The following is a 129,613-nucleotide window of genomic DNA, read 5'->3' as shown; positions in this document are numbered from 1 at the left end:
TCTCTGCAGAGTCCCACAGGAAACAGAGCATCACATGGCTGGAGGGCTCACAAGGTTCAGCCACATTGGTTTTTATAACATACCCACTGTTGTAATAAACCCACTCCTTGATAACCCATTAATATATGATGAGTTAACCCATTTGTGACAGCAGATCCCCTGTAACCTAGTTGCCTCTCAAAGGTCTCCAAATGCCATTAACATAGGACCTTGGGGATTAAATTTCAACACATGGATTCTAGAGGGCGAACATTCAGACCATAGCAAGTCTCTTACTCATTCTGCCTTTAGTTGGTCTTATTTTTTTTTAAATTTTATTGGTACAATTTAAATTTACATAATGATCACATTCATCATAGGGAATTTGTACCTGCACATGGTGTATATTGATTCCTTTTTTTTTCCCATTCCCTTCCCCTCCCTTCAACTTCTCATCCCCTTCCTTATTTACAAAAGCCCCATTTCCATTATTTCCTTTTTTTATCATTTTTTTCTTTTTCCTTCCTTCCCCCCCCCCCCCCCGCCACCCAGTTCCCCTTTGCTATTGAATGATTTTTTTCTTACTTCACATTGTTTATTATGCCTTTTGGTCCCTATTTACATTTTCAATTTCTTACACTAGAAAGATAATGTGATGTTTACATATATGTGTCCAATTAATTTCACTTAAAAGTATAGTTTCAAGGTGCATCCATTTAGCTATTAATGTCTCAAGCTTATCTTTCTTTATGGCTGAATAGTACTTCATTGTATAGAAAAACCACATCTTTTTTATCCAGTCATCGGTTGATGGGCATTTGGGTTGTTTCCAAGATTTTGCTATTACAAATTGTGTCGCTAAAAACATGAGTGTGCATATGTTGTTATGGGATGATGTTTTTAGTTCTTTTGGGAAGATGCCCAGATCTGAAATGAATAGACACTTCTCAGACGAAGAAGTACAAAGAATTGAAAAAAAAATCAGACTGCCTTTAGTTTTTAAAATCCTTATTTTGTCTTACTTCCTCTTCTTCTTCCTCTCCCTGGCTGAAGTTTGAGGTTCTTGAGAATAGGTATCACTTTTCTTTTTCCTCCATTAGCACTGAACATGGGGCATGAAAACATAGATGTTCATTAAATGAACCTTTGAGCAAACACTTGAAATATTGAACCAAGGTCCTCTTGCAATGAGGCTGATAATAAATACTGGATAATAGTTTTATTATGGTGAAATACACATACAGTTAACCACTTTGGTTCAGTAGTAGTATATTCATATTCTTGGGCTCTCATCACCATTATCCATCCACACAACTCTTCATCTTGTGAAACAGGAATTTTGTAACCATTAAGCAATAGTTACATTGGGTTACTCCTCCATCTCCCCTCACGTCAGCTCCTGACAGCCATTATTCTGTTTATGACTCTTTAAATACCACTTGGCAGTTTTATTCTATGACAGTTTTATGACTTACCAGAAATTAAATATGATGCTGGTAACCCTGAATCCATCAAGCACCAAAAGCTTAATAGGACCAGTCACTGCATGTTAGAAAACATTTTGCAGGTTTATGACATTCCTTAGAACTTCTAGGAGTCACCAACTACAGAGATGACAATAGCTGTAGGTGTTGTAGATTTGCTATGGGCAGAGCACCATGCTGCTCTTTTTACCTTTTAATTACCTCCCCCAAGCATTCAAGCCCTGTTGGGGGTGAGCAGTTCATTCCTACATGTTTACCACCATCTGCTAAATGCCAGGCCTGTTCTGTTCTGCAGGGATCCAGCAGTGAGCCCAGAAGATATGATCCTCACCCTCAAGAAGCTCAGAAAGGAGACAGTATACAAGAAAGCAAAGGAACACTTACAGACTGATGGATGCTTTGAAGAAAACAGTTGTATTGATGGTGTCCATTTTTAAGTGTGATGTTAGAAAAGGCTTCTATGAAGAGGTGACATTTGAGTTGAGTTAACTGGGGGATTAGCAGGAATCAACTGTAAATCTTTAGAGGGTTTTCAAATAGAAGAGAGCCAAATAGTGAGTGCAAAGGCCCTGGGAGGAGAAAGAGCTCTGACCAAGTAACTCAAAGGAAGCCAATGTGGCTGGAGCATCATAAACAAGGGAAAGAGTGGAAGGAAAAGAAGTTGGATATTCAGATTACCTGGGCTGGTAGTCCTGAAAGGAATTCCAATTTTAACCTGGGTTCTGAAAAAAATCACGGAAGGATTCTGAGACAGATAATGACATTCTCTAAATGACCCTTTTGGAAGACAATTCCTGGTTGCCTTGGAAAGAACTGCAGTGAGGACCATGTAGAACGGTGGTGTGAACAAGGGTGGTGACAGCGGAGGTGGGAGGAGAGAATCACTACATGTGAGGAGTTGGGGACAGAGCTTGGGTGTATGCACAGCGGGGTAGATAGTAGAGCGGTGCTTACATTTAGGGGCAGGAAATCCAGAGCTCAGATTTGGACAGTATCCTTTTATGTTTCCTATTAGACAACCAAGTTAAGATCCAGATAAGTCTGAAACTTGAGCTGGAGATGTTATTTAAAGCTGTAAGATTTTATCAGGTTCTTTTAATTCTTTGGGGAAGATCCCCAGCAGTGGAATAGCTGGGTCAAATGGGACTTCCAGTCCTAGTTCTTTGAGGTATCTCCATACTGATTTCCACCGTGGTTGCACCAGTCTACACTCCCACCAACAGTGGAGCAGGGTTCCTCTTTCCCCACAGCCCTGCCAGCATTTGTTGTTGGTTGATTTCATGATAGAAGCCATTCTTTCTGGAGTGAAGTGGAATCTCAGTGCTATTTTTATTTGCATCTCTCAAATGACCAGTGATGTTGAACATTTTTTCATGTATTTATTTGCTATTTCTACTTCTTTGTCTGAGAAATGTCTTTTCATTTCAGATGCCCATTTTTGGATTGGGTCTTTAAATTTGGGAGGTCTGATCTTTTTAAGTTCTTTATAGATTCAAGATAGTAGACCTTTGTCTGAGGAAGAGCAGGTGAAGATTTTTTCCCACATTGTGGGTTGTCTCTTCACACTGCTGGTGGTTTCTCTTGCTGTGCAGAAGCTTTTTAATAAGAAGAGATCCCATTTGTTGAATCATACCACAGTGATATATGTGCACCCATGTTCATAGCAGCACAGTTTGTAATAGCTAAAACTTGGAAACAGCCCAAATGCCCATCAACTGGAGACTGGATAAAGAAAATGTGGGTTTTTTATAAAATGGAATACTACTCAGCCATAAAAAATGAGAAATTAGAGACATTTATAGCTAAGTGGATGTACATTGAGGCAATACTCTTAAGTGAAATAAATAGGACACACATGTGTAAATACCGAATAGTTTCTCTGGTGTGAGAAACTGAAAGTGTAAATAAGGACTGAATGTATAATAGGCAATGTGAAATAGGAAGAAAAGGGGCAAAGGGGAAGGAAGTGGGAGGGCTAGGGGAAAGGATAGAAGGGAATGGGATTAATATGAGAAAATGGAAAAATAGGAACAAAATCCTTGTAAATAGGGAGGACTGGAAGGGTTGAAGGGAGGGCTGGGCAAGGGTGAAAAATAAGAACCAAGAGAGAGTATGTAAAGGTGCAAATTTCCAATGATGAATGTCATTATATTGTATACCTAAAATGTACCAATTATTAGAATGAATAACTGATAATGTAAAATAGGAAGAAAAGGTCCAAAGGGGTAGGGGTAGTGGGAGGCACAGGGGAAAGGAAAGAAGGGAAAGGAAAAAATGATGAGAAATGGAAAAAATGGAAATAAAGTCTTTGTAAATAGGGAAGGGTGGGGGGTGTGAAGGGAGGGCTAGGAATGGGGAAAAAATAAGAACCAAGATGCATTATATAAAAGTACAATTCCCAATGAGAAATGTAATTGTGTTGTATACCTACAATGTACCAATAAAAGAATTCAATACCAAAAAAAAAAAAAAAGATTTTATCAGGTAACCTGGGGAAGATACATAGCTAGGAAAGAGGAAGCTCCCAACCAAGCCCTACAGCCTCTGATACTACACTGGGAGTTAAAGAAGGTGGGGAGTGAGAATTACCTTCCATGGAGGAAGGGGGGAGCCTCAAAGTGTGTTGTCCCTAGAGGAAATGGGGTGTAAAGCACTCAGGGGTGAGGGGTATCAGTTCTGCCTCATGCTACTGAAAGGTAGAATAAGGTGGGGACACAGAAAGTGGTGGCAACTCTGGCAATGGCTGTCGTTTCAAAGTAGGGAGCACAGAGCTTGTGGGGAGGGATGGAAGCAAGGACCCTTGGAGCAGGACAAAGAGCAGACAGCTCCTGTTGCTGTGCAGAACAGGAGAGGAATGGATGGCAATCAGGCAGAAGCATATGGTGAGAGGCTCTACTTTGTTTCCAGGTGGTGGTGGCTCTGGAAGATTCTACAGCATAATGACATGCTGCTAGGGAGAGAGAGTGATGGGCTAGACCACGGAACAAATGTCATCCAGGAAGATGAAAGGATAGAACTGCAGTTAAGGGAGGAATTGGCCTGCAATGAGACTCTTCTGTTGCAGTGGAAGAGAAGATGAAAAATGGGACAATATGGGCTAGATTCAGGTAGAGCCAAGGTAATTGGGTGGGAAGACTAGGAAGCTTCTTTCTGAATACTCTTAGTTTTTTTTAGTTAAGTGTTAGCAGCTCTTTATGAATGAGAAAATAAGACTGGGAGAGAACAGCTAACTTCTCCAAGGCCAGACACATAGTAAGAGGGGTTTTCTGACTCCCAGGCCTCTCCGTGACTGGCTCCCCTGTTTTGTCCCTTCCCTCCTCCATGTGACATCTAGCGCCTTGAGCATCCCAAGTGCCCTGTCACTGTAGAATGATTTCTTGATTAGTGAATGCTCACTTAATCCTCAGTGCAGCTAAACTTTTATAAATAGACCTGTTTGCAGTTTTAATTTTAATTTGCCTTAAGGTGAAGGAAGTTAAATGCCATAGACTTGTTTCCTTTTTGTGTTTCCCCCCACATTTCCAGCTGCTATTTTTCTCAGCAGCATAAGCAGAGAGAAGGCTGCCAGCCTGCCCGAGGTGCTGGCACAAGGCAGGTGGGCAGAGGACCAAGGACCCAGCAGGGCCTTGGAGGTGAGGGATGAGGGTCAGTTAGATGGGGCAGGCCGGGAGCATCCCTCCCATTCTTCCTCCTCCAGCCCCTCCTGGTTCTTTGTGGAATGCAGCTGCAACAGGAATCTGACTGGAGGGAACTCACTCCCCTAAGGTGCCCATCCCAGAGGCCAGTCTTCAACCCTCATCAGCAAAGCAGGCTGGGAAACCTGGAGCATGCAGACTGTGTGATCCTGAAAGGTCACCCCTCAGCCCCCCGCCATACCCCCACCCGGGCTTCCTTTCACGCTGTATCCCAGACTAGATGCACAAATATTAAACTTCTTCACTCGGCAAGGCCAACTAGGAAACTGGCCTGCCTTATTTCTTATCCATATATTTGGGCTAAAGAAAAAAAGCAGTTCGATTTTTTCCTTTGAATTCTTAACCCCTTTTCATTATTGATTCACTCAAACAAAAGTCTTGCTAGATGAATTTTGCGGCTAAAACAATCTTCTTAAGGCGCAGGCGTATTCTGTTCTTGGCCTGAAGCAGAATTTTTTTTTTCCACATGTGTATTTTGCATAGAAGTTCTTAGCCACTCTTTTGGATTGAGACTTTTAACAGAGGTAGGGGAATGGTTTTGACTGTCAAATTTCTCTGACCGAAGGTCTCCCTGCTCAGTAATATTGAAATCCCCTCAAGAACCCTAGCAAGCTTCCTGTCTTGCATGTGGCTTGTGAAACTCTTAAGGTGAGTATTGGGAGTAACCGTGGCATCAGTGCCCTGCTGCAGGGCTAAGTAGGCACTAGCACCAATGGGATACATGTCACATGAGTGAAAACCAGTTTGCTCACATTCTTTGTTAGGCAACTTGTGCCGACACAGAGGGACTCTGGTGTGTGAGTCTCTGGGGTTCTCACACCCCCTGATACTGCCTTCCCCACCCCATGGCACTCCCTGCCAGCTCCTCAGCCCCACCCATTCTCAGTTGTCAGAGGGCCATGCATTTGGGAGGAATTCCAGGGCTGGTCCAGGCAGCCCCAGCTGCCAGGTCCTTTTGCTGCTTTCTCTGTTGTCTATGAAGTCTGGCCCCTTCCCTCTACCCCTTGTGCCTAATGCCCAATCCAAGGAAAGGACATCTCTCCCCAGGACAATTGCACCAACCTCTTCATGGGCCACCTTGTTTCCGGTGTGGTTCTCTGCTACTCATCCACTTTGCAACAAGAATGATTTCCCTAAATAACAGGTCTAATCATGTGATTAGCCTGCTTTCAGAGGCTTCCTATTCCTTTCCAGTCTGAATGGCTTGATGTAGTCAGAAAATGTCTCAAACTTTATATGGAAAAAGGAGCTTAAAGTAGCCTGAGGATCTTAAAATGCAAGTTCTGGTTCAATAAATCTGGGATGGGGCCCACAGTTCTGCCTTTCTAACAAGCTCCAGGAGTTGCCAAGCTGCTGGCCCACTCTGTGGGAAAAGGAACCTTTGTTTGGTTTTCTTGCCTCATCTTTTGCCACCTCGGATTCTGCCCAGCCATGCTGAACTTTCTCCAGCTCCCAAAATGCAACTTGTTTTTGCTTACTGCAAAGCTATTGGCGATGCTATTCTTTCTCCCTAGAATACTGTCTTACCCTAGTCTGGCTGACCTACTCCTTGAAGTGAGTAGGGTGCAGATGTCACCTCCTCCTGGATGCCTTCTTTGGTTCTCCAAGCCCAGGAAACAAAGAATCAAGCATGTCTGCAGCCTGGCATTGGTATGACACACATGAGTATGGTGGTAATCTCTTATGCTGAGTAGCAAGGTCAAAGGGCTCAGAGGGCTGACTATGAGGGACATGGCAGCAGCCAGAAGGTAGGGAAGCTGTGTCCTCCTAGAGAAAGTTCTATGCAGGATTTTCATCTACTAGGAAGTCTGTGAGGTTCTGTCTGTCGATGATGCCCGGCTATTCCACTATGCCGTTCTTGGCTGAGCAGAAAGTTATTGAGGTAAAGACACTGCCTTCCCAGAATCTTCAGAACAGGACGGCCCTTAGAACCATGTCTATTCCCTGGTCAAATAACAGGTATGTTAGAGTAACCAAGGTCATTAAGAAGGTGAAAACTTTTTTTCAGAAAGTTCTTTTCTGACTGCAGCTTAGGGGAGCCTTGTGAAGACATTTCTCTACTGTAGAAATGTTTCATTTCTTTCCTTATTTTTCCCCCCTTAAGAAATTCTTTTTCTCTGGGAGTCCTTTCATCTCTCTCTCTCTCTCTCTCTCTCTCTCTCTCTCTCTCTCTCTCTCTCTCTCTCTCTCTCTCTCTCTCTCTCTCTCTCTCTCAGCTTATGTGCTCACTTGGCCCTTTCACATAAGTTTGAGTCATAATAAAATTATTTCCTAAGTAGGTTGGAAGCCTTTTATTCCTTAGCTAGAGAAATCTTGGATTTTGTTAGAATACTCCTGCCAGGATTCCAGCACCAGCTGCTCCTGGCCCTTACAAGAGCTGGGAATGGAATCTGAAACATGTGACATTGTGTGGTCATGATGTACTGGTCAGACCTAGTTAGCCATGTGATCTCAGCTTGGGTAGGAACAGTGCCAGGTAAGTCTGGAAAAAGTAGGACAACATTAGTTACAGAGCAAATAAGTTTAGCCACCCAATAAGAAAGCCAGGGAACCATTGAAAAGTATGTGACATATGGAGAATCTAATGGCACTGTTCTTTGCTGCAGTGGGAAAACCTTTCTGCCCTCCAACTTTAAAAGACATCAAATAGTACTTCTGTTCTGCATCTTATTTCCTCTTAAAGAGAACATCTAAGAGAAAATTCTCCTCCCCCCTTCCCCCTACCCTCCTGGGACATTTTCATGTGTTTTGCAGTGTCATAGTCACAGACGTTGGAGCGGTTAGTCTGTTTAAAACAGATAACAACCTTAGTTTACTAGATTGCAAGTTTAGTGAGATAGTCTGTTTATTCAGTATTTAGAAGTGCTGTAGGAAAGTAAATAACAAAGTAGAAAAACTTGACCAATAAATTCTTTTCCTCTATTCATACTATTTTGCTTTAAGAGAAATTTATAGGACAGGGCTTGATAAATTATGGGTGAATAGAATTCATGTGAAGGGAGAAAACAAGCAAAGGAAGACAGTTAAAACAACTATTACTAATCTTCTTAAACTGGCTTTGAATCAATATTGATAAGGTCTGAAAATGAGTAGCTCAGTTCTAAAATTACATTTTCACCTTCAGTCTCTTTCTTTACCTGCCCTCTGGTGGACAGAGTGGTGAACAGAAAATTTAACAAATGCCCACTAGGAAAAAGCAGAAGTGAAAGAAGGCACCAAAGATAAGCTCTTCTATGTATCTAGAGACCTCTATATCATTGACCTCTTATCTTTATGATAATCCAGTAAGATAAATAATAATACCCTCCTTTAAACATCAAGCTAATAATTCCAAAATATGCAACTAATATATCAACTAACTCCACAGGGAAGATGCATTTCTCTAGGAAAGTGTCCGTGCCTAGCCACTCAGTTCATCCCAAGTATGCATGAAGTTTTGTAGTTTATTATTTTTTATAGTTTGTGTTATAAGAGCAAGAAACATGAAAGCATTTTATATAACTTAAGGATCCACTACCACCCACATGTCCTCCAGCATCCAGGATTATTAAGGGTATTAAATGAGTTAATAGATACTAAATGCTCAGAACAATGCCTGATCATAGTAAATCCAATAGATGATGATAAACAAAGAACCTGCTTGAGAGAAAAAAATGACATATAAGGAAGGTAAGCAAATGGACTCTGAGCCCTGCTTCTTGAACTGACCTTGCCACTCATCCTATAGATTGAGGCATTACTGGACATTTTAGGAACATATGCTCATAAATTCCTTCTATTATTTAAACCTGTTGAGTTTTTGTTATTTCCCCCAGTGCTGAATTCCTTCCTGTCTTAACAGTTGAGTCATTTCTTTTTTCAGAGCTGCAGGCAGAAAAGGTTTGACTGAACTCCATTTCCCAGAAAATGGAGCTGGTACCTACCCACTCCCCTAGGGTGACAGCTTTCATTGGCTCCAGGAACCCTGTCTGAACCCATCAGTTGGGAACTTCCTTATGCAGAGGTGATTTACTCTTTTATGGCGGTTGCCCAGACGATTTCTGAGTACAGTGAACCCGAATTTCATTGAAGAGGAAACAGGAATGAATTAAACAATGAGAAGTTGGTTTACTTAAGGGAAATGCAAATTAGAAACAATAGAATGCCATTTCAACTCACTAAGTAGTTAACAATGTAAAAGTCTTGAAAAATTCTAAGTATTGACAGTATGTGGAAACAAGAGAACTTCTAGTGGGGTATAAATTCTACAGTCTATAAAACATAATGTAAAAATTGGCATCATTATGCAAAGATGAAAATATTTATATCCCACATAGCAATAATATCACTACTGACTGGAACCCAGGAGCAACTTGTAGACAGGTGCCCTGCAAGATATGTGGACGCACGTTTAGTGCTGCTTTGTCAGTAATAGCAAAAGACCAAAATAATCCCTATATCCATGCACAAGAGAATAAAACCAAAATGTGATATGCAGAATTTACTCAATGCATCCTTAGGGTAATGGAAGTGAATGAATTACAGATGTATGCAGATGTTAATACAATGTGGATACTTATAAAAACCATAGCTTTGAGTAAAGAAGGGTACTTGCAGAGTACCTACCAAATATCATGATAAAACCTTTCGAAATATGTGACAATTGTTCAGGAATTATTTAGGGATATATCAAGGTAGAAAAGCATAGAAACGATAAATATAAAATCTGAAGAGTAGTTATCCTTAGAAGGATAAGGGGACTATTCAGAGGAGTCCCCAAGAGTTATGTATAATGATTATGTCCTAATTCAGTAGTGGTTATGTGTGTTTTAATCTTTACATTTTATGCTATATTCTTTCGTATGCATGAAACACGTTATTTTTTTTTTTTTTTTACTGTGGCAAGGTATATGTAATGTAAAATTTAGCATTTTAACCATCAAGTGTACAGTTCTATGGCATTAAAGGCATTCATGTTATCATCTACAGCTACCTACGGCCAAGACTTTATCATAATCTCACACTATGCGTTTGATTTCATAGTCCAGGAATCATTGCCAAGTCCAATGTCATGAAGCTTTTGCCCTGTTTTCTCTTCGAGTTTTATAATTTCAGCTCTTACATTTAGGTCTTTTGATCTATTTTGAGTTAATTTTCACATAGGGTTCCATTTAATTCTTTTGGACTAGTTTTTTGTTTGTTTTGTTTTGTCTTGTTTTTGTATTTTAAAACAGTGTCACACTAAGTCGCCCAGGCTGGGCTTGAACTTGTGATCCTTCTCCTGCCTCAGCCTTACATGTTTCTCGTTTACAAACGAAGATACTGAAACAGGGGTAAAATAACATGCCTAACTCACACAATTTAAAAGAACCAGAGAGAGAAAAGCCGGAATCCAGTCTATGTCGCACACTATTGCACTTGGCAACTGCTCTGGAACTTACAGCCCGGGACCTGCTGCTAGAGAGCCCTATTTCTGGCTCCCGCCCAGCCACTCTACTAGTGTTCATCCCCTTTCCCCGCCCACGCGGCCTCCGAGTTTTGGCGCTCTAAAAACCTGGGGCGGCGTTTAGGCCAGAGGGAAAGCCCTGTCAGCGACTGATGGTGAGGCGTGGACTCCCGCTCCGCTGTAATCCTTATACCCGGGTTTTCTATCACGCTCCAGGCCGGGGAGGAGCCCAAGGCTTGCCCAGAAAAGAGGCGGGAACCACCCCCCCCACTGGGCTCTGATTGGCTGCTTTGAGCAGCGCGGGGCTTGGCGGGAGTTTCCTGGCCTGGACGCAGTGGAAAGCTGAGCGATGGCTCTGCGGTGGCGGGTACGGTCCCCCGGGCGTGCAGGGTAAGTGCTCCCCACCCTCGGAACGCCGGGCAACGACTACCTTTCTCTTCCTATCCTTCCAAAATCTGTGCCTCTCCGAGCTGTTGTAACGGGGGTAGTAACAGACCCAGTGCTGTAGGATTAGTTTGAGTATTACGGCGTAGGCAAGTACATCAACTAATGTTAGTACTGTGCTGTTGATAAGTCTCAAAATAGCTTGAAACAAAGTATTCTGCAAATTCTGAGCGAGTGCCTTCTGATTGCCAGGATTTACATCCTGGAGAACTTTACACTGGCTGGTTGGCAGTGCTCTTACTTTCAAGACCCCGTTTTTTGTACTAGAAAACACCGACCGGAAAGCTGAACCTCATCTCTGTCTGGGGGTGCAGTTGGCGTTGACCTTCTGTCCCTAGAGTGTTCTTAAAGGGCATTCCAGGGTGGGCCAGGCATCTTACGTCTATCAAAAAGAGCCGTGCATAGCTATTACAAATTGTGCTGCTATGAACATGGGTGCACATATATCACTGTGGTATGATTCTTTTAATTCTATGGGGAAGACACCCAGCAGGGGAATAGTGGGGTCAAATGGGACTTCCAGCCCTAGTTCTTTGAGGCATCTCCATTCTGATTTCCACAGTGGTTGCACCTGTCTACACTCCCACCAACAGTGGAGCAGGGTTCCTCTTTCCCCACAGCCCTGCCAGCATTTGTTATTGGTTGATTTCATGATAGCAGCCATTCTTTGTGGGGTGAGGTGGAATCTCAGCATTGTTTTCATTTGCATCTCTCGAATGACCAGTGATGTTGAACATTTTTCATATGTTTATTTGCTATTTCTACTTCTTTGAGAAATGCCAGTTCATTTCAGATACCCATTTTCGGATTGGGTCTTTAAATTTGGGAGGTCTGATTTTTTTAAAGTTCTTTATAGATTCTAGATAGGAGATCTTTGTCTGAGGAACAGCAGATGAAGATTTTTTTCCCACTTGAAAGCAGCCCAAAAGCCCATCAACTGGAGACTGGATAAAGAAAATGTGTTTTTTAAAAAAATAAAACGGAGTACTATTCAGCTATCAAAAATGAGAAATCAGAGACATTTATAGCTAAATGGATGTACATTGAGGCGATACTCTTAAGTGAAATAAATAGGACACACATGTGTAAATACCTAATAGTTTCTCTAGTGTGAGAAACTGAAAGTGTAAATAAGGACTAAAAGGTATAATAGATAATGTGAAATAGGAAGAAAAGGGGCAAAGGGGAAGGGGAAGAGGGAGGAGTAGGGTAAAGGAAAGAAGGGAATGGAATTAATATGAGAAAATGAAAAAATGGAAACAAAGTCTTTGTAAATAAGGAGGGATGGAGGGGTTGAAGGGAGGGCAGGGGAAGGGGGAAAAATAAGAACCAAGAGAGATTATGTAAAGGTGGAAATTTCCAGTGATGAATGTCATTATATTGTGTACCTAAAATGTACCAATAAAACAAAATTTTAAAAAAAAAGGAGCCGTGCATTTAAAAATAGTTTGCAAACTGCGCTCTGGAATTCTTTTCATCCGTTGGCTGGTGCCTGGCTGGCAGGGCTGGCAGTGACTGAAGCGTAGCCAGGGCGTGGGGTGGACCTGCCCCGGAGGGTCTCTGGGTGCTGCGGTCGGCTTAGGAAGAGATGAGTTTCTTCTGGCTCCGGGAACACAGCCTGGAGAAGGCGGTGTTTATAGATGTGCGGTGAGGGTGGAGGGCTAGAGCAGAACACAGCAAGGGAGGTGGCGACACAGACTAGATCTGTGGCCATTGGGTAAAGATGGGAAAAGAATGAGACAGCATTGCAGGTCAGCTGAAGAAAGTTAAACTTTATCTGATAGGCCAGTGATTTTTGTTGTCTCCTTTTTAACTTTTCTTTTACATTTTTGGATTTGAGACTCGAAATATTTGCATCCTTTTCCCCTAAAATGCACTGGTGCACATACAACAAGATTTTACATACGTTTATCATAGAAGTTTCTATCTTTTGGAAGCCTCACCTGGACCCCATCCTAAAGCAGGAAAGATTGTTGACTATTTTGAGCACAGACAGCTGAAAAGTGTTTAGATTTTTTAAGAAGTTTATGTGCTCTAGTTTCTAGTCCTGTTTATGTTATTTGACCATGTGACCCCTGACAGCTTACCTTTTCTGAACCTCAGAATCATAATCTGTACAACTGTCATAAAACAAGTACTATTTCTACCTTCTTAGGTTTCGAGAATTAAAGCCTAGGAACTTGTTAGAAGTACAAAACCTCAGACCTCATCCCAGACTTGCTGAATTGGGTTTGGGGTGGGTTAGGTGGGGTTGGCTACAAGCAATTTCTTTTATCAAGCCCTCAAGATGATCCTCATGCCTGCTAAAGTTTGAGAATCACTGCTCTAGTTTTCCATTTTTTTCTTTATTGTGATTCACAGAAATATTTTATATCACAGTGCACATGTGTTTATACATACATTAAAAGGTTTATGAAAATATTATATCCTGTTCAATCTTATATTTATGTTCTCTTATATTTCCTCTTTTTTAAATGGCTGGGACCAAAATATTAAAAGGTATTACAGGTAATTGATAAAATGTTAATTATGTCAGTGTTAAATTTCTAGATTTTAGAAACCGTACTGTGACTGTGCAAGATAATTCCCTCCTAGGAAAGACATACTGACAAATCTACAAGTAAGGGATGCAGTGTCTCTAGTTTGCCACACAGAAAGCAAATAAGACAAAATGTAAACTATGGGTGGATCTGGGTTAGAGTTACACAGAAAACCTTTGTATTATTTTTACAACTTTTCTGTAAGTTTGAAATAATGTCAAATAAGTTACTCAACAAAATACTGGTTCAGACACACTAAACTGATTTTGATATCCACACATGAGTATCTGAAAAATAATAGTGTAATCTCCATGCCATATTTTAAAGTCAAAGCTTGTGTATTGTATCCTACCAGAATATCCCCAGTGCAGTGTCCCAGTGTCTGCTATGTGAAGGATACTCAGTGCCTATTCGCTTGTTACTGCCAATATTACTATTAATATACTATGTATTTCTCCAGGCACTCTTAATTCCAGTTTTTATTTTAGTCACTATTATTACATTTGTTTATTTTAAGCATGTTGAAGATATGCAACTTTATCTTTTTTATACTAATGCCCACTGGAGGGAGTTTTTAAAGAGTGGACAGAGGGCAGGCACTGGATCTGAAGTAACATGGATTTTAATGGACATTTCTTCCCTTCCTGATTGTGTGTTGCTTTGGGCAGGTACTGTATATGTGCAGCAGGACATTTGCTTCTCCATTACGGGACTGTTAGAGTTAAATGAGAAAACATCTGTCTAAGAAACAGGCACAAGATGGAAGCAATGTTAGGTGGCTAATAAATGCTAGTGTACTTTCTCTCGCTCAGTTCTTCAGAGAGTCAGGCATTGCTGGTTGATTAGGACCTCAGGGACCAACAGCAGGATTAGTTCTCTATGGCCCTGAAGGAGACAGCTATGTTATTTTATACATTAGTGATATGATTTGATAAAAAACATAATTTTGTGGCATACAGGTTCTGCTTTCTAAAATGATTTTGCCATAACCTGAATTCTACCAGATGCACACTATTAGTACAATTAATAAGGTATGTAATTTAGAAAGATTAATAGTTGAAAAGGGTCACAAGTAATGGTCTTTTCCCTTATTATTTAAATATTTCCTAAGTCTCCCCTTTGTGTTTTTATTTTGTTTGCTTGGTTTTTGTGAATATGTGTATTTTCTGTTTAATAGTGCAAGATATTCAAAGAACACTTTAGGAGGAACACATTCTGTGAAAGAGGTAAGTTATCTTTTTATATTTTAATGTAATTTTCTCACTGTTGACAAAGCAAAATAATATTTTGTGGGAATCCCAGCGTTTTGGAGACTTCTTGGTAAGCTCAGTGATTTATTATAATGAAATATATTCTTTTTCTTCCCATTTTTTCCAGTATAATGGAAAAAATGACTTCTGTTAACAGTTTGGATCTTTTTTTTCTGACACTAGGCTTATTTTGTTTCCATTAAGATAATTGACATATAAAAATTGTGTAATTTTCTAAATTTTGCCGTTTTTTTAAATATAGCAATTTATCTGTTGTAGTTTTAAAAATTGTTAATTAATTAGTCCATAATTCTGAATTATGTCATAACTATGAATTAGTCATAGTTTTGTTTTTCTTTAGGAGAGAGTCTTTAAGTTAAATACTTTTTTTGGTGGTGGTGGTGGTGCTAGGGATTGAATCCAGGGCCTTGTGCATATTAGGCCAATGCTCTGCTGTTATGCCACCCACCTGTTCGTTCGTTCTCTCTCTCTCTTTCTCGTTGAAATAAAAATGTCTCATGGCCTGTGAAAATGATATGAACTTAAATTTCCATGCACATGAGTAAAGTTTTATTAGAACACAGCCATGTTTATACTTTGCTGCATCGATGTTATCTGCTTTCACACCAGTGGCTAAGTAGTCACATCTAAAGCCTAATGGCCTCCAAAACCTGAAATATTTTTTCTTTGGTCTTTTATAGGTTTGCCAACCCCTGCCTTAGATTATTAGCAAATGAGTCTGTGTCTCTAAAACATGTAAAATCACTTCTGTAGACAGCAGTGATAGCAAGAGTACCCTTGCTAAATAAATCAGCTTTGAGATGTTCTTTGTTAGTGCCAGTTCACTGACTTTGATTTTATTCACTTTTAGAAAGCTGGTCAAAAGTACCAGCCTCCTGATGTGTTTGACTTTACTGATAATTTGGTGAACTTAAGCAGGCTGAGTGAAAATGAGAAAGACGAAGAACCATATGAAACATTTGGTTAGTATTTTATCTTATTTTATTTATTTTTTTGGTACTGGGGATCGAACTCAGGACCTTGTGCTTGTGAGGCAGACAGTGGCACCACTGAGCTAAATCCCCAGCCCCGGTTAGTATTTTAAATCTTTACCTTAAAGTGACTTGAAAGCAACAATAGTTAAGCTAGATATAATAAAAATACAGGAGTAGCTTTAAATATAAAAATTAGTTGTCTGCATATAAATATAATCCTCTAATTTTTGTCTGTGAATTTGACTACTCTAGGTACTTTGTACAACAGGAATTATACATTGTTTTTCTTTTTGTAACATTAATTTCATATAATCTCTTCAGGGTTCATTCATGTAGCATGTGTCAGAATTGCTTTTTTAAATGTGTCGTTATACACACAACACACTTTGTTTATCCATTCTTCTGCCAATGGACGTTTGGATTGCTTCTGCCTTTCAATTATGGATAACGCTGCTGTTAACATGGATGTATACATGGGTATACAGGTATATCTTTGAGTCCCTTGCTTTTTCCACTCTTTCAGGTATATATCCAGAAGTGGAATTACTGCATTATGTGATAATTTCAGGTTTAATTTTTTGAGGAATCACCATGCTATTTTCCACAGTGGCTATGCCATTTCATATTCTACCAGCAATGCGTAGGGTTCCAGTTTCCTCACCTATACTTGTTGTTATTTTTTTTTTTCCTGATAATAGCTGTCCCAAGGGATGTGAAGTATGTCTGTCGCATGGTTTTGATTTGCATTTCACTAATGACTAATGATGTCAAGCATCTTTTCAGTGTGTTTATTGGCCAGTTGTATATATTCACTGAAGAATTATCTATTTAAACCCTTTGCCCATTTAAAAATTGTATTACTTTGTTATTTTATTATTAAGTTGTAAGATCCAGCTTGTATGACTGGTTACATATGGTAAGTCAGGATTAGTCCGTTTCTCTTCACTGTTATTCACAGCTAAAGAGAAATCCCTTTGCTTAGCTGAGGACAGAGCATAATACTAACTTCAAAATTGTGAGGTTGATATGTTCAGTATTTAAATAGTTACCTGAAAAAAACGTTTTGAATGTGCGCCATCATGCTAAAGTTTGAAGTGTTTGAAGAAATAGCTGCTTGGCTCTTACTGGCCACCTCCTCTGCCCTGCTGCCCTCAGCTCTTCACCCGTGCCATAAGCCCCACCCCTGCATGCTCTTCTGTTACTTCTCTTTCCGGAGTGGACAGAAGCACCCTTTTCTTAGCATCTCTTTTCTATACCTTTCTGCCAAGGCCATTTGGACTCCTTCTTTTATGTTCTGTCTCATTAAATCTAATTTTTATGCTGTCTAAATGCTGTAGCAATCCAGAGTAAATAAGAAAAGTGAGGATGGCTAGAATCTTTCCCCACAAGAGGAGCATTCATTTACAAATACTGAGTCCCACTGTGTACTTGGTACTTTGTAAGATGGGAATGGGCCAAGCACTCTAAACCTGTCAAGTTGATCATTAATGCAGTGGTCTCCCACAAACAATGTATATTATTCCATAAGAGCATGGAAAGAAAATGTTAGGCTTCCTATTTATTTATGTTTTTATCTCATGAAAATATTCCTGTTAGTACAGGAATACAAGTTTATAATTTTAAATTCATGCATTTATTGGTAATGTAGTTTAAATTTTTTATTATTGAGTTGTGAGATCAAAACTATTTGGGAGGTGGCCTGTGTAATTTGATTTTTGTCAGCCATTTAAATAAAGATTGCTTTGAACTCCACTATAAGGGAATAGATAATACGTGCAAACATTCAGACTTTTAAAAGTTGTACATTCTGTGTCTTTTATAGACCCTCCATTACATAGCACTGCTCTATATGCTGATGAAGAAGAATTTTCCAAACACTGTGGATTGTCTATCCCTTCAACTCCTGAAGGAAAAGGAAGAAAGAAAAGGTGTGATTATATTTCAACCAATTGTTTAGTCATGCTTAATGGGATTTCTGAGCAACTCTTTAAGATAGAAGCTAATAAAACAAAGGATTTTTAAAGATCTTTTGAGCTAGTTATATTTTCCCTTAAGAGAACTGGAACATAAAAATGTAATTTTTCAATAATTGACTTTACTTACAATATTATAATCACTGACATAATTGATGCCCAGTTATCTGTCTTTATTGGGTTGAGTTAAATTTATGAGTCAGACGAAATGGATATTTGATGATGCACAAATGTCTCTTTGTCTAAGGTCTTTGTGTCCTTTAGTGCTGTTCTGTTTTATTCATATAAATTTTGTACATTTCTTAAATTTATTCCAAGGTAATTTACCTTTTTTGTTGATGTTTGGTGGTTATAAATGAAGTCTTCTATTTTATCTTCTCTGTGGTTAACTGTCTATATAAAGCTATGAATTTCTTACATTAAGTTTTTACTATTTTTTAACTCAAATTTATAAATTATTAATCATTATCTCTTTGCCAAATACTATGCTAGATATTGGAAAATAAAGATGAACACCTTGTGCTTAAGAATACCCTCTATCATTCCATTCCTGGTATTATAAAACAATCTTACTTGGTTTGACCTCTTTGCTGGTCTTCCACTGTACTACCTCAGGGCCTTTGCATGTACCATTCGCTGTGCCTCGGTTGCTTTTCCTCCTATGTCTGCATGGCTTGCTGCCATGCTTCCTTCTAGATTTCAAATGTCACATTATAACAGCTACTCTGATACCTCCCAGAAAAAAACACTCCTCTTTATCAGTATATTTTCTCTACTTGGTGCTTTTTTTTTTTTTGGTACCCAGGATTGAACTTGAAACCTTGCGGTTTTGAGGGAGGTGCTGGAACCACTGAGCTAAATCCCAGGCCCTAATTGGTTCTTTTTCTTATAGCACTTATCTCTACCCAACACATTTGATGTTTATATTTTAATTTATTCATTGTCTGTCTTTCTCCCATTGAAGTAGCTAAAGACAAAGGAGGACTTTGCTGTTTTTACGACAACCCGGAACATGGTAGATAGATACTCAGTAACTATGTGAATTCATTCTTCACTTGTGTAGTTTGTGTCAGTGGCTGAGGTGACTGACTGTGGACCAACTGTGCTGGGACAGAGATGGCCTCAGATGGCAGGTTCTGAGTAACCTACCAGGCAGCTCTGGGAGAAAGATTGCATCCTAAAAGAGTCCTCTATTGGGCAGAAATGGCCAGGCCCTAATGTCTGCACAATTCTGTTATTGCCTGGAGACAATTTGCCCCCGGATGCTGCGGTGGACGCTGATGGCTCTGCAGCTGTTGTATGCTGCTTCACTCCAGGGCTGTCTGAGCAGTGTGCCCGCATGGCTGTCTTTCAGCTGCTTCTGGCATACATATCCTTTGACTCCTCTCCTAGCATTTTCTTCTCTTGAACAATGCATTCTATCTATATCCTATTTTGTTCTTTGAACATGCAAGGCTGCTTTATATCACCATGGTTTTACATTTACATTTCTTTCTCCCTTAAATGCCCTTTTCCATACTTCTTTGAAAAGTATTTTCAGAAATCAACCCAACTATCATAGCCATGGTACTTTTGTTAATTCCCCAGACATATATCTGCATCTTCTCTGTGAGATGCTTGCTAATTTAGCATTCAGTATTATCTTTGGTCTTCCTACTAGGCATTGAACCCTTTAAAGGGAGGCCTCTTTCTCGTTTTTAAAATAATTATAGTCCCCACACTTTGTGTTTTGAGGTTGATGGTAAATACATATTTATCAAATTGAATGAAAAGATTTAAGAATTCTCTTCCATCAGAAGTCAGGGGTTTTTTGTTCATTTATAGGATGAAAGAAGTATTCCCTTCTATATCATGTATGATGGGCCTAGTAAGCCTAGTGCATTTGCTATTTTTTTTGAGACGGTCTCACTGTGTAGTCCAAGTTGTCGTTGAACTCACAGCAGTCCTCCTGCCTCAGCCTCAGGAGTGCTGAGATTACAGGCACACTACCACACTGGCTTGGACTAGCTTTTTTTTTTTTTTTTTTGGTACTGGGTACCGAGGGGATTGAACTCAGGACCTTGGGCTTGCAAGGCAGGTGTGGTGCCACTGAGCTAAATCCCTAGCCCTTAGATTAGCTTTTAATACCATTGATGTCTGGTATTTCTGGGACTGGTAACTTAAAGAAAGATGGAGTTCTCAGATAGGATCACAAAGTGCTGCAGTAGTGGATTGCTATTACTTGTGTAGGACAAACTGATGTGACTAACATATAGGACAATATAGGAGATAGCCAGTCAATCTAGGATGGTGACTGGCCTGCCCAAGACAAGGATGATATCTCCTCATTATATTGAGCTTGTTTTCATGTTAGGCAAGAGACTATGGAAGACTGAATAAAAATAGATGTGTGTAAAATATTGATGGCTTGTTCTTTGTTGCAGTTCGAACACTTCTGAAAATGAAGCAAGTGAAGATGAATCTGTGAAAATTTGTGCAGAAAAGGTATGTAGAAACATTCTCTTCTACCTTAATTTGTAAGATATTTCATATTTTATTTGGATTGGTGCAAATAGAGAAAAATAGTCTATAAAATACTTCATTCCTATTTAGATTGGATGCAAATAGAGAAAATGTTCCATAGCAAAGTTTTTAGGCATGTTTTAGGCAATACTTTTATAATAAAAATGAAATATTTTTATCTGAAGTGTTTTTATTAAAGAGATCTCAAATCTCTTATGTACCTAATTGGTTTTCATAGCACTTATATAATGTCCTTAGTTAGTGATGTACAAAGACAGAGAGAATTGTGGGGAGATTTACTTGGAGCTCTTTAATCTAGGTTTTGTGTTCTGTCCACTAACAATTTTGCCACCAGTGTACTATGTTCAGTTTTGAAGTTAGAAATGAGCAATACAAATTCTACAATTTTCTGCCATTACAGTACAATCATAAGCATTTGTCCTTTCTAAACTAGTTACGCTACTTTCTTCATAGCGAAGAAGAAAACTTAACCCCTTTAGTGATGAGTCTGAAAGCTCTGATGAAGGTGACTTAACAAGAAAAGTTAAATCAACAGAGAAAATCAGTACTCAGCAGCACAAAGCTGTTCCTGCTGTGGCACCTTCAGAATCTTCAGAGAAACCAGCTGGACCAGTCACTCCTAGAAAGACAGGACACCTCAGGGCCCAGTCCTTTGTTGAAAAAGAGACCCAAGTAACACAAAGTCAACCGGTAAGAGTGTCTGCCATTTGTTTGGAGAGAAAGAAAAGCTTACTGAAAAATGTTTGGGAGGAAAATACAGCATTTTCTTTTTTTCCCTTCAGTTCTTCTAAAAAATAATTTTTATATTTTTCTTGTTATAAAAATGTTTGAGAAAATCTATGCAGTATGGAAAGGAAGATAAATTCACCCACAAGTCCATAACCCAAAAATATCCAGCTTATTTTTTGATCTGTACTCTTCAGTCCTTTTACTGGGCTTTTGTAAATGTGATCATAAGTAAATGCGATCATAAGTATTCTACAGTATCATTTTCTTGATATAACATTTCTTTCATGGATGTGCCATAGTTTAGTTAATTTGTTATTGATAATGATTGCCATTTAGCAGTTTTTAAGTGCTTTGATTTCTTTACAGCTAAAGCTTTGCACACACTCTTGATCATTTCCTTAGAAAACCATTGCTCTGGCAAGATTTCTGCTCATATTTTGATCTACAATTCTTAACATATATTGTCTTTTGGTCAAGCTCTTAATACATTATTGTATTAATTCAGTTGCTCTGATGTTTTGGATAAATAATTCTCAAGTTTGAAAAAAGATTGTAATTATAATAAGGTATCCCTGCTCCCCAGTCCTCCACCCCTAAACATAGACAGGTAACCTTACAATTAGTTTCTTACATACTCTTCCAGAGTTTTCTTCTGCACAGATGAATATGTTTATTTTTATTGCCCTTTTTTACATAAATAGAAGCACATACATGTTGTCTGCCTCTTTGTTGAGTCTTGGAGAACACCATGTGCACTTGAACTTGGGGTTGCTGAGCATAGTTGTGAGTGACCTCACATCAGTGAAGTCAGGTTGACTGATACTGTAGCTCAGATGTCATGTTTTCATTGTGATTGTTTTCGTGAAGTGGCTGGTGGTCTATCTGATCTATCAGTTACATAGAGGAGGTATTTTTTAATGTCACACCTTTATGGATTTTCTTTAGTTCTTTGATGTATTTTGTTTTATTTTGTTTTGTTTGAGGTTGGTGGGTCCTATTATTTTTGAGATGGGGCCTTGCTGTGGTGCTCGGGCTAGCCTTAAACTTGTGGACTCAACCAGGCATGGTGGCACACACTTGTAATCCCAGCACTTGGGAGCCCAAGGCAGGAGGATCGCTGTGAGTTCGAGGCCATGTATATACTCTATTAAGCTATGCAGTAGATCTGAAAACCTTATTCTTTCTGTCTAACTGAAACGTATCTTTTAACCAACCTATTGCCAGCCTCCCCGATCTACTCTCTTATAGTCAGCATATTCTTATTCAGTTTTGGCAATTTCTATCTTTTAATTGAATTGTTTGGTTCATTTACTTTTTATGTAGTTATTGATGTGGTTAGGCTTATATCTACTATCTTGCTATTTTTCATTTGTCTCTTCTGTTTTTTTATACTTCTATTGCTCCTCTTATAAAAGTTCATTTTAAATATAACTTTGGGGTCAGGTGGTAGTGCACACCCATAATCCCAACACTCAGGAGGCTGAGGCAGGAGGACTGCCATGAGTTCAAGGCTAGCCTGGACTACATAGTGAGATTCTGTCTCAAATGCCACCCTCCAAAAAAAAAGAAATATACATATATATATATATATATGTATGTGTGTGTGTGTGTGTGTGTGTGTGTATGTATATATATATATATATATATATATATATATATATATATATATGATACACTAGGGGCCAGGGATTTAGCTCAGTGGCACCGTGCCTGCCTTGAAAGAGCAAGGTCCTGAGTTTGATCCCTGGTGCAAAAAAATAATATATATATATATATATATATATTTTATATATATAAGTGTGTGTGTGTGAAAATTTATAGTAGGTTCAAGTAGGAGCTTCAAGTAGGTTCGGTTCAGTTCTTACGCTGTTATCCATTTACCCCCCTTTTTGTTCCTCTATTGCTAATTCTGGATTAATTCAGTATTTTTTAATATTCCATTTTCTCTATTGGCTTCTTAGCTATGCCTCTGATTTTTTTAGTTGTTACTCCTGGGTTAAAAATGTACATCCTTAACATATTCATGACAGAGCCACAGTCCATATGTCTCACTGCTGGGAGGTTGTCATGCATGACTATCCCATCAGGTGGCATGGGACAGTCCTATCTGGTGGTACAAGCTGGTCATTGGGACAGTCATGCATGTACCACCGGTGGCTCAAGCCAGTGGAATGTGTTAAATCAGCAAAGCCTATTTAGAATCTTTGTGTTACAACTTCATGCATCCCTTACTTCCTTCTTTCTACCTGGCAATGAACTATTTCTCACTACATACATGTAATTATATAACAATATCAAAATTCCATGTTTCCATCCCCCATCCTCTGTGCTATTTTATCATGTGCTTTACTTGTACATATATTATAAATCTGATCTTAAAGTGCTATGTAAACTTAGCTTCCAATCCCCCATTCCAACCAGATTCACACCCTCCCACCTGCCCACTTCCTTGATAAAGCAATTCTAGAGTTCTACTGAAAAGAACTATAATTTTTAAAGGGAACATGATAAAGCAACCCACCATGAATTACATTCTGTGAGGGAGGAAGGGACCATCACACTTTGGGGGAAAGAAGGTGCAACCCTCTCAGCACCTACATCCAACAAAACACCCAGGTGCAGAGTTGAGTGTTCCTCTCCCACGTGCCTAGAGCAGGAAGAATTTAGCAAACAGCTCCAAGTATTTCAGAGTAAAAGCACTCAAGTCATACAAAAAAAAGAGCCCTTCTGTCAACCAGGCCCCTCAATGACTGACACTCTTGATAATACTTTTTAGAAAGTGTGGCCTTTCTCCAGCAGCTCCAGGCAGTCACTGATTCCTCATTTTAACAAAGCAGCATCTGACATCAGGCACTACTGTATATATAACTCGACACGTAGCTGAGTCATCATAAACACGCCAAGTACAAAGGCATGTCAAAAAGACATTTTTCCTCCCCAAAGCATGGCCCCAAGAAGCCATTATTATAATAAAGTATGAAGTTCTGCTGCAGGTTGTTGACCTATATATAACACTAACAAGTCCCACTTAGGACATAAAGGCTTACACTGTGACATGGAGTAGTAAGACAAATCTACTGACTATTTAAGTTTGCTGTACACCCAAACCAGTGGTAGCGAACCTATGGTACACATGCTGCAGTGAGCTGTTTGTATCACAGAAAGCTCTAAAAGGTAAACCATCTTCATTACACCCATCTGTGCATACAGATGTGTCCACTTTCTGTAGAACAAATGCTGAAGGTGAGGTAAAGTACAGTGCAGCTGCTGATGACCCCATTAGACCATCCACAGAAAAACTGAAGAAGTTCCCAAGCCCTTGCTCCTATTGTCTCTTTTGAGGCAAACTGAGAACTTGGATGTCTGTCTCAGTGGCGCTCTGAGGGAATTGAGAACGGCTCCAGACAAGCCTCTTCTCCTGCAGACACAGTTATTATGATTTTTTGAGACAGTTGTCTTTCATGAAATTATGGGAAAAAAAGTCTTTCAGTTTTTACCCATTTATTTTTCCAGTTCCCTTATTGCCTTCCAGTAGTGTATTTCCATCCGATAGCTTTTTCTTCAGCCTAGAGAACATCTTCTAGCATGGCTTTTCACTGTGGGTCTGCTGGTGACAGGTTCTCTCAGATTTTATCTGAAAGTGTCTTTGTTTCACCTCTGATTTTAAAGGATATTTCACTGGATATAGAACTTCAAGTTGACATGCTTTCCTCCAGCTCTTTAAATATGTCATTTTGTTGTTTTTTAGTCTCCATTGTTTCTGAGAAGTCAATAAGTTTTGTCACTGTTCTTATGTACATTTTCAGTGTCCCTCATCTCAGCTTCTGTTGAGAGTTTTTCTTTGGTTTTCAGCATATTAACTATGCCATATGCCTAGATAGATCACATTTATCTCCCACAGGGTTTGCTGAACTGCGCAGTGTAAGCCCAGAAAAGTTGAATCATCGTTTCTTCAAATACAATTTTTCTACCAAATTATCACTGTCTTCTTTTTGAACTTTTATTTTACAAACTTTAAATCATTAGATACCATATTTTTGCTTAGGTCCTGAGATTCTGATCCTTTTTTAAATCTCTGTGCTTTCTAACCTATAGATTGGATACATTTTGTTGCTTTGTCTTCAGGTTCACTGACTATTCTGTATTCATTTATAATATGTAGTTAAACCCATACGGTATCTCCGAAAAATACACTCACATCCTAATTGCAGATTATCCTGATTTACATGGGTGGGCCATAGATGTCTTCATAAGTTTCCTCATACCAGAGGTGGAGGACATTAAACCCCCACAGAAGAGAGGATGATTGAAGACAGAGGCAGGGGTTGAGTGATGCAGCCATAACCTTAGGCAGGTCACAGCCACAAGAAGCTGGAAGAGATAAAGAATGAATTTTTACCCCTAAGCCCTTGGAGCAAGTGCTGTCCTGCTGATACCCTGATTTTGGCCCAATTAAGACTGATTTCAGATTTATGACCTTCAGAACTGTCAGAGGATAAGGGCTAGGAGTCGGGTAGAGCTCAGAGGTAGAGCACTTGCCTGGAATGAGCAAGCACCTGCATTCCATCCACTGCAGAAACCAAAAAACTCCATGGAACTGTTAGCTGTCAGAGTATACCTTTCTGTTGGTTTAGGCCACCAAGTTTGTGGTAGGTTGTTATAGCAGCCACAGAAAACTGAAATACCACCTAATTTTTTTCTTTTTAGTTCTATGGTTTTTGGATCTAGAATTTATGTTTGGATCCTTTTTGTAGTTTCTGTTTCTCTGATTATATATTAGTCAGCTTTCCTGTTGCTGGACAAAATACCCGACATCTGCAACTTAGAGGCAAGGTCTGTTTGGCTCACAGTTTAGTTCATGGAGGCCAGGAAGCAGAACGGGGGACAGTGCCAGAAAGAAGGGGCCAGGGACCATATGCAGTCCCCAAGGCCACCATCACCCACCTAGACACACGCAGGAGTGTGCTTCACTAATCTCCTATGCATTTCTTAATCCCGTGGAATGACATGTCCTGATTAATGGTCATAGATGAGATTCTCTTTTAAGACCCCCATTTCCTTTATTTCCTTAGACATAATTATGATAGTTTCTTTGAAGTCTTTATTTTCTAAATGCACTATCTGCCATTATCTGGGTCTTCTTTGGGTTAGTTTCTATTGAATTTTTTTTTGTCTTCTCTTTAGATCACATTTTCTTGTGTGACTTTTTAAATCTACTTTTTAATTCTGTAATAGACATTGTCATTGATAGGTTGTTGATTGAATTTTGTATCTTGTGAGTAATGTTAACTTTTATTCTAGCAGGTTTAGCTGATCACTTGCTGATCATCTTGATGTTCTGTAGGCTTGATTTTTATCCTTTGTTAGGGTCAGTTTGTGGAAAGCCTAAGGCAACGGTGGTGAACCTATGGCACATGTGCCAAAGTGGACTAATTGTATCATTGAAAGCTCTAAAAAGTTCGCCATCACTGGTCTGAGGTGTTTTCTGAGTATTCCTGAGCTTCCCTAACTTAATGAGACTCAGCACTGTGTTAGTTTTCAGCTGCTACATGACAAGTTACCAATAATCTTAGTGGCTTAAAACAACATATGCTTATTATCTCAATTTCTGTAGGTCAAAGTTGGGCTCAACTTAGCTGGCTTCTCTGCTTAGGGTCTTGTAAAACAAATCAAGATCTATCCAGGACTGAAATCCCGTCTGACAATCAGGCTCCTCATCTAAAATTTTTCAGATGGTGGGAGAATTCAGTTCCTTGGAGTTGTAAGACTGAGGACCATGCCATCTCTTTAGCTGAAGTCAGGGGTCATCTCAGTGCCCTCGTGGTGCCCTCAGGTGCTGGTCTTGTGGCCTTCTCCCAGGATGGCAGCCAGAGACTCTCTTCAGGCTACTACAGGGGACCTTACATGGTTTCCATAATCATGAGAGCGATGGTCCTGTCATACTGGCAGGTACATCCATACTGAGTTGGGGATAACTTACACTGCAAGTCATCTTAGACTTCTGCTTACCATAGCCTCCACTCTGTCTCCCTGGTGGGTCTGGTGATAGGTTGGTTTTAGGATTTATTGGAGCAGGTCTGGAGTAGGCCTTACTTTAGGGCAGTGATTCTCAACCTGTTTTTATTATTGTCCTCCCTAAGAAGCTTTTTAGGTACACATTTTTCCTCCAACAAACATACAATTAAACTAATGCCGCAATTACACTGTGTATCACTTTATGTTCTGGGACCCTGTGGCCTAAGATTTTTTTCTACCTTCCCCCCTAGTAACCAGTTTTTGCTCTGGTAGAAGCAGCATGGCTCCATGTAAGAGTGCATGGTCTAAAGCCCAGGACTCAGCTCAGTGGTTCCGCTGCCTGCCTCACAAGCGCAAGGTCCTGAGTTCAATCCCTGGTACCAAAAAAAAAGTGTATGGTCTAGTTTATGATTCTTATCCCTAAGTATGATCTTTCTGCCTGACAGACAAGGGTGGGTGTCCAGATATGGACACCTTCTGAGTTTACCTTTTTTCGGGGAACCCAGTCATATATTACCTATTGTCTGATGCCCGAATTAAGTTGCACCTCTTCCCCCATTTCATGGTTGTTTATGACAAGAATGTTGGGACTCAGGACAACCCCTCAAAAAAAATATGACTGCAGGGACCTGAGCACCTGAAAACCAGTTCCTGTTCCCCAGCCTTCTCCAAGCAAGCGAGTACCCAAGGCACGGGTGACCTTGCTCTTCTGTGTGTCAGAATCAACAACATAGCAGTCGCTATTGGAAAAGAAGCTAAACTCTACCTATTCCAACCCCAGGAGTGGCTAAACCTGCAGGAAAACAATCACGCTTATAGTTGTAGGGAAAAATTATCCAGAGCTCAGCTGACAACGGTGAGGGTCCCAGCACCCGGAAGGAAGCTCCGCACCTCCATCCCAGGCTCCTAGGGCAGAGAAGCTCAGCCGGTCCCAGCACCTGAAAGGCAGCTCCCCAGCTCCATCCCAGGCTTCTAGGGCAGAGAAGCTCAGCTGGTCACAGCACCCAGAAGGAAGCTCCCCGCCTCCATCCCAGGCTCCTAGGGCAGAGAAGCTCAGCCAGTCGCAGGACCCGGAAGGAAGCTCCGCGCCTCCATCCCAGGCTCCTAGGGCAGAGAAGCTTAACCAGTCCCAGCACCCGGAAGGAAGCTGCCCACCTCCATCCCAGGCTCCTAGGGCAGAGAAGCTCAGCTGGTCGCAGCACCCGGAAGGAAGCTTCCTGCCTCCATCCCAGGCTCCTAGGGCAGAGAAGCTCAGCTGGTCCCAGCACCTGGAAGGAAGCTCCCCCACTGTCATCCCAGGCTCCTAGGGCACAGAAGGTGAGCCTGTCCCAGGACCCAGAAGGAAGCTCCCCTGCTGCCATCCCAAGCTCCTAGGGCAGAGAAGGTGAGCCGTGTGGGCACCAGAAGCACCCCCCCCCCCCGTGGAAATGAGAAGACACATAAACAAGCCTCAAAAACAGACTTCCAGATCACCTACAGCAATCCCAAAGGGAAACGAGATGGAACACTCTGATACTCAACCATCTGGACTCTCTGAACTGGCAACGAAAGAGGATCTGGGAAAAATGAAATCAGAAATAATTACTCAGATAACAGCAAAGATTTTGCTCATGGTGCAAGACATGATTAATAAATCTAGAGAGGACACAGATAAAAAAATAGAGGAGCTGAGGAACATGATGGAATCCCAACATAGGAAACAAATGGAATCCATAAAACAGATACAAACAGATTTCCAAGAGATTAAAAACTCCATCAGAAGTCTGCACAGCAGAATGAACCAATGTGAGGATAGAATTTCACATATAGAAGATAAGATTGCAATTAGTGAGGAGGAAAAGAAAAATTGCTTTAAAATTGTAATGGAACATGAGAAATCAATCCAGCAGCTGCTAGAGCATGCAAAGAAGAATAACATAAGACTGATTGGAGTCAATGAAGAAAGAGGAGAGAGTGCAGATGACTTAAAAAAACTCTTCATAGAAGTGATAGCAGAAAACTTCCCAAGGAGGGGAAAAGAACTTCACATACAGATAAGTGAGGCATATAGGACTCCAGCTAGCCTTAATCAAAAAAAATCTACACATAGGCCTACAATAGTTAGGATTCCAGAAATCCAACAGAAGAACAAAATTCTACAAGCAGTGAGAGAAAATAAACAAATCACATACAAAGGAAAGCCCATCAGAATCACAGCAGACTTCTCAGTGCAAACCCTCAAGGCAAGAAGAGCTTGGAGTGATGCATTTCAAGCCTTAAAGGAAAACAGCCTCCAACCCAGATTGATGTACCCTGCAAAACTATCTTTCAAAATTGATGGAGAAATAAGATACTTTCATGATAAGAGAGCACCTCAGGAACTTCATGAATACCAAACTGGCACTCCAAAAAATTTTAGACAATACCCTAGGAAAAGACAATGAGGATCACAACCCCAGGAAACCCAGCAGAATGAATCCACTGGGCATGACAAATTAAACGCAAAGGAGGAGAATCCAACAAAAAGACAAAGTCATGACAAGGCTTTTAAAACTTTTGACTTCATCTCCCTAATGAGTGTATAATTCAATCTTATTATTGTACTGATTAGTATTTTTCTGATTCTAGAATTGCACACCATTTCTTGTGGTATACTCGCTATTTATCATCTTCTTATGTCTACATTTTAATTGGGTTGTCTATTAATGAGCTCTAAGAATTCTTAGTATATTCTGCTCATAGGTTATATGCATTGTAAATATGGTCTGTTTAAGGACTACTTTTCATTTTAATGATGTCATTTAAAGTTCTAAATTTTGATGGAATCTCATTTATCAATTTTTTTTCTTTTATACATCATGTTTTTTGTATCCCAGGTAGTTCTTGCCTACCCTGAATTCATAAATATTTTCCCTTATAATTTCTTATTAAAGTTTTATACTTTTAGGCTTTCTTATTTAGGTTCATAGATCCCTTCAAGTTATTTTCATGTATGGAACAAAAGGGTTGAGGTTAATTTTTTATATATGGATACCAGATGTTCTAGTGCCGTTTGCTGAAGACACTATCTCTTCCTCGGCTCTTGAATTGAGTTTATATTCTATAAAATGCTAATGTTAAATAATCTTTCAAAACTCAGTGGACCATATATGTGTGGTTCTATTTCTAGATTCTCTGTTTTATTCAAATGATCTATAAGTCTTTCCTTACATCAACACTGCCTTGATTACTGTAGCTTTAGACAAAGTCTTAAAATTAAGTACTAAACGTCTTCCAACACTGTTTTTGTTTTTGTTTTTGTTTTTGTTTTTAACTTTTCTGGGTCCTTTGTACTCCTACATAACTTTTAAATTTCAATATCCAATTCTTCATTTATAGCAAGTATACACAGACATGAATTTTTATATATACCTTGTGTTTTCTAATCCTGCTAAATTCAAGTACAAGTTCTAAGGTCTCCTAGAGATGCCTTAGTATTTTCTCTGTAGATGATCATTTCATCTACATATAAAGATTTTGCTTCTGCCATGCCAATCCTATCCTAGTTGTGTCATTTTACTGCCAGACTATTTTGGTGGGGACTAGGTTTCAAAGTTTAATGGACAGATAAAGAGTAAGCATATCTGCCCTTGTTCCCCACCTTAAGGAGAAAGCATTGTATCTTCTCCATTTATATAAGGCATTCTTGCTGGAAGTATGGAGTACATGTCTTTAATCTGTTGAGAAGTTTCTGTTCTACTTCTAGGCTCCTGATAGCTTTTACAATGAACAGCTGTAGAATTTAGTCCAATACTTTTTCTCCAACTAGTTACAGGATCATATGGCTCTTTCCTTTCCTCTGTTAAAATGATGACTTTTGAGGGTGGATCTTCCAATGCTGAACCAACACTGCCATCCCTATAATAAAACCACTTTCTACATCCTGCCAGATCTGACTTCCAATAGTTTGTTTTGTTAAACAAATTTCTATCTATGTTCATACTTTTTTCTTCTATTATCTTTATCCAGTTTTAGGATTAGCACAATGTTGAGTTCCTAAAATGAGGGGAGAAATGTTCCTTCTTTTTTCTGCTTTAATTGTTTGATATAATTTATCAGTTAAAATATTTATGAGCCTGCTATTGTCTTAAAGGTAGGTTTCAAGCTAGGAATATACTTTCTTTAATAGGTGCTATTCAAATTTTATATTTCCTCTGGAAATATAAAATATAGTTTCATTAATTTGTCTTCCAAGGTACTTCTTAGAAGTTGTCAAATTCATTTCAAAAAAGATTTTTGTAATATGCTTTCTATATCCTTTTAAATTCTGTAAAATCTGTGGTAATGTCTCCTAGATTTTAATATTGTAATTTAAAAAGTGTATAACTGATATTGTGTAACAGGAAGAAAAGGTCTAAAAGAGCAGGGGAATTGGGAGGGTTAGAGGAAGGGAAAAAGGGGAAAGGAAAAAATATGAGAAGAGGAAAAAAGTGGAAACAAGGTCTTTGCAAATAGGGAAAGGTGGAGGGGGTGAAGGGAGGGCAAAGGAAGGGGAAAAAAATAAGAACCAAGATACTCATGTAAAGGTAGAAGATCCCAATGATGAATGTAACTGTATTTTATACCAAAAATGTACCAATAAACTTATAGGGAAAAAAAATATGAGTGCAGGAGCCAGAATATGCCTCCCCAAACTATACTTCTTTTGCATATTTGAGCTGATTATTCTGCACGCACAGAAGTAGCTCTGAAAAGATGTGGGGGGTTTTTTGGGGAGGGGATTTTTTTTGAGACAGGGACTCACTATATAGTTCAAGCTGGCCTTGAATGCACTATGTAATCCAGGCTGCACTGGAACTCCATTTTCTCCCTTCTGTGTGAGCTATAAGAATTGGTTCTTAATGAGGCTGTGAGCAGAAACAAGCTGATTCCATACATTGTTATCTTCAATATTAAAAGTTCAACAACCTCCACTGCAATGATTGTTAAAAATTAATGGAAACTTTCATTTTGTTTTATTTTCTGCAATGTTCTCTGTGCTACATATTTATATGAGTAATATTAATTTAGAACTGAGAATTTTAGCTTAAATATTCACAGTTATAATACTGTCTTCCTTTCCTTTCTTGAATCTTTTTTCAGTTGGGGGTGGTGTTTCGGTCAGAGTCTCACCATGTAGTCTAGGCTGGCCTTGAACTTGCAGTCCTCTTGCCTCAGCCTCTTTAAATGTTAGGATCACAGGCATGCACCACTGAACTTGATAATAGTGTATTAGTTCTTATGTTTTTTAAAAAAGAAACTTTCTTAAATAAAAATCTGTAATTTAATTGTTTTGGCAGAAAATTCAGAAAAAAAGGAAGCTATCTCCTGGCAAAAGGAAGAGATCAAGAAGTAAAGCCACAGACTCAGGTACAAGGTATTATTTTATACTTTGTCACCTTCTCAAGGATTTCATGAAAAAAATTTATTATTTGGTAAAGTAGCAAATTGAAAGTTCATACAATTGCCACTTCTAAAAAGTAATAATATATGACTTTGGAGTATCATTGTTTTCTGACATTTTGTCATGAAAAAGTTCTGTATGCAATAAATCTGAAATAATTTTGCAGTATATATTTATATACCTACCACTTAGGTTTTACAATTAACATTTTATGGTACTTGCTTTATTATTTTCTGTCCATTAACCACTTAACAGTTGGCCCCGAGCGTCACTTGGGCAGAATGTTTGTTTACCCACTGACTGTCCTGAGCATCGCTTGGGCAGGTGTCATTTTGTACTGAATAAATTTGATAAAATTGTAGTTTTTATTTTTCCTTTTATCTTATAAAAATGAAAAAATGTGCAATTTTTGGCCATCCTATATTTAAATAATTGGACTGGTAAGTGGTTAATACACTTCAGTTTTTTAATGCATTTAAAATATGCAACAGATGCCAGTGTACTTCTCCTGAAATACTTAGCTCACACTTTATTAATTAGATAAGAGTTCAATGTTTGTTTACAATTTTTCTGTTAATGCAAAATATAAAATGAAATGCCTGGATCTCAAGTGTATAATCACTTGAGTTTTGAAAACGCAAATATATATATGTAACTCAAAGCACCATCAAAATATAAATGCTTCCCATTATTCTAGAAAGTTTCCCTGAGCCTCAGTCAGTCCCTACTTCCATATTCCCAGAAGCAATTTCTTTGGGAATTCTTTTTTCTACCATAGATTAGTTTTGCATGTTCTATAGTTTCATGCAGATAGAGCTGCATAGTATGGTACTCTGGAGATTCATTCATACTGTTTTGAGTCATTTTGATTGCTGAATAATATTCCAGTGTGTGACTATACCACATTTTATCTGGTCTCTTATTGATACATAACTGCGTTGTTTTCAAGTTTTGGCTGTCATTAATAAAATCACTGAACATTTGCATACACATTTTTTGTAAACATGTTTTTATTTCTCTTGGTAAATACAAAGAATGAAGTTGCTGAGTCATAGGACAGGTTTATGTTTAATTTTACAAGAAATGGTCAAACGTTAGAGACTATTTTTCCCAAAGTGGTTGTAAAATTCTGTCCTCTCATCAGAAGCTGAACAGTTTGGAATGTTACTAAGAATATAAAAACAACTTCATATAAATAGATTCATTAAAATAGATGAAAAGAGACCCTCTACCTTGTGACACATTAATATCTATAGAAATAGAAGGCCAACAAAACTATTAAAGAAAACATCTAGAATAGTCCTATAACTATTAAAGATATTTGATTAGTAAAATTTTTCCTATGAAAGTAAACTACTCAAAATCCTCAATTCTAGATAGTTCTATAGATGTATCTAACAGACATTTAAGAAACAACTAATTCTATCCTACGAACAATGATACGAAAGGTAGACCCAAGGAAACCTGTGTGTGTGGGAATTTGATAAATGCAGGGCACAGGTGGTGTTCGCTGGTCACCGGGGAAAGGTGTGGCTGTGGCCACGTTGCCCTATCGAAAAAGGAAGCAAGAACTCTGACATGGCACACACATAAAAAGTAGTTCTAAATGAATTAAAGACTCAAATATGAAAGAAATAGACAATTTATAGAGAAGATATAAGAGTTTATTACTGTGAATTGAGAAGCGTTTTTAAACATTTTCTTTATTCATTAATTTTATTGGTACATTTTAGGTAAACAGTATGCTGACATTCATTATTGGGAATTTGTACCTTTACATAATATATCTTGGTTCTTATTTTTTCCCCATTCCCCTGCCCTCTGTTCAACTCTTCCACTCCTCCCTATTTACAAAGACCTCTATTTTTTCCTTTTCTCATATTTATTCCTTTCCCTTCTTTCCTTTCCCCTACCCCTCCCATTTCCCCTTCTCCTTTGGACCTTTTCGGGGAGAAGGATTTCTTAAATAACACAATAATCTTAATAAGTTTGACTTCATTAAAATTAAGGACTTCTGTTTATCAAGAGACCATAAGGAAAGGTACAGTGTAAAAAACAAGCTGAAAGAAGATACTGCAACACATTTCAGTAATTAGCAAACTCCTAAAAAGTGAATGAAAAGATAACATAGTAGAAAAATTAGCAGATAATACCAACAGATTTTCACAGAAGAATCAACAATAAAATAAAAATTTGAAGACAGTCCATCTCTGCGTTAGCTTTCTATTACTATAACAGAATACTTAAAATAATCAACTTATAAGGGAAAAGGTTTATTTTGGCTCACAGTTTTGGAAGTTTCAGTTCATGATCAGTTGGCTCCTTGGGTGAGTAGTAAAGCCACATGCACATCATAGTAGTAAAGCCACAAGCCACATCATGGCCCAGAAGCAAAAGAGTAGAAGAGGAAAAGGCCAGGATCCTATAGTCCTTTGGAGGCATCCTCTCAGTGACCTAAAGATCTTCTATGAGGCCCCACTTCTTAAGGGTTCTGCTGTCTCTCAGTAGTGCCATTAACACATGGGCTTTTGGGAACATTCAGCTGAGACTATATCAATTACTAATCACAGAAATCTAAATTATAGCTACAGTGAAACACCTTTTTGTATCTTCTAGTCTAGCAAATATTTTGGTTTTTCAATTCCATACTATTTAGCGAGATTGTCATCAATGGAAATCCTTAACTATTATAGCTACAAAGAGATATAACTACCTTGAAAATCATTTTGTCCACTCTCTGGTAATGTTGAAAATGGGCAGACTTTGAAAACCTAACAGTCACTTGTAGGTGTATTTACTAGAAATTTTTATACATGTCCATGAAACATGTATGTAAGTGTTCCTAGCATTACTTTTTATGCTAGCAAAACCTAATAGGGTAAAATTGATAATTGTAGTATATTTAGGCGCTGGAATGGAAAAAATTTTTGCTTTTATATTAACATAAATATAAAATGGTCAAAAACATGCAAAACTAAACTATACATTGTTTGTTATATTCATTGTTATTCATTTGTTATATTCATGTACAGTAAAATTTAATAATATGATACCCACAAACTTCAGAATGATGGTTACCTTCAAAGTTGGCAGGGAGATGGATGTATTTGAGGAGGGGGCATACTTCAGTGTCTGTTAATGTTCTCTTCATTAAGTTGTATTGTAGGCCCATGGGCATCATTTTTTATTATTCATCTTTATATCTTACACACACATAAGTATTATTGTGTATATCAAATAAATCAAAATAAAAAATAAATTCTGATGCTAAAATAAAAAAGGTTAAGAATGGACAGGAAAAATTTTTCTACTAGTCTTGAGAACTTAAGGAAAATTTTATGTGGAGGTATTATTTTCCAAAAGTGAGAATATTTTTTACAGATTACTTGTTTTTCTAATATTCCTGGTAAGCTGAGTTTAGGTGAATAGGCAGGAATTTGGGAGCCAAGAGGATGGTGGTTGAATTGGGATTAGCAGTATTATGGGTCTGGCCTAGAAGCATTATCAGAGTACCATTGCTAATTTCTGCTTCTATTTATAACTGTTTTATAAATCAATAGTGACAAAAACGATGGGATGCTTACTATGTGCCAGTCATCACACTGAGCATTTAATATCATTCTTACCTCAATCCTCAGTCATAAAGTGTAGGTACTATTGTTTTCCCATTTTTACAGATGAAAAAAATTAAAACTTAAACCAGAAAACTTGTCTGATCTTGCATAGCCTTAAGTGGGCTTAGCTTGTGTGTTGAGTATCTATTAATGGCAAAAGAAACTACCACAGAACTTAATGGTTTGAAATAATAGGCAGAAAAATATCTTCTATAGACATTTGGGCTCTTGCCTACTGTTGAAAATAAACTTTTATTGATACACAGGTAGATTCTTTTTTAGGTGCAATTATAGATGCTTTTGTACTACATTTCAAGAGTAGTTGAATAGTTGCACCATAATGCCAACAATATTTACTGTCTGGTACATTACAGGTTTGCCGCTTGCTGATTTGCAACCATGACCATCTTATTTCCTTACACTCCTGGTTGGGCAGTTTTGCTCATTTGGCTGCATTCATTTGGTGGCTGGGCCACGGCAGAAGTTCTGAAAAGGCTCCCTTCAGGTGTTTGGTGCCTTGGAGCTCCTGCACATGATCTTTTTTCTTTTCATGTGGTGAGCTTGGGCTCTCCTGTTGTTTGGTACTCAGAATTTCACATAATGGCCGACTTCCAAGATGGAGCACTTGAGGAGGTGAAAAGTAGAAGCAGGAGATCTTTTAATATCTGGCCTTGGAAGTTGTACAGTATCACTCCATCCTGTCCTACTGATCAGGCCAGTCATTGGGTGACCTCAGATCCAAAGGGAAGGGAAATGGGAAAGAGTCAGACCAAACTTGCAGCCATCATTCATCTACCACAACAGTGTTAAATTCAGCTCATTCTGACACTGGGGACTTATCAGATTTGCAGTATTGTATGAGGAATTAATTATGGAAGAAGGATGGACTCTCCTGCTAATGTTTTATGTTAATATTATATAGAAAATGAGTATTCATTAGAAATTGATAACACCTTACAAATGCATAGTAATTTGTAGTTTTTGTAAATATATTCACAGATATTTTCTTGCTTGAGTCTCAAAACAAAATAAAAGCAGAACATATTTTATTTCTTATATTTCACTACAGAGGAAACTGAGCCTCTGGAAGGTTAAATGACTTGCCTGAGATCTCAAGGCAAGAACCTAAGTCTTCAGATTCCTTGTCCAGAATATTACTATATTACTATAACTTTTTAAATTAATACACTGAGTAATTTTGGTGTATTTACACATGGCCTATCATTTAGGTGAAAATTTAGAAAATACAGCTATCAGGGAAGAGCTTTATTACCATTTCTGTTTGAAAATGGCAGATGAATAAAGACACAGCAAGGTAATTTAGAGGTCATGATGCTTTTGCAGCGGTTAGTGACAGTAGAGATTGAAGTTTGGGGACTGTAAATACAGCTCCCATAGGATTTTTCAGCAGTAGCTATCTAAAGCAATTTGTTTTGGTTTCAGGCTTTCAGAACTGTCAACCTAGAGCCACATTATGAATGATCAGGATATTAAATTGACCTTTCTTAATATTCTAGATATTTCTGATACTGTGCATATTTGGTGTCTAGAAGGAAAGAGAACCAGTGACATCAGGGAGTTGGATATTGTTTTGTCTGCATTTGAGAAAACCATCCTAGAGTATAAGTAAGTCTGATGTTGTGATACTTGAACCTAATAAATCTCCCTTGAGGCACTACTTTTACTTATCCCACAGTATTTAATATATAGTGTTTTCATTATCATGATGATTTAGATAATTTTACGTTTCCATAATATGCCAGGATACATACATTTATTAGGCTAATTTCAAGTATTGGATCATCTATTCTAAACTGTTTCTGATAGACTGATCTTATGTGTATTTTCCTTTGGAAATAGTTGTTTTGCTTCCACCTTTGAGCTTGTTTCCTCCAGGGCTGTGGGCTTCTTGGTCCATGTGTAAGTTCCTGACAGTTCCTGTCAGCTCCCCTGAAAGAGATAGGGGCACATAAGCCCTAGGTTGGGAGTCTCAGTCACTCAGGACACAGAGAAGGCTGTCAGGTCCGGGCTTCACATAGCCTCCAGAGAGAGGCAGTATGGGGAGTAGATGGATAGGCAGTCATTCTCTAGCCTGGGGATTCAGCAGAGAACAGCGAGGAGGGAAGCAGCTGCCCCAAATTAGTCTCTACCTTTTTTTCTCCAGGCCTTATAATAATCACAGCCTGGTTTTATTCTTTCCTTCCCCTCCCCTCCACTCCACTCGCCTCCCCTCCCATTCCCTTCTCTCTCCATAATAAATTCCTAAAGTACAAAACAAATAACAAAGTTGTTTCCAAAAGGGTAGCCTGGCAGAGTGAGCTGAGGGATGTGGACTGGCCAGCCACGCCTTGAACACTGCTGGCCTCCCTGAGAGCAGCATCCACAAGGCTGGCAGCAAGCAAGGGCAAAAGACAGGAACCCCGAGGGGCATGGAGTCAGCAGAGTAAGGAACTAGCAGCTCTAGAGACCAGGGGCATGAAGCACGCGGGCAGAGGCTCCAACACAGGGGTGGGAAAAAAAGCAGGAAACAAGGAGAAAGGAGGAACTTCTCCTGTGAGCCATTCTGCATTTAAACCAGGAATATTCCTCAGTTCTGCTCCAAAACTAAGCCTGGTTCCTCTCACTCTGCTCTGGGGATTTGTCCACCACCTGCCTCCGCAAACAAGGCTACCATCCACAGAAGGGGCATCATGAAAATCTAGAAAGGTTGGACTTGCCTCCAAGAAGGAACTCCACATAAACCCACATTTGAGGCCCCACCACCAATATCATGGTCTTGGACTTCAGTTAATAGAGCTAACTTCCAGGGGATTCTAAGGCAGCTGTGGGGAAGAACCAGTAAAACCTGGCACACAGTTCTGTCCAGCTCCAGAGTGGAGGTGGTGGGAGAAATTCTCAACAGTACTATAGAATATGCCTGTGGATGCTGGACATTTGTGATCCACTAACCTCAGTCAACTACTCCTAGTCCTTCATCTAATCCCCTTACTCTCAGATCTGGTCCGTGGTCTCCCCTGAAGACTTTTGGGGCAGAGTGCTGTCTATCCAGGATGCTCTGTTTCTATCACCAGTGAAATCATATTTGGTGACATTTAAAATACCATTTTGTAATTTAACTGTTCCAATAGGTGTGAAATGTAGAAGTATTCTCTTATTGTAAAAACAAAGTGTACCATCAAGCATTTATCAGTGTTCAGTAGTATTAACGATTTGCACCTTCTTGTGCAACACAGCTCTAGCACTTAACTCATTTTGCACAACTGATACTTTATACACATTAAACAATTCACCATTTCCCCTCCCCCACAGTGGTCACTAGCTACTTTGTCTTCATAAATTTGATTACTCTAGGTCTCTCATATAAGTGGAATCATATAGTGTTTGTCCTTCTGTGACTGGGTTTTCACTTAGCACAATCTTCTTAAGGTTCATCTATGTTCATCCATGCTCTTGTGTCAGAATTACTCCGTTTCAGGATGAATAATATTCTATCATGTGTATACCATATTTTCTTTGTCTGTTCATCAGTGGACACTTGAATTATTCTCACTGTTTGGCTATCACAGACATTAGTATACAAATAATCTGAGTCCCTGCTTTCAGTTCTTGTGATTATATACTCAGGAATGGAATTTTTGGGCCATATGATAGTTCTGTATTTAACATACGCACAATGGGGGCATAATTCATATGTCTCGCTGCTGGGCAGCTTGAACCACCAATAGTATATTTGTGACTGTCCCATCAGGCGGCTTTTTATTAATTTTATTAGTAAAAAGACCAACGAAAGTGACGAGGTCCGTTTGTATCACCAGTGGTTACCCCCTGCCTGATGGGACAGTCATGCATGTACCACCAGTGGTTCAAGCCTGTGGGAGCATGTTAATATTTTTGAGGAACTGCCATATTGCTTTTTGCAGAACTATACCACTTTAACTTTCCACCATCGATAGAACTTTCAGTATTTCTATGTTCTTGTTAACATTTATTTTCTGATTTTTATATATAATTGCCATACTAATAGGTATAAAGTTGTATTATGGTTTTCATTTGCATTTCCCATGTGATTAGTATGATTCCCATGTGCATGGTAGACATTTGTATATTTCATTTAAAGAAATGTCTGCTCGTGTTTTTTGTCCATTTTTGAATTGGATTCTTGTGTGTGTGTGTGTGTGTGTGTGTGTGTGTGTGTGTGTGTGGTTGAATTGTAGGAATTTTTAAATATATTCCAGATATTATCCCTTTGTTAGAAATATAGTTTGCAAATATTTTCTCCCCGTCTTTGGGTTGTCTTTTCATTGCTTTGTTTCCTTTGTTGTACAGTTTTGTTTTGTTTTGTTTTTATTAACTTTATTGGTACATTTTAGGTATAAAATACAGTTACATTCATCATTGGGATCTTGTACCATTACATGAGTCTCTTGGTTCTTATTTTTTTTCCCCTTCCCTCGCCCTCCCTTCACCCCCTCCACCCTTCCCTATTTGCAAAGACCTTGTTTCCATTTTTTTCCTCTTCTCATATTTTTTCCTTTCCCCTTTTTCCCTTCCTCTAACCCTCCCAATTCCCCTGCTCTTTTAGACCTTTTCTTCCTGTTACACAATATCAGTTATATTTTTTTTAATTACAATATTAAGATCTAGGAGACATTACCACAGATTTTACAGAATTTAAAAGGATATAGAAAGCATATTACAAAAATCTTTTTTGAAATAAATTTGACAACTTCTAAGAAGTAACTTAGAAGACAAATTAATGAAACTGACTCTGGAGGAAATATAAACTTTGAATAGCACCTATTAAAGAAAGTATATTCCTAGCTTGAAAACCTACCTATGTGACAACAGCAGGCTCATAAACATTTTAACTGATAAATTATATCAAACATTTACAGCAGAAAAAAGAAGGAACACTTCTCCCCTCATTTTAGGAACTCAACATTGTGCTAATCCTAAAACTGGATAAAGATAATAGAAGAAAAAAGTATGAACATAGATAGAAATTTGTTTAACAAAACAAACTTTTAGAAGTCAGATCTGGCAGTATTATAGGGATGGCAGTGTTGGTTCAGCATTGGAAGATCCACCCCCAAAAGTGATCATTTTAACAGAGGAAAGGAGAAAGCCATATGATCCTGTCACTAGTTGGAGAAACAGTATTGGACTAAATTCTACAGCTGTTCATGGTAAAAGCTATCGGGAGACTAGAAGTAGAACAGAACCTTCTCAACAGATCAAAGACATGTACTCCATACTTTCAACAAAAAACTCCTTCTATGAATGGAGACGACACAATGCTTTCTCCCTAAAGTGGGGAACAAGGGCATATATGCCTACTCTTCATCTGTCCATTAGACTTTGAAACATAGGTCTAAACCAAAATAGTCTGGCAATAAAATGACACAACTAGGATAGGATTGGCACGGCAGAAGAAAAATCTTTATATATAGATGAAATGATCATCTACAGAGAAAATACTAAGATATCTCTAGGAGCCCCTAGAACTTGTACTTGAATTTAGCAAGATTAGAAAACACAAGGTATATATAAAAATTCAGGTCTGTGTATACTTGCTATAAATGAAGAACTGGATATTGAAATTTAAAAGTTATGTAGGAGTACAAAGGACCCAGAAAAGCCAAAAACAAAGACAGTGTTGGAAGACGTTAGCACCCAATTTTAAGACTTCTTCTAAAGCTACAATAATCAAGGCAGTGTTGGTGTAAGAAAAGACTTATAGATCATCTGAATAAAACAGAGAATCTAGAAATAGAACCACACATATACGGTCCACTGAGTTTTGAAAGATTATTTAACATTAGCATTTTATAGAATATAAACTCGATTCAAGAGCCGAGGAAGAGATAGTGTCTTCAGCAAACGGCACTAGAACACCTGGTATCCATATATAAAAAATTAACCTCAACCCTTTATTTTCATACATAAAAATAACTTGAAGGGATCTATGAACCTAAATAAGAAAGCCTAAAAGTATAAAACTTTAATAAGAAATTATAAGGGAAAATATTTATGAATTCAGGGTAGGCAAGAACTACCTGGGATACAAAAAACATGATGTATAAAAGAAAAAAAATTGATAAATGAGATTCCATCAAAATTTAGAACTTTAAATGACATCATTAAAATGAAAAGTAGTCCTTAAACAGACCATATTTACAATGCATATAACCTATGAGCAGAATATACTAAGAATTCTTAGAGCTCATTAATAGACAACCCAATTAAAATGTAGACATAAGAAGATGATAAATAGCGAGTATACCACAAGAAATGGTGTGCAATTCTAGAATCAGAAAAATACTAATCAGTACAATAATAAGATTGAATTATACACTCATTAGGGAGATGAAGTCAAAAGTTTTAAAAGCCTTGTCATGACTTTGTCTTTTTGTTGGATTCTCCTCCTTTGCGTTTAATTTGTCATGCCCAGTGGATTCATTCTGCTGGGTTTCCTGGGGTTGTGATCCTCATTGTCTTTTCCTAGGGTATTGTCTAAAATTTTTTGGAGTGCCAGTTTGGTATTCATGAAGTTCCTGAGGTGCTCTCTTATCATGAAAGTATCTTATTTCTCCATCAATTTTGAAAGATAGTTTTGCAGGGTACATCAATCTGGGTTGGAGGCTGTTTTCCTTTAAGGCTTGAAATGCATCACTCCAAGCTCTTCTTGCCTTGAGGGTTTGCATTGAGAAGTCTGCTGTGATTCTGATGGGCTTTCCTTTGTATGTGATTTGTTTCTTTTCTCTCACTGCTTGTAGAATTTTATTCTTCTGTTAGATTTCTGGAATCCTAACTATTGTAGGCCTATGTGTAGATTTTTTTTGATTAAGGCTAGCTGGAGTCCTACATGCCTCACTTATCTGTATGTCAAGTTCTTTTCCCCTCCTTGGGAAGTTTTTTGCCATCACTTCTATGAAGAGTTTTTTTATGTCATCTGCACTCTCTCCTCTTTCTTCATTGACTCCAGTCAGTTTTATGTTATTCTTCTTTGCATCCTCTAGCAGCTGCTGGACTGATTTCTCATGTTCCATTACAATTTTAAAGCAATTTTTCTTTTCCTCCTCACTAATTGCAATCTTATCTTCTGTATGTGAAATTCTATCCTCACATTGGTTCATTCTGCTGTGCAGACTTCTGATGGAGTTTTTAATCTCTTGGAAATCTGTTTGTATCTGTTTTATGGATTCCATTTGTTTCCTATGTTGGGATTCCATCATGTTCCTCAGCTCCTCTATTTTTTTATCTGTGTCCTCTCTAGATTTATTAATCATGTCTTGCACCATGAGCAAAATCTTTGCTGTTATCTGAGTAATTATTTCTGATTTCATTTTTCCCAGGTCCTCTTTTGTTGCCAGCTCAGAGAGTCCAGATGGTTGAGTATCAGAGTGTTCCATCTCGTTTCCCTTTGGGGTTGCTGTAGGTGATCTGGAAGTCTGTTTTTGAGGCTTGTTTATGTGTCTTCTCATTTCCACAGGGGTGGGGGGGGGTGCTTCTGGTGCCCACGCGGCTCACCTTCTCTGCCCTAGGAGCTTGGGATGGCAGCAGGGGAGCTTCCTTCCGGGTGGTGGGACCAGCTCAGCTTCTCTGTCCTAGGAGCTCGGGATGGCAACAGGGGAGCTTCCTTCCAAGTGCTGGGACCGGCTGAGCTTCACTGCCCTAGGAGCCTGGGATGGAGGTGGGGAGCTTCCTTCTGGGTGCTGGGACCAGCTGAGCTTCACTGCCCTAGGAGCCTGAGATGGAGGGGGGGAGCTTCCTTCCGGGTGCTGGGACCAGCTGAGCTTCACTGCCTTAGGAGCCTGGGACGGAGGTGAGGAGCTTCCTTCCAGGTGCTGGGACTGGCTCACCTTCTTGGCCCTAGGAGCCTGGGATGGCAGCGGGGGAGCTTCGTTCCGGGTGCTGGGACCAGCTCTGTTGTACAGTTTTTAAGTGATGTAATCCCAGTTGTCTATCCTTGCTTTTGTTCCCTTTGCCTTTGATATATTGTACAAGAAATTATTGCCAAGTCCAGTTTTTCCCTAACCTCTATTTTAGGAGTTTTGTAGTTTCAGGTCTTCATGTAAATATTTAGTCCATGTTGAATTAGTTTTTGTGTATGGTACATGTAAGATAAAGATCCAACTTCATTCTTCTGCATATAGATATTCATTTTTCCCAACACTGTTTGTTGAAGAGACTGCCATTCCTCATTATGCAACCTTGGCACCCTTGTCAAAGATCACAAATATACATGTTTATGTCTAGGTTCTGTATTGTTTTGGTCTTATAAGTCTGTCTTTCTGCCAGCACTGCCTGATTTTTGATTATTGTAACTTTGTAGTAAGTTTTGAAATCAGATAGTGTGAGGCCTCAAGCTTTGTTTTTCTTTCTCAAGATTGTTTTTGGCTATTTGGAGTCTTAGATAGTTCATATGAGTTTTAGGATTTTTTTTCTATTATTGTAAAAACTGCTATTGGAATTTGATTGTTTTGGGTAGAATGGACATTTTTGCAATATTAAGTCTTCCAACTCATGAGAATGGATGTCATTTGTATCTTCTTTAGTTTTTCCACCAACACTTGCTTTCTGGGTTTTTTTGTTTGTTTATTGTTTTTATAGTTACTAGCCTAATGGGAGTAGTGTAGTATTAATAGTTTTGATTTGCATTTCCCTCATGATTAGTATTATGGAACATCTTTTACATGTGCATTATAATCATCTTGGAGAAGATGGGCAATATAAGAAGAGAGATGATAAATTCTAAGGAAGAATCAAAAAGATGCTACAGATAAAACACAAACAGTATATAGGTTGGGTATCTCTTATCAAAATGCTTGAACTTGTAATTGTTTCAGATTTCAGCATTTTTTAGATCTTGGAATTTTACATAAATTTTATTGGTTGAGCAGCCCTAATGCAAAAATATGACATCTGAAATGCATAACCTTAGTATCTGTGGACTAAGAATATACATTCTTCTCAAATGCACATGTTACATTTACTAAAATAGACCACATTCTATAGAACACACCTTAACTAGTGTAAAGTAGAAAACATATGTCTGCTTTCAGGCCACTGTGGAATTAAATTAGAAATCAATAACAGAAAGATACCTGGAAGATCTCAAAATACTTGGAAATTATACAACACACTCCTAAAGAACATATGGGTTAAAGAAGAAATTGTAAGAGAAATTTAAAAGTATTTTGCACTAGGTGAACATGGAAACAAAGCTTATAAAAATTTGTGGGATACAACAAAAACAGTGCTTCAATAGTCTAACCTTTCACTGTAGGAGTAGGAAAAGTAAATTAAGTCTAGTATAAGCAGAAGTAAAGAATAAAAATTCCTGAAAACAGGAACTTGGTAGAGAAAAATCAACAGCCTCAAAAGCTTCTTCTTTGAAAAAAGAAATCAATAAAAATAAGCCTCTAGCCAGGCTAAAAGAAAAAAAAAGAGGACCCAAATTATTAATATCAGAAAAGAGACATTATTATACATCAGTAAACTGCATGAATAGTAAAAGGATACTAAATACTATAAACAACTTTATACCTACAAATTTGATTACTGCAATGAAATGGACTAATTCCTTGAAAGACAATCTGATAAAACGCAAAAAAGAAGAAATACGTGGATCTGCATGATACTGTATCCATTTTTAAAAACTTAATAATAACCTCCCCAAACAGAAATCACTAGACCCAGATATGTTCACTGATGAATTCTACCAAATATTTAAGAAAGAAATTATACTAGTTCTCTGCAATATTTCAGAAGATAGACACAGAAGGAATATCTCAAAACTCATTCTTTAAGGCCAGCATTAGCATAATAACAAAATTAAAGGCATAGGAATACAATGGATCACTATCTCTCATGAAAACAAATGCAAAACTTCTTTTAAAATATTAGTAGATTGAAGTGAACAATGTATAAAAAAGAATTACATACCACAACTAAATGGAATTTATCCAAGATGTGCAAAGCTAATTCAGCTTTAGAAAAACACACTAATGAAGAAAAAAGTGATCGTATTAATAGATGCAAGAAAAACATTTGACAAAATTCAATACCCAGTCATGAAAAAAACTCAGTAAAATTAGGAATAGAAGGTAACTTCTCAGGGCCAGGGATTTAGCTCAGTGGTTTCGCTGCCTGCTACACAAGAGTAAGGACCCGAGTTCGATCCCTGGTACCCAAAAAAAAAAAAAGAAGGTAACTTAGCTCTAACTTGATAAAGAATATGTAAAAAATTAGCACCTTACTAAGTGATGAGAAACTAGAGGTTTTCTCATTAAGATCAGGAAGAAGGCAAGGATGTCCTCTCATCACTCCCCCCACCCCCACTTTTTTTAAACTTGGGATTGAACCCAGGGCCATTTTATTTTGGTTAGCTTTCTAGCTCTGAAGAAGTGGACAGCTGACTTGTGGCTGCTTAATCCTTGGTTAGTCCAAATGTGTTATACAGTTATTCCTACAGTTGCTATCAGGCAAGGAGGGAGGAGATAAGATTGGATGGTGATTATTAGATCAGATAGTGGGAAAAGACTAGGATTGGCTGTAAGCAGGTCCACGTCATTTGCTATCACTTGTGGATTTGGCCAACATCAGGGATAAGATGGCCCATACCAAAAAGCTTAGGAAAAGTTTTTTTTTCTGAGACATGTTCTTAGTATTTTTTTAAGCCTAAGAAAGGGCTGCAGGCTGAACATCTTAGATATTTAAAATTCTACATGCCAAACTCTGTTTATGCACTAAACAAATGAACACATCTTTCAAAATCCTTTGATACCTAACTATTTTTTTTTACACCTTTACAGACAAAAAATGGAATCTAAAGTTTGTACAGAAGCCATCAACAAATTTTATGTTAATATTAAAGAAGAACTCATCAGAATGGTAAGTTCACTGAAGTAAATTTGTTAATCTAAATTTTTAAAACTAATCCTGAGGTAGCATACTGTTGTCCTAGAAGAGCTTACGTTTGCCGGCAATATGGTATATGGTAATAAAGGCATTAGAACTACATATATTGTACATGCTGCTTTAAAACTAAATGTGATGTATGTGAAACTAACATTTAATTTTGGAAAATGTATGGATTTATTTTTTGTTTTGTATAGCTCAAAGAAGTCCAGATGTTGAAAAATCTGAAAAGGAAGAATGCTAAGGTAAACATATATGTGATTAATCATATAATCATACAGCACTAACATATATAAGACTTGACTTTGGGTTTTATAACCTTTAGAGTTTGTATAAGATGTTTTATCTTTGTAGTCAGGCTTTTATTTGGTTGATCTTTTGACTAGGTAATATTAATATAAGCTAAGCAATGGGGGCCTATGTCAGTCAGCTTTCTATCACCAAAGAAATATTTGAGATAAACTTACAAGAGAAAAATGTATTTTGGCTCCTAGTTTTGAAGGTTCCCATCCATGATTTTTTGACCCTGTTGCTTTTGGGCCTGTGGCATGGCAGCACATTCTGAAAGGAGCATTTGACAGAGCAAAACTGCTTGCTTTTCTGAGCCACAGAACAAAATAGAGCAAGGAGTGGGCTGGAGTCGCACAGTATCTATTAAGGGCACACCCTCAATGATCTAAAGACCAGCAGCTAGGCTATACTTCCACAGTCTTGTGTTCTCTCTGCACTTCTAATACCAGGCACAATGTACATGGCAGTGCTCATTCACATGAATTTAACAAGGAAATTATTGTATTACCTAGATGATTTCCGATATGGAAAAGAAAAGGCAGCGTTTGATTGAAGTCCAGGATGAACTGCTTCGGTAAGATAATACCAAAATCCTGTTTGAGAATTATCTAAAAGGAAAGTAGAGTGGCATTTGGGAAAGTGATATTTGCTGCTGTCATATTAAAACCCCCAGGTTATCTTTGAGCTTAGATGTTCAGCAGAGACAGGTTATGCTGCCTAGTTGCCAAACCTTTTAGCAAAGGAAAACTCAGCACCAATCTACCTTCCAACATCTCAGCTCTGGCCTCAGGCAGCCTCATTAGAGATGTAATGTGTACCATCTAGACTTAGACTGCCTGTGTTTGAATCCAGGCTCTGCCACTTACTGGTTATGTAACCATGGACAAGTTGCTTTCAAAGCCTCAACTCTTTTATGTATGGGTACCATAATACCCACACTTCACAGGGCAGGGTGGGGGGGATTGAGTAAATATATGGAAAGTGCTTCACGGTGACGAGCACACTAAGTGCTCTATATTGTTGAAACGTACATCCTGGATCAGCATCATGTGCATCTGTATTCCCCAGTGTTGGGCTAGAAGATAACTTTGCAGGCCTGGGCGTTCCCTGACGGCTGGTTAGGAAGATGGGAATACACAGGAACCTGGCAGTCTACACATATTTTTTGGCCCTCTTCAGAGGCCAAGACTGCTCTGTGAGCTGGAGGAAAGCAGGATTAGCTATGTTCTCTGCTTTTCAGGCTTGAGAGTGCTGGGGGGGCGGGGCATAGCCAGTGGTAGTGCTTACCTAGCAGGTGCAAGATACTGGGTTCAGTGCCTAGCACCACAAAAACAGCTTCAGAAAGAACATGGTATTAACAGGAAAGACAGTGCACGAAGAAAAGACTGCCATAGGATTTAAGAGAGGGAGAAATTGGTTGTTCCATTTGTTTCCAGATTTAGCCTAGGGACAGACAGGTCCAAACCAAAATAAGAAAATTAAAGGTAATGTAATAATGATGGTAACACTTAAAAGCTTTCCATGTGGCAGGGCACTTTCCTAAGTGCCTTGTTAATCCATTAGTCATCTCCTAATGCTATGAGATAAATTATTATAACTATTTACATGGCTCTTTTATGCTTGCCATCAGTGTGTGATCATGTGATGTATTTTTTAAAAATTTTGCTACTTTTCTAGATATAATTTGAGAAATTGGAGAAATATTTTGAAAAGGCATAGTAAGAAATAGTGTGGTATATCCTGGTTTTACCTCTGCATGTGAAAACCCCAGGGCACAGGAGAGTAACTGCCACTGTCACACCTCTAGGGAGCCAGGGAGCCAGGATTGGCTGGCAGCAGACAGCCTCCAGTCCTCCACCCCTGACCGCAGCCCTGCCAGCTTCACCCTGACTTTTCAAGAATGTTCATTTGTTCAGTGTGAAGAGCTGTTGAAAGCACTTTTCTTTTATAAAATTACATTAGAACATAGTTTATATCCTTATTTGGCAAAGTAAACACTGACATCCTTTCCTCTTTAGTTACTGGCCCATAAACTCTATTATCCCCTTTACTTCATAGGTGAAGAAACCCAGCCACTGAGAGCTGAAACAGTTGGCCAAGGTCACACCTTTTTCATCTAGGCCCTATGACAGTTTTTCCATTGATTTATTAGACAGTGGAAAGTGGACAGTTTTGATAGAAAACTTTTTGTCCAGTTTCGCTGTTAAATAGCAATGCTTGCAAGCTATAAAATGTAACCAAGTTTATCATTTAATTCAGTAGCTCCCAAGATGTACATGACTTGATAGATTTAGCATATATAAGGCATATTCTTCTGTGGGGGTCCCTGCTATTTGTTCATTGTACATCATAGTTCAGAGGGTTTTTTTAAACCTAGACTCTTTCACTATTCATAATTTGAGCTGGGATGGGACCACATGGCCTAATAAGGCGTCTGACTTTGGATCATAATTTCAGAGCCAAAGATAAATCATCTAGTCCACCTCCCCTGGTTTTCATACTTCACTCAGTATACTTATGGAGTCAATCTTATACCGAGTTGCACTTTAGTATGTGTCATTTATTTGGGGGTAAAATACGAATTTTTATTCTAGGTTAGAACCACAGCTGAAACAACTACAAACAAAATATGATGAACTTAAGGAGAGAAAGTCATCCCTTAGGAATGCCACATATTTCTTATCTAATTTAAAACAGCTTTATCAAGATTATTCAGATGTTCAAGAGAAAGAACCAAATGTAAAGGAAACAGTAAGTTTGATTTTTACTTTTTATTGTGCCTCAGACTGTAGAGGACATGTGCATGCTACAGTACTGGAAGCTTTGGTAAGATAAAGGAACACCATCACTATAAATCTGAAATTTTATTATCACCATTTTTTAGCTTCTTAATGAAGGCTTAGTGAGTGGAAAAAAAAAATCCAGAACTAGTGATTTTTTAAAAAGATATTTATACTTCATAGAACTGAATTTCATCAAGGGAAATGTATACTCTTGTGTAAAAATCTAAGTTGAACAACCATCTTCTTTCTTAGAATTTTTATCAACACAGATCACTCAGACATACTCAAAAGACCAACCTCTTTTGCTTAAATTTAGCCCAAGTTCACAGTATCTTCTGTCTGAAAAATAAGATGTTATTCCACATGAGTGGCAGGTGTGGTTTTCTGGGGTTGAGAAACACAAAAGAAATGGTAGGAAAAATGTTATATGTTATTGTTTTAATAAACTTTGCAGCTGCTTCTGGAATTTTACTGCTACTGTTGACACTCAGTCCAGATTAAATGTTTTATAGAAAAAATTTGTATATTTGTATACCCTAAAATGTAATCAAATATATAATAAATATAATTTTATATAAAATGTATATATAATTACAATGTCTACATATATCTTATTATGGGCCAGGGATTTAGCTCAATGGTGCCACTGCCTGCCTTGCAATCGGAAGGTCCCGAGTTCGATCCCCAGTACCAAAAAAAAAAAAAAATTACATATCTTATTATAAAACTTGTAATATCTTCACTTCTAAATTCAATTTTCCTTTTTTTTTTTTGGTACTGGGGATTGAACTCAGGACCTTGTGCTTGTAAGGCAGGCAGCGGCACCACTAAGCTAAATCCCTGGCCCAAAATCAATTTTATATTTTAACACTTAATGTAAGTTGGTTTTCTTGAGCTGAAGATTTGTTCATGTATTAGACATCTGGAAATAGAATATTTTTAAAGGTTTCGATGTACCTAAATAGTCTAAAGCTTATTATTTGGAAAAAAAATTTGGCTACTAAATGTGGTCAAATTAATAGTAGCTTGATTCAATTTGGTACAACCAATACTTTTTTTTTGTTGGTGTTGAGAATTGAACCTGGGGCATCCTGCATGATAAAATTCTATAAGGGGAACTTAATTACCCTCAGATACAGTTTGCAATAGAAAAGTTTGGTTTTCTTAATTATTTCAAAATCATGAGTTGGAGCTATGTTCTATCTATATTGGGTTTGTATTGTTTTTAATCATTAAGAAAATTTGGATTGGCAGCATTGACCCCCCAATACTTTTTCTAGATGATGGATTTTAGAAATTTTATGATGAACTTTTATATTCTACCAGTTCTTGCAGTAAAAGTAAACATGACTTGCAGCTTTTTGTTTTTTAAAATAGACATGAGATCAAGCAGACCTCACATAGCATTAGCAAGCACTTGCCCAAACCAAGTCTTGACTTGTCCCAAACATGATCTTCTGCTTTAAAGAATTAAGATTCCACTATTCTTTGAACCATCTGGCATGCTAGCATAAGGAGATCAGTGCAAGCTTTATAGTATCAATTATGTCCTAAGGAAATTAAACCAATTTTCTTAATAATCGTAATTCAAAACTGAAGAGAGTAGTAATAGAAAGCTCTATCAAAATTGGCACTGGGGCTGGGGATTTAGCTCAGTGGTTCTGCCGCCTGCCTCACAAGTGCCAGGTCCCGAGTTTGATCCCTGGTACCAAAAAAAAAAAAAAAATGGCATTGGTTATAAGCTTGAGGTATGCAAATGAGAGGGTGATAAAAGTTTTGCTATTTGTGAATCTAAATAATTTTCTTTCATCAACAGTATGATTCATCCAGCCTTCCAGCTCTGTTATTTAAAGCAAGAACCCTTTTGGGAGCTGAAAACCATTTGCAAAATATCAACCGTCAATTAGAGAAGCTTCTTGACCAAGAATGAGAAAACTGGTCTACTGAAATGTGCCCACATAAAGATGTCTCAGGCTGCTGCACATTACCTTCTGAAACTGTGCTTTTGTAAATAAAAAATCTTTTTCAAAAATAAGTATAGCCTAGTCAACAGTATTTAATATGACTGTTATTGAAATTAAATTACTCCAGTTTGATTATCTTAATACTTTTGGCAGTCATAATCATCTTTTCTGATTAGTGTTTTAACAAATTCCAACATGTTGGGTGGGGGATTTTGCTCAGTGGCACCGTGTCTGTCTCACAAGCACAAGGTCCTGAGTTTGATCCCCGGTACCAAAAATTCCAACATGGTGACAACTTAATCAGCCTCAAGCATAAGATCTTTGGCTTATAAATAAACTTGTAAAGTTACAGTTAATAAGGAGACTTCTGTTGAATTTAAACCAATGCTAATTTTCAATAAAACTGGTATACTTAAGTGAAAAAACAAAATTGGAAAACAAAGTGAAAACTTAGACTGGTTTAATAATAAGTTAATATAATTTAAAAAAAATTTTTGTGTTGGTGCTGGAGACTGAACCAGGCTTTGTGCATGCTAGGCAAGTGCTCTACCACTGAGCCATACCCTTAGGCCTAATTTAGTTTTTGTTATCAAATCTCATAGACTTGAGGCACAGTATAGCCTGGTTCTATAAGTGTTGTCGATAGTGAGCTATTCTTGCAATACTTCTATAATAAGTTCATCAGGAATTTCATTCACTGCACTGGTGTAACTGAGAAGACTGTTCTCTGCAGCTTCAGCTAATTCTGCATCTTCAGTAGCTTGTAAGAAGTACACATCATCAGTGCTATTATCCCAGTCAGTGTCAGAAGATGCACCTGGATTCTTGGCTTCACTGTTCCAAGTTTCATCTGCTGTAAACTCTTCCTTTATTTCATTGGGAAAGCGTGGTAGAGGAAATGGGATAGGAAGAAAAAGGCTTATTTAGTCAGAATCTTTGGGATCTCATTGTATACTCCAAATATATGAATGCAGGTATGAAGTAATGACCAGTTCTTCAACAGAGTAAAATGAACATGCTAGATAAATGTGAGACAGTCACCATGGGGATGTGTATACAAAGGTTGCTGCCTTTGTAGCTCACTCTTGAAACTCCAAGTTTTAAGTTGCCTGTGGTTCTTTGGCAGATGCTGGCAGTATCCCCAGATGGAGCTAGAGCAAAGGTAGATTTCATTTTTTTTTAACAAGTAGATAGTCTAACAGAAGACATTGGAAAATACTTTTGCTATCCTGACAACCAACTCTTCTAAATTATAAAGTATTTTTAAAATAAAATCATGGATTAGAATATTGTTACAAGGAATTATTTTGGTACAACTTTCAAAATATGACTACAGATTGTATATTAGATAATTTTAATTCCTTGAATTTAATAATTTAATACTTTTACCATTCCCATGTAAGCATGTCTTTGTTCTTCAGCTACATACTTAATTACTGAGAAAGATTTATGTAGGTGACAACTTACTCCCAAGAAATTAACCATAAATACTACTGTATATGTGTACATTAGAGGAAGCAAACAAATGTGGCCAGATGTTAGCACATGACAGATGTAGGTAAAGGATAAACTGAAGAGTTCCTTATTCTCATATAATATTTCTGCATTGTTTTCTTTTTCTTTCTTTTTTTTTTTTTTCTGTACCAGGGATTGAACTCAGGACCTTGAGCTTGCAAGGGAGGTGCCAGAACCATTGAGCTAAATCCCGGGTCTCTGCATTGTTTTCAAATCAAACTTTTAATCCAGATGATCAATGCAACAGAAAAAGCAATAAATAATGGTGACTGGTAATTTAGTTTAAAATATTTTAAAAAGATGAAGCAGAAATGACAAAATATTCAGTTAAAACTAAGTGAGATGTACATGGGTGTTCATTATATTTTTCTTTTATAATTTTAAATAAAATACTGTACACTAAGCATACTTTCAAGTTGGCACTTTTGAGGTATTACTAGATAGGCAGAGAATATAACTTAAAAATTCACTAACATCTGAGTAGGGTGATGGCACATGCCTGTAATCCCAGCACTGGGGAGGCTGAGGCAGGAGGATTACTGTGAGTTTGGCTCCAGCCTGAGCTACATTGTGAGTTCAAGCCTAGCTTGAACTACATAGCAAAGCTGTCCCAAAACACCAAACCAAAACAAAACAAATCCACTGAAACCCGAATCAAAATAACACTAACCAAAGATGACATGTTTCTCCTCCTTTTAAGAGACAAAAGTAATTTTTAAAAATTTATTTTGATCTTAGTTACTTATAAACACTTTTTAATCTAGAAGCTTTTGTATAATCTATCAGTTATTTTATATTCTGCTCTTAGAGGTAAGAAAGGGATTTCTGCTATTTTAAAGTTGGATGTGTTTTTTTCAACCCAAATTTAAAAGTTAAAAATACCTCCTGAAACTTCTGATAGTAGGTTGGATTTTCTAGAATATAAACTCAAGCATATACACAGCTTGTAGCTGGTAACATAATAATATAAAAGAAGGTGTTGATGGATGTGACAAAAAAAGTCTTAAAAACAGCTCAATCTGACACAGAGACTCAATAAAATATTTTTGCAAAATATTAATCAGATGTCATAGACAAATGGACAAAGGGCAGATATAGGCAATTCATAACAAATATAAATAGCCTGAAAAACAGTTCAACTTTATTAGTAAATGCAAATTAAAACAAGTAAAAACCCTCTTACGTACCAGGTTGGTAGAGATCACAAAGTAAATGTCAGCAGTGCTGGCCAAAAGTATGCAGTAGGAGTGCTCTTATCAACTATCTGTGGAAGTCTAATTTCCTATTGTTTTTATGAAGAGCAATTTGGTAACAGTTACTACTGAAAATATTTGTGATACTTTAGGAAAAAATCTACGTAGTATGACTTCTAAAAATATAATTGAACCTACATAGCTATAAATTTGGAAGATCTTTGCTAAAACTTTGACATCAGTTGCATTGAATTATGAGTGGGGAAGATTTTTTCCCCTTTTTGCTTTACAAGTATTTCCTATTTTTTTTTCTCGTGATTAGTTTAGATAAACAAAAGTTTTTCAAAGAAGAGTTAAATGTTGGTTTGGCAATATAAGTACTATCTACCAAATTTAAAACTATATATACCCTTTGATACAACTCTAGAAGTTCATCTTAGAGATACGGTTGTTCAAAAAAACACAAAGATGGGCACTTTGGTTTACTTTGTCAATTATTCATAGCTTATTTACACTGTTGTACCAAGAACTAACCAGTAACGAGAAAGATGAAAAGCTGCACTGACCTCTTTGAAAAGAAACAGGAGGCTTACTTCAGCAGGTAATGGAAAGCCTGAATGAGAAAGATATAAAACTATATTATATGGATATTTAATTTTTAGTTTGTGGTAAGTGTAAAAATTGATAACTCACAGTCAGATTTGAAGTTTTCTGCCTTACAAACAGGATCATGACATTTTTGATACCAAACTTCGTTTTTCAGATCAACAACAATCCTTCATGTTAAAAAAAATATATATTAAGTCCATACCAACTGGAAAACAAAATTCAGTTATACGCTGTCTGTATGCCTTAAGTATGAAGAAAAATTAAAAAGTAAATGAACAGAAATAGATACACACTAACCAAAAGCAAATACTTGCTAGGAATAGCACACAAAATGGACTTCTGGGCAAAAAAAAATAGATACTGGCAAAGTCCCCGCTTCCCACACAAACACCAGAAAGACACAATTCTCAACTTGTGTCCACCAAACAATACAGTGTGAAATCATGTAAGCAAAATTGATAGAGCTATAAGGATAAACTAATATACCTGTAAAAATAATCTAGCATAAGTCAAGATTTTTAAAAAATGTTATTGGTAATCTATAAATTGAATAATCACAAAAAAGTTCCAGAATGCAGAAAATATGAATAAAATATGAATATAAAAGCAATTAATGAAATCTGATCTATGCATATATGACACAGTTATTTATAACTATATATAAACCAATAATAAAAGCTGACTCCAGGATTGGGGATGTAGCTCAGCAGCACCACATCTGCCTGGCAAGCGCAAGGTCCTGAGTTTGATCCCTGTTACCAAACAAAACAAAACAAAACAAAACAAAACAAAAAACCTGACTCTATAATGTGAATTATATCAAATTTAAAAATACAAATTCATGTTTATTCTCTGACCACACGGAAAAATTTACAAGTAAAAAGCTAATAGAAACCCATAATTTAAAATTTTAAAAATTTCTAAATAACAAGTTGCTAGAGATTTATGGAAATCAAATTACTTTAATGTAACAAAGTAATACCTATTAAATTACATGAAATGCAGCTCAAGTAATCTTTAAAGGGAAATTTATAGTTACAAAAGTTCATGTTATGAAATGGGATAAAGATAAACGAATTAAGTAACCAATTTAGAAAATGAACAATAGAATAAACCTTAATTCTGAAAATAAGCAATAGAATAAGCCTTAATAAAAGACAGGAAGTAACAAACAGCAAAAACTTAAAAGAAAGCCAAAATTTGAAGGCAAATTATTGTGATACTGAAAAATAAGGCAGATACAAATTTTAGAAGCAACATACCATAAAACCTTAATATTCTCAACGTTTGCCAGTATCTGAAAATTTTGATAAAACAAAGTACTAAATAAAAATTAAGCAAATTAACAGAAAAAAAAAAACTAACAGAAAAAATAACCACCAATAATAAAATTCAAAATGTCCCACATTTCACAGAAGAGGAAACACAAAATGGCTAATATTCCCCATGGTGACTGGAGAGGTGATGGTGGGCAGGTGGTGATCAACCTGTGCCCAGAAAAAGACAAGTGACTTGGTCCAATCTCCTGTACACATTCCAATAACAGACTCCCTGATACATGGACTAATGCTACAGTTCCCACACTATACACTAAAGTGCCCAGGACACTAGGGTATTTCAGTCTATGAAACACAGTGATACTTGCTATTTGTCAGACACCTGAAAATGGCTTGTTTGCAGTTCCTATCTTTATTATTACTTGGCACCTCATTCCTTTTAATGATGTCTATCTTTGTAAAGCCAAGGTTTTTGGTGGCAATGTGCTAAATGTTATTACCATCATGTGGAACACTATAAGAGTTGGAGGTGATGGTATCCAATCTGATTCCAAGGTTTAAGAGTTTATGTGATGCCCAAAAGGGCATAACTTCCCATTAACAAGTTATAGTATTTACGAATAAAAAATTTTCTTCCAACTTATGAGTACTGTTTTTCAAAATATCTGCTAACTTGTTAGGATATAATTACTTATCAAGCTGTTTGCAAGTAACTAACTAACAGAACTCTTAGGTATTTCCTTTGGCCTTGGAAAATGTGAGAAAAAATTACTAAGGTACTAGAATATCATAGACCATTTGGGAACCTCTGGACCAAAGGGTAGGAGGATAGTCTTTGTTTATAGATGCTCTTTGTAGAATGTTTCTGATTTTAGGAATGAATGTAGTAAATAAACCTAGAGCCCAGGACTTGTGAGGCATGGTTCCCAGGAAATGTCACCCATGCGATGGAAGTACATGAGTATAAAATACTGATGTCTCATGACCTCAGTGCTGCCTGCTTTGTGCTGACTGCTCAGTTCTGCCTTGGGTGTCAGCCTGAGTCAGGTCAACAATGCAGGGATGGAGGGAGTGGCCCAGTGTCTCAGGCCCCACTCTGCTTCACCTGTGACTCCTCATTCCTGGTATCCTGACATTACTAGTAAAGATTAGTATTAAATAGATCTGACTTGTGTGTGATTTGATAATCTAATCCTCAACTTCATTACTAATCACAGAAACAAAATCATCTAACACCTACTAGATCAGCAAAACAAATTTTTAAAACCTCACAACACTAAAGTGTTGGTGAGAATATGGGGCAGCAGAAAATGTGAAAACACTGCTAGTAGGAATATAAATTAGCACAATCATTTGTTATCTAGTAATTTAGTATCTAGTGAAATATGTAAATAATCTATGACATGGCAGTTCTACCTTTGGATAGATACTTTGAGGAACTCTTGGACATGTGTATTAGGCAACCTGTAGAAGAAAATCCAAAATATTGACTCAGTGCCCACTGTAGGACAACAGATAAACTAACTGTAGCATATTCACATTTATATAATAGCATACTATACAATAATAAAAAAACATGCAATAGCTGTATGTTACAACATAAACAACATGGACAAACCTCACAAATACAAGGTTGACCAATGAGCACGTGAAAGGAATCAATTAAAAATGTAAAATAGCCAGGGATTTAGCTCAGTGGTTTCGCCACCTGCTGCGCAAGCACAAGGGCCCGAGTTCGATCCCTGGTACCAAAAAAGTAAAAAATAAATAAATAAATAAAAATTAAAATGTAAAATAAAACAATATATTAGGATTTGGCCCAACAGGTGCATCTGAAATTTGGTTCTTCTCCTGACCCCCCAAACCTCTTTTTCTCTCACTCTGTAGTGCCAGAGATTGAACCTAGGATCTCTACATTGAGCTACATCCCCAGCCCTTTTTAAATTTTGAAACACTGTCTCACTAAATTGTTAAGTTACCCAGGCAAAGCCTGAATTTGTGATCCTCCTGCCTCAGCCTCCCAGACTGCTAGGATTACAGGGATGCACCCCTATACCTAGCTTAGGTTCTGTTTCTAAAAAATTACTGACAGTTACGAGAGGTTGCCATTTTAGTTTTAGTCTTTAGAATGAACATATATGTTACATATTTTTTTATATATTATACATTTCAAAGTTAAAAGAATAGATTATGGATATATAATACAACTTGGTATGATCATTGTATGATAATGATTTTTTTGGAAAGTATGTATGCATTGAGAAAAGACTAAAAAGATATGCCAAAAGGATGTTAGTTATCACTAGATTGCGGGATTATGAGTGTTTTATTCTGTAATGGTTTTTTGTTGTTGTTGCTGTTGTTATTTGTGTGTATTGAGCATAGTTTTTGATGTTTTTAAAATGTAATTAATCTAGGTTTATCAAAGACAACACTGAATTATGGTACATAACCTGTTTTCTAGCTTTCCAGAAAAATCATTTCCTCATGTCTAATCTAGCACATGAACTGCATAGGCTTGGTTGTACTGGAATTTCACCTTTGACATAAAATATAACAAAATTTCTCATAACTGCTAACTACTAGACTTTTATCACTATTCTAATCATATTCTCATATCATTTAAAATTCTATTTCTGGCTTTACTTTGTATTTTACTTCTCCTTTTACTGGATGGGAAAATTGCTAAAACCTCAAGCAGGGTCTTGTACATAAAGCAGGCATACAGTAAATACCAGTTCTCTTCTATACCATGTTTTGTCTTAAAGTTAATATCACCTTACTACTATCCAATGAGTTTCCTTTTTGCTCAAATCTACCCAATTTCAATTCCCTAAGGCATCAAGGCAGGGCTTCCCATCACTGTTCACTTATCCCCGCTGCATTCGTTTCAGGCCACTCCTCTACTGCCTTAGTCTTCTCAAGATTATACTAAGAGATTATTTCATCAAATAAATTATGAATACAGCTTTTAAGTGCTAGAAGCCATCTAACAACTAAGATATTCAAATCAAATATTATAAAACATTTACCAAATACAATAAATATAAATTTAACTACAACTTCATTTATTCTCAAAGCAAAATTTTTCTATTTTCAATTTTCTTCAAAACCTGGAAACATTTAAATGTAATATCAGTTAAGTACAAACAACTCATCCATAAACAATATTACTTACATGATATTATTACTCTTGTGAGCTCTTCCAATGTTTTGACACCAGCGATATCTGCAAATATCATAAACCAGTAATTCTTCTGGGAAAAAGTAGTTCCAACGCCGAATTCCTAAAGTGCAAAAATTGTTTCTAAAGGTACTTTTTCTCTACCATATAAGAGCTAATAAAGAGTAAGATTAGATTTACCTCCTTTAGTGTCATTTTTAGTAACCAAAGAAAGAACAAAACGATCAATTTCAGGGTAGGGTGAACATTGAAAGCCTTCGATGGTTTCTACTGCAACAAAGAATTGTAGATAAAATTAGCTAAACCATGAAAGTTAAATTTTGATTATACTGTTGTTTGTACAGTTAGGGCTTCTGCAACTCCTCGACATTTCCCCCCCCCTTTCTCATTTGCAATTTGTTTTGGTCAGTTCCTGAGTTCTTGCTACCCAATAAGGAAGTGGGTAAAATTCAAATCTCAATTAGGCCATATGTTGATTGATTTTCATTAAAAGCCTCTAGATAATTTTAAGTGCTTTCTTCACTCTGACAAAGAGAGAAGCATCCGCTCATACCCTGGAGCTGCTGAGCCTCATTCTACCAGGGAGGTCCTATACTGCCAAGAGGGGGCCTGGCTCTTGTACCTCTGCCTTATCATGTTCTGCTGCTCAGTATATGTGACTTCGAAAAACTTCACCATTAGATAAAGGCACACTGTGATTATAAAGATTTCAGAAATAACAGGACCTCTCTGTAACCATATCTGAACAGAGACAAAGCATGAACATTTTCCAAACCACAAGAATGGGCAAATATCACTCCCCATCCTGGCTAACAGAAGTACCTGTTGCTGCTTTACTGAGGACAACCTGAGTCTCCTTCTAGTCTGCCTCCGTCTACACAAGATTTATTAAGATAACCAATCATAGAACTGGATGTGGCAACATCCAATTCAGAACAAACCCCTGCTTCCTCGTACACTTCCATGGATCACAGCATCCAGGCCCCAGTCCACCTTTTCTGAGGACCCTGAGGGTGCTCCACTGCTTTACAGAGCCATAAACAACTTGTTCTCTGTGGTACATTCCCTGTAGTCTTTCACTGTAGGGCACTGGCAACTCAATTTTACTTTGTATCTATTTATAATCTAATTTGTAAAGACAGAAAAAAATCTAGTTTTCTTAGAAGGAGGTCTATATTTTACTTGTCTGGAAATACATGTAATAACTGGAAGAAAATTAACACATAAGTGAATGTTACCATTTTTAATAGTCATGTGAGATAACATACATATAATTTTAGAGTCTGCTTTTTCTTTTACTATCATAAAGGGTGTCTTCCACATTACATAGGCCTTACAAATCTAAATTAATGGCTATAGAGTGTTTCACAGTATGTAAATGATATACCAAAATATATGAATAAAAAACACATACTAAAGAGTTTATGTAAGAAATCTTAGAAAAACCCTACATATTCTTTAGTATGGGAATGAGTAAATGATGATAAAGCCATACCACAAAACACTGCAACCATTAAAAGAATGAGCTCTATACTGGAAAAGCAGGGAAAGCTTGACTAGGTTAAATAAGAAACTACTATAGTGGTTACCTATTTTTGAGGAAAGATGTGTAAAAAAAAATGTCCATTTTATTTTGAGATGTATTTATTTTATACAAACAACATAACGTTTGTTTGAAATACTATAAAATAAAAATTAATGAGTAATATTTTCATAAACATCTTCTGTTTATAGTGTTTTCATCTTGGATAGAAACCTAGAAGTAGTTTCAAATGAGCCATGATAAGAATACTTAAAATTACCTGAACTGCTGGTACTGTTAACATGCTCAGTTCGCTTTCGTTTATTCTGAGATGTGTCACATGTAAGAATCCGTAAAGAATCTGAGAATCTGAAGAGGTAAATATATTTTTAAAAGTAACATTATATTAGAATTAAAGTGGCATGACTATAGAGAGGAAATTGAATTCCAAATAATTCCATTTTTATGTCACATTTGCCCACAAAAGCACCAATCCTACCATATAAAAAAAAGAGATGGGGCTGGGGATTTAGCTCAGTGGTTCCACCACCTACCTTGCAAGTGCAAGATCCCAAGTTTGATCCCTGGTACCAAAAACAAACAAACAAACAAAAAAAAGATAAAACTATGATGGTGGACACCTGTAATTCTAAGACTTAGGAGGTGAGGCAGGAGGACTGCAAGTTCACACTCAGCTATATAACAAGAATGTGTCTCAAAAAACAAACAAAACAAAAAGTATAATTTGCCAATTAAATAGCAGATTGATAAACCAGGTGTGGTGGCACATGCCTACAATCCCACCACTTGGGAGGCTGAGGCAGGGGGATCACTGTTTGAGTCCAGCCTGGGTTACATAGTAAGTTCAAGGCCAGCCTGAACTACATGGCAAGATTCTGTCTCAAAAACCAAAAAAAAAAGACTGATGATCATTTAAAATACTTTTCTCAATCATAGAATGAATCTGAGGATACTAGAACTGCAACATTAAAAATATAACTATTGTCCAAACACACAAACTTTGAAATTTTTGTTATAATTATTTAAAAAGTGTGAATAGGAAGAAATGATGAAGGATAAAACCAAAAAGAAAACATGATTAACTGAAAGAAGCCAGGCATGGTGGTACATGCCTGTAATGCCAGAATTCTGGGAGGCTGAAGCAGGAGGATTACAAATTCAAGGCCAGCCTTGGCAATTTAACAACTAACTTACTGAGAGACTCTGTCTCAACATTTAAAAAGAATTTTTAAGGGCTGGGCATGTAGCTTGGTGCAAAGGCCCTGGGTTCAATCATGAGTACAGAAAAACTAATTAAAAGAAAAAGCATATTAATAACTATAATCAATTTAGCCTTGTTTCCTGGAAATGAAACACCTAGTACTGTATTTACTTATATATACAAAACATAATTAAACTTATTCAAAAGAAAAATGTTCCTCTTCTGTTTTGTTTTTGGTTGTTGTTTTTTTGGTAAAATGTTCCTCTTCTGTAAGATTAATATTGAAACTGCAGCAAGAGTCATTGAACTTTTATATTATTATATCACTTCCAGACTTGCAGATTCTGCCACTGCCACCAACTAACACTTCTAAGCAGATAGCAGGTGCTGGGCACTGTTTGAATGTTTTACAGTAAATGTATAGTTTTAACTTCATTCTCTCAACAAATAAGGTAAGTTATTGTTATTTCCACTTTAAAAAACTGAGATACATTATTAAAGGAACACAAAGAATATAGAGATATATGGGGAAAAAAACTATCTTTCCACTCTCCTGTGTGACAGATGCTAACTGGATATCATTAACACAACCTTCTACAGAACAGTGAATTTTAAATATTTATTCTTAAAATTAATTTCTATGGACTTTTTCCTTAAAATAATATTTAGGAAAGATAAAGGGAAAAGAATCAAGTTAATGGTGATTTAGTTTGATCATTAACCACATGCTTTATGCTAACAAAACTGCCAGAGGGCCGGGGATTTAGTTCAGTGGTTCCACCGCCTGCCTCACAAGTGCAAAGGTCTGGGGTTCAATCCCTGGTACCAAAAACAAAAAACTGCCAGCTTAGATAAAAAGAGAATGAATAAAGATGACTTTCACACTTTTTTTTTAAAAACAATTTTTTTTTTTTGCGGTACCAGGGATCAAACTCGATCTTGGGCCTGCGGGGCAGGCATGGTACCACTGAGTTAAATCTCTGGCCCTCTCACACTTTTTAAAAATGACCAAACACAGGAACCTAAATGAACAGAAGATCTGACAATAAGTTAAAGAATGTCATTATAATGGAAAATTATATAGGCACTATAAGTTTTGTTTACAATTAACATTTAGCAAATTATTAATTTGGTAAATACTTATAATGCTGAAGAGGAAAAAAACAGGTGGTATACAAGTAATGATCTCAAGACATTTTGGAGAGGTAGGAGGCAGTGCTAGGGATGGGAGCTAAGGGCTGAGCATGCCAGGCACATGGTCTGAATAAAGAAGCTATGTAAATTGTAAATACATATGTGTATATGTGAAGAGAAAATGAGATATTAACAGCAATTCAATTTTCAAATGCAATTCAAGTAGTTTTCTTCTTTATAAAAGTGAATCCATTTACAAAAAATACATGAAATATAATCATAAAAACATTAAAGAGAAAACTAAGTGGTAAAAAATACCTTTTATTATTATTTTTCAGTTGATGGAAAGAAGAATTTTAAGAACTTTATCTTTCTGTAGAATGAATTTACACAATTCACATTTTAGTAACATACCATGCTATTCACTATTTAATAAATATTCATGGATATACAGTGGTTTAATTCTGATATCACATACCTGATGTTGCTGACCAAGGAAGAGAGGAAATACTGGTTTTCTTCAGAAATATTTTTTGACTGTTTAGGAAAAAATTTGTTATCTTCAGCAACCTCCAATGCCACGCACTTTCCTATTTTTGATGATTTATATAATCGAAAGTTTCTGTTTCTTGTATAAACTCCTACATCAAAAGTAAATTTAAAAAATGAATTCATGTTTTCTGTGATTAGTTTAAATTGATTATATTATTAAGTGGTTTGACTGAAATCATTTATTAAATTTAAATTATTCACTTTAATTATTTTGTATAGATTAGAAGAAACAATTTTCTATATACAGTTATAAATAAAATTATAGCAATATATAAATTATGATAAACTAGAGTTGACATGGAAGAATGCCACATTCAGAAACAGCAAAGTAGACTGCTTCGGAGCAACTAATTGAAAACAAAATGGTTAGGCTGAAAACAGTAGCAAGAAAGCTGATGCAATGGCCCCTAACACCACCAACGAGTCTGCCACTATTGCAAAGCTCTTCAGTCAAGAAAATGCCCAGCCTTACTTTGCCACACAGGTAATGTTTTTATATTGTGTCTGTTTTAAGATTGATTTAATCTGTTAACTTCTTAGCAGTGTGGGAGGGTGCTGGTTCAACTGTCCCCAGACAAACCTCTTGACAAGAATCCCACAGACATTTCCAGCACAGCCAGCCACAGGCACTCTCTCATGTTGCTTATGCCTGCCTGGGGCTTGCATTTCACAGGGACCATCCTAAGAACTCTAAACAGAAGCCTAGGCAATTCTGGTATCTGAGGTCACTGATACACTCTGCTGGTGACTTACAATGTGGCTGTGGAACACTGGTGGTAGCAAGAACCTAAGCATCAGGACAAGTAGAGACTGACTGGTGTTTCACAAAGTACACAGCACAGTTTAATAGAGACAGCTGTCAATGTCACTTACCTAGATCCACAAAAAGATGCTCTTCTCCCGTATTACTCTTCACAACTAAAAATGAAAGATCAGGACTGCTTTGCTCAGCTGACTCCAGTCTCTCTGGTATCTCTGAATTCAAAGTCCAGCTCTTTGCTATATCCTTATCTGGGGATGTTTGGTTAAAGGAAATTTCTTGTTTTAATGGTGTTTCAGGAAAATGAGAAAATTCATGACCCATTGGGTTTGGAATCCTATTATCATATTCACTGGAAATTAAGTGTAGAGCAGGCTGCAAAATTTTTCTCACAAAATTACCTAAGGAAAAAAGGTATTACGATTAATTCTGCTTTTCAGCAAACTATAACTTAAGATTGAGGCACAAATGTACACATGACAGTTTTACACAGTAAGGTATATTTTGTTTTGTTTTTTAATTTCTCATTTTACAACTGAGTTGTTGTAGAAACTAACATGTGTGTTCTGCTATGTCCTTTTACTTTCTCAATCTTGGTGTCAGTTGTAAACAAATCATTTACATATAGCTAATATGGGCCTGAGCCTAACATGCTGTCATCAACAGAGCACCACTGTTATTAACACAAATTAAGCAGAATTATCTTCACAATTGATGATTAAAGAATGAAGGGTTTACATGAAGAAGCTACATCCCATTCCTGTCAAGATAATGGCCAGAAACACTGACAGCATCTTTGCTATACCCTCCTAGAGTTGTTGGCAAACGTCTCATGAGGTCATTCTCTCCTTTTCCTGCCATGACACGCCCTGAGAATGCTGACTTTGTCTCAAGGTTGCTTCTAACCCTACCTCTTGAATTATAGCCTCAGCGATAAGGTCCAGAAAAAAGGCAGTCAAATACATTTTGACCCAACATTTAATGTCAGAGCACTGAGTAGCAGTGGTGCTATCTGCATCCTGAAATGTTAGTGAGACAATCTGGAACTGCTTTAACCTCGTATATACTATTTATACCACACATTAAGTAATAATTTGGCTATTAAGTTGCTTCATGTATAAACAATACTGCAGAAATGCAATACTATAGCACTGTAGTAGTCTGAGTTTATTACTTTATTTACCAGAAAGGCCTCAGTCCTTAAATCATAACAAACACACACTAAATTCAAAATTCTCCAAATTAGACTTAATTATTTTTCTGTTCAAAGAAACAAACCCAATTTCTTTAAACATCAAAATGAAAGCAAAAGCACTTGATCTTTGCAATGTGGTTATTTCTTTTTTTTTTTTTTGCAATGTGATTATTTCTGAAATGAGGAGACGGTAAACACTGAATGACAAGAAACCAAAACATATCAAAGGATAATAAAGCAATAAATATAAATCGATAGAGTTAATTTTCCTGGAAACATCTAGTTGCATCTACTTGACCCTAAGCAATAAGTGAGTTTGTGGTTGTAGAAAAAGTGGCAATGTCAGTTCCAGAAGGCCAGTAGGCCTTTGACCCGAGGGAGCTAACAAGGCCAGGAGTGATGACAGTGGGCCAACACAAACAGTAATACTGGCTTCCTGCAAACTACTTTGTTTCTATTTCCCTGCTCTAATCTTGTTACTCCCATTCCTCCTTAGACAGGGTGCCTATTGGCTGGGAATAAATCAAAAGAACTAATCAGAAATTTCAGGTACTATAGCAGATGAGTATTTTTACAGATCAGATCCTAACATCTGTTACATTTAACCTAATTCCTCTTTCTGAGATGCAATTTGAACTGTCATCAAGAGATACACTGTGGGTGGGAGGGAAACTAAAGGGAAAATCTGGACTACTGTACTTCATAGTATCCACTTCTGATTCTGGCAAATCATAACTTTAGAGAAATGAGCCTTAGATGACATCCCATTTATCAGTTCTGACTATGTCTCTCACTTCAGCTACACCTACAGCAGACTCCACTGCTCCCCAAACTAACCACAAACTAGTATTTCTATACTTTTGCTTATGCTGTTTTCTCAGATAGCGAAGGCTTTTTTTTTTTTTTTTTGGTACCGGGGATTGAACTCGGGACCTTGCGCTTTCGAGGCAAGCAGCAGAACCACTGAGCTAAATCCCTGGCCCAACAAAGGCTTTCTTTACTTTGTCTGTATGATGAAATTTTATTCAAAGCCCAGACTGCTTTCAGAAAATACCTATGGGACAGACTGTTAGCTATCTGACAAATTTCTATTCTTTTCTTCTTGAGCAACAGAGTCAATTTCTAGCGTTGCTATATATGCCAAGCTCTGAAATTACAATGGTTAAAAAAAAAAGAAAGAGAGAGAGAAAGCAAAACAAGAAACTCCCTCAGGAAGTGGTTAATGCTTTGACAGAATAAGCACTGGACACTGTCTGAAACCCAAAAGAACATTACCCAAATCTTAGGGTTTTGGACGTGACAGAAACAGATTCTCAGATAACTTGAAATCTACACTGTATCTTAACAGACCAGGTGAATTGGAGGTATGTCTGTTCAGGTAGTAGCAACAAAAAGCCCAAAAACTCAAGGACTACAGAAAATGCACCCACATTAGGAGCTAAGCAAAGACAGACTGGAGAGATGAGGCCACAGCAGAGTGGGCCTCACTAAAGAAGCTAAGACATCTGTGCTTTTTCCTGAAGCCAAGGGATAATAACTGAAGGGTCCGGCATGTGAGTGGTAGGATCAGCTCATTTTAACTAGCTGACTAAATATGCAGGTAGAGAGATATACAGAGGTCAAACAGGACACCAACACTTCCACTGGAGTAACTGGCTGGATAGTGTCACCATCCACTGATACACACAGCACAGGAGGAGTAAAGTTTGAGGAAATGAGGAACCTGAGGCACACTGAGCTTGAAGTATCTGTATTGACATGGTTAGTGGGCAGTTGGCTGTCTGAGTCTGACATCTAGAAGAACAATGTGGTTTGACTGAGAGTCATCAACAATGATGATAATTGAAGCCAAGACAGCAAATGATCGTTAAGGGTGAGGACAGAGTGAGAAGAGGGTTGGGGATAAAATCTACAATTACTAACATCTAAGTGATGAAAGAAGAGAGAAGGAATGTCTAGCTAAGCTAACAGAAAACAGTAAGGAGCCCTGTGTACATAGCACACTGGATCAGTTTCTGTGGGATCCTAACTCAGGCCAGTTCATTAGTGACCATGTTCATGCTATTTACTCTAGGTAACTGTGAAACTGTAAGACACCTATAGCTCTGAAATGGGTTGCCGTTACTGAACTTGAGTCAACTGTCTGCTGTTTAGATCTAGGAATATTTGTCTCACTCCAGCTTTGAAAACAGTTTTGATTCTATTTAGACCTTGGTGTTTGGCATTCCCATTTTGCCTATTTGTCTCCCCTTTGCCTGACTTTATTTATTTTTTTTCCCATTAAGTTTAATGGTACATTTTAGGTATACAATACAGTTACATTCATCATTGGGATCTTGTACCATTACATAAGTATCTTGGTTCTCATTTTTTTCCCCTTCCCCTGCCCTCCTTTCACCCCCTCCACCCTTCCCTATTTGCAAAGACCTTGTTTCCATTTTTTTCCTTTTCTCATATTTTTTCTTTTCCCTTTTTTCCTTTCCCCTACCCCTCCCACTTCCCCTGCACCTTTAGACCTTTTCTTCCTGTTACACAGTATCAATTATATATTTTTTAAATTGCAATATTAAGATCTAGGAGACATTACCACAGATTTTACAGAATTTAAAAGGATATAGAAAGCATATTTCAAAAATCTTTTTTGAAATAAATTTGACAATTTCTAAGAAGAACCTTGGAAGACAAATTAATGAAACTAACTCTGGAGGAAATATAAAATTTGAATAGCACCTATTAAAGAAAGTATATTCCTAGCTTGAAAACCTACCTATATGACAACAGCAGGCTCATAAACATTTTAACTGATAAATTATATCAAACAATTAAAGCAGAAAAAAGAAGGAACATTTCGCCCCTCATTTTAGGAACTCAACATTGTGCTAATCCTAAAACTGGATAAAGATAATAGAAGAAAAAAGTATGAACATAGATAGAAATTTGTTTAACAAAATAAATTATTAGAAGTCAGATCTTGGCAGTATGTAGAAAGTGGTTTTGTTATAGGGATGGCAGTGTTGGTTCAGCATTGGAAGATCCACCCCCAAAAGTCTGACTTTATTTTATACCAGGCCTTCTATCTCTAAATGTCCCGCACTGGGACAAACACTCAGGTTACACTTTGAAGCTTATGCAGCTAGACCTTATCCCAACCCTGAAGTTCTGCATGAAACAAAAAACAACTTTCCTTGCTATGACATGGATGCAAGCCCCAAAGATAAAGCCAATACAAGGCTGAAGCAAAGGTCAGAAATCTAGATATGTGGATCACAGATAAGTTCTGAAATGAAAAGTCCTCTCATGAGTTATCCAGAAAACTGAAATGAATCATATTGGAAACAGTGCCAAACATGTGTGGCCATCCCAATACCTATGATGAGAGGCACCAATGCCAAAGATATCTTGAGTAGGTTACCCCGTCTACAGCTAAGACCAAATTCTTTAAAAAAAATAACAAAATCACATCCCATTTTTTATGGCTAGGTTAGCATCTATAAAAGCTGATAACAAAATAAAAGATAAAAATAATTACAGAAATTTAAGAAGAATAAGAAAAAAGAGTTTTTAATATAATGCCAGGAGTTTTTTTTTTTTTGGTACCGGGGATCAAACTCGGGTCCTTGCGCTTGCAAGGCAGGCGGCGGAACCACTGAGCTAAATCCCCGAATGCCAGGAGTTTTAAAGAGGCAGTATACTTACCAACATGAATGTTATCTTTAAATGCCACATCATGGAGTTGAAATATTAAATGGCGGCTAAATTTTTCATCAGTGCTAGAATCTAAGTTGAAAACATCTTCAGCTGAACAACTGACACTGTATAATTCTTGAAGTGCTTTACAAACATGCTAAAAACACAAGTATAAATAACTTATGTTTTGGGTTTTAAATTTTTTCTAAGAACAAAATTAAATATCTTGGTACAAATGAATTTAACATAAAAAAGTAAAATTTTTATTTACTCAGAATATTTATAGTATAATTCATCAACTTTGAAATACATGTCACTTTTAAATTATTATACGTTTATGTTAAAAAAAATAAGCTGTAACAAAAAAATAAAAATAAGCTGTATTCTCTGGATTAAAGAGGCTTTTCAGAAGTCAAACAATTTTTATACAGCCTGCTGTAAAGTTGTAATATTTTAAGCATCTCTTTAAATATTACCTATGAATTAAAAAGTCGCTAATTCAATTTTTTATAGTTTTTACTATAAGAAAATATCTCATTCATACTGGGGTCGAATTTCTCCAAGCATATAGCCACTGAGGCTGGCAGACACTGATACTGACAGAAGTCATGCATGGTGGAAAGGAAGCAAACACACAGGTAGGACCCCAACATTTGGAGTCAGAGAGAGCTAAGTGTGAGTTCGGCTTCTTCCATTTACCAGCTTTGTGACTGGTCAAATCTAAACCTTACATTCCTAAATTGCAGAATAATAAGAGCCCCTAACTTTTGGAGTTCTAAGCATTGAGGAAATGAATTAGGGAGTTAGCACAGTGCTGGGCACAGGTCCTAGCTTGCACCCTTAAAATAAGCCCTTTCTCCCTAAGCTGCAGTCTTTTCATTTGAAAAACAAAGCTATTAAAAGATACCATGCATTAAGGCCAGGGATTTAGCTCAGTGGCACAGTACCTGCCTCTGAAGCACAAGGTCCTGAGTTTGATCCCTAGTACCAAAAAAAAAAAAGATACCATGCAGTTATCTTGAGATCAGGAAAAACATTTGTAAATGTGTTCACTTAACACTTAGATACCTACTAGTTATTCAGTAAACTGCATTTATTAACACTATTTGGGCATTATTAGAGTACCATACTCCCCTTCACAATCTGAGTTTACTCTTTTTCAGTAAATTCTCATTTTCTCAGAATAGCTTCCCTTAATCTCCCCATTTACACCAAATTCCCCCTATATACTTTTTGTAGTACCTATACAGCTACAATTTTACATTAGTTTATGTGACTTTGTTGAAATCTGCTTCTCCTATGTTACAGAGGGTGTCTCCCAGTATCTGTTCTGTTCTTCTATGGAAAAAGAGGTCATCCAGAATAAAGACTATACTCCTTTGTGACCATGTGACTAAGTCTGGTAACTGGGATGTGCAAAGAAAGAAAGATTGCCATTTCCAAGTTATACTCTTAAAGGCAAGGGTCCTGCCTTCCCCTTTCCCATGTCCTATTAACTAGAATGTAGACACTGTGGTGGATCCATGTTGGACAATGTGACTGAGACAACATCTTAGGTCTAATAGACAACATCTAGTGTCTAATAGAGTGGAACCAGTCAGATATTACTTGAAAAATAAATATATTTCAATTCTGTTTCAGCTACTTTAGTTCGGGTTTTTTAAAATTATATCAGCTATATCTATCCTAATTTATTATTTTCCATTACACTAAAATTCTGACATCAGAAACTATGTTGCTTTGGGCTCATCATTGTATTCTTGGTACTCAGGCACAACACCTTACACTTACTACAGGCTGAAAATTTTTTGAGAAAGTGTAATTATGTACTCAGGAACTACAGAGAATAAATTTAGTAATTCTGGTAATATAAGCAATCACATTCTCCTAAATTCTCTTGCCCAAGGTAAACTTTAAATAAAATTTATAGTTATATAAATAATTAATTTGTAAAACCTAGAGGTTATAAATACACAAGTACTTGAGCAATGTGGCCTGACAAAATGCATCAGAACCAGAATTCATCCTAATTGATAGAAATGGCTCAACCAAATATGTCTGGTAAGTCACTGAATCAAAAGTTACTATTATTATAGCCAGTTATTATTATTATTTTTTTTTTTTTTGGTACTGGGGATCAAACTCGGGACCTTGAGCTTGCAAGGCAGGCGCCAAAACCACTGAGCTAAATCCCCGGCCCTAGCCACTTATTATTAACCAGTTATTTATTAAGCATATGTTAAATTAAAGATAAGAGCTAACCTAATTTATACCTCCTCAAAGACTCAAAAGGTAAGTACTAGATTAAACCTGTTACATGCAAAGTAACTAATAAATAAAATTGACAATATACTTATAAGAGCAGTGTATTAAGTAAAACAATCCTAATAGGAACTGTTATTTTGCCATGGTAAACATGTAAAATCTCTGAATCTTAACTCCTTGTTGGTAGTCAATAGGGAATCTACACAAGAAATTCTGCTTTAGACTTTAAACTGTAAAAGTGCAACACACCAGAAATAAAATCAGTATTTTACAATTATTAGAAACACAGTTAAGGTTAAAAATTAAATACAATTTACCAACTACATAAATAAAGCATTTTTAAATAAATGTGAAATAAAGCATTTTTAAAGAACTCAATGGCTATTTTAAGAAAAATGTAATTTGTTTTTGTTTTAGGAAACAAGAGGGACTTTATATAAACTGTATTTCTTTTTTTTCAAAGCTAAGAGAAAGCTAACATTCTATATATTTTTTAAAGTACTTACAAATATTTTTCAAATAAATTTGAAATAAATCATGGAACGATCCGACATAATTAGCAGATATCCTTTACCAAAAACATTTTAATTTGGATATATCTTAAAAGTTATAACATTACCTTTATAAAATTATTTAGTTTGTATCTCAAAGAAAAATAGTTAATAAATGTTAATACCTACTCTAAAGCCAAATAATAGTCAATATAATTTTAATACAACTTTATGCAATATAATTATTAAAGTTTTTTAGAAATAATGCTAACAGAATAGTTACACAGTCTGTGGTATTTCTCTTTTTATTTTTTTACTTGCAAGAATTAACATTTTTTTTTAATTAGGACATGTTTATAGTACGTAATGGTTACATTCCCTGTGGAAAACTGGTACATGTACATAGTACATCTTAACTCCTTTTTTCTCACTCCCTTTTCCTTCTCTCCTTTCTGCCTCCATCCATCTCTTGATCCACTTCCTTTTTTTTTTACATGTTTGGTTGACAAAGCTAAATTAAAAGTAAATAACAGAACTACACTCTTTTTGCTTAGAAGAAAACAGGTACAGTTATGTTTCTAGACTAGGTTTCATTAATAACCAGCTTTAGGACATGAGTGCACTGGTCTCTTCTAGGTCTTAATTTCCTCATTTATGAAAGTACAAAATAAAATGATTTCCATAAAAACTCCTGCCAGTTTCAAAATTCTGATGCTATTTTTAGTCAAAGTTTCCTTGTAGTTCATCAGTCTCCAGTTTTTACAGTAAAAATTACTTTAATTGGTCTTTACTCAATCCAGCTATTTGTAACCAAAGTCAGAGAATTAATATGTAAATTAAGAACACAGGAAGCCATCTTTCTCAAAGTACTTTTTCATCAATTATAATATTATACAATATAAGCAATTAAATTGAATTGTCATTTTTTTTTTGAGACAGGGTCTCGCTATCTAGTCCCGGTTGGCCTTGAACTCAGTCCGCGCCACAGGCTGACCTTGCACTCTCAGTAATCCTCCTGCCTCAGCCTCCAGAGTGCTGGAATTACAGGCATGTGCCACCATGCCTGGCTAAACTGTCATTTCTTTTCAGTTCACTCATAGAAATGATATTAAAAATGAAAGTCACTAAAAGAGTAGCAAAAAAAAAGGAGAAATAGGGAACCAACATATGACATAGGCTTCATTTACTGAATGAGTAAGTGAATGAAAAGATGAATGGAAAGATACAAGAGACAAACCTGAGTCTGTCATTTACCTCTATGAGTAATACAACCATCTTTTTCCCATCAGCTTCAGGATTGGCATGTTTGTTGAATTCCAAATCAAAATAAAGCTTGCACACAGCATTTTCAGGAATGACTTCATAGCAGTGCAAAAGATGTTTCCTAAAAAGAACAATTTGAGCTTGTCATATTTATATCTTTAAAATCAAGGAAGTTGATGATCTTAGATCTCAAGTTAGTGCTGTGCTTTAACTACATATACCTATGAAAAATGATATTCTTAGGTCTATGGTTCATAGCATCAAGAGTTTCCATCAAAGGAGATGTAATAATCATATTCTATAACATTATTTAACTGGAAAATAAATTCAATCCTATAGTGTTAATTTACTCACAGATGATTTTGATAGTGTCTAATCCCTTTATTTGCTTTTAGTGTCATCATGAAAGAAATTTTGTGTGAGAAAAGAATGATTTTTCTCAAACTAGGATGCTGGGTGCACATATTCTTGAAATTATATGAAATGTCCATGAGAATTTTAAAACTTTGTATTTTCATTGGGAAGATGATTTTTTAATTGATAAAAAAATAAATTGAATGAATAAAAAAATTAAAAATCTGAATCATCTGACTTCAGTAAGCTTCCCATGCTCACATTTGCAGTTGGCACACATTCTTGTTGTCATAGGCAGAATGACTTTCACATGGGTTAAGTATATGAGTTGACTCAAAATGTGAAAGATAATTTAGACTAAGATAATTTAGATAAGTTCAGATGGCAACCTTATAGATAAAAGGTTTGTGGTAATAAGAAACAGCAGAAGTGATGGGGATTGTATCACCATGTGACACATGTAGTATAGGGAACTCGAAACACACAAGTGCACACACACACACAGGTGCACAATCGTGCTCTGTAACAGTCAGTACCATATTTACACTGCAATGTGGGATTGAGTTTCAGACAGACATCATTTGTCACATTGTCCTAAGAATTTTAATTCACCTCTAACTAGTGTTGCATGTATATAATGAAAGTATTTTACGTTAATACAGGGTATACATATTAATTTACTCTCCTTTTCTATATGTTACTCGGGTCTGAGAAGTAAATGAATACACCACTCAGATAAAAAAGATATTCCCTCATATTAGCAAGTATTCATTTGTAATTAACAGTACAAATTAATATTTGCTTGCAAAAGAGAAACTTTAACATTTGTTTGTAAAAGAGAAAATTCCCTTTGGGTACACAAATTTGTGTGTATGTGTGTGTGAGTGAAAGAGTGAGGATTTTTTTTTCTCCTAGCACCTCATGAGATGAGTGTTGCTATAAAAAGAAAACTCTGGAACTATTAAAATAGTGAAGAATAAATTATTAGGTGGTCAAGAGCTATGAAAGACACTCAGCCTGAATTAATTTCATCAAAATTAGTAGACAAAGGAACTGCAACTTCAGTTTAATGTGCTGTATTCTGTTACAATCTGCTTACCTGGATTTATAGTAAAACCAAAGTTGAGCATAGGTTGTTACAAGATAAATACGTTGTCCATCTCCCACTTTGCATTCCAAAGCAAATACGTGTACATTCTATATAAGAAAAACACTATTAAAAATATATCTAAATTCAACTGTAACCATTAAATGTTCATAAAGAATTTCACCACTCAAGCTTCAGAAACCAGAATATGAATAATTATATTATTAAAAACAAAGTCACTACATCTGTCATTCAAAATCTATATTTATTTTTAATCATTCACATAATACACGTACAAAATGTAAACAATTAGCATATTCAGATTAAAAGGAGAAAACATTCTCTTACTCTAGTTTAACCTGAGTTTTATTTCTTATTTTATGAAATTAAGTTTATTTTTCAAAATGACCTATTGCTATAATTTCAGCTAAATTAATTAATAAATTCTGTAATACACATAAAAATGTATATGGGTATGAATTTTTTAAAGGTGACTATAGTAATGAATTAAATAGAACGGTTCATGCTTGCTGCATTTAATAAAGGCATATGTACACACACTCTTTTGTTTCCACTTAGCTAAACTTTTTTTTTTTGGTACCAGGGATCGAACTCGGGACCTCGCACTTGTGAGGCAGGAAGCAGAACACTTAGCTAAACTATTGAGCCTTTTTTCATTATCATGAGTGAGAAATCACTGAAGGACTCAACTATTTGATCCTGTTAAAAATCTTTTTGAAATAAATGCTGTACATGAGTGATTGATACTTTAGCAAGCATACCTCTGTATCTTTTTTTTTTTAAACATATTCCCGCCTACTTTAGTCACGGGTGCTACATGCATAACTGAACCATGGCCGGCATGGGTCAGTCATACATGTACTACTGGTACCTCAGAGCCATCCAGCAGCAAGACATACAAATTATGGCCCCATTGTGAACATGTTAAATCCAAGTTCAAATGAATCTGTCAGTATTTTAATGTCTGATACCAAACAGATTTACAAAAAAGAAAGGTTTTTCATGTGTGAAACTCATAGGTTAAATTATTCTGATAAGTTTTGAGTAAGCATCTCTTTAATAGGGAAAGAGTACCTCTCCCCAAATTTGACTACTTTTAGCTTCTACATAGTTTGAATGATCAAGAATCACAATACATTTAAGTTAGATTTCCTGTGTGCATCTTATCTTTTTGTTTTTATATTTCCCACACTGCCCAAGAAACAAAAGGTATGAAATATACATGTATTGCTAATTTATTAATATTTTGAACACCATGCACTTTGCAAGGTTGGCAGGTAACAAGCACTTCTTGCAACTTGCTTAATGTGTTAGCAATAAATATGCTTACCTTCTCTCTAAGCATAGCTTCACTTAAAGGTCATTATACATATTTTACACTAACTGGAACTAGAGATGTCATTCTTTTTAATTACTGACATAAATTAAATGGTTAACAATTCCAAGGAATATTTTTCCTAAATTATGTCATATTGGGCCAGGGATTTAGCTCAGTGGTTCCGCTGTCTGCCTCGCAAGTGTAAAAACCCAAGTTTGATCTCTGGTACCAAAATAAATAAATAAATAAATAAATAAATAAATAAATAAATAAAGTCATATTAAGATGGCTATTAAATTCTCTTCGTAAAGTACACAGTTTGAAATGAAGATAAATAATAGATTTTTTTAAAAGAAAGCTTGAGTGATAGTTGCTCGAAAAGAAAGAGGCAATTACCTCTTTACAGCTTTTGACAAAATTAAAAGCTTGATTTTGTCGATGAAATAGCTTCCATACAGAGGATGGGTCTTCTGGCTTAGATAATCTTGGTCTATACACCGAGGACAATGGTTTCCTCTCATAGCAAGATGCTCGTTCTTCAATTTGCTTCAGTTTTGCTTCCCATTTTCCCATCATTGGTTCAGAAGCATGGGGAGAATAAATTCTATCCTATGTAAGTTTCTATCAATTACTACTAAAACAAACAGAGAGGCCATCAGTTTATTTGTTTAGAATATGTTTTGTTTGATAAAATTTGAAAACTCATGTCTTGATATTTATGTCCTTATTTGCTTTATATTTTATTCTTTGCACAAAGTTTTACCACAAAATGAGAATAGGGCTGGTTATCAGAAATCCTTGGACCCTGGCTCTTCCATTTAATAGTGTTACGACCATGGAAAGGTTAATGAAACTCTCTGAATCTTCGTTTGATCAACTGCAAAATGGGAATTAATATCATCATGAATATTTATGTAGTACCTTGAGGATAAATATGATAAGGCATATGAAAATGTTTCGTAAATTTTAAAGCCTAATGTAAATGTAAGTACTTTTTATAGCTTTTATTATAACCATCTTATTGTATGAAGTGCTACCTAGCTGATTTAGATAATGCTAGCAGCTTGGCCACCCAAGTCTTTTTTCCTTTGTTTCTGCTTTTATTTTGAAACAAGATCAATCTTGCTAAGTTGCCCAGGCTAGGCTTAGAACTTGTAATCTTTGTCTCAGCCTCTCAGAATGCTGAGATTACAGACTATTATTTCTCAGTGCAGTTTACTTCTAAGCACCTGTGTACAGATTTTAGTTCCCTTTTCCTTCTTTCTTTATTTTTTATGTACTACAGACAACTCACGGCCTCACACATGCTAGGCAAGGACTCTCTCACTGAACTATATACCTCTAGCTCTTTATAAATTTTGATTCAAAGTCTCACTAAGTTAGCAGGCTTGCCTTAAACTTGCAATCCTCCCACCTCAGCCTCCCAAGAAGCTAGAATACTGGTGTGTACTCCCACACCTGGCTTTTCCCCTTTGTTTCTGATGTCCATTTCTCTTCTATCCCAGCACAACTTTTGGTAGGGAAGATAATCCCCCTCTAAACATAACTTCACTTAAATGTCATTATAAAAATTTTTTTTGCCATTTTTACAAAGAGATGCCATCTAAGCTTAATCCCATACCAACTTTGGGTTTAACCATGTGACTTGCTTGGGCCAATATTACATCAACAAAGTGAAACAAGTAGATTAGTAGGTACTTCTGTATCCAATTTGACTATCCTGGAGTTCTGCCCTGAGAGTGCCATGCTAGAACCTTAATCTTCTAGAGGATGAAAGGTCACAGGTGCAAGAACCAAGGCATTACAGCCAATAGGCAGCACCAGATGTAGATATATAAGTTAAGACTAGGTTACTCTGGACCTAGCCATCATGTGAATTCAATGTATAAGTAAGCCCAAGTGAGTCCAAGCCAGACCTATAGAACTGTCCAGCCGACCCAAAGAACTGTAAGAAAAAAATAAATCTACTGTGTTTAAAGCCAGTAATTTTAGGGTTGGTTTTCACAAAGAAATAGATAATACAGTTCTCTCTTCATTAATATCATCTATGCCACAATTTATCCATGTAGAAAACAAATACATTAATTTGTAAATGGAACAATAATGTATACTAAAGCATTTGAGAGTAAATCCCTAATTACCTATAGCAATGGCTTTGTCTTGAATTTTACCAGAAAATGTTGCAACAACTCAAAGTCATTGGTAAATGATATCATCCCTGAAAAGAAAAAGAGAATTAGCCTAAAAGATTAATGGTGAGAATATCATGACTTTTTAGGGAAAAAAGGGGGACATATCATAGGTTTTGTATTTGACATCAACCATAACAGATCTAAGAGAGAGTCCCTCAGTTATACCTCATGCATATGAAAATTATAAACCAATAAATGAGAATATAATGAATATTCCAGAGAAAGGAGTTTCATTTCATTGGATTGAGGAAATAGAGCAGTTTAAAAAAAGCTGTTTCAACTTGTCAATACAGTGATATGGCTCCTGTGGCTCAATAGAGTCTGCATATTCAGTTTAATCTGCTTCACATGCAGATAAAATTCCACTATACTTAGATAAACCTAATTCAGGAAGTGAATCTATGCTCTGAAATTTATTAACTTGTAGCAAAATCCACTGATTACTTAAAAATAGAATGCAATCTTACCTGAATCACAGTACCTAATGAATAAATGATATGGAATGTGAATATTCACATTTAGTGACACTAAATCTTAGGAGCATTTTTTCTGATTTTATAAATATCTTGGTATAACCATGAGAGTATGTCATACATGAAAGTTTTGGAATCACAATGGAAAATCAGTTGAGGATTCACTGGGTCAAGGAAATCACGAATATGAAAAGAGGAAAAAAAGAACTTCACACATACAGTATTTGTGTCCTTGGGTTCCTTGCATAGCTTGAAAATTTTAACAGCTGGTGTAAGGGTCAGAAGACAGCTGGAGCTTGGGGTTTGGTCAACTTGAACAGGAAGGAGGGCAGAATGACAAAAGCAAAAGAAACACAGAACAAGAAACATCTGGCATTCTGGTTTGGGACTGTCATATTCCTCATCCCTCCCTTCAAGGAGAACATGTCACCACATTAGAAATGCTCTTAATTCCTGGTAGAGAAAGAGTATTGTAGTCCTTTTATATCAAAGCTCCTTTTCACCTGGAGACTGTAACTATTTTTGGTAAAGCTTCCAAGTTCCAAAGGAAAATACTGGTTGTATTTTAAAAGGGTAAGCTTAAAGAGCCTTATAATTTATTTTTTAACATTGCATCAGAATGTTTATTTAACTATGCTTGATACCAATTTTACAACTAAAGATGGTCAACCTAGAAATAAAGCTGGGTCAGTCCTTCTAGAGCAGTGAGGAAAAAGGAATCAAGGATAAAAATGGAGAGATGACTCAGATCTAAGTAGTTTCCACTTCCTGCATTTATACCCAGACTTGCTCAGCTATACCACTTGATGGCCTGGTCCTCAGGAGCAGGCTGACAAGGATGTATGTGCTTCATTTTCACTGGCTTCCAGGGAAACCTGAAGCTGGCCTTGCCATGGTTCTTCCCAGACCAATTCTCACCCCTTCTCAATCAATTCTCATTTTCTCTTTCTCTCTGTCTCTGTCTCTTTGTTTCTGTCTGTCTCTCTGTTTCTGTCTCTTTCTGTCTCTCTAACCACTGATCAACCTCTGTTACCCAATTCCAACTTCTTCTTCTACACTGAGATTAAATCCATCAGTATATGGTGGTTTCTGCCAATATTCTAATTCTACTACTTACTAATGTTCTGGTATTTGACAATGTTTTCCTAATATTATCCCCTTTCTGGCCTCTTGTAATTTATTTATACTCTTTCTCCCACTACTTAAGTACTCATTCTAATGTATGTTAAAATTTACTTACAGAAATATTATATAAGTTTACTATCTGGATGAATAACATGTTCAGAAATTAAACATAACTGACTACACCCCTATTTCAGTCATTTTGCCATGACTATGCTTGAACAGAAGTTAACTTGTATTTCTATTCCTGCAAACTGACTGTAAGGAATAAAAAAGCTTATAGTGATAGACTGCTGTTTACCAGATACTCCTTTCCATCCTCCACATGGGATCTCTCATCCAGACAGCCTGATTCTGCCAGACAAATCAATCTTACAGCATCGTCATCCTTTTTATATACATAGTCAGTAACGATTCATAGCATAACTAAATTCACACATAAGAGCTTACCTCATTAAGCCTAAACTCCCCTCCAGAATATGGCCATAAACCACATACCTACTGTATTTCTTCTTGTTCAGCTTTCTCACTAAATGAATGACAATGACCACTCCTAGTTCCTGGCCCTCTCTAGAAGTTCTCTTGCTCATGTTTCTCTCACCTAGAAGGTCTCAATTTGTTTTTTCCTGAATTCTTCCACTTCAGAGTTCACTCAGATCAAGCTCTGCCACCTATGGAATAACTGTGAAAAGAGAAATGATGGGGCTCAGTCAGCAGATGTTGCTTCCAGCTGTTTTGCTGTAAGTCTTCTTTACATTAAGTAAATCAGTATAACTTACAGGAAAGAAAAAACAAACGCTGCTACTTTATCTGAAGCTCATTTTGGTAAGAAAATTTAGTACAGAAAGGGATACGGGCATCAGAATGGGGCAAGGAGGCCTTGTTCAACCATACTGGTCCCCTCCTTACAAATTACTGCATCCCCAAACTACTAGGGTTGAGCAGGTTCTATTCTTCAGTGTTACTGCCTCAGAAAAAGGACTATCAACTTCACCCATTTTGGGAGAACAAAGAAAGGCATAAGTTCTATTTCTGGATTTTTAGTTTAATTAATGTGACTCTCCTGTTAGCAAGGGCAAACTGTTTAATTTCTTTAAGCTAAGGTGGAGACTAGAATTCCCATCTGGATGAGTTGTTTTAACAAGAAAATATACTATGAAAATACACGCACAAAATAAGCATTCAACAAATAGTAGCCATATATATATATATATATATATATATATATATACACACACACACACACACACACACGCATGTGTGTATGCGTGTGTATATGCATGTATTTGTATATAACACATAATATAGTCTCTGACTTATACCTGAATGCCTGATTTACACTCATTCGGATATAGGCATTGGGAGTAAACTGGTTCTATACCGTGGGGTCCCTGATTTGTTGTCAGAATGTCTTAAACTCTAGAAACCTGGTGCAGAATGTTATGCTCATGTGTGCTGGTATATTTTTCTAAACAAACGCTTTACTGATTGCTTCAGGGCCTGAAATGAGTAAATGACTCCAAATGAGTAAATGACCCCAAATAGGCCTAAAATGATTGGGGCAGTTGCAGCATTTGATTTAACGGCCTCTGGTTCTTTGAAGGGAAATAGAGATTACCAGCGCGAGTCTCGGCCTGTTCCCCTCCCTTCTGGAGCTCAGACGGGTACCGCCTAACCATGTCGTTTCATTGTGCCCTGAGGACCAGGGTCCTGGTGCGGATGCCCAATTTACCTCAGAACAGCCGAGTCGCAGCGGAAGTCCGTGGTTCCTCGACCTCCGGCGGGATTACACTTCAAATCCCGCGCCAGGACAGTACCAGCACAGGGGCGGAGCCAGCACTTGTGTACGCGCCGGGTCAGGGCCAGGGTGAGACCGGGCCAGTGAGGGGCGAGGCCGGCGCTGGGGCGGGGCGGGGCCGGGGCCGGGGGCGGGCGGGGCTGCCGCGGCTGGAAGGCGGGCTCAGTGCAGGGTCTGGCAGGCAGCCAGCCGCCTTCCCCCGCGGACTGGGTGGTGGGCTAGCTGGAGAAGCGTGTCTCCGCGGAGGGGAGCGCGGGGTCCCAAAGACCGGAAGGGGCACGCCCTGGGGGAGGTGCGGACGGGGGCGGTCGGGGAGGCGGGCCTAGGGGCGGGCCTAGCTCACTCCTTTCCCAGCTGCTGCGGCTGCAGAAACCTTGCTGGCGCCGGCGTAGCGGAGAGGTGGGTTCTGCTGATTGGAAGCTGTGGGGGCTGTGCGGTGAGTGTCCCCTTCGCCCCTTTTCGGCCCTGCGGCGCCAGCCCTGGGCCCGCTCCCTCCGTTCTCCTGACACAAGTGCCTGCCCTGGGGACCTGCCCCGGGTTTGCAGCTGCTGCTAGGAGACGGAAGAGAGGAGGAGAGGAGACGGTCCGGGAGACAGCCTTTGTTTTGCTCTGCTGAGGGTTTCGGAGCGAGCGCTGAGCGCGGCGGACCGAGAGGCCGGGCCCGTGAGTGGGCCCTGGGCATGGGAGGCCCGGCCCGGGAGCGGGAAACCCTCACGGGCACCGAGCTGGGGGCGGGGAGTGCTACTGGCTGGCTGGCCGGGGGCCCCGAGGCCGGACCGCAGAGCTGGGACCGGGATGCCGGAGGCCGCGAAATATGGGGGTGGGACTGAGAATGGAACCACCGGCCGAGGGCTGGATCGGCCAGGGAGGAGCAAGGAGAGGCTTCAGAAACCTCTGTCCCGGGGCTGCAGGCTGGCCCGCTGCAGTCTGAGGCTCTGGCCCTTGGCGCTGTGCCTCCCATTAGCACCTGAGTATCTGATCTCTGCTGCCTTCTCAGTCTGAGGGCCTAGAGTTTTCTCGGGTTTACTGTGCTTTCAGTTCTTCCACAGAGCTATTTGTAAGCAATGACTGCATTACTTTTAAGAGGGGAAGGCTTTCATGAAGACTCCAGCTCTTTTTGTTTGTATCCTTGGTCAAAATCACTGGAAGGAGCCGCTCTGAAATCCCCTCAGGCCTTTTTCACACCTGTTTCTCTCGTTCTCAGTGGATCTCTTCTCAAGCCTGACTTGAGCCGCTGCCTCTTTGCCCCAGTAAGTGGCACCAAAGAACTGTGCTGCTCAGCCACCTCTCCCCTGTCCTACTCCTTCGGCAGTTAGCCCCCTGGCCTTGGCGACCTCCTACATGTCTGCCAGGGCATGCCCCTTCATCCCTGACCGCAATCTTAGACTCACCTAACTGCACCAGCCTCCTCGTTGGTCTCCCCACGGCCAGGCCTCCCTCCTCCTCTCCAGACCATGTTTTACAACAGGAAAATCTAGAAAGCTGGTTCTTTGCCCTCAAGGTAAATCTGGTCCTCTAATGTGATTAGCAAAGCCAAATACTGACTAGGTCCTCAATAACCTCTCTTGCCTTATCTTTTAATATATCCTTCACTCTCTGTACCGTGCACTATGCTTACGGTCAAACCTAGTCTCTGACTTCTACACTTTCATTCCTTCCCCCTACCCCCCATTTCTTCACATTTGCTTAACATTTTCATTTAACAATTCAAGGTTCAGTCTTCCTATTATGTGTTTCCTTGTACCCAGCATTTCCCAAGAAGATGCGTCATATCTTTTACGTTGGTCATTTACTATCTTCCTTTCTAAATTATAAGCAAACAAATGAGGGACTGATTTATCTATTATGATGTTCTTTTTGTCTTTCCCCATATCCTGGGCCTGGCGCAAGTGAATGCCATTTGTTTTTATTACAATATTATGCTTTTTAATAATTTTACCCCATCCAGATGCCCTATCTAGAAAAAGTAAATTTGTTTTAAGATTGCTTAGCAAATTATAATTAAAATGTGCGTTAGAAAAGAATAGTAGACATGAAATAATGGAGTCATTGTAACAATATGGATATGCAAGATAGTAGAAGGTGCTTAGCCCTGTGATTAGATCAGCCAGAATCAAGATGTGTCAGCCACTTTGAATGTGGTACGGTCATATGATCACTAAAAATGAAATTTAAAGCCTAAATCAGCCCTGTTCGAGTTTTGGCTTTGCTCTGCTCAAAGACTTTTAAAAGTTAATAATGTATTTTAGTGAATGAAGAGTTTATTAGACTGTGGAAATAAAACTTGTTCAAAAAATGTTGTACCTAATTGAGATTTGCTTTGGTCATCATGAAAAAGGGCCTTGCTTCCTGTCATTTTAAGAAACTGGCAATTTATCTGATACAAAGAATTATGATGCGGTTTTACTGGTTTCCTTTGAAACCTAATTTAACCCAATCTATTGCATCATCTCCCTTCTAATATTACGAAGCAATCTTTATTTTCACGAGTAACATTAGTATTAAATAATTTTGTTTTTTGGTACCAGGGATCGAACTCAGGTCCTTGTGCTTGTGAGGCAGGTGCGGTGCCACTGAGCTAAATCCCTGGCCCTTAAATAATACTTTTAAGTTCTGCCCCAAAGATAAGAAGCACTGGTGTTTAGGTCTCTTAAAAATATTTGGGAATTTTTAGATTCTTAAATATTCTTTTATACACATTTAATAAATACAGATGTATTGGCTGGGAAGGGTGGTCTCTTGGTCAGGTTACCTGAGGCTAATTCTTTAAAGGTGAAGCACTTACTGGCTCATTCATAAACTGGAATATATACACATCACACTTGCTGTGGGGATCAGATGAAAAAATGTTTGTGGGCCTGGGATTTAGCTCAGTGGTTCCTGTGCCTGCCTTGCAAGTGCAAGGTCCCGAGTTCGATGCCCTGTACCAAAAAAAAAAGTCTGTGACAAGGCTTTGTAAATGTGAAATCTATATAATGTAAGTTATTTTCTGCATGCTTTATTATTGCCTTTAAATACTGCCTGTAGAACTTCTGCGATGTGGTAGAGTGAGGTAGGGTTATTTGATATGGACTGCACATGCTCTGACATCTGCCTTGTCGAGCCTTTTAGGAAAATAAGTGAACGTGGGTATAAGCCTCACATGGGGTAGGCTCTTTGTCCCTTCCACTACTTTGTACAATTAAGTTCTACTCTGCACACAGTTGGTGTTCACTAGATTATTATGGTTAATTATAATTTTTATAAAAGATATCCAAAATCCTCCATTCTTCATTTATTTTATACAAAAATATTTAGGCTTGCAAATGCTTTGCCATTTTCTCCTTTTTCCCTCAAAAAAAAAAAAAAAAGTATCATCTTAGGACTTCATTTGGAAAAGGGAAGAGACTTCTTCCAAGTAGTAAGTAAGTACCAAGTCCTTTCTGACTTGTGGCCGCTTGCTAGTCTGTCTTCTTGGTTGTGTGGCTCATGCCCAAAAAAAGGGAAAGAGTTTCATTTGTTCATATACTACAACTGAACTTGGTTTATTCAATATTTAACTTTACTTTCCATTTTTCATGTTTTTATCTTAATTATATTTTAAATATTGAAAGATTGACTTTACCAGGCCCAGTGACAACAGTGAGTTCAATAATTCAGCATTTTAGCTGAAATCTTATACACACTATTGTGAAGCTTTCTTTATCTGGAAATGTGATTGCTACTGCTTTTGAGACTTTGTCCTTACTGATAGGCAATAAATATAATCCCAGTATTTTTCAAATTGTTTAAAAGAGATGTAGTCTTCCCAGAAATCATATTGGAATGGCTTCATCTTTCCTCTATAGGCAAGTAGAGATGTAGAGAATGACTTAATGTCTTATACTGAGTGATTAACTTGAAACTAGTTATTTTGCTTTTAGAAGTAAATTACCCACTAGCATCAGAAACACCATAATCATCATTCCTATTTTCTTCATTACTTACTAGAGTAAGTGTACTACATTAGCCTCTGCATTTGTGGATTCAACCATCGTCAAAAATGTTAGAAAAAAATGCATCTATACTGAACATATACAGACATTTTTTTTGTCATTCCCTAAACATAGCATTTACATTGTATTAGGTATCATAAGTAATCTAGAGATGATCTAAAGTATATAGGAGGTCTGCATAGGTTGTATGCAAATATTCTATCATTTCATATAAGGGACTTGAGCCTGCTGAGAATTTGCTGTCCCAATTGGGACTTGGAACCAATTGCCCAAGGATACTTAGCATCAGCTGCTATTTCAGTTCCCAGCAGTCATTTTTATCATGTTATTTATGTTCTTTGTCTATCTTAACTAGGGCTTCTGAGGTTGTGGATTTTTGTTTCCTTCCTGGAAATTAGTCATAGCATTATCACTCTCTATGGTGCTAAGCAGTCTATGGAATGTGTAGGAAGAGTCTGTGTCCTTGAGACAGCCAGGTCTTGGTTTGAATCCTGGCTCTGCAGTTTACACACATCATCACAGTAGGAAAACTAAGTCCATTCCTATGCCAGGATACATTTTTTAAACTCTATTTATTTTCCTTATTTACATTTTGTCAAATGTGCGATGTGAGAAACTAAATTCTTGTTATGGTTTAGGTCAGTAAATATTTCCCTCAGGACATCTTTTATCCTTCTAAGATGAGATCACCCTCTCTAGAATAATTTGTATGCAGCCAGGCATTAGCTAACAGAGGTGAGGTAATGCTGTGTAACACTTTAGTCAGTTCTGAGGAAGCCAAGCTCATCAGATGGAAAAAGCAGATAATGACAGCAAATGTATACATGTCTCATGCTAGAAGTATTTCATTTATCATCTTAAAAAATTTTAGTAGTAAATCAAGATCACCTGATATCTGAGATGGTATATATATTCTTCACGTACTAATAATGAAGGACACTAAATACATTAAAGTATTTGTTTCCTAGTAAGATACCATTTTAACTCCCAGAAGAATTCATGTTTCTTTTCTTCAGCCACCAACTCTTACTAAATAAGAAATTTGTCACTCATGTCTAATATCAGAAATGATTGAATTATAATTACTTATATAGTAAGACTGGTCTATCTGAAAAATTTTCTTTCAATAATTGGTCAGAGAAAATTGGTTTAAGATATGAAAAGGAAATTACTATTACCATGGCGTTATGGCACATGCCTGTAATTCCAGCCCTCTAGGAGGGTGAAGTAGAAGGATGGCAAGTTTCAGCATTGCCTGGGTAACTTAGCAAATTAATAGCAAAATCCCATCGCAAAATAAAAAATTTAAAAAGAGCTGGGGATGTAACTCAGTGTGAAGTCCCTGTATTCAATTCGATCCCCAGGATCTACCTGTCTCTTCTCTCTCTCTTTCTCTCTCTTTCTCTCTCTTTCTCTTTCTCTGACACACACCCTACTATTTAGATAAAATCTTAACATTGGTCCAAGCCAACAAGCAAATACTGCAAATATTTTGAACTCTGGAAAGCTGGTCACTATTTAAAACTTTTATAACCAGTCACAAAGAGAGAATAATTTTTTCCTACAGCTTAATATCAGAAAAGAGACAAAAATTATAAATTCAAGTCAATATTCTAGTGTAAGCATTACCACGCTGTTTAAAGGTTTTAGGAATGAGATCTTCAGGACCATGATTGTTGGTGGAAGCTGATCAGCTCTTAGGGGTTCCCGAACACAGATTGTGAGCCCTATATTGGGCAGTCCATTTAAAGGGCCAGTTTGAGGCAAACCTTGGAACTAGAAAGGACAATGCCAGGACCTCTAGGTTCACTTTATAAAATTATCTCTTCCCTATTTTTTAAAAATCAGTGAGTCATGAGCTGGGTGTGGTGGCGTATGCTTGTAGTCCCAGCACTCAGGAGGCTGAGGCAGGAGGATCACTGAGTTCGTGGCCAGCCTGGGCTATATATGAGTTCAGGGCCAGCCTGAACTATAAAGGGAGACCCTGCCTCAAAAAACCAAAAAAAAAAAAAAAAAAAAAAAAAAAAATCAGTGAGCCATTTGTGATGCATTTGCCTGTTTCCAGTCTTGTTAGCCACCCTGTACTATTTTCTGTTAATCAGGCTGATCACATCTCATTCCTCAGCCACAGATGGATAATTATTTCAGCTTATGCCTTTCATACTTTGAATTGACACGTGTGGGGACAAGTTGGTCCCATGGCACTTATGGTTCATGTAAGTTTGGAATTTCCTTGTACCCGATACGTGTTTATTGCCTATATGAAAGAAAAAGAGATAGGCAGATAGATTAGAGCATGCTAAAAGCAAGGAAGAATGACTGCTTTCAAAATAATAAAGTATCCTTCTTTTTGTCACTCTTGAAACAAGATTTGAGAGTTGAAATTATTTAGCACAATCTTGGTTGATGCATTCTGTCATTGTTGATACTGTTATAAAATAATATATTACTATTTTCTAACCTTAAAAGTGATACCGATTTTTTAAAAAGATACAGAATATTTAGTAAATAAGTTGTCAGTAATCCTGTCACCCAGAAATAGCCAAATATGTTAATATGTAATGATTTGCATAAGCACTTTTGCTCTTTTTGTAATGTATATTTAATTAAGATATACTGTTCTTATAGCCTATTTTAACTTAGGTTTATATTATGAGCATTTCCCATGTTGTAAGTTCTTTAAGAAAGATTGAAAAAAAAAAGAAAAATTGAATAGCTGCATTAACCATTGAATGGATATACTATAACTTAACTATTTCTCTGTTCTTAGATTCTCAGTTTTTTAATGAATAATGTATATTCTTCCCTTACTTTCTCTACCCCCAGGGTTATTTCCCCGGGTTGCATTCTTAGTAGTATAATTTTACTATATCAAGCTTCACTTGTTATTAGGGAATAAGGGGACATGTCAAAATATTCTCAAGAGATCTTACCGATGTGTCTCTTCTGGTAGTGTTTGAGAATGCCTATGTCGTGTATCGTTGTGCATGATTAGTTTTTGGTATTGGTAAAATATGTAAATAAGTACACATGGGTCTGTAAATAGAAGACATTTTGGGATTCTTGTCTCATAGTTTATCTTCTAAATATAGGAGTGATAGATGTCATACTGAGAAGTACCTCATCCTCCCATCACATTCACCAGCCTTTTCGTATTATATTAAAATATTTTGTCTTCCTTCCCATTACATTGGATGAGCTGTCTCTGTTCTTACCTGAGCTTAATGTTTCTCCATATGTAAGGAAATACATTACATCTTTTATCCTTTTAGAACTTCACTCTTTCTTCCTTAGGAATTCCACACTTTCCACGAGGTCATTCTCATGAGCCTAAGTCTTTTGACAAAATGAAGTAAGAAGCATCCTCTACCCTTTGTACCTCTCTGGCTACTGTCCCCTGTCTCCTTTCCCTTTCAAAAAGTTAAAAACTTGGCTGTTGTGCAAATATAAAATAAGCATATATAGTAAATATTTTATTCAATTAATTAATAATGGAACTAGTAGGGCCGGGGATTTAGCTCAGTGGTGCCGCACCTGCCTCACAAGCACAAGGTCCTGAGTTTGATCTCTGGTACCGCAAAATAAATAAATAAATAAAATAATGGAACTAGTAAGATAAGACCAGTTCAAAGGAGAATTTAAAGAATAGACAGATACAGACAGTTGAGGATAATGAAAGGAAATTACTGATAGATACAAAACATTTCTGTCCTATAGGGCAGTAAGTGTAATTTGGAAGGATCAGTCTTTAGGGTAGAAATCAGTTGCATCATTACAAGACAAAAATTCATTTTCACTGCTATAGACAAGAATTATTTGCATACTACTTTGTATGGCTTAATTTCCTACAGAGTTGTAAAACAGCCAAGTCAGGAGGTTAGTCAAAAGAGTATACCTAGCCAGGCACCACGGTACATGCCTATAATCCCAGCCACTCAGAAGGGTGAGGCAGGAGGATCTCAAGTCCCAGGCCAGCCTGGGCAATTTAATGAGACTCAGTCTCAAAATAAAAAAGGCTGGGTGAGGATGTACCTCAGTGGTAGGATTGAACTGCTAGATTCAACCCCCAGTACCACAAAAGAAGAAAGAGGAGGAGGGCCTATAGAATTCTGTAGAGTCCACTAGACAGTGTAAATGACGTGTAGTAATTTCTTTTGCCCACTTTCAAGTATTGGATTTTTTTTCTGTTAGTCCCCATTATACTGATGACATTCCTAACCAAACCAGTGGTCCTTATCTAAATTATTCTCTTAGCAATACTCGAAAAGGTTGAACAGTGTCTCTGTGTGCTTTGGTACACCACATTCATCTTTTTTTGTTTTTTGTTTTTGGTACTGGGGATAGAACTCGGGACCTTGTGCTTTTGAGGCAGGCAGCAGAACCACTGAGCTAAATCCCCGGCCCCACCACATTCATCTTCTTTCACTTTGCTTTAGTATCTTTTCCTGGCTTTATTTCCTCTACTAAACCTCTTAACAGGGTACAAGCTGAACATGGTGGGACACAGCTGTAATCCTCTAGCACTTGGGGAGGCTAAGGCAGGAAGACCAGAAGTTCAAGCCAAACTGGGCAACTCAGCGACCTAGTGAGACCCTGTCTCAAAATAAAGATATTTTTAAAGGGTTGGAGATGTAGCTCAGTGTCAAAGCTCTGCGTGCAATCCCCAGTACCAAAAAATTAAATTAATGAATAAAATAAAAGCAGGATGCCCAGTGTATATCCAGCTCTGATCTTTCCGTCAAATTCTAGGCTTCTAACTACCTTTATCCATTATTCTGCTCTATACCAGCTGTCATCACCTCTTGAGTGGACTAAAGTGCCTCTTGGTTCCGGTGGCCTTATGTGATCTTTCCTTTCCTGTGTCATCTCCCTCCGCTCCTTCCCTCTTTTACCATGCACTAATCAAACCACTCGCTGTGCACCATGAATACAACAAACTCATCATGCCTTTTTACTTGCTGGTCCTGCCAGCACAGACAGCTGTAATGGCATCCTCTATGTCATCTAGCTAGGTCTCCGGTAAATGTCACCATGGAGATGACTTCCCTGACCGCCTTAGCTAGTGTAGCTCTCACTCTGTGTATTAGTTTACTCTGTTTTGTTGTCTTCATACCCCCTACCAGTGTGAAATCTTTTTATAAATTATAGGCTTCCTCTCCAGAATGAAAGCTTCTTGAAAGTAGGAACTTTGTGTTGTCTTCCACTGTTAAAGTGCCCAGAATGATAACCTGGTACAAAGTATGTGTTCACTAAATATTTGCCCACTATCCTGATTATTTATCCCAATAGTGCTCACATCCAGCTGTGGTTTTCTAGAAAGCCTGCCGGAAGTACAATGGTAGAAAGCAAAGAGCCTTCATAGAAATGCAAAAAATAGATTGGTTTTGGGAGAAAGTAAAACACTACCCTCTTCTGTGGTTAAATTTTAATGGGTGACGCTTCCTCTTCTGTACTCTTTCTCCACCATATGAACAGAAGTGGTGTGAGGAGAGGAAGACACTTAGCTTTGAAGAAGGGAAGGAATCATGCTTTCCCAGAGACCTTGCGTGCGGGACCTTGAAATGGAGTCTCAGGAAGATAAAGTCTGGAGAGGATGGAGGTGGTGGTTGTACAGCAGTGTGACTGTGCTTAATGCCACTGAACTGTATGCTCAAAAGTGGCCAAAATAATAAATTTTGTGTATATTGTGTCACAAATTTAAAAATCAGAGGAGGTTGCCTAGGATTATCTAGAAAGTATTTTATGGGTGTGTCTTGTTGGTAGGATTGCGTATTCCTACAGTATTTCTGAGTTTAGCCTAAGAGTGAGGTTAAAGTTGTATTTTGATTGAATGTTTTTTGGGGGGTTCTGGGGATCGAACTCAGGACCTAGAGTCTGGAGAAATTTGTTCAGGACGTTTTGTCCTTATATTTTGTTTTATTTTTGTCCTTCTTATCCCTATTTAAGGAGGTAGGTTACCATGGCAAGTACCTTTGCTTCTGGAAGCTGGAGAATACCTAGAACTCAAAAGTCAAGTAGTAAGGGGTTGGGTTCTTCAGGCAGGGTATGAGAGTGGGAAGTGAATGTAGTCACTTAATCACTAAAAATTAGGTTTCCTGGCTTTTAGAATTACTAATAAAGATGAGATGCCTGGCAAAGTACCTGATATGTCATAAGTGCTCAGTAAGTGGTTGTTTTGAAGATAAAGATTTGTTAACTGTATGAGATGTACCTGTTGGAATAATGAAAGTAGAAATTTTAGTTTTTACTCTTAAGTCTTCTAGCCATTCAACCACCCTAAGTGAGAAGTTTGGATGCTGAAACCCAATTTAAGGATAAGGATTAAATAGAGGTTTGGAACATCTTAATAATGTATCTCTTGGGAATCCAAGCATTGTGGAACAATATTATGTGAGGCATACATACCCTTGTGTAAGTTTTGATTTTGTTTTAACTTTTGAGTTGGAAGCTGAGTTCCTACAAATGAGCTGATTAGATGGGTAATAAAGAAAACAAGCTGCAATCTCTATCTTGATCTGACAAGGGGACACAATGGAAAAATTCATTGTTTATCTGTGTATTTGATGTAATTCATTATATATAATTGATAATCGGGTAAGAAACAAGAGGGAGGGAGGGGCCCAGAGAGAGAGACACAGAGACAGAGGCAGAAAGCCTATGTTACAAAGGATCATTCCCCCAGGTCTGACTTACAGACCTTTCACAGTAGAGGATTAAACAAGGGGATTTGGAGAAATATTAACTGGGATCACTAATATGCAATGGTGGTTTTATAATACTGATTTTTATCAACTTCCTTTTTTTTATATCCTAGTTAAGAAAAGTAGCCATGGAGAACACTGAAAACTCAGTGGATGCAAAATCCATGAAAGATTTAGAAACGTGAGTATTTAAATGGAATCCTTAATAGTCAAAAAAAGATGGACATGTATGATACAGTAGGAGTGGGGAACAGATAGGCTTTCTAGTCAGAGACCAAGCTGACTTCCCACCTCAGAGAGCTGTGTGGCTTTCCATAACTTTACATCACTGAATCTCATCTTTAAAATGGAGATAGTAAAACCGGCAGAACTCTGGGGAGGATGAAAGGAAAGACCTAGGACAGTGTCTGACTCACCCCTGGAATAAGAAGGACTCTACCAGAGAGGCAGGACTCGCCTCTGGGGTGCACTCTGTCTTCCCAAATCATTGTACAGGATTAGAGGTTTTGTGTTTCGGGGAATTTTTTGACCTGTTGTTTATAGGTTTTAAGACTAAAATGCAATGCTGGTTTTTAGCTGGAGAAGAATTGCCTAGAATTGCCTTATCTTTTATCCTTTGTCTTTCTTTTTTCTTCTTTTTTAGTATATTCTGCTTATTAATGCTTCCAATAACTGGCCAATAAGGGAAAAAGATAAAAATTCACTCCAGTTAATTCATGTCTTTTATTATCCATATAAAATATTTTAACTATCTTGAGCTGATCGATACAATGTATAAATGTACCAAAACATCATCATAGAGATGTGTAATTATTATCTGTCAATTTTAAAAGTTTTTTAAATTCTAAAAGTTTATTTCTGAGACCCAGTATTATTATTCTGAACCACTCTGGGAATTACAGACTAACAATTGTAGTATAGCAATGCTATTAACAAGTCCCTGCTAATGATTTAGCTTGTTTGTTTAGCAAAGGAATTTGAAATATAACCCCATTTTCCAAGGCTGTTGTTGTTATTTTTTAAACCCTACCATCTTTTTGTATAGAATATCATATATACAGTGAATTACATTGGAAGCCCCAAAGAAGTCTAGGGTTGTTTTGCTCCTGTGATACGTTACCCTCACATTCCCAAGCTTGTTAAGTCTCTGCTGTTTGTTAAGGAGTATCTCTTCTTGGTCCAGCTATCATATTGCTGGTAGAGGACTTACTCCTAAGGAGGAAGTGGGGAATGGGCATTGAGAGATGGTATTTATAGTTCTATGGCCTGTTACAGGTTGAGTGTCCCTTAGGTGAAAAGATAAAACCAGGAGTGTTTTAGATTTCAGTTTCATTCAGATTAAGATGTGTTTGCATGTACATAAAGAAGTGTCTTAGGGATGGAACCAAAGTCTAGACATTCCATAAGAACATTATACATATAGCCTAAAGGTAATTTTATAGGTTTTTAATGTCCCACTGTTTTGACTGTGACCTGTCACATGAGGTCATATGTGAAATTTTCCTTGTATGGCATTTTGTAGGCTTTCAAAAGTTTCAGACTTTGGAGCATTTCAGAATTTTTTTTTTTTTGGTACCAGGGATCGAACTCTGGACCTTGCGCTTGCAAGGCAGGCAGCAGAACCACTGAGCTAAATCATGGGACCGATTTCAGATTTTTTAAGGGATACTTAATTTGTATTTTATGACCTGAAGATTAAGTCATTTGGTTTTTAGGGTTTTGTTTTGTTTTTGTTTTGTTTTGTTTTTTCACAAAATGAGAGTAGGGCCCTGGGGCTCTTTACCTTTGTAATTATAATTGTTATTTTCTGACCTTGACTCCTTTAATTACTACCTTCAATCACAATATTTTTAGAATTGGATAAAATACAAAATACTCTAAGTATATAAGTATATAGACAAGGTATTGGTGTTTGTCTGTTCCTAGACTTGTTATTTCCTAGATTTCTGATAGATCATGGGTCAGGCCTATGGGCTATTTTTGTCAAGTTTTATTGGAGCAGAGCCATACTTAATTCATTCACATATTGTTCCTAGCTAGTTTCACCAGTAGAATTGAGTACCAGAAGAATTTAGCAGAGACTAGAATACCCAAGAGCCTAAATAATTTAGTATTTGGTCCTTAAAGAATGTATTTACTGATCTAGAGAAAATTTTTAGACAAGTGATTTTCAGACAAGTATTTTCAGTTATTTATAACAGTGCTTCTATAAGTTATTAACTAATAATTATTAATTTTTTTGGCTCATAGAATTTGAGGATTAGTGGTTTCTATCATTTCAGAGTAATTGTAAAGGTTTGACTCTTACCTTAAAGTATAAACTATTTTAGAGTTACAGTATTTTAAATTATAAAATGTATTTGTTAAAATTTTACTAATATGTAAAGAAAAATAAGGAACATAAAGTTAAAACCTGAAACTCTGAAGTCCAGTAAAGGGTTTCCTTCCCCTTGGCTCTGATGCACCATCTTCATGGCCGTCAACACATCTCTTAGTCTCGGATGGGTCATTTTTGTATCTGTAAAATGATTTGTAGTAAAATTTTAAAGGAGGAAGATCCTGTAGCAAAAAGTTTTGTACATAACCTTAAACAAATGTTAGCTGTTCTTGTGAGTCATAAAAGTTGTATTAGTGGATCGGCCATTTCTACCTTTTTAAAGTATCTGATTTCCAAACAGAAAGATCATACACGGAAGCAAATCAATGGACTCCGGAATATCCTTGGATAATAGATACAAAATGGATTATCCTGAAATGGGTTTATGTATAATTATTAATAATAAGAACTTTCATAGAAGCACTGGTATGTATCTTACATAATTTTAATGTTTTTCAAATATTAGTGCCATTTATATTTGATATGACATAAAAAGGAGTATTGATGTATTATTAGTCAGTAAAAGTGATGCACCATACCAAGGTAGAAATAAGGCAAGACCCTACAGGTCCTGTAATACAATATGAACTTTTAACTTTTCTACCCATGTGCAGAATCTCTCCCTCTTTGGGCAGCTGGCCTCTTATCTGTGTGCTTGCCTTCTTCTGCCCTCCCTAATCTGTAACCCTTGCTTCTTTATCCTCCTGCTCCCTCTTTTAGACCAATAAAAGGTTCTCAAAAAATATTAAGAGGTAGTATTTCTTTCCAGAACCTGCAAGGCACATCACAGATACTGTCTCATTTATTTTTATAACAAAACTGAGAAGCCACTGCCGTTAGATTCTGGAAGCTAAAAGCCTTAGGGTGTAGGTAGCCCAGCAGCAGAGCTGGGGTCTGGGCCTTGGTCTGACCAACTCCAAAGGCTGAACTCTGTTGTGCTTTACTTCTTCATGTCTTCATCTGCTCTGTTCCCCATATTAAAGAGATCTTTCTTTTACTCTGCTTCCTCTTATGCTTTGCTCTGATGTTTATTTCTTTCCCTTCTTCCTTAAATATTGAATACAGGAAATTTAAGCTGGTCATCTTGGCTTCTTGCCCTTTTCTTCTTAACCTTTTTCCTCTGCTTTCTACCTCTACCACTGAAGCTGCTCTCTTTAAGTTCACCATAGCATGATCACCAAATCCCGTTCTTGGTGCACCATGTATAATTTGAATCTACTAATTTTAGAATTTTCTTAGAGAATGTAGAAAATGAAATCCTTCATGATCCCGAAAAGCTAATTAGCATTTAGGTGTATTATGTGTTATTTTCCTTGGTAGTTTTTTGGGGAAAGATTGATTTTATTAATTCTATGAAAAAAAATTATATTCTACTGTTCCCGTTAATGTAATATAAGTATTTTTCTGTTGCTATATAATTTTCTTGTTATTTTGGTGGTTATATGTTACTGCATCCCATTTAGTATTCATTTAATTTGTGTAATTTACCATATAAATGAACATTTTGGCTGTTTTCTTGTTATTCATCCTTCAGATAATTCCGTGAAAATTCTCTGAATTGGTAGATTTTTTTTTTTTCCCCATTAACTTTATTGGTACTTTTTAGGTATACAACACAGTTACATTCATCATTGGGATCTTGCACCATTACATGAGTCTCTTGGTTCTTATTTTTTTTCCTCTTCCCTTGCCCTCCCTTCACCCCCTCCACTCTTCCCTATTTGCAAAGACCTTGTTTCCATTTTTTTCCTCTTCTCATATTTTTTCCTTTCCCTTTTTTTCCTTCCCCTACCCCTTCCAGTTCCCCTGCTCTTTTAGACCTTTTCTTCCTGTTACACAATATCAGTTATACATTTTTTAAACTACAATATTCAGATCTAGGAGACATTACCACAGATTTTACAGAATTTAAAAGGATATAGAAAGCATATTACAAAAATCTGTTTTGAAATAAATTTGACAACTTCTAAGAAGTAACTTAGAAGACAAATTAATGAAACTAACTCTGGAGGAAATATAAAATTTAAATAGCACCTATTAAAGAAAGTATATTCCTACCTTGAAAACCTACCTATATGACAACAGCAGGCTCATAAACATTTTAACTGATAAATTATATCAAACAAAGCAGAAAAAAAGAAGGAACACTTCTCCCCTCATTTTAGGAACTCAACATTGTGCTAATCCTAAAATTGGATAAAGATAATAGAAAAAAGTATGAACATAGATAGACATTTGTTTAACAAAACAAACTATTAGAAGTCAGATCTGGCAGTATGTAGAAAGTGGTTTTGTTATAGGGATGGCAGTGTTGGTTCAGCATTGGAAGATCCACCCCCAAAAGTCATCATTTTAACAGAGGAAAGGAAAAAGCCATATGATCCTGTCAGTAGTTGGAGAAAAAGTATTGGACCAAATTCTACAGCTGTTCATGGTAAAAGCTATCAGGAGTCTAGAAGTAGAACAGAAACTTCTCAACAAATTAAAGACATGTACTCCATACTTCCAGCGAGAAAGCCTTGTATGAATGGAGAAGATACAATGCTTTCTCCTTAAGGTGGGGAACAAGGGCAGATATGCTTACTCTTTATCTGTCCATTAAACTTTGAAACCTAGTCCCCACCAAAATAGTCTGGCAATAAAATGACACAACTAGGATAGGATTCGCACGGCAGAAGCAAAATCTTTATATGTAGATGAAATGATCATCTACAGAGAAAATACTAAGAAATGTCTAGGAGCCCCTAGAACTTGTACTTGAATTCAGCAGGATTAGAAAACACAAGGTATATATAAAAATTCATGTCTGTGTATACTTGGTATAAATGAAGAACTGGATATTGAAATTTAAAAGTTTTGTAGGAGTACAAAGGACCCAAAAAAGCCAAAAACAAAAACAGTGTTGGAAGACGTTTAGTATCTAATTTTAAGACTTCTTCTAAAGCTACAGTAATCAAGGCAGTGTTGGTGTAAGGAAAGACATATAGATCATTTGAATAAAACAGAAAATCTAGAAATAGAACCACACATATATGGTCCACTGAGTTTTGAAAGATTATTTAACATTAGCATTTTATAGAATATAAACTCGATTCAAGAGCCAAGGAAGAGATAGTGTCTTCAGCAGACGGCACTAGAACACCTGGTATCCTTATATAAAAAATTAACCTCAACCCTTTTTTCTGAATTGGTATATTAATCATATTAGAATTAATTTTTAATTATAAAAACTAGATACACTCAGTTTAAGAGACAAGAGTGGTAGCAAGAATCGAAGGAAGCTACACTTTACTGGAATAGAAGCAGGATTTGGAATTAGATTAGTTAAAAAAATATGTAGAGAATAATTGAAAATGAATTTCTAAATTTGAATAGCACCATTTTGTTGCTTTTGGATGGAACTCAAGTTACCAACTTCAACCATTAAATAAAAGAACAAAATACTTTGTTCTTTTTGCTTTATGAATTTTTAAAAATTTTCTGGGCTTGGTGCAGGCCTGTAATCCCAGCACTCAGAAGGCTGGGGCAGGAGGAATGTTTTGAATTCAAGGCCAGCCTAGCATATATAATGAGTTCAAGACCCCCCCCATATAAATACTTAGGCCACCCATCTAGCTTTTGCCTTAGAGTGAGCTCTTTTTCTGGTTTGAAATGTGAAGATGTGGCAGTATTTTCCATTCTGCAAAGTGGCTCACAAGCCAGCATCAGAAATCAATCACCTCATCACACAGCTGCATGGTGACCTCAGCTTTTCAATGTCAAAACTTTGATGGGTTTATTATAATTTTATATGTCTAATAGAAATTTCAGGCACTACAGATTAACAAAAAAAATGGAAAATTATTCATAATCACACTTCCCAAAGAGGTGAATCAACAATGTTTTAGAAGTATTGATATTTAGATGTTTTGTATTTAGTCTTCACACATAGTAAATTTACTCAATCTCAGGTCTATTTCCCTCAGTGTTTCAACACTTCTAAAAGCTGGATGCATCATATAATCAGTCTACATTCATGTTGGAGATCGATAAAGGAGTGATTAAAAAGCCCAGGACCCCTATTACAGGCCTAATGTAGCTTTGTCACTTCGTTTCCTCTCCCTTTTCTTTTCATTTCTTTTTTCTTTTCATTTTTCCTTTTCTTTTTCTGTTTTTGTTTCTCTGTGTGTGTGTGTGTGCGCGCGCGCGCGCGTGCACGCACAGATGCGTTCATGTGCTGGGTATTGAATCCAGGGCCTCTCTCCTATGCTAAGCACACACTCTTAACACTAAGCTATGCTTCTAGTCCTGGACAAGTTTCTTCACTGTCTGTCCTACATGGTCCCAAATCTGTACAAATGAAGCTAGTAATAATTACTACCTCAAGATGGTTAGAAGGATTAAAAGAGGTTACTTTCAGTACAATACCTGATGAACAGTATTAATATGGTAGTATTTGCTGCTGCGCAAGCGCAAGGACCAGATTCGATCCCCGTTACCAACCACCCCCCCAAAAAAAATATGGTAGTATTTGGTGTTTTTTGTTTTTCCTTAAATGACATGAAAGTAGTAATACATCTTAAAATCATTGGGAACTTAGAATCAAAGAAATACAGTCCCTGGGAGTATATATAATATTTTCTTAAATAAAAGTAGGACCATATTGGTTTTCTTTAAACAATGACTTTTTTCCATGGCAAAATTTTATCTAAAAAAACTTACAACATAGTAGTCCACTGCACAAATGAATCATAATTTATTTAACCAGTCCCCTACTCTTTGGTATTTGAAGTCATTTTCTGGTTTTTTGACATTTATGCAGCCGTGAAAGATATCCCTGTGGTGATCACACTGGGACAACTATGTCATACTGGGACAAGTATGAAGTGTTTTATATGCTAAGAGACTGGAGAGGCTTTGTGTCACCATGATCAAATAATTAGCCTGCGGTTTAAAAAGGAAGAATTAATTGATTTTGTGAATTGCTGCATAATTCATTTTATCTCAAAGCTGTTATTCTTTTAAAACACAGTTAAAAACAATTCTTTTGTTCTTTTTGTTTTTGTTCCAAGGAATGTCAGCTCGATCTGGTACAGATGTAGATGCAGCAAACCTCAGAGAAACATTTATGAACTTGAAATATGAAGTGAGGAATAAAAATGATCTTACACGGGAAGAAATTGTGGAATTGATGTGCAATGGTAAGAAGTAATTAAAAGAATGACCTTCATTGACCAATTTTATATTACAAGCTATAATCTTGCAGTCTATAATCTTACGTATAATAAAATAAGAGAATTTTGAAATTATACTGCATGTAATTCTGATCTTACATATTTTGTTAAGAAGTAAAAGATTTTATTTATGTCAAACCCTAAAATGATTTCAGGTATGTGGCTTTGTCCCATATTAAGTTTAGATGATCTTATAGTTCTTTTTTCAATTTCTTCATCTTACACAGTATATCTGTGATGTTGATTAAGTTGCAAAGACTTTTTTCTTATGTATGAATATCTTTCTAGTTTCTAAAGAAGATCACAGCAAAAGGAGCAGCTTTATTTGTGTAATTCTAAGCCATGGTGAAGAAGGAATAATTTTTGGAACAAATGGACCCATTGACCTGAAAATATTAACAAAATTCTTCAGAGGGGATCTTTGTAGAAGTCTAGCTGGAAAACCCAAACTTTTCGTTATTCAGGTAATGAATAATTGAGCACCTTGGTTATTGAGGATTAATCAGAGAGTAATTTATTCAACTGTTAGTTATTCAAAGGATTTATTTTTTTCCTGGGGCTACAGAAAGAACTACTGTTACTTTTTTTTTTTTTTGGTACCAGGGATCTAACTCAGTACCTTGTGCTTGCGAGGCAGGTGCCAGCACCACTGAGCTAAATCCATGGCCCTACTGTTACTTTTTTATGCATTCAAACTACACTTAGAAAATACAGAGTACATTTCAATTTTGAAATTATATTAGACTCATTATAATTAACTCCAGTTTTTGCATAGCCTTTATGTTTCTTAGATATAAGTTATGTATATTTTTTACATAATGTTTATTTTCTAACATACAGGCCTGCCGGGGAACAGAATTGGACTGTGGCATTGAGACAGACAGTGGTATTGATGATGACATGGCGTGCCAGAAAATACCAGTAGAGGCTGACTTCTTGTATGCATATTCCACGGCACCAGGTAAGAAAATGGCAGATAACGAATGTTATATATAGATTTTAAATGAATTCTGCTATGACTAATAGAATTAAACAAAGTGTGTTTCAGTGACTAAGATTTTGATATCCTAAAAACTGGCTAACTTGTCTATATTTTACGGCACCATAGCCACAGAGAAATCTCCAAAGGTTATATAGACTCTCAATGACCTGAATACCAAAGGGTATCCTATATGGCAGCAGAAGTCTGATCTTCATCCACTTGTTAGAAAAAAACAGATACATTAAATCTCCCACTCTCTTATCCACAGTTTTTCTTTTTGCATTTTCAGTCTGTCAACTGTGGTCTGAAAATTCCAGAAGTTAACGGTTCATACGTTTTAAATTTTATGACCTTCTGAGTAGTGTGATAAAATCTCAGTCCATCCCTCCTGGGACATGAATCATCCCTTTGTCTGGTATTCTCATGTCCTTAGTCACTCAATAGCCATGTCAGTTATCAGACTGATTACCAACCATCACAGTGCTTGTGTTCAGGTTCAAGCAGTAATATTGGCAATTCAGATGTGCCAAAGAGAAGCCGTGAAGTACTTTTTTTAGTGAAAAGATGAAAGTTCTTGACTTCATAAGAGGAGAAAATAAATCATACACTGAGGCTTATAAGATACATAAAAAGAATGAATCTCTCCATGAAATGATGAAGAAACTAAAAGAAATTCATGCTAGTTTTGTAGTCATACATCAAACTGGAAAAGTTACGGTCACAATATAGGGTGAATGCTTAGTGAAGATGGAAAAGGGATTGAGTTTGTGGGCAGAAGACCTGAACCTATGAGTAAGTGTGTACATCGGAAAAAATGCAATATGTAGAAGATTCGGGCACCCACTGGAGACTAGGAGCATCCCCTGAAGATAGGAAGGGACTAATGCATGTTTTCTGGGAGTTTTTTGGAAGATGGGAATTAAGGAAAACATTACTAATTGAGATAAGGTAGAAGGAGGAGAAAATAAGATAAAAGTATTATCAGAGTATGCTGCTAACCTCCACTTTTTTGTGATTTAACGATATCCTCCTATAAATAACTGTTGATTATATACCTGTTCACTTATAAACTTAACTCGGGTATCAAAGTTTGGGAACATAATAAAATTATTTTTAAGCAGTGTTGCATTTTTAAATGTATTCAATATGGTTTCCTTTATTCTCCAAGTACCTTTTTAGGCAAAGCACTTCTAAATTAAATGCAATGGGTGTAATAATTAATAACAAAAGAATACCATATATGATTTTCCCTGTTTGGTTTTTCTGTTTATTATACTTGATTCAGATCCCCCATAGATAAACTAGTCATATTCTTAACTGTGTAAGCATACATAAGCAATTTATTTCTTATCTAATATTAAAATAAGGTGATGGGCATGGTAGTGCATGCCTGTAATCCCAGCACTTGGGAGGCTGAGGCAGGTGGACTGCTGCAAGTTTGAGGCCAGCTTGGGCTACATAGTGAGTTCAAGGCCAGCCTGAACTACATAGTTAGACTCTGTCTCAAAAAATAAAATAAGCTGAAATCTGATTGAAGGCAAGGCAGGCATCAGAACCACTGAGCTAGATCCCCAGCTCCATGCAACTTATAATGGTTCATTTTATATATCTTTGTTTTTGCATCTTCTTATTTTTGGTGTGTTTACTTGTTCTTCACTGTGAGAAAGGAGATTCTTGTTCCTCCCTGTGAGAAGGGGAGCCCAGAGAGTAATATTTTCAGTAATGCAATAGTGTACAATTCTTTCCCAGCTCAAAGCAGAAGTGCATGCCCAAGGGCTGGGGATGTAGCTCAGTGGTGCCACACCTGCCTCTAAAGTGCAAGGTCCTGAGTTCGATCCCCAGTACTGCAAAAAAAAAAAAAGTGTAGGCCCAATACATTTTTCCCCTCTGGTATCATTTCTCCTGAAACCAAAGGTGTCATTTTTTTCCTTTTATGGCTAATAAGACCTGTGGAACTTTATGCTTATTTCTATAGTTGCGGTTATGTACTAATTTACAGAATCAGCTAAAATCAGATATCCATGATATTTGGCTATATTTTTCCTTGTAGGTTACTATTCCTGGCGAAATTCAAAGGATGGATCCTGGTTCATTCAGTCACTTTGTGCTATGGTGAAATTGTATGCACACAAGCTTGAATTTATGCACATTCTTACTCGGGTTAACCAGAAGGTAGCAACAGAATTTGAATCCTTTTCCTATGACTCCACTTTTCATGCAAAGAAACAAATTCCATGTATTGTGTCCATGCTCACAAAAGAACTATATTTTTATCACTAAAAAATGGTTGACTTTTTTTAAGTTTGTATGCCAAGTGAGGAAACAATATAAATGATACTGTATTTCCTTCTCTAACTGAATACTTCAGATGGTAGTTTGAATCATGCCATTTGCCCAGCAAAAGAACCACAGTCCAGATACCTCAGGCTCAAAATCAGGTAGTTGAAATTGAATTTAATTAGGAATAAATAAATATGGATATTGGAATAATCTTGTGAAAAGATTATTGTAATTTTACACATTTCATAATTAGCAACATTTTGTGATGATATGCTATGAATTTTCAAGTAATTATGAGGAACTTAAACATTGCAGTAATGAATTTTAATGATCCTCCCCCTACACACTTGAGACTGTGCACTCTAGTAATTGTTGTACTGTAGAAATGATGATGTGGACTAATGTGTCTTAGACATTGAGGATCCATGGGCATGGTCAAAGGTTGAAGCTTTATTTTAGAACTGATGTATGAAAAGGAATCAAGTGCATTTTAAAATCACTTACAGCTCATGATTTTTGTGATGTTTGTTTTGAGAATGTATTTCTTATAAAAATAGTTATATTTACTATTGAGAAAGAAAATATTTCAGAGAAAGTATGAGTAAACTGAGTTGATTCTTTTAAGGCTAACATGAAATATAAGTGGAGAGACAGAGTCATAACTATAAGGTGCTAAGATCTACCAGCATGTTTCTTCTCATTTGTTCTTATGCAAGTCAGGTAAAATTTACACACCAGCAAAATATCTGAAGATCTACTATGTAAAAACTTCAAACCATTACTAACTAGGATGATATGAAGAAATTCTACAGGAACATACTAAAATATCATCTGCACAAGACACAGTGAAATGTAAAAAAAAAAAACAATAAATGGACCAGCTGGGCAAGCTGTAATTTGAGAGAAGATGGTTTGAGCCTGAGCAAAGATGTGGCTCTGTCCAAACCAGGCAGAGCTACAGATGCCACTTCAGAAAAAGATGATTGCCAGATGATTCCTTCAGGTGCATACAGTGTGTGTAGAAGATAACTCCCAAGGGATGTGAGAAAGTAAACCAAGTGAGAAACTTCTAAAATGAAGCTTTCCTGAAGAGTCACAAAAATTGTAATATTCATTGTAGTATAATTTGTAAGCATGCTGTTTTCTGTTGAAGTTTACAGTCGGTGGGAAAATAGTGGTAACATTTTGTACTGTTACCTGAAATGAAAGGACCACAGCACATAGGAGTTTAGAAGCATCCAATCAGAGCCTCTCTGGTGCATGTGGGCAAACTACAGGCCAGAGCTTAGCCCCAGCCAGGGAGGCTGGGCTCCAAGCTTCCTTGGTTCATGGATGTGTTCAGCATTGCTGACTGCACCCATGTGCTTCACCAGCTTTCAGACCAACCTAACGTTTCACGAGAACTTTCTTTTGGCGCAAAGAAAGGAACTGACATTTATAATTGACAACTATTTGTTTTGATAAGATCTATTAACTTTTTTTAGGTAAATGTAGCATGTAATGATATCCTAAGGTGGGTTTTTGTGTGACAATTTTTGTAAAGTTTTTTAATTTGCATTTTTATTTCAGAACATAAATTCAAACTTAAATTACCAGTGTGTTTGAGTTTTGTTGTTGTTCTTGTTGATGTTTTTGATAGTGTCCTACAAAATGGATGTTAAAATATTTTTAACCAAGAGCTTGATTTGGACGAGGCAAAGAGGATGCATCAGTGCCCTGATCTAATATTTTGAGGTGCTCACAAATGATCAGACCGCTTATGTTTCCCAGTCCTCTCAGAAGGTCCTGTTCTAAAGTGAACAGAATGCCAGAAAGGATATGAGGTTTGCATAGATCTCAGTCCCCAAATATGATCATAGTTTTGTATTTAAAACATTTTCTACCACATAAATTTTTAATAGGGCTAATGGGGAGAAATGGGGGGGGGGCGTATTTTACAAACTACGGATGTTTATTGATGGTATCCCCTGGGAGGTGGAGTGTGACAAGAAGATGCCTCCTTTTTCCTTTAGGCACTTAGAAATGAAACATGGGCAAGGGACTGGGTGTCGTTTTAATTTTCCAATATTTCTGTGATGAGCATATTACTTTTAAGTCAAAAACAAATTGTAACAGGGAATTCCTTTTACCAAAGAGCAGAGGAGCACAAATGACTTAGATTAGCCCTTTTAAAAATAGTACTCTGTAATGGAATAAGAAAAAGCTAACCTCTTATAATCTCCCTGCTGTGTAATGGACTCTCAATATTAAAAGGAAAGGGGCCAACAACTCAAGAGAAAAATGGCCCAAGGGGATTAATAGCCGCCAAAAAGGAGTACACATCCCTTAAACTCAGGTAAAGAATCTCCATCATAATAAAAGGAATGTAGATAACACTATCAAAAATTTCCAAAGTTTGATAAGATATGCTGTTCTCAAAACTGAAAGCTCCCCTGTGGAGAAAATTGAACTTTTTTTTTTCCCTCCAAGTACTGGGGATTAAACCAGGGCTTTTGCACTGAGCTACATCCCTATCCCTTTTCTATTTTTTTTTTTTGGTACCGGGAATCGAACTCGGGACCTTGAGCTTGCAAGGCAGGCACCAGAACCACTGAGCTAAATCCCCGGCCCTCCCTTTTCTAATTAACTTATAAGGAAGATAGGTTGAATATGCTGGTACGTCTGCGTATAGACTATCCACATATGGAGAGAGAGGGAAGTACCTGGAAGACAAAGTGAATTGAAAGAGCTGTTTATTTTTGTTTGGGAAAGATTTGAGCATGAATAAATGCCAATAGCAGGTGTATCAGGGTTCTGTAGAGGAACAGAATAAATATAAAATATTGTTTAATTATACAAAGTGATTAGGTAGGCTTACAGGATCAAAAGTTAAAGAATCAGAGGTAGAAGACTACAAAATAACCATCTGCATCCTAGAAACCAGAGAATTCAGTAGCAGTTGAAGGTTCAAAACCTGGAATCTCACTGTAAACTGGTGTGAGTCTGTCAGAGGCTAAAGAGTTTGTGCTGGAAGGTTGAAGAAGCTAGACCAAAGTCCAAAGTCAGTGGCTGCTGGAATTCCTCCCAAAAAGGGCACACTTCTTTCTTTCCCTTTCTGTCCATGCTGTAAGCCTATTGGTTGGTGCCACCAACATCCAGGGTGAGTCTTCCCTCTTCAGTTTGCTGGCCTACATATCATTATCCACAGCACATCCAAAGCTTTACTAATCTACTAGGTGGTTCTTAAGGCAAGTTGAGTATTACAATCACAACAGGGATCCAAATAAGAGAAAAAAAGTAACTGACAGTATAGGCTTCCTGAGAACTCTAAGAAAGGTAAATCAGCATATCTGGGAGTACAGAAGGAATAAGAAAGAAAGAAAGAAAAACATGTGAAAGGTAGATGTGAATGAAGCTACATTTGTACTTCTTGTGGCAGGAACTCCTTTATGATATTTTCTCTATTTTCTGTGAAGCAGAAGACAAGGAATTATCCAAAGTTCAAGAGGTAATAGTGGAATTAGGAGTTAGAAGGGTAAGGAAGTTTTGAAATCATCATGGTTGGGGGTGAGCTGCCCAGAGAAGATTAGTAAGATTGCTGGGCAGTGTTAACAATTACGAATGTGGAGTCCTGTCAGCCTGTCCCATTGTGTGATTTTATCTAGTGGCACTCAGCTGCTTGGGTATTACCTGTACTGGCTTTATCCAACATTGAGCTTGTGCCTTTATTTATTAAAAAAAAGCCACAGATACCAAGGTTCAGCAAAAGTATTTACTGAATTGAGGAACTATGGAGTCTAAGCTGGGTAGATAGGGAAGAGAAATTAGTGTGTCTAATTCTAGGCAATCACAGTGTCCCAGATCTGGTGGCTGTAATGAATTTGAAGATCCATTTTAGTGGGAGGAGTGAAAGAACAGGACTAAAACTATGAGCAGTTATGGTCAGAATTAGAAGTAGAGCGTATTTCAGCATGACAAAGATGAGAAGAATGAAGTAGGGTGAAAGACCATTTTGGAAAAGAAGTTACGTCACTGAGATGACATTGTCCTTCTTCTGGCCAACTGGCTATAAATTGGGGGTTCCCATAGTTCCCTTCTTAGGTTCACTATGCTACAACAACTTAGAACTGTTATTTATATTCCCCAATTTACTAAGTAATACAGCCAAGGAACAACTGCATAAGAAAGATGCATAGGGTAAAATGTGGTAGTGAGGGGCACAGAGCTCCATGCTCTCTGTGGGTGCAGCAACCTCCAGTACTTTGATGTGTCCACCAATCTGGAAGTTATCTGAATCTCATTGTTAACAGTTTTCATAGAACTCAATTGCTAGCAACCCTGCCTTCCTCCAAGGCTGGGGCAGGATGGAAAGTTCCAGTCTCCTATTTGATCTGATGATCATTCCCATTCTGAGATTATGTAGAAGGCCCACTCTAAATCACCTCATTAGCATAAACTGTGGTGTTGTATTGGCGAAGTGCGAGCCGAAACATACAGACAGGTCGTCCAGAAGAATGGAAGATGCACCCAGAAGTTTTGGAGGCAAAGTGTACAGTTTTATTTTTAACGCCAGCGGGTCAGTCTGGTACTTTTCCTCAAAGAGACGGACCCCTCTGGGGTGGAGCAGGGCAGGTTATATATACTCTCGGGAGAGGGCCGGGCTTGCAGGAGTTAAACACTTTGCGTTGGTTACATAGAGCCCAAATCATCTGGGCCCAGCAAGTTCACGGGTTATCAGATATTACTGACAGCAAGCTCAGCTAGAGAGCCACATCTCATTTACATTTGGCAGGGAGATAAAAGAAACCAAGAACGAAGAAAATTCCTGAGATGCTTGAGAGGAAGTGTCCGGAAATCCGGACACATTGAGGGAATGGGGGAAAACTTTCCACCAGTAAGTTTGGCTTTAACTGCAGAGAAACACATTCCCGGTTGAGTGTGATCTAAAGGAACTTGTTAGGAATTACAAAACTCACTCCTATTGTTGAGGAAATTCTAAGGCTTGCAGGAGCTCTGTGCCAGGAACTGGAACAAAGATCAAATGTATTTATTATTGCACAGGTATATATCAAAGTCTTACAACTAAGACTGTATCTCTGTACCTTTAGGCTGGGTATACAATGATTATATTTGGTAGCTGAAAATAACTGGCCAGAGCAGAAGCAGCTTAGTAGAGGTGGAAGATGGAGAAAGGAGGAACCCATGTGGGAGGTGGTACAAATGATCAAGCTTTGGAGAGTTGGAAGATGACTGCAGAGGAGAAGCCAAGGGGACAAAAACCTTATGTTCTGTAAAACATCTGTCTAGTGATATCTAACAATCTTTTACATGAGCTTATAATTCCATAGCCTATATTCACTTATAATATTTAATTGCTTGACCTTCACATTTTCCTTACCTATTTTTAAAGCTTATGAAAATAACTGATGATTCTTCTTAAAAACTAAAAAATATATTCTTGTTTCCAATTTTTAACCAGAGCATAATATAGTCAAAAGCACAATGCAGAAATAGCAGTACCCTACTTCCAGCCAATGCTGCTGAATCTGTAATCTGAACATTTGCCTCCAGGGCCATTGTTGCTGATGCAAATTCTGTATAAATGGAAAGGACTGAAAAGTAACTTGCAAGTGGTTTCTGTTGGGAGATTTCATTTATAAATCTGCAAGAAGGAGTTTCTTGACTGCTGATGTGGATGATGGAGGCAGTCTGTGGCCAAAACCTTGCTTTGCTCCTGTATAGTCTTGCCCTGCCCTCCCTACTTCCTGCCCCACCCCTGCTGTGAATTTGAGACCATGGAATGAGAATTGATTCAGATTTGTGTGACATTTGCATATCACTGGTGTGACTCACCACCCCTTTAACTCAAACCCAGGCTTATATAAAAATTAAAATGACTTGGCCTGTGGATTTAGCTCAATGGTTCCACCACCTGCCTCACAAGCAGCAAGTGCAAGGTCCCGAGTTTGATCCCTGATACCAAAAAAACCCCCAAAGAACAAAAACCACAAAATTAAAATTACTTAAATATCTAAAAATCTGCTTTTAATATACAGACTGATTCTCTTTTTCATTTTCTACTACTCTGTATCCCTATTGATAAACTTCATAGCTGCCTGAAAATTTTTTCAAATATCTTTTCTGCATGTATATAGTAAATTTAATGTTATTATAGGTGGCTAAATTAGATAGAAATTAATACAGAGTCAGAGAGGGACTGGGCTCTCAACAAAGTTAGCAAAAAGAATAAACACATCAGAATTGTGGCTAGAGGTGCATCTGAAGAAGACCAGGCCTCAAGATAAAGGTGCAATAGCCAGACCTACATGCCTTCCTAAGGGATAAACAATAATTTGGAATTATGCTATAATTAGCACCAGCTGGTCCAGGAAGTCCAGCTAGGCATTGTTGGGCTTGACTTGGTTCTGAAATGGTTAATGGATATGCTCTTCAATTCCAAGCTACACTTTGACAAGATACAAAAAAACCATGCAGGTGCTGTCTCTGCCCAACAAAAGCGGTGCTTTCTCAGACTCAGAATGCAGAATGGGATATTTCCAGTATAGAGATAACAACTACAAAGTACAGCATCTTTTCAATGCCAGTTCACCTGAAATATCCACACACCTGCCTTGGTCACTGCATGGATCCCAACCACAAATATTTGCTCTGACCCCTACACGTGACAGGCATGCCAGACTTCTCTTCCAATGCCCTATAAAGCTTTCTGTCTTTTCTTGTTCAGGGCTGGCAGCCTCTTGCCTGCCACCATCAGTCCACCTCTGCCCAGGTAAATAGTCTGTACCTCTTTGCTTTTGCTAGCCTGCTCGGGTGGTCTCATCCCTCCGCTGTTTGTTACATTTGGTGCCGAAAGCCTGAGAGGAGAGAAAGGTAAAGGCCCTCTAAGGGGGGCTCTTGACTGTTTCCTGGACCTCCGTTCTGCTGAGACCACCCTGATATCTGATCCCCCCAGACCCAGGAACCTACAACTCTTGCCGTGCAAGGTCTTGCCAGGCACTTTAGATTGGGTAAGCCAGTTTTTTCTTTCCCAAGCTCTCCCTCCTGCTTCTTTTCTGCCCCTTCCAAGCTCTCCCCACTCTCCCCTCCCTTCTCTGCCTCCCTTGCCTCATAACTCTTCCCACTGACACAGAGAGCTGCTCTCCCTGCTCCTTCGTTCTGTTAAAACTCCAGTGCTGGTCAGGAAGAGCTAGCTCTGCTGGGAAGACTGCTTCCCTTTGGCATCTGATCAAATGCAAAGACATTTGGTTTGGTCTTTCACTCATGATTTACAGCTTTGAGATCTGATCAGAGACGTCTACCAGATCACCTATCTGCTCTCCTCTGACCTCTCTCTGTAGCTCATGGGGAACTTCCCATCTTCCATCCCACCCTCTACCCCCTTGGCTTGCCTTCTCCACAATCTCAAGCCTCTCTGTCTCTCCCAATCTGAAGCCCAAATGTTTAATCTTTTTCTGCAATACGGTTTGACCACAGTACAAATTGGACAATGGCTCACAATGGCCAGAAAATGGTACATTCAATTTGCCTGTTATGCAAGATCTAGATAATTATTGCGAGGAATTGGGTAAATGGTCCAAGGTGCCTTATATCCAGGCTTTCTACACATTATGCAGCTTTCCTTCTGTATGCTCTTCCTGTGATCTGTCTCAACACATTCTTCTCTCCTTATCCCCTGCACCCTCTTTCCCCTGTGCCAAAATTAATTCCTTTCTCATAACAGACCAGATAGATTTGGCTTCTTCTCCACCTCCCTCCTCTGGCTACAGCCACCAAAGCTGCTCAGCTCCCTCAGGACCTACTGCTGTAACTTCCTCTGCTCCAGTCCCTATTCCCTCCATGTATCTAACACGTCCCTCGGAGCCCATCCCTCCTCATCCTAACAAGACCATTCCACTGTCCTCTCACATTAGTTCCGCACTGCAGTTTGATATTTCTTCCCTACCTCCTACTCCTCAGTTTCTGCTTAGGGAGGTGGTGGGGGCAGAGGAAATAGTCTGAGTTCATGCCCCTTTTTCTCTGTCTAATCTTTCTCAGATTAGTTAGCACTCGGGCTCCTTCACAGACCCCACTAAATATGTTCAAAAATTTCAATATCTCATTGAATCATATGACTTAACCTGAAAAGACATAAATGTCCTTTCTTCAAGCCTCTCTTCCAAGGAGTGGGAATGCATTTGGTCCCTGACTCAGGCTTATGCAGACAAACACAGGTGTCTCCAACCTAATCTCCAGGAGGGCGCATTGGCTATTCCCTGGGCTAACCCAAATTGGAATTTCAACCAGGTAGATGCCCAGGGACAATCTCCAGCTAGGAACAATTGAAACTGTATGATTACTTGTTTCGTTGAGGGACTATAAAAGACAGGACATAAGGCAGGCTGATAAACTAAAGGAGACCACTCAAGGAAAAGATAAGAATCTGACTCAGTTCATGTCCCGTCTAGCTGCGGCCCTCCAGCACTTTACAGCTTTAAATCCAAAGGGGCCAGAAGGCCAACTTATTTTAAAGATATATTTTATAAGTCAGCTCCAGATATTCATAAAAAGTTATGAATATTAGAGGCAGGTCCTCAAACTCCCCAACAGAAATTAATAAATCAAGCTTTACAGCATATTTCTGGATACCAGCTGCTTGCCTCTGCCATAAGAAACCCACAAAGCTTACTTAAAAGGTCAGAAGACACACAGAAAAGCTCCAAAGATTTCCTTGCTCAAGAGGGTTCCTCTAGGGCCATGCTTCAGGTGCAGCCAGCATGGTCACTGGGTCCAAGCCGTGCCCCTCATGTGGGGGCCCACACTGGAAGTTGGACTGACCCCTGCTTGTCTGCCCCAGAGCTCACTCCCAGGGCCCCCTGGCCGGCACTCTCCCAGACCTTCTCAGGCTGATGACTGAAGATTAAAGATGCCCAACAGCTCTGGAGACCCCATAGACTTCAGACACCTCGGATCTCAGACACTGAGCTTGGGGTAACTTTTGTGGTAGAGGGTAAGTGCATTTCATTTATAATCAACCCTGGGGTCACCTACTGTTTCTGAGGGCCAGCCTCTCTGGCTCCAACTACTGTGTGGAGATTGACACAAAATTTCCAGATCCTTAAAAACCCCTCCAATTTGTTGTCAATGAGATTAGCAGTCCTCCCTTTCTTTCTTGGTTATTCCCACCTGGGCTGTCCCTCTCCTCAGATGAGATATTCTAACAAAATTATCTACCACTTTGACCATTCCTGGTGTATAGCCTGCCTTTCTCTCAGCTCTCATTTTTGCCTCTTTGGTCAGTACCCCAGCCCCCTGTTTCCCTTGACCTTGATCCTAGGATATGAGACACCTCTTCCCTCTCTCTGGCACTTAACCAGGCAGCTCTAGTCATTCCACTAAAACCAGATCATTCCTACCCTTCACAGCATCAGTATCCTATCCCTGATCAGTCCCTGAGAGCTCAAGTCAATTATCTCCCGCCTGCTAAACATGGCCTCCTGATTCCTACTAACGTCCCTTACAATGCCCCCATTCTCCATGTTTGCAAGGTGGATGGCTCCTGTTGACTAGCACAGGACCTCCGTGTCATTAACCAGATTGTTCTTCCCATACATCCTGTGTTGCAAAGCCCATATATGCCCCTGTCCTCTGTTTTGCTGTCCACTACTCATTATTCTGTCCTAGATTTAACAGATGTTTTTTTCACTATTCCTCTTCCTCTTCATCCTCTTCAGATTTTGCTTCAGCACTCCAGACAAGCTGCTCAGCTCCATTCCCCAGGCTTCACACTGGGTAAGCCTTTCTTCCTATCCCCTAGCCACCTCAGCCCTGTTTTCCATTCCTTGTCCCTTTTGCGGTCTCTGTGAATTTAAGATCTCTCTCTCTCTTCTCCATGATGTAACTTTTAGGGTCCCCCCATGCCTGCTGTCAGCAGTTGTGCTGCAGCTCCAATAAAAGTATAACTGCTCTGTAGTTCCAACCTCCCTTTGCCTTAACTTCTCTCTCTCCCCTCACCCTGGAGGACAAAAACAGGTCCGTCCGCTTTTCGGTGCTGTTTTAAACCCAGCCCTGGTCACATAAACCCCAGGAAAAGAACTGTCTTTTCCCTTTGGTAGTGATCCAATCATGATGATGATTGGCTTGGTCACTACCCATATACACAACCTCAGTCACTGGGGGAGATGTCCTCCTGTTGACTCTGTTGCTGTCCAGTCACATCAGATGTGACAAAACCTGTTTTCTGTACTAATGGGGGATCATTCTTCTTCTATCTCTCTTTCTTCCCCTTTACAATGCTTTATAAACAATCTGAAAACTCTTCGTCTATACCTTGATCTGAAGCCTAAATGTCTGATATTCTTCTGTAATACTGTATGGCCACAATATAATTTAGAAAACAGCTCTGAGTGGCAAAAAAAAATGGCTCTTTTGATTTTTCCATCCTTTGAGACTTAGACAGCCATTGCCAGACACTGAACAAATGGTATGAAGTTCCCTATGTTCAGGGATTCTTTACTCTTTGTAACATTCCCTCTTCTCTCCTTTCCATCTAAACCACCTCTACCTGACAAGGACTCCTCCCTAACAACAGATCCAACTGATCTTGCTGTTTCCCAGTGTTCCCCAGTGGTTCCCAGCACCTCTTCCTGCAGCTTCAGGCACTGGTCCCCCAGCCCAATTCCAGAGCCCCCTGCTATGGCAGTAGGGACTGCTACTCCCCTTCCCTCAGAGCCTCCCACCATCTCAGCTGCCTCTCCCTCCCTCTCCGAGGGGCTAAACGGACACGGACACTGGAGAGACACAAAGCCTGACCACACAATCTACACTGCCTAACTCTGAGTGGCCACACCTGGCACCCTACTGACACACAATGGCCACCAGTGTAACCACTTGTAAACTCCCATGCATGGTCATGATCAAGTGGCAGTGCCCCAGGAAGCCTGCCGCTGGCTCCAGGACCAGAGCTACACCTCAAAGTTTGCCAGTCTACAGTAAATTCATTGTTCTCTGGCAAAATTGTGTCCAACTAACAACATGCCTTTCTTCCTTAGAAGAATCACAAATAATCTCTCCTACTTCTACCAGGCTGACCCTAATTCTAGAAGGTATAAATGGCTTGCTTTTGTGTGTCTTGTCATTTTATTTAGTTCATTCAGTCTGCTTTAATCTTACATGGTCTCACCTTCATATTTCCACCCTCAAATCCTATCTTAACTGTATAAAAGATCTCTGTTTTCAGGACACTCTGTGTAACTAATACCCAGAAGAGACCAAATTGTTTTCTTTCCTTCTTGCCCTTCTCCTATTCAATATTCAATAAAAAAAGACCTTAAACACCTCCCTTCCCTCTTTCCACACCCTTTGACCCAGTTAGCTCTCCCTTTTCTTTCTTTCTTTCTTTCTTTTTTTTCTCCCTTTTTCTTCACAATGTCCCTTGACCACACTCCACAGCTTCTCCTGACTGTCCCTTCAAGACTCTGCAGTCAGTTCCTTCCCTGCCTCCCCAGACTACTCTTACAGGACCACATTGAGGGTGCTGACCTGGCCATTCCCAGATATGTTTCTCAAGACTTTTCTACCATATAGGCTGTTCATGCCACCCATTTGTCATGCATGACGCAGCTCTTGAGAAACACTGCCCCCTATCCCACCCAGTTCTCTTTTTCTATTAAAACAAAAAGATGGGGAAGTCAGGCTTGACCCGGTCATGAAATGGTTAATGAATATGCTCTTCAATTCCAAGCTACAGTTTGACAAGATACAAAATAATCACAACGAAACAGGCAGCCCATGCAGGTGCTGTCTCTGCCTGCATTTTGTCACTGCCAACAAAACCCCCACAGGATGCGATGTGCCCAACATAGAGATAACAACTACAAAGTACAGCATCTTTTCAATGCCAACTCACCTGAAATATCCACACACCTGCCTTGACTTCTGCATGGACCCCAACCACAAATATTTGCTCTGACACCTACATGTGACAGATGTGCCAGATCTCTCTTCCAATGCCTTATAAAGGTTTCTTTGCTCAGGGCTGGTGGCCACTTGCCAGGTCCACCTCTGTCCAGGTAAATAAAGTCTGTACCTCTTCGCTTTTACTAAACTGATTGGGTAGACTCATCCCTCCACCATTGGTTACAGGCATTAGTCACTGAGGTGGGTGACCAGAGCATTCTGACTCACCTCTTCCCAAAACTTTTGTTCTTTCCATGTACCCTTAGTATGTGACCCAGTTCCCTATTAAACCATTATTAACTAAGCAGCTATACTTGTGATCCTATAAGCTGATTATAATTTGACCCATATTTTTACCCATGTTGTGACTTTGCGGTATAAATTATCCCTGATAAAGAGCCTCAGTGGCAACTCACTTCCAGGATTCCTCCTGTCTCCCAGGAGATATCTCTCAATAAACATTTCCTACTCTTAACCTTCTTTGTCCTTTGGAATCCATTCTTCAATTTCAGGGGACACGAACTCACCACATCTGACATCTAGCAGGTTGGGAGTTATATTTCTCCCATAGCAGTATGAGCTTTCAGGGCACATCGTTCTGAAAGTCACTCCATTCAAATACCCTCTATATTTAATTGAATTAGCAGATTAAGTACAAAACCAGACAAAATTGGAAACTGTTTCATTTTTGTTCTCTTCCCCTCTCAGTCCATCCCCTCACACTTCATTAAACAAAGAACAAAATTGAAATTTTGAAATAGTTTATCCAAAACAGTATTTTGTTTAGTCAATAAGTTCATGAAAAAGAAAGACTAAATTCATTACTGGACCCTGGTTCAGATGCTCACTGCTCAAAAGCCAGTATTCAGGAGGTGAGGGTTGGTGGGAAGGAAAGCAGTTCTTTCAAGGGTCTGACATCCTGAAGGTGAAGGGGGATACTGTTCTCAAATGATCTTGAGGAAATCAGGGACACAGGGGCTTGTATAGGGAGAGAAAGGAGGAGCAGAAAGACTAAAGAGTGGTCAGAAAGACTAAATGCTGAGCAGAGTCTTTGTAATAGACTTCAACTTGGACCTCTTGGTGCTAGTTCCTGTAATGGTTTAGACAGACATGTACTTTTCTGTGAGTTAAACCTCACAAAAATTTACATGTTTTGTGTTTGTTGATGTACAAGGCTAAAGACTAAGAAGTGTTACATCATCTGATATTATCTGAAGATCACTAGATATTCTGGCTTCTGTGTATCTAAAGAAAGATTATTTAGCATTAACATCTTCATCCTTTAGGAGCAACTTTTCTTTAGAATTCAGAATGCCAGGCAAAGGGAGCAGACATATCCTTGCAAAAGGCATGGGAAAGAGAAGTAACCTTGTAAAGGGCAAAGGGAGAAGATGTGATCTTGCAAAAGACAATTCAAAAAGGAGTGACCACTATGACAAACTGAGGGTAACTCTAGTACTTTCATATCCTTAAAGTTATCCTACTAAAAATTTAAATGACTTTCTATGGATTCACTTCATAAATTTCTTCTAAAAACTATGAAGTCATTGGTGGGGACTGATTGTGAACCTCTACAATGAGCCATTGGCCCCTGTCTCTACTTTGTGTTCAAGCCCTTATTACTAGGAAAAACCTAAATGAACCCTCTAGCTTCATTTGCTCTTAGCTAATTTAAAAAATCACTAATCTACAGATTTCAAGCTGGAAAATACATTTGTAGTTTCCCACTAATTTTGTATAGAAAACACCTTTGTTATATGTGTGATAATAACAGTTGTGTAGGTTACTTTTCAGGAATTTAAGACCACTTTTGCTGAGAACATTACTTTTTCACTTGGTCGTGCTGATGTCCAATGTGTCACTAGAATAGGATGAAGAGATTGGAATCTCTGTCTTCATATTATATATTTGTCTTTTGCTTTTTAATGTTTGGGTCAGATTCTACTCAGTTCTGCACTCAGGGATGGTGATCGTTTGGGAAATGTTTTGTTCAGATCCATAATATAGGGTTAACCTGACCTAGACTTGCTTAGGATTTCTCTTCCCCCATCAAAGCTAAGGACACCTAACATCCACCATGACCAGAAACACAGACTATTAAAGGAGTAAAAAGAGGTTGCACTCAAGTTCCTGGAAGATCTCTGCCTATTCCCAGAAAAGGTAAAAGTATTCCTTCCCCTTTTCAGTGCGTTTCTCTCCCTCATGATTCCTATGCTGTATCTATAATCCTTCAACTTCCTGGAGCTGAGAAGATAATTTAAGCAGTGTCCTCTTCTCTATTCTTTTGCTAAATAATAAAGCTTTCTTCCCAACACTTGTCTCTCCAATATTAGTTCTTCTATGGGATAAACTTCCAAACCTGGAATCAGTAACACCCTCATGTGAATGTCCTTTCAAATCACTGCATTGATGCCAACTGTGGTGCCTCCTTGGAAAGATGCATAACTTCAAATTGCAGTAAGTAAATTCCAGGATAGTCCAAGTTGACATCTGTATGTATTTAGTCAGAAAACCTATTTTTCAGCAGGTAATACTTAAATAGGTAAACTTTGACTAAGAGATATTTTTTCACAAAACATAATCACAGTTCATTTCAACTCAGAAATGAAATGACTTCAACTCCCCTAGCTGCTCTACCTCACACATCTGCCCTTTCTCTGCTTGGGTTTCATGTAGTTTGGGTAGTACCAGCTCTGGAATTCCCTTGCTAGCCACCACTTCCCCAGTCTGATCCCCTCTCTGTCTCAAAAATGGGGACAATAATATTGTCAAAAGACAAAATTACAACAAATTTTATTTAAAGATCTAATTGGCTTTATAATTGATTCATGAGATCTTCAGTTTCTTGTCTATTAAAATATACAGGCTCTCCAATAAGCTGAACAGAAAAGGTTGGCTCTATATTGGCAGAAAAGGGCTAAACAAACAGAAATGGGGAACCAAAAGGTCATTTCAAAGTTACTTTCCTTTTCAAAATGGTAGGGACTTCCTTATTTTGCTGGCTCAGATGTACTGGCCTTTGTGACTCTTCTGTTTTGAAAACTGGCCTGCTTCAAAGCTCAGTTTGATTACATGGCCCTGACATGAGGGACCCTATTCTGGTTTGGTCTAGTCTGTTGGACCTAGCGTGGGAACTTAGTCCAAAATGGTAGCCTCCCATAAATTTAATTTAGCAATATCTTCCTTCAAGTCGGAGTGACATGAGAGTTTTTAAATGAAATAATGGCAGACATACTGTCTGACAAATTAAAGTAGTATAGGACTACAGTAAGTTATTTTTGATATCATCACAGTTTGCTATCATTGAAAATGTCAGTGAGATTAGGGAAACTATCAATGCATAGATTGATCTCAATTTTGTGCCAGTCTCTATCATGTATGATTTATAAATATTAACTCATGTCATTCTCTTATCAACCTTATGAGATATCCCCAATTTACAGAGAAAGAAACTGAAGCAATTTTTTTTTGCTTAAATTCTTTTATTGATACATTTTAGGTATACAATACATTTACATTTATCACTGGGTGCTTGCACCTGTACATGATGTATCTTGGCTCTTATTTTTTTCCCCATTCCCTGGGCTCCCTTCACTCCCTTCACCCTTCCCTATTTACAAAGACTTTGTTTCCATTTTTTCCTTTTCTCATAATTCTTCCTTTCCCTTCTTTCCTTTCCCCTTTCCCTTCCACTTCCCCTACCCCTTTAGACCTTTTCTTCCTATTTCAAATTATCAATTATTCATTTTAATCATTTTCATCCTTATTTACACTTTCAGTTTCTCACACTAGAGAGACTATTCAGCATTTACACATGTGTGTCCTATTTATTTCACTTAAGAGTATTGCCTCAATGTGCATCCATTTAGCTATAAATGTCTCTAATTTCTCATTTTTTATGGCTGAGTAGCACTCAATTTTATAAAAAAAAATACATCTTCTTTATCCAGCTTCCAGTTGATGGGTATTTGGGCTGTTTCCAAGCTTTAGCTATTATGAACTGTGCCGCTATGAACATGGGTGCACATATATCGCTGTGGTATGATTCTTTTAATTCATTGGGGAAGATCCCCAGCAGGGGAATAGCTGGGTCAAATGGGACTTCCAGTCCTAGTTCTTTGAGGTATCTCCATACTGATTTCCACAGTGATTGCACCACTCTGCACTCCCACCAGCAATGGAAAAGGCTTCCTTTCTCCCCACACCCCCGCCAGCATTTGTTATTGATTGCTTTCTTGATAGCAGCCGTTCTTTCTGGGGTGAGGTGGAATCTCAGTGTTGTTTTCATCTGCATCTCTCAGATGACCAGTGATGTTGAACATGTTTTCATAAGTTTATTTGCTGCTTTTACTTCTTTGTCTGAGAAAAGCAACTGAAGTAATTTGATGAGGGGCATAGTTCATTATATGATAAGTGCCTGGGTCAGGGTTGGAACTTGGGAGTTTTGCTATAGACTCTGTGCTTTTAATCACTAAGCTAAACTAGAGAGAGAAGGAGGGTCCAGGGGAGATAGATCCTGGATGACAGAGCAGCAAGGTTAGCAAGTTTGGCCCCAAAAGTGCACACAATACCTGAAGTATTTAAAGTTTCATTTAATATTTATTGATGTTCCAGACATGGAAAATGCTAGGACCAGAGGTAAAAGACACATTTCATGCCCATGAGGAATCTGTTGGAAGGCTGATGAAATGTGCACCTGACATCCTGTTGACCCAGAGTAACCTGAGTCAAAGAAAATTCAGGAGCATGAGAATTGTAGCCCCTGCCATATCTTATAATCCCAAATCTCTATCTTTTATTTGTCAAAAAAGAAAGAAAAAATACCAAAAAGAAAGAAAGAAAGCAGAAGAAACTTGAGTGACTCAACAGTTTAATAAAATACACTTGGCCCTGTATATCCTCAGGTTCTGCCTACGGATTCGACCAACCACAGATAGTATTTCAGAAAAAATAATTGTGCCTATGTTGAATATGTACAGATGTTTTTCTTATTATTCTCTAAATAAGACTCTATAAAAACTACTTAGGGCCGGGGATTTAGCTCAGTAGTTTCGCTGCCTGCCTTGCAAGTGGAAGGACCTGAGTTCAATCCCTGGTACCAAAAAAAAAACAAAAACAAAAAACAAAAAAACCTATTTACTTAGTGTTTACATGATATTTGGTATTATAAGTAACCTAGAAATGAATTAAGTATACAGGAAGGTGTGCATAGGTTATATGCAAACACCATACCATTTTAAGTAAGGGATTTGAGTAACTACAGGGAAACCTGGGACCAATCCTCAGATGTTACTGAGGGATGACTTTATAGGTAATTCTGGTCAATCCTAAGGCAGGTCAAAAGATGGGCTACCTTCAAATCTACTAAATAGGACCCAGGATCCCTGAGGGAAATTTACAGCTTAAAAGGATGGTCCACTTTACTTTCTCCAGCTGCTTGCAGACCAGGCCAACCTAAGCCAGAATCTCAGCATTTTAGAGACTTCTCTTGGCATCCCGGTGAGGTCCCATATTAGAATACTTGCACTGGTGGGGAATGTTTATTTCCTCATTTGACATTTGCTATGGTTTGGATGTCGTTTGTCCCCCTAAGGGTTCATGTGCTGGTGGCTTGGTCCTCAGTGTGGTGATGTGGGAAGTGGTGGAACCTTTAGGAGATGAGGCTGGGCGGGAGGTTGTTAGGTCATTTGGGATGTGCCATGAAGGGATTAAGGCAGTGTTCCTGGGACCCTGAGTTCTTCAGAGAGGGTTGTTAACAACAACAAGAGCAACAACAACAACAACAAACTTCTTTGGCTTCCTGTCTGGCTGTGTGACCTCTCTCTTTTAGCGCATACTCCAACCATTGTGAGTCCATCCACTGTGAAGTCTTCACTAGAGCTGAGCTGATGCCAGCACCATGCCCTTGGACTCCCAGGACTATGAGCTAAATAAATCTTTTTTTAGTTACGCAGTCCTACTTATTTTATTATACAATTTAAAATGGATTAATATAGTGTTACAATGTGAGTGGGTATGGATTGAAATGACTGTCTCAAGTTGGCATAAGTAGTGGAAAGAAAAAGATCTGGGGAAAAGGAAGATGCTTAGAATGTACCCCATGATTTAATGCCTCCTCTTTCATCCATGTATACTCATTGCTGACACCAAATCACCAAAACCTAGACTTAGGGCTTCAGAAAAGAAATGGCGCATCATTTTATATTGTACTGATTTTTAAGGTTTCAAGGTCTTACTGAGCTGAAATCAAGGTACTGGGTGAATTATGTTCTTTTCTGGAGGTACGACGAAGAAAAGAAACTATTTCCGAACTCATAAAAGTTGTGACAGAATGCAGTTCATTGAGGTCGTAAAAGCGAAGTTGGTTGTTCTTTTTTGGCTGTTGGCCAGGGGCACTCTCAGTGTCTACTCAGGCCATGTGGCCCTTTCCACGGGTCATTTCTAACATGGCTGCTTGCTCCATGAAGGCCAGCAGGAGAAGTCTCTCACTTCAAATCTCCTCTGATCAAGAAAGGCCTACCTAGATTCTTCCAAAGAGCTCATCTGATCAGGTGACACTCACTTGGGATAATTTTTCATTAATTCAAAGTTAATTGATTAGAGCCCTAATCTTCAAAATTGCTTCACTTTTTCCACACAAGCTTGACACAGGAGGAAGACCCATCATGTCCTGCCTCCATACAAGTAAATGCAGTCATACAGGGCAAGTATGCCAGAGAGCCATCTTAAAGTTCTGCTTACCCTACCTGCCTAGTCACCCAGCCCTAAGGGAGGGCTGAGGCTTAAAAATGGGTGAGTAACACTTGGAAGATATCTTGTGATGAATTTTCTTTGTACCACATTTACATATTGTATAGAAACTCAGCACAAATTGTAGATCCCACACCTTGTAAGAACATTACCTTTCTGGGAAATGTTATAACCTGTAGGAAACATCTTTTGTCATGGCAGATCCCATTCATTCTTTGCATCCCACAGAACATCTTAACATAATATGCAACCGAGGAATCACAGGTCACATGGAAATACTCTCAATATAAATACAGGGAAACTAAATCCAGACAGGACCAAATGAATGTTGTCCTCTGGTCTGGGCCTTCTGTAGTGCCATGTGGTCTGAGATCCAAGGGCTGGTTGGATTTGTCTGTCAAAGGAAAGATGTATCAGTTGGTTAGGATTCCTAATAAGTGGTCTAATGAATGAATGGGCAACAGCTAGAAAAGGGGCAAAATACTAGCTAATGTAGGTGAGTCAGGGCAGTTTCCATACACAATTTTAAATTCCTGAATGACTATAGAGAAAAATGTTGGTAAAACTTGTTTTCAGTTGAAGTTGAGTGGTACCTTAATAATTTTTTTCTCATTTTCAATGAGAAAAGGTTTTGGATTCATATTAATAGGTTCCATGAGATGTACTACATTTTGAAAGTAAATAACTTACAAAGTCTCTCACAGTCTATTAGGACTGAGGCAGCTACAAAATTATCTTGGGTGTTTGCCTCTTCCCAGGATGACATCTGCCTGGCCTAATGTTATCTACTAACCTCACTCCTCCAAGCAATCTTCATATCTCTTTCAGACTAAGTTTCTGAAGGACACCTAACTGTTAGTTTTGCCTTAATGAAGGAGCTCTCATCTACAAAGCAGGAGTAGTCTTGAGAAAGATCTGTGGGATTCAAAACTTTGGAATTTCAGGCAAATGGCAAGAGTGGTTTGGGGTGTTGCAGGCCCAGCCTCAGAGCCTGTCCTAACCTGAGTGTTCACTGCAAGATGTAAAGAGCTGCAGTGATGTGGGCACTGGGTAAATTAGTAAGAAAGGCCTTTCATGGAGCCTAGAACTGAAATCATGCCAGCTGCAGAGGGATTCTCACCAGTGCTGGAACCAGGCCTCAGCCCAAGACTATGAAGTAGCTAGAATTCCCATGCATTGTCATTAGGAATGCAAAACTGGACAGCCACTTGGGAAGTCAGTTTGGCAGTTTCTTATAAAATTGAATATACACTTACTGTATGAAACATCCATTCTACTCTGAGATATTTATTTAAAAAAATGAAAGTGTACCTATATAAAAAGACTTGCATGCAAATGTTCACAGCACTTTTGCTTATAATAGCCAGAAATGGACACAACACAAATATACACCCAAAGGTTGGATGGACAAACAAATTGTAGTATAGTCACACAATAGAATGGTACTCACCAATAAAAAGAGACAATAATAATACACACAACATAGATCTCAAGACTATCTTGCTAAATGAAAGAAGTCAGACACAAGAGTACATATTGTATGATTTCATTTAGATGAAGATTTTGAACAGGCAAAAACACACTATGATGAAAGGAATCAGATTGGTACTTGCCTAGGGCAGGAATTGGAAGCATATCAACTGGGGCACACAGGAGGTATGAAATAAGGGAAATAATGGAAACACTAGCTATCTCCATGAGCATGGCTATATGTGTGTATCCACTTGTTAAATACAGTTTTAAACTGAGTGCATTTCATTGTATTTAAAATATTCATTGTAGTATGAATATTAAACCCCAATAAAATTGGTTTTTAAAAATGATCCAGTGCAAGGATTCTGACCTACATCGCTAACTGTCTCTAGACATCTGAAATTAATGCTATGTTTCTCCATTTCAATGGGTTTCTTATTTAATTGATACAAAAATACTACAGAGACCAAGGTGAAGTAGATCCATTCCTCTCTATTCTCCCTGCTAAGTACAGTATAGTTTTTAGTATAGGTACTAAAAACCCTGAAAATCATATATAAAATAAATATAAGACTCTAAAAGTTGATAAAAGAAAGATCAGATAGGGAACTAGGAAACCTACTGTATGTCACTAGGTCCTCAGAGTTTTCTTTTTGTCTCATGTATCCTGGACTAGATGCTAGAGAGGCCAGCAACTCATAGAAGAAGTGGGCACAGACTGACACCCACCAAGAAAAACCCAGTTCTCCAAAGAAACCCTACTACCTCTAGTCAAGGACCATGAAAGAGGTAGCCTAGAAAGACAAAAAACTTTCACATAATAAGCCCAAGTCCAGCCCAAACACCAAACCTTGGCCCCATCCTGGCTCTGGTGGCAAGACACCTTCAAGCAACAGAACTTACTCCTCTTCCGATGAGCACTCTTCTCTCTAAGAAAAACCACATTTCTGGTGATACTGGCTCTGCACTGGGGTTGACAAATGACCGTACAGGACAATAAGGGTGCCTCCTTCTAGAAGACCACTGTCTTCTATAACTATGCCCTTACCAGCTCCCTAATATGAATCTTTGCTGTTCTTCATTCTCGGATTGGACCCTTTATTTTAAAGACAGATCCAGTCTTTTCTCAGGACCTCAAATTCAGGAGGAAAAATACTTAGAAAACTTTGTATCCAAAATATCTTTGGCACTACTTCAGTGGTCACTTGGCATTACCAAAAAATTTACTTCCATTTTCCACTAATTTAACTCATGGCCAGAAAAACAAGATGACATTATAAAAATAATTAAATGTGAGCTATATGCTCCATAATCTTCCCAGGTAGCTCAACAGAACTTTTAAGAATGACCCTGTTTTTCAAACCCATAGCATAACACAAACTGTAAAGACACAGAAGGCAGCTCATTCTTCTCCTGGAAGGGTATTTTTAGTTATTCAAACTTAATCTATTCAAATTTAAATGTTATCCTTATAAATATATGCTTTAGTAAGTGTATCTTTTCAGAATATATAAAATAAACTCATACAAATACCAGCAAATGTAAGATTTTATTCCATGTTTGAAATGCCTTATCCATTAAGAGTGAATGGGCTGGGCTAGGGATTTAGCTTAGTGGTTCCACCGCCTGCCTCACAAGCGCAAGGTCCTGAGTTTGATCCCCGGTACCAAAAAACAAACAGAAAAAGAGTGAATGGGCTTTTTTACCGGATGGTTCAAACAAGAGTTCATAAATCCCTACAGCACCCTATCCACATCATCCAGACCCAACAGGAATGGTAAAATAACAAAAGGCTATTTTTAGAAAATACATTTACCAAAAACCAGCCCTGCCCATAGCTTTTTCAAATCTCCACTTATAAAAGACTGGTACTCTCCCCCATATGAAAGATTACCTTGTAGGATATTGAGTCTTTTGGGCTCTTTTGGCAGAATATACCTGAGCGAAATGGTATTGCATTGGATTATAACACAATAGATAAGAGATGTGATTTTTTTTTCACATGCAAGACAGGCTCTCCAAGTTGATCTGCATAATCATGAAATAATGTGGTTGAATACTGGGGTCTATGAGTAGTGTCTTAGCACTTTGTTCATTGCAGAGACACAATACCTGACACCCAACAAATCAGGGAGGAGAGGTTTCTTTTTGGCTCATGTTTACAGGCCATGGTCAGCTGGCTCCAAGGTAGGACTGCATGGCAGAGAGGCATGGTGGAGGACATGGTACCCACATCGTGGAGGAGGAGCAGAGTGAGAAGGGAGAAGGGAGGGAGATGTATCCTGGGTCACATGCCCAGTGACCCTTATCTGCGAACCAGATCCCACCTCCTCCTAACATCATGATCAGGTATAGCATCCCCATAATTCAGTCACCTTCCACAGCCCCACTCTGAGTCCATGAGGCTGTGGGGGCACATCTCGATATAAACCATAACAAGTGGAAAACATTGCTTAACCTTCCCAGGAAAGGATTGTATCAAGCCCTGCTAACTAGGAACATGGCTGTCAAGTGCCATATTCTTAGATCTTAATTTTAACCCTTATCTCCCACACTGAGCAGATGTTAATCCCACTCACTGTATAGATTTTTGCTATTAATGTCTCTTTTTTTCCTATTTCATCTGTACTCAGATGCTGTTCAACAGTCTTCCCTATATCTTTAAAGTAAATTCATCCCGCTGCCGTTGGAAGGAAGAAAAAGACCACAGTAACAGGAAATCTCCAAGGAGCCATTTGTAACCTACCTACAGTAACGAGAGGACAGGTGTACTGACCATCACAGATATCAGCCTTGCACTAGAGTTGGCTGGTTTGCTGCCTTGCTCTATCCAAACATTCTGGTCTGGTTGGTGAGTCACAGCAGTGGGTGAAAGGGGATTCACACTAACAGACTAAATCTGACCTTTTCTGAATACAATCCCTGACCCACTCACTGCCACTGTGGTTTTGTTTTCAAGAACTAAAAAATACAATGATCATTTCTTCCTTTTACTGTCATGCTGGTAAACAGAATACTGAAATGCTTCTGAATGGGACAGTCTACTCACATGTACCACAGAGCACTGAGGGAAAATCCTTGTGGACAAGCACTGTGCTATGTGTGACAGTTGAACAGCTAAAAATTAACTTAAATGGAACAAAATTCCCCAAATGTTATGGGTATGACAACTGATCTAACTTCACAGTGTGTACTTTCCCTTCTAACTCAGTGGAAAAATACAGAGATAACTAGCAACTAATAGATTAGTGTACTAAGATATCAAATAATCTGTATGGTGTGAAACCAGCATTCACCTACACCCCATTAGCAATCAACCCAAGAACTTGTAGAGTATAAAGCTACTTTGTTTCTGGATGACATTTATAATTACATTAATTTCTGCTTAACTGTGGGGTCTTGATATAAATTAAAAAGACTATTGCTATGAAATATTATTCTACAAAATGTAACATAACTTACAATTCTGTAATTTTAATTGGTTGTTTAAATAACCAGTTCCTCTGGTTATAATATTTAAATAGGCATCTCCATTTTCCAAAAGGTATAAATTCAGTTAAGCCGGGAGAAGATTCACTTTTTTTTGCTAACTTGACATGCATAAAGGTATACTAAATCTCATTTCTTTTCATTTGCATGTGCAGAAAATATTTCTATAGCAGGAAAAAATAGGCGGTGACACTTGTGGCCAGAGGTGAATGGCCCAGGAGTCCTCCCCAGATCCCTCCAAACCTTCCTGATGGCTGAGGACAGCAGGATTTCCACACACCTGTCACACGTGGGGCTCCAGAACATGGGCCAGATGTTCTGCTTTACTTAAATGAGAAGTTGACAGCATCTCATTGTAATTAAGTCAATAAATAAGCATTTGGGCAGGGGATTTAGCTCAGTGGTTCCGCTGCCTGCCTCACAAGCGAAAGGTCCCGAGTTTGATCCCTGCTACCAAAAATAAATAAATAAATAAGCAAGCATTTATACATACTTAAAATCTGAATGTGCATCCCTTCACAAGGCAAATCACTTAAACCATAGGCAAGTGTATAGGCAACATAACTGAGTACATCTGCTATTGAGAGATCTTTGAAATTGACAGAAAAAGAGAAATCTCTAAAATAAAAGTGAAATCAATACTGACCTTTTGAGGAATTTTTTTTTTTTTACTCCATGACAAGATAAATCTATTGCTGTGTTTTCAATCTTTTTAATATAAGGATTATTGGAAAGGCTATTTAAAAATTATGGTAGACTCCAGATACTAATATTTTTGGAGATCCCTTATTCCTCATCATAGAAAAATCCATTAAAGTGATCAAATATTCCACATTAAATATAAATTTCCTATACAATTTTTTAAAGAATTTTTATATTACAATGCTGACATTTTCATTATTTTTCACTTTGATGCAGTTCTCAAACATTCTTGTAGGTTCTTGCATTTCATGGCTTAGACGCTATGTGCACTGCCCAGTTAGTGCCAGGGGGTTCGGCAGCTGGCCAGGCCCCGCCAAAATTTCCTTTCTCTTTCATTAGCCCGTCATTTCCTTCCAAAATTGACAGTCTGACACTATGACCCTTTTTTATGTTTGGTGACTACAGGTGAATGTTGTTTCTGTTGTCATTAGGTATATCTGGGTTTTGCTATCTTTACTTTTGTTATCTTTCTGCATTTGTTATCTTTACTCGAAAGTCTTACATTTAAAACAAAATTAAAAGCTATCACTTTGGTTCTTTCCCAATGACATCTATCTAAATCAATACTTTATTAACTTTTTAGATATTTTAGGAAGTATCTGTCATTCTTTGGTTGTCATTTCTTTAGGCAACATTTTTTCTAAATTATGCCAAGTAAGATAAAATTAAGTATAAATTTAATCTTCAATTTCATTTGCTTTCTTTTTAAATGACTCAAAATTATTTCCATACTTTTTTTTTTGAATAAGGGTCTCAGCCTTGTAGTTCAGGCTGGCCTTGAACTCAGTATGTAGCCCAAGCTGACCTCAAACTCCAAGCGATCCTCCTGCCTCAGCCTCCTGGTATTACAGGTGTGTGGCACCATGCCAGGCCCTATTTAACCAAAGTTGCACAAATCTAAAGCATTCTTCCTTCTGGTTGTCACATAAAGATGAATATGTTTCAGTTTACTTATAACTGAAATGTGTTAATATATTCAGAGCAGAACATACTACCTCTTTACCACCTTCCATTTTGCATGAAAAATACACTCAACTCAGCTCACTACATTTATTTTCCTTCCACAGAACTGCTTGCTAAGTTCTTTTGTTTGCTTCATTACCCTGCTTCCAACCATTTTCTATTAATTTGCATATTTTAGAAGTTTACCTTTTCAATTACTTTGTTAGGACAAACCCATAGAGTCCCCAAGTTATTTATTTTCTTCCTGTTATCTCTGATGTTTGATGATATTAATAATATCATAAAAGTCAATTTGTTCCTTATACATTGGTATTGAAATGGGAAGAAAGTGATGATGTTAACAGGTTTTTTTTAAAAATGTGGATAATAGAAAAGTGTTTTGTTGGGGTTTTAAAAAAACTTTTCATGGATTAAATTTGAAGGTTTATAGAGGATGGGGAAGATTTTTCTAGTGAAATTTGTAAACCATGACACGCTGACCTCAAGTAAAAGAGAGTAGATTTGATAAAAGTA

At 37.7% G+C, this 129,613-nt stretch overlaps 3 protein-coding genes across 25 annotated transcripts; 2 read left to right on the top strand and 1 right to left on the bottom strand.

Annotated features, from left to right (window-relative positions):
• The first annotated feature begins 10,866 nt into the window (after positions 1-10,866).
• On the top strand, positions 10,867-52,099 carry Cenpu (centromere protein U). 2 transcript variants are annotated; one of them, XM_004853007.3, is made up of 13 exons: positions 10,867-10,973; positions 14,745-14,793; positions 15,689-15,800; positions 17,635-17,740; positions 20,209-20,269; positions 20,762-20,998; positions 32,350-32,419; positions 37,585-37,693; positions 46,885-46,963; positions 47,188-47,235; positions 47,794-47,855; positions 49,876-50,032; positions 51,881-52,099. In XM_004853007.3, exons 1-13 carry the CDS (start codon positions 10,933-10,935, stop codon positions 51,992-51,994), a joined length of 1,245 nt encoding a protein of 414 aa, XP_004853064.1. In that variant the 5' UTR covers positions 10,867-10,932; the 3' UTR covers positions 51,995-52,099. The 2 variants fall into 2 exon arrangements, with proteins under 2 accessions (XP_004853064.1, XP_021120651.1); XM_021264992.2 differs by lacking the exon at positions 37,585-37,693 and having other exon boundaries at positions 32,350-32,426.
• On the bottom strand, positions 50,807-82,375 carry Primpol (primase and DNA directed polymerase). 19 transcript variants are annotated; one of them, XM_087217078.1, is made up of 16 exons: positions 82,197-82,375; positions 80,963-81,146; positions 78,819-78,895; positions 77,074-77,554; positions 75,351-75,448; positions 73,889-74,018; positions 69,888-70,035; positions 65,110-65,397; positions 64,163-64,325; positions 61,609-61,697; positions 59,987-60,076; positions 59,801-59,909; positions 58,039-58,086; positions 55,430-55,512; positions 55,303-55,349; positions 52,472-52,890 (listed from the first exon to the last, which is right to left on the bottom strand). In XM_087217078.1, exons 4-16 carry the CDS (start codon positions 77,251-77,253, stop codon positions 52,768-52,770), a joined length of 1,596 nt encoding a protein of 531 aa, XP_087073204.1. In that variant the 5' UTR covers positions 77,254-77,554; positions 78,819-78,895; positions 80,963-81,146; positions 82,197-82,375; the 3' UTR covers positions 52,472-52,767. The 19 variants fall into 19 exon arrangements, with proteins under 19 accessions (XP_087073202.1, XP_087073204.1, XP_087073201.1 ...); XM_087217075.1 differs by having other exon boundaries at positions 52,472-52,894; positions 59,987-60,073; positions 82,197-82,374; XM_087217065.1 differs by having other exon boundaries at positions 52,472-52,894; positions 82,197-82,373.
• A 2-nt stretch (positions 82,376-82,377) lies between these two features.
• On the top strand, positions 82,378-105,381 carry Casp3 (caspase 3). 4 transcript variants are annotated; one of them, XM_087217086.1, is made up of 7 exons: positions 82,378-82,698; positions 93,051-93,118; positions 95,616-95,740; positions 100,366-100,494; positions 100,816-100,991; positions 101,368-101,488; positions 103,560-105,381. In XM_087217086.1, the coding sequence occupies exons 2-7, from the start codon at positions 93,066-93,068 to the stop codon at positions 103,787-103,789; spliced, it is 834 nt and encodes a 277-aa protein (XP_087073212.1). In that variant the 5' UTR covers positions 82,378-82,698; positions 93,051-93,065; the 3' UTR covers positions 103,790-105,381. The 4 variants fall into 4 exon arrangements, with proteins under 4 accessions (XP_087073212.1, XP_087073214.1, XP_087073213.1 ...); XM_087217088.1 differs by having other exon boundaries at positions 82,604-82,661; XM_087217087.1 differs by lacking the exon at positions 82,378-82,698 and adding an exon at positions 82,713-82,925.
• The last annotated feature ends 24,232 nt before the right edge of the window (positions 105,382-129,613 follow it).

Source organism: Heterocephalus glaber, unplaced genomic scaffold (genome assembly GCF_053883595.1).
Source record: "Heterocephalus glaber isolate CG9 unplaced genomic scaffold, H.glaber_assembly_v1.0 deba00001461, whole genome shotgun sequence".
Taxonomy (NCBI): Eukaryota; Metazoa; Chordata; class Mammalia; order Rodentia; family Bathyergidae; genus Heterocephalus; species Heterocephalus glaber.
The sequence above is the reverse complement of the archived record's forward strand: the minus strand, read 5'-3'. Positions and strand labels throughout refer to the sequence as shown.

Excerpts from the sequence above, each read along its gene's own strand:
- Cenpu (XM_004853007.3), top strand. The coding sequence starts at position 10,933 with ATGGCTCTGCGGTGGCGGGTACGGTCCCCCGGGCGTGCAGG. Across the intron at positions 10,974-14,744 it reads CGGTCCCCCGGGCGTGCAGG|TGCAAGATATTCAAAGAACA; the intron begins GTAAGTGCTCCC and ends TCTGTTTAATAG. Across the intron at positions 20,999-32,349 it reads AAGTAACACAAAGTCAACCG|AAAATTCAGAAAAAAAGGAA; the intron begins GTAAGAGTGTCT and ends TTGTTTTGGCAG.
- Primpol (XM_087217065.1), bottom strand. The coding sequence starts at position 77,253 with ATGATGGGAAAATGGGAAGCAAAACTGAAGCAAATTGAAGAACGAGCA. Across the intron at positions 75,449-77,073 it reads TTGTCAAAAGCTGTAAAGAG|AATGTACACGTATTTGCTTT; the intron begins GTAATTGCCTCT and ends TTTCTTATATAG. Across the intron at positions 64,326-65,109 it reads GCATCTTTTTGTGGATCTAG|GAGTTTATACAAGAAACAGA; the intron begins GTAAGTGACATT and ends CTTTTGATGTAG.
- Casp3 (XM_087217085.1), top strand. The coding sequence starts at position 83,327 with ATGACTGCATTACTTTTAAGAGGGGAAGGCTTTCATGAAGACTCCAGC. Across the intron at positions 83,513-93,050 it reads GCCGCTGCCTCTTTGCCCCA|TTAAGAAAAGTAGCCATGGA; the intron begins GTAAGTGGCACC and ends TTTATATCCTAG. Across the intron at positions 100,495-100,815 it reads TGTGGAATTGATGTGCAATG|TTTCTAAAGAAGATCACAGC; the intron begins GTAAGAAGTAAT and ends ATATCTTTCTAG.